At 34.3% G+C, this 126475-nt stretch overlaps 7 protein-coding genes and 2 long non-coding RNA genes across 15 annotated transcripts; 4 read left to right on the forward strand and 5 right to left on the reverse strand.

Annotated features, from left to right (window-relative positions):
* Positions 1-13577: 13577 nt before the first annotated feature.
* Positions 13578-17991, reverse strand: LOC124454312. Its single transcript, XM_047005133.1, has 2 exons — positions 17296-17991; positions 13578-14883 (listed from the first exon to the last, which is right to left on the reverse strand). Exons 1-2 carry the CDS (start codon positions 17479-17481, stop codon positions 13978-13980), a joined length of 1092 nt encoding a protein of 363 aa, XP_046861089.1. The 5' UTR covers positions 17482-17991; the 3' UTR covers positions 13578-13977.
* Positions 17992-19270: 1279 nt separating this feature from the next.
* On the reverse strand, positions 19271-21210 carry LOC124454313. Its single transcript, XM_047005134.1, has 2 exons — positions 20778-21210; positions 19271-20609 (listed from the first exon to the last, which is right to left on the reverse strand). The coding sequence occupies exon 2, from the start codon at positions 20592-20594 to the stop codon at positions 19701-19703; it is 894 nt and encodes a 297-aa protein (XP_046861090.1). The 5' UTR covers positions 20595-20609; positions 20778-21210; the 3' UTR covers positions 19271-19700.
* A 2547-nt stretch (positions 21211-23757) lies between these two features.
* LOC124454311 (solute carrier family 22 member 8-like) lies at positions 23758-33972 on the reverse strand. Its single transcript, XM_047005132.1, has 9 exons — positions 33658-33972; positions 29442-29672; positions 28880-29076; positions 27943-28182; positions 26654-26788; positions 26332-26420; positions 25749-25866; positions 25206-25278; positions 23758-24693 (listed from the first exon to the last, which is right to left on the reverse strand). The coding sequence occupies exons 1-9, from the start codon at positions 33970-33972 to the stop codon at positions 24496-24498; spliced, it is 1596 nt and encodes a 531-aa protein (XP_046861088.1). The 3' UTR covers positions 23758-24495.
* Positions 33518-33937, forward strand: LOC124454314. Its single transcript, XR_006951395.1, has 2 exons — positions 33518-33716; positions 33786-33937. It is a non-coding gene; the product is annotated as an uncharacterized LOC124454314 (long non-coding RNA).
* Positions 33973-35017: 1045 nt separating the features above from the next.
* Positions 35018-71274, forward strand: LOC124454257 (Werner syndrome ATP-dependent helicase-like). 2 transcript variants are annotated; one of them, XM_047005074.1, is made up of 35 exons: positions 35018-35178; positions 36647-36739; positions 37241-37334; positions 37804-37955; positions 38996-39089; positions 41009-41090; positions 41457-41524; positions 42122-42230; positions 42785-42859; positions 43876-43958; positions 46120-46167; positions 46251-46309; positions 46378-46484; positions 47515-47595; positions 47668-47750; positions 48651-48742; positions 49120-49192; positions 49748-49802; positions 52337-52390; positions 53434-53535; positions 54943-55023; positions 55935-56016; positions 57029-57085; positions 57490-57545; positions 57634-57665; positions 58086-58163; positions 60326-60396; positions 61364-61549; positions 62684-62796; positions 63992-64133; positions 65596-65676; positions 67151-67247; positions 67853-67918; positions 68592-68701; positions 70391-71274. In XM_047005074.1, the coding sequence occupies exons 2-35, from the start codon at positions 36659-36661 to the stop codon at positions 70487-70489; spliced, it is 2943 nt and encodes a 980-aa protein (XP_046861030.1). In that variant the 5' UTR covers positions 35018-35178; positions 36647-36658; the 3' UTR covers positions 70490-71274. The 2 variants fall into 2 exon arrangements, with proteins under 2 accessions (XP_046861030.1, XP_046861031.1); XM_047005075.1 differs by lacking the exons at positions 37804-37955; positions 38996-39089; positions 46120-46167 and having other exon boundaries at positions 41015-41090; positions 46203-46309.
* A 302-nt stretch (positions 71275-71576) lies between these two features.
* On the reverse strand, positions 71577-85995 carry LOC124454258 (large neutral amino acids transporter small subunit 4-like). 6 transcript variants are annotated; one of them, XR_006951365.1, is made up of 11 exons: positions 85971-85986; positions 85167-85900; positions 82883-82929; positions 82700-82776; positions 81093-81185; positions 79646-79924; positions 77088-77231; positions 74577-74770; positions 74164-74237; positions 72623-72746; positions 71577-71966 (listed from the first exon to the last, which is right to left on the reverse strand). XR_006951365.1 is itself a non-coding variant. In XM_047005079.1 (11 exons), the coding sequence occupies exons 7-11, from the start codon at positions 77206-77208 to the stop codon at positions 71823-71825; spliced, it is 657 nt and encodes a 218-aa protein (XP_046861035.1). In that variant the 5' UTR covers positions 77209-77231; positions 77755-78746; positions 79646-79924; positions 81093-81185; positions 82700-82776; positions 82883-82929; positions 85167-85995; the 3' UTR covers positions 71577-71822. The 6 variants fall into 6 exon arrangements, 4 of the variants coding, with proteins under 4 accessions (XP_046861035.1, XP_046861034.1, XP_046861032.1 ...); XM_047005079.1 differs by adding an exon at positions 77755-78746 and having other exon boundaries at positions 85167-85995; XM_047005078.1 differs by having other exon boundaries at positions 85167-85989.
* Positions 85996-87987: 1992 nt separating this feature from the next.
* LOC124454250 (potassium voltage-gated channel subfamily A member 7-like) lies at positions 87988-104221 on the forward strand. Its single transcript, XM_047005067.1, has 8 exons — positions 87988-89084; positions 90841-91047; positions 91926-92054; positions 93306-93457; positions 100559-100622; positions 101506-101697; positions 102417-102491; positions 104180-104221. Exons 1-6 carry the CDS (start codon positions 88169-88171, stop codon positions 101550-101552), a joined length of 1515 nt encoding a protein of 504 aa, XP_046861023.1. The 5' UTR covers positions 87988-88168; the 3' UTR covers positions 101553-101697; positions 102417-102491; positions 104180-104221.
* Positions 98123-99588, reverse strand: LOC124454251. The gene is made up of 2 exons (XR_006951363.1): positions 99372-99588; positions 98123-98562 (listed from the first exon to the last, which is right to left on the reverse strand). It is a non-coding gene; the product is annotated as an uncharacterized LOC124454251 (long non-coding RNA).
* Positions 104222-115112: 10891 nt separating the features above from the next.
* On the forward strand, positions 115113-116660 carry LOC124454175. Its single transcript, XM_047004982.1, has one exon. The coding sequence runs from the start codon at positions 115113-115115 to the stop codon at positions 116658-116660; it is 1548 nt and encodes a 515-aa protein (XP_046860938.1).
* The last annotated feature ends 9815 nt before the right edge of the window (positions 116661-126475 follow it).

Consider the following 126475-nt stretch of genomic DNA (forward strand, 5'->3'; position numbering starts at 1 on the left):
TATGAATTAGACGGCGTAGCGATGAAATTGATTTCATTGCGCTGCAAGCTCAAAAATTCATGCTGTAAACATAAACAAAAGTGTGCAATGTATCTTAGTTGTCACACATTCTTTCATTAAAAAACAAGATCTCATTACAAATACATAATTATCATGCTAATACCTACGGTGGCCGGTACGGGTCACCAGAAAAATAATTTAAAAAACATAACAAACAATAAGAAAACATTACTCAAAATCATAATATTTCAAGAATACACATTTCAAAATACTCGCTACACATTTCAAAATACTCACTACACATTACAAAATACTCACTACACATTTCAAAATACTCACTACACATTTCAAAATACTACACATTTCAAAATTCTCACATTTCAAAATACACATTTCAAAATACACATTTCAAAATACTCACTACACATTTCAAAATACTACACATTTCAAAATACTCACTACACATTTCAAAATTCTCTACACATTTCAAAATACTCACTACACATTTCAAAATATTCACTACACATTTCAAAATTCTCGCTACACATTTCAAAATACTCGCTACACATTTCAAAATACCCCGCTACACATTTCAAAATACTCACTACACATTCGTCCCAGTCTTACCCTCGTCTGGCCTGCCCACGGTCGTAATTAGTTTCCATCTACGAAATTGACGTGATGGCAGAAAGCTAATATAAATATACGCTTCCGAAATTACTAATAGTTCAGTACGCGTAAGGATATTTTGATGCTTCTCGTAGATATTTCTCGTAGCCCACATTGTCCAGACCTCTCTGATTTTGGCGATATCTATTGAAGCTTGAATTAGATTTTAAATAATCCATTCATGGCTGCTCCACTGGGTATAGAGATTTATAAATTTCCATTCCCATAAGTCCATATGTCCTCATAAATATTTTGAAATAATTTCATAGTCTTGACTCTATTGCAGGATTATCGTTCCCCATGCATGAAGGTTTGTCGTTGGTCTCGTGGTTTCTCCTGTGTCCCAGCCGCTCTGTTAAAACTTGTTTGTGAGTTTCTGTTAGAAATAGCACTAGGATACTGCTGACCAGGAGTAACGTGCCTGCTATGATGTAAGGCACCACAATTGATGTCTTCATACCCTAAAATGATAACGTAAATTTGCACTTGTCACTAGCCTGTTTTTTTGAGGATTTTTTTACATATATATGTGAAAGCGAAAGGATGCTTTATTAATTTTTAACATGATGTCCAATGACTAATGAGTGATTTCCTTGGCTTGTACAAATGGAAATTTTTTACCACATTAAAGCAAACGAAACAAACCAGGAGAAATTAAACTCTCATACTTTGTGCTCGAGTGATGTCCACTAAAGCAAGATTAAAACTTTTTATTTTCTGTTAAATCAATGTAAACAAAAATATACTATATCTTACAAATAAGAATAACTGCGGGGCAGCCATTGCACCAAGACGAGACCAAAACATAGCAACACCGAAACCAATATTCCTATAGGGAAGTGCAAAAAATCATAAAACATGCCTTGATTTCTCGTTTTCTCGATTCTTTTAAAACTATTTTTTTCATGCTGCGTCTTAAGATTTTAATAAATCTGCCTTGCACGACAATGTTTGTCTTACTGTATTTCATGCATGTGTATTTTTATAAGAAAATTCATATAAATGTACAAAAAATAGTTATAGAACTACATTAGAGATCAATGATTTTCAATTACTCCATAAATCACATAAAGTACACATAAATCATAACGCAAAAAAACATCATTTAAAATCATAGTGCCTTGCGCAAGGATCTTGCTATAATAGCAATGTACTGTTATTAATCATCTTGCCAAGATAGCAATGTACTAAGTACATTATTCGTGTTTTTATATAAGTAATGGAGACTATCATTATTGCTCATGTCCTTAAAATAACAATGTATGTTATAAAGTTCATATGCAATAGCCCCCCCCCTTTTCAAAACATATTTTCAAACTTTAGAGCACTACTACTCTCTAGAAGAACTTTGAAACATAAATGAACCCTAGGAGTCACGTATAAGTAAGTCAATTTTGTCGCCAAAGTTGGTTCCTATTTGCAAACTTTTTCCACCGAGATCTTGAACTTGTGACGTAGATAGTTTTAACATTAAATTACAATCAACGTTTTTATTGAGCACGCCTCCAGGCTCCCCCTGCCAGCACGCTATTGGTAAGTTTTTCGCAATGTACGCTTTTAAATTTGTATCTGATTACTTGCATTACTTTGACCATGTTGTTTGAATGGTAACGCACTGCATGTCATTGTTTAATTTATTGAAATGATAATGTAGGCGGTCATTTTTGATGTTTTTGGAACAGAAAATATATTATAACGTTGTCTATCGTGTTAGAATGGCAATGTACCATTATTTTCATGTAAAATACCATAATAACGATAATAGTTTAATCAATTACCTCATTATGGTTGGATAAACTTCTGCCGTGTACAATACCATAATAATGATACAAGTGAGTGAAAAACCTTTTCCTCCAAGTGCTGCTATTGTTCGAATCAAATCCACATTTCTAGAATCTGTAGAAAATACTTCATCTTAAACTATTACTGTGTCATATAATGTGCATGCATCGAATTAAAAAGCATTTCTATATTTTAAATTTATTGTAAAGAGCTTCTTGATTTTTATTGCGCCTTTTGAAGATATTAATTGTCTTCAAATATTCTATACAGTTGATCCAAGAATAATTCAAATTTAACTCATTCCGCTATTTCTACTTTAAATGTGTTTAAATATAAACAGTTTACCAAACCATGATCACGATTTTTAGTAAACTAAATACTATGCAAGGGAAAGCGCGTTAATAAGTTTCTTAAAAAACGATGGAAAATCCTCAAATTCTCACAAATGCAGAAAATTTGAAATATTATAAATACAAACAAACAATTTTTTATTTGTCTTAATTGATCCTCAAATATTTCACAAAATATTGCTGCATGTTAGAAAATTAATTCAGCCAGCTGTTTTTCCCGAGTACGTTCTATATGCATAAAATAAATATCTCAAGTACAATACCTAAGTAAATAAATCTATAAATAAAAAAAATATCAAATGAAGCTCATGTTTTCTACATTTTATTCTGTCTGCTCAGGCAACAAGCACTCTATCCACACGATTTTGTTTGCGCTAGGCTCAGCTCTCCCGCAAAGATCTTCTCAAGTAAGAAAATATATAGAAATGCTTCATCTCAAATGTTTTTGTATATGAGTAACAATTCACGAAATTTCGATGTTAGATCACAACAGGACGCACTAAAACTACACTATATTCACTAAAACTACAATATAGCAAGATTTAACAAATAGATAACATTTAACCGTTGCCTATACAGTTATAGATACACGGGTATGACGTCATTTGTGATAAGAATGAAAAAAGTGGCCACGAGCCGCCGGGGCGAAAAAAACAAGTTTGAAAACTGAGTTTTCTCTACCTTCACTACTTAACTAGCTCTTCCTCTAGTCTTCATCTGCACATTCAGGGATAAATTGATATAAAAATTTAAATAATTTCGCCGTTTGTTTGCAATTTAAAATCAAGAAATTTCTGTGACGTCATTTCCATGCGTGTGTCGTCTTATAGATCATAGCTCTCGTCCAATAAAATCACTTAAACTCATCTAGTTATTAAATGTATGTTTACGATATCTTCTATCACTAAAAAACATTATAAATTACCTGCATTTAAGCCAGCGATCACTGCACATGTTGCTAAAGCGATAGCAGACAACTGTAACATTAAAAACAATGGTTTTCGTCGTCCAAACCTTTGTTAAAAATTTGCAGAATTATTATATGAACGCAAAAATAACATTGAAAATAAATAAATTTAGAATACAAGAATCGTACATTAATGAACTTTTAGAATAGCCACAATTTTTCGAAAATACTCTGGCCAACTAAATGGAGTTGTATTTTAATTCTAAAAGTATATTATCAATAATATACTGTTTAAGATATTTCTTGACTGTGATTGGTTAATTGCAGTGCAGTTCATCTATAATTGCTCTGTGAAAATGTGCAATTGCGGTGTAAATACTGATTGGCTAAGCAAACTTTTTTCAATTAAAAAAAAAACAAACTTGGCAATAGTTGTAAAAAACAAAGATTTCCACAATTGCAATTGTTCCAAATTCAAGAATTACAAAAAAAATTTGCAAGGAATAAAAACAAAAGAGCGAGTACTATTTTTTGGGTGAATGTTTTTATAAGTTAGGCCGCGTAACGAGACTTTTTGAAACAAGAGAGAATAACAAAGCGAGACAGAGTTATAAAGAGTACAGTCAAGAAATATCTTAAAGTACATTATTATTAAATAATAATATAGCTTCTCGAGCAACTTCGGCAAAATATGCACTTGCGAGTTTTTTTAAAGACTACAAATTCCGTAATTGCACTGAAACTATTCTTTACAAACCAATAAGGATGCTATGTTTATCATAGCTATTGTTTGAGCTTTCTATTAAATTAGTGACTTTCATTTTTTACATTCATGAAATGAGTACATCACTAAGTAAACAAACTAACCTTGGAAGAGTCCACAAAGAGATGAAATTACCGTGCAGTCGATGATTTCACCAATAATAAAGTTTAGATATTTGTTACCAAACAAAAACGATATATTGAATGATAATCCATAAAATGTGGTTGTAGCACTCAAGCTATATATAAAATAAAAATTAACGTATTACTGTTTCTCATTGTTTTAATGCAGTTTTTGTTTTGTCAAAATATTCTATGCTCATTTTTCCATGATTGCTTGTGACTAGATTTTATATGGCAATCAATTTAGCTTTGCTAGTTTCGCGGTGACGTGGTTTCCAGTAACACAGTGCTGCACCCATGTGGTCCTTAAATATACAACTAAAATAATATTCGGAAGACATTCTTCAGGTAAATCAATAAATGAAGCCAATTTTTACTCTCAGACACAAGTTTTCGCATCTTAGCTTAGCTGATGTAATGAAAATTTTTTGACTGCTTGTGGAAAGATTGAGATTGTTTAGCTTAAAATTTTGATGTAGTTAGCTTTCAATATTCATATCTACTGAACTGCTGAATGTCAACTGGAGTCATAGCTTTATAGAAACGTTTAATCTAACTGGTTTATTGTCTTGTTGTACATTAATATGAGATGTATAGATTTCAAAAAGAACACTTACAATGCCATTGTTAAAATCATAGATAACTTTCGCAATGAGGGTGCTCGATAAATGTCAAAAATACTGCCTGTATTTCTCGTCTTTACACCATTTAAAGCAATTTGTGATTGATCCTTCGCTTTTTCAAACGCCTCTTTTGGAAAATCTAGTTTATTTGCTTGAGTTATTCGACGGACAACTTTTTCAGCTTTTTCAAAATGACCATGCAACATGTACCAACGAATTGACTCAGGTATAAAACTAAAAAGTAAAAGAACCTCAGTATTATGAATGCATTTTTGTGGCAGAAAAAGGACAGCTATTTTCTGGCAGACAATTCTGTAAATGAAAAACAGATAATAATGCGAGTCGGAGAAAGGACTCTTGAAATGAGAGTTTTTTATGCCTACAATACAGTCTCAAGGCACCAAAGAATGAAAGAAATGTTTTTTTTCTGCTCAAATAATGTAACAAAGCAAAAATATTTTATAAATTTGGTCTTCATCGAGGAATAGTAGACTTCTATCTTTTTTAGTAACTACAATCATCTCCCTGTAAGAAGTTTTCCATCCTTTATTTCTACATAATGACATTTCTACGTTTCACTCAATCAGCATGCTCGTTGCATAATTTAATTTCAAAACAGCATGTTTAGACAAGCATATAAAATTAATCAATCTCCTGAATCGTGAAACTCGCTCTTCGTTCAAACGTTGCAGGTTTTCAGCTTTACGTAATGCCAGTAGTGTAAACATCTTGCAGATTTACTTCCGCTATGTAAACTCAGAAGATTACCTTTTTTATTTCCTTGTAAATGTATTGTTCTCACAATCAATGAAAAACAAAATATTTTCATAGCTGAAGTAAAAGGTTGAACTGGCTACGCTATTGCGTACAACTACAATATTACATATTTGTTTAGATGTATTAATCATATAATCATTGTTTGAATGTAATAATAACATACCACACAGAAAACATCTGTATGAAACAGACAACAGATAACGACAATTGTACGTATCTCCAATCTCTGATGAGGTATACAAACAATCCAAAACACAACGCACCAATGCTGCTAGATAGACCACACAAAGCACCAATATAGCCGCGATAACTTGTTGAAAACATCTCCATTACTAGTACAACACTAGAGCTGTGAAGACCCTGGTTAAAACTACAACTTTTATTATTTCAACTTGAATTAAAACAAAGCAAATGTAAACATGCAATAAAAACTACTTATAGCAATGGGGTAGCTAGCAGTCGTGCTCGTTGTGCTCAGCATGACTAAAGATATCCTTCAAAACTATACAATTGTTACTGTTCTACAACATGTTAGTTGCCTAGCAACATATATTAACCAAGACTTATTCCACACATGAAATCATTTTCACTAAGTAAAATGTGTTACAATAAAAAATTTTCTTAAAATGATTATTCAAGAGCTTCTGCGCATGCTCAAATGAGACGCTTTAAATTATATAATCTTGGTAATTTGGAAGTGTATAATTACACTTCCAAAAATATTTCATCAGTTGTAGACTTCTCAAGACTTTATTCAAGACAATTTTCTCAGAATTTTTATCACCCTGGCTTTTGCAAGGCTGCTGAAACAGATATATCATCAGTTATTTGTATAAAGAAGCCCAAGTGCGCTCCGAAATCTTGCAAGCAAAACATCCATCATATTAAACGACTCTATGATGAACGGAAAAGGCAAAATCAAATTTTTGTACCTGCATAGTAAGACCAAGAAAAAATCTGAAGACAGCAAAAGCAATGTAGTTTCTAAGGATGAAAATGGCCATGTTGATGATACCCGCGGCAAGTAAAGTGGAAGCTATGACAGGTTTTCTGCCAAACTTGTCGGCAATAACACCAAAGATGAGGCCACCCAATGTAACGCCAGTGAAGTAAATTGTTGTAGATAAGTCCACTTTGTATGAGTCATCACACACTAGATCAAACTAATTGAAACAGAACAAGCATTAATAAGAATTCAACGTCGATGATTTCGACGATTTATAAGTCTTTGAGGGCGAGCATAAAGGTAGTGAGATGTAAAGTTGAAATCTTTAGGATGTATACAAATCTCTATTTGGACGACCTTAACGTTAGACAGCAAGTTTGCAGAGCAATTTAAATGAGATTAATGATTTTCTCTTAGGCGTTCTCTTATTAGTACAGGCTTTTTATGGTAGAAGACCTATTAAAATCAACAGTTTTACCACAATATTTGCACAGCATGAGTAAAAAAATGGTTTAACTACTGCAACATTGTGTTAATAAATTACTATATTTTTGACAGAGGTCAAAAGGTTCCTTTTCGTTGGAAAGTGCTATTGTCTGGCTTCATCATGCTAATTATATGTTCAATAAGAATGTGTCTGGCGTCACCCAAAATATTTTGAAAATTTTTATTATTTTGGCAACGTAATTTACCCTTCCAAAAAGTTGTCTTGCATTTTTTGGAGCTCAAAATTAGTGATTATTTGCTTGACCGTCATACTAAAATAACTGGGATCAAAACCCAGATCTGACGTCACATCGGGAACACGCTTTAAGACAGCCCTGTATTTTACAGATAATCTCCTCAAAAGCACAGCTATATGTCACATTGCACATTCATGTGTTATATGTGTATGGCATCTTTTGTTGATGATATTCAAAAACATCTAACTTTCAACAAAATAAACGAGACAAATTCTCATCGTGACGTCAAAAACATTATTAGTTACCAGCTTTTTTTTACTGGATCTCAAGAAAGAGAGAATGGACATTTCCTCAAATTTGAGTGGCATAAATCTTGAAAGATCCTTTCGATGCAAAAGATTTTTAAAGTACCTTTACCTATCTAAATGGCACAAATGCAATTATATGATATAGACACTGTAATGTTTCTTCTTTACACTATGTTGTGGTCATTAACAGCAGTTTTTTACAAAGAGAGTGGTTGGAAACTAACCTCAGAGATAATTGTTCTTTCATTTTCTTTCATAATATAACTCCAGCCATTTTTACAAGGTATTCTGTTCGTGCTATTTCTAGCCTCAAACATATGACAACTATCTAATTCTTCATCTTTATTTTTAGCGGCGAGCGGTATGAAGTCGCTTAGATTTTGACCAATATCAAGCTTACAATGATGTTTTGTCTTTGCGCCATAAAATATCATAGAAAAATGTGTTGATAACAATATCGTTAAATTCACACTTATCAGGGCGAAAATAAATATTTGAAACCTCCCTGGATTGCCGATCACCAGTATTAAATCCTCCATAATTGCTAAACGCTTTGTTCGACCTTTCAAACGTCGTGTAAGTTATATCACAATATAAAGAATGAGCTAGAGGAAACTTTACTGTCGAACTAAATACTTTACACCATATTTAATTATAAAATATATTTGCATTATGTTAATCACATGAGTAATATGATATGCCTCATATAAACATTTTTAATGGAGTGGCGTTAAACAATTTTTGCGGTTCGCTTTCATATTTTTCTCGTATGTACTAAATAAGAACTTTCCTGACTGACATTGTAATCCTTTCGATATTTTTTGTCTTTATTCTCAATAATTCGAGCGAAAACAGTTTGTTAATCGCCTGCAAATCTCGGGCAAGATTCCGTCATTTTACTCTTTTGTTTACAATTTTAAATAAAAAATTACATCATGCACCAAAAATAATTTCAATAGTTGGTGGGTGGCGAAATAATGAAAATTGTTTTCAGGCTATTAGCCAATCACAATGGAGATTGTCACTTCATTGTATAATACTATTTAATATTCGTATATGGATGTCATAAACTCTAAAAAACAACTGTTTTTAAGGATATTAATTTAAAAAGTGCTTATATGAATAGTACCAGAACAGTTTTTATCAAACTTTTACTTTTACTGATAAAACAAATTTCATATTAAGAGACACACCAAATATTAGCAACTCGAATGTAAAATGTATTACATAAATTCCATTGTAATATTTCTTGTGACCAGTCCTTTCAGATGCACACATATATTATTACGCATGTGATCTACATAATGGCAACAATTAGCTACATTTTTTTTACCACAATTATTGCTGAGCTGGTTAGTACGTGATTGAAGCGAATGAACATAATAGAAATTCGTATTTTCTAGCAAAAGCTTGTTTACATTTGTTTTTATTTCCTTTTTAAAGTCAAGTTGTTTTTACCATGAAATATAATTTTCTTTCGCAATAGTTCATGTAACAGCAGGAAAAACCCGTTAATTCGCATTTTATAGACAAAGCTTATTTTTGTTCTAAGTAATCAGAATAGAAAAAGTCTTCAACGTAGTAAAAAGTGTAAAATTAATCTTCAGATTTTAATCAAATCATTAGAATCAATGGTGGATCTTGTGTTATAGTAAAAATGAATTATAGGCTGCAATATAATAACAAAAAATTCTAAATAAAAAATTTTACCAGTCGGCTTACCCGAATAAAAATGATATAAGTTGTATTTGCAGCATTTTCATGCAAATTTACTCATAATTTTCAAGCCAAAGTGTTACATAATGAGGATGAAACCAGTTGCGTACGAGAATCGTTAATTGGGGGGGGGGGGCACATATTCATACATCCATGTTCTGCCGCATTAAGCTCCTTTGAAATCCATTGTTTTCAACGGATTAAGACATGCATATATGAATTTGTGCCCCCCAATGAACGATTCTCGTATGCCACTGGATGAAACTCAAATGGTTTTCCAAATTCACAATTTCAAATAATTATCACAACAATAAAAATGTTTTTATAATTGAAGAATGCGTGTCCACCAAGATGCATTGCGCGTTTATCACAACGTGGCGGCCATTTTGTTGTTCAAGAAAATGGCGGATTTTGTTATTGTAGTCTTGCAACTTAGACAAACAATAATAGTTAATGTAAAACAGAGTTTTTAATTAATGTTTTTTTCGCGAACTTTTTCTTATGAATTAGACGGCGTAGCGATGAAATTGATTTCATTGCGCTGCAAGCTCAAAAATTCATGCTGTAAACATAAACAAAAGTGTGCAATGTATCTTAGTTGTCACACATTCTTTCATTAAAAAACAAGACATCTTTACAAATACATAATTATCATTCTAATACCCAAACAGACTGCCAGACGTGCAGCATGGCTTTTAAACTCTTTATCCCAAAACCAACGATTGAAAAAATTACACCTTATCATATGTTTTCAATTAAAAACATGTCAACAAATTTAGCCAAACAATACTTTGGAAAATATTTATTTCTATTTTGCAATATATCTAAGGTTCAAAAAAAATTGCTAGTGAAATATTTCATGAGCATTTTTATCCATTGATTACATAACTTATTGTTAAACTATTGTTGAACCATTATTAATAGTAAGATTGGGCAATGACAAAAGAATATAAGTCAAATCGTCGGTTGAAACATCCGCTGTGGAGCTACTTCTACAGCGCATTTCAAATTTCCATAGAAGAAAGCCAAGATGAGCGTTTCGTCTTCATTGCTGAGGTTGGCAAACAGGAATCGTATAAAACCACCTTTTGCTCAATAGAGAAGCCTTTTAGATCATTTTGCATCCTTCACATTGAAAAACTTTTATCGATGCTCATTTTTTGTTAAAAGCTACTCAGATGTACACACAATTCGTATCTATTTTTAAACTATAGTTGCGGATACGTCAATAAACACTTTATATTTTACTGTACTAACGAAGCCGACTTTACAGTTTTAATTCTTCCTTTTTCAGAAGAAGAAAGAAAAACAACATACAAACCATTTTATGTCTTTAAATGTTCAAGTTACAACTTTCTACATTTCAACTACAACTCACTTGAAACTGGTGTCTTGCCTTTAATTCTAGCTTTAATTTAAAGATGTTTGTTTCTTTCTTGGAATTTGTTTTGTCGTCTTTGTTGCCTTCTCTTTGTTTTAAAAGTACAATACGAAATTAAATAAATTATAGTGAATCAGCTTTTGTATATTTTAAATAATAAATAGCATTTTTTATAACAGACTTATCTTTCCAAGTTCCATGCAATAAAGATAACTATGATAGACAAATAAATTAATCGAATGTTTTAACAAATTAAATCAATTGTATGTGTCAATGAACTAACGTCGTACTAACAAAGCCTTCTAAGGACTTTCAATCCTTCCTTTCTCAGAATGCGGTTATTCCAAAAGAAAGAAAGACGGTTTAATGTTGAATTTACGCTGCAAAACAAACTTATCCAGATACTAAACGAGGGCAAGCGTGACGTATAGAATGGTGTTTTTACTACTTTACACTACGCAATCTATTTCTCAAAAGTTTTTCTTTGGCTTTTGCGATACAATACATTTTGAAGTTGAATAATGAAATCAGAAGAAAAGACACACGAAAATAAACCAGCAAAATAAGTTTTAGTGCTGTTTCGAATATGTAGATGAGAACTGTTGCAATGGAAAAAGTACACCCACAAAAATTGTCAAAACTAAAAGATGATGACTCTGCACATGTGTCGCGTGAAAAAAAGGGCAAACGAGAGCTAGAGATATAACCATTTACTTTTGTATTTAACCATTTATGTGCCAACAGAGATAGCGTCGAGAAACCAACTAGTATCGTGTTCACAGAAATTGTCGTGGGATCCAAATGTCTATTATTGCTTTTCAAAAAGATACGCTACTGTCGTAAGTGTGTTCAGCGTATGTGAAACACTTACATTTGCCAAGTCGAAGCATGATAAGACAAAAATATTAAAATAGCAAAGCTTCTTTCGTAGCTGTGAACAACGCCATTTGGAAATAATCACGACTGAATTTAATACTATTCCACAGATTTGTGAATAAATATTTACAATGCAGAGAACAACCCCGTTCCAAAAATTCATTTGTTTTTTAAGAAAAAAAAATTAAAACTTTTCCATAACTTTGATCTTTTGTCTTTCAACTGATAAAACGAGAATTGTTTACAAGCTACAACATACGGTAGCGGTCATTCCACAACCTGTATATGTCTTTTTTTCTTTACGTTCAATATGCACTAATTGCAGCCAATGAAATTGCTCAAAATTATTTTTTAAAATCAGCACTTTAAATTGACCAATTACAACAATGATTGGCTTAAGTTGAATGCAGCTACCACTTCATGTAATAATAGCTAATGTAAATATTTGAAGGGCACACACATTGATCCAACAAATTTGATTGGCTGTGGGTTTTTTGAGTTGGAAAACGAAATGAAGACAAACGTACAGTATTAAAGCAATTAATAACTCTCGTCTTTCAGGCTTTAACTATGTATATACATACAGAATGTATAAGAAAAACGGAAAAGTTTGGTAAACGTCGCTAAAGTCGTCAGCGCGCCAAATTTGCAAAAAAGCGTTTGGTGGAAATAGGTATTTAGACTTCCAATGGCTTACATATATGAATGACGGTAAAATTGTCGTACAAAATAGAATGAGAATTGTGTTGCCAAGAAGCGCTTTTGTAAGAATTTTAGCATGAAAATGACAAAGTTAAAAAGCAATTTGAATACATAGAGTTAAAATATGACACATGTTCTTCAAGCTAACAGAGTTTTAGAAAATTTTGCAGATGCAAACGCTAGAGCTTACAGCGTTCAAATTGCGAATTTATTTGAATTTTTCGTTTTTACATGCCATCTTGTTATGATCCTCATCAATTATGCGTTAATTTGAGCTAAAGTTAATCCAAATATGAATAATATATAATCTGAAAGGTAATCCGTAATCTGGATGCCTAGCGTTCGTGCGCAGTTTGGCTAAATTTCAAGGAAGTTTGCAAGCTTCAACAACATGTCCCATATTTTAATTCTGTATGTTCCAATTGATTTTTAGATTTGTCATATTTGTGCGCAAGCTATTTGAACGGTAACACAAATTATCAATGGGGAGTCCACCTACCTATTTCATTAAAGGTTTCTGCAGATCTACCCGCAGATCAGTTTTTATATACACCCTGCATATATACAAAGTAAAAAATTTAGAATTTTTAAGTTGTCTTTTTTCTAAAAGATAAACTTTTAAGATATGTCTTGCGTGCATACTTACTCATTTTTGTCACCCGTTACAATATAGCTATGACAGATAACTATATTGTATCATATATTGTGCCACAAATTAATCGAAGTGATGTAGCCAGCTTTTTGCCTAGTTTATTAACCAGTTGAATTTTAATAAATTTTGTTTTTCGTAGTGACGTAATAATGACGTAAGTCACCTAAAGCTGCTTGCTATCTTTTGGCAGAGTTCTTCCAAATATAATTTCAAATCAATATATGACAAAGAATGATTCCAATAAAGAGTGTTGCCATGTAACATACATATAATTATTTGTATATTACATGATAGCATTCTTTCCTCAAAAATTTCTTAAATTTTTTAAACAAAGTATTCTTTTAATAACGAAATATTTAAAGAGAACTATTTAATACACAAACTCACTCTAAAGTGTTTCTATGCAAGATATTTCCTGTCCATAATGATAATTTTTTCTGTATTCTTTACGTCTGATTAACAGTTTTTATTTTTTTGGCTTTAGTATTTTATATTGGACAAAATGTGGGATTTTGAAGCACCAATTTTCCAGATGTTGTATCTGGAATTTGTTTCTTACTTTTTGGTATACTTGTCTGTGGTTCTCAGAAGTATCAAAAGTTAATTTTAATTCACAAAGAAATTTATTGTACATTCTAAATTTGCAAAGCATTACCATTAACAAGATTTTCCATTCTCAGTTCGTAAGAATATAGCTAAAACAAGTGAATTGATGTGTTATTAATTTTTGATGCGCTGTGGTAGTGTTCTTATCATCTTTATTGCTTCTTTTCTCAGTATGCTGTTCTTCCAAAAAAAAATAAGACAGTTCATCGTTGAACTCATGGCGGATAATGAACCTATCCATAGGCTGGGCGAGAACAAACGTGAATCGCTGCATGAAACATCCATGATCAAGCATGTAGATACATACCCAAGACATGGGATTGCGCCGAACAAAAGATAACACACAACAACAATTATGCACGTTGAAACTTTCTTTAAATCGTTAAATTGTCTTTTGTTTTGTCCAAAAGATGCCGTCGTCAAATTGCGTAATATATTTCCCGAAAGTTTTTTTTTGGCTTTTGCAATACGGTACATTTTGTAGTTAAATAATGAAATTAGAAAAAAAGAGATGCAAAGATAAACAATCAAAATGAGGTTTATTGTTTTCTCATGATTGAATAGGAAAAATGTTAGAAGAGCAAAAAGTACACCTGGACAAATCGTGAGAACTAAAAAACGACATCTGTTTACATGTTTTGCGTGAAAAAATGGGAAATTCAAAGCTAGAAATCTTTCAATATTGAGCATTAGCAGAGAAAGTGTGGACAATTCGAAAAATATCGTGCTTAATTTCGACCGTGTTATCCTCAAGGAAATATTGCTTTTCCATAGGCAAGCTGCAGTCGAAAGTATGATCAGCGTATGTGTGACACTCACGTTTGCCAAGTCGAAGCATGATAAAACCAAGATTGTAAAATAACAAAGCTTCTTTCGCAGTTGTGAACAGCGCCAGATGCAGAGAATAACGACTGAATTTAATGTTATTCCACAGATCAACAATGATATATTTATAATGCACAAAAAAACCCCGTTCCATAAACCCATGTTCTTCTCAGAAGCCATTCGCTTGCTCAGTAGCTAAAAAAGGAATTTTCCATTAATTCGATCTTGTCCATGTTACGATGCTCACTTGTTATAACAAACAAAAAACGCACATTGGGCTAAGATGTCTATATTTTATTCATTTTAATTAACATTTTCTCAATAGTGCATACATAATTGTGTTTTTTTCTTCATTCAGATTACCATTATCTTAGCCAATGAAATTGCTCTGAAATATTAGCCATAATCCAAGCACTAAATTTACTTTATTATAACATATTTAAACAAATTAATGCCATCTTGATCAACAAAAATACATGATGCGGAGAAAGCACACAGGGGTATTTGTAAAGCCAGAAATGGGGAAGCAAAAAATTAAACGGAAATACACAGGACGACAGAAAGCGAAAATGAAACTTTTAATGAGCAATAAATTTTCACAACTTCCCTTTTACGTTTATTTGTAAAACTACCTCAATTATGTGTACCTGCATGGGAGGCACTTACGTACAACAATTCCTTCTTGAAGACTTAAAAAGCAACTTTTGCTTAAAAATTTGTAAATTGCTTATTAACAATTGATTCAACCCGTTTCTTTAGTGAAAAACTTGCAAAAATTCCAACATCCTTGTTTGTTAAATTTTCAAATTCTCAAAATTTTTCATCAATATTGCTGTATCATGTAAAAGTCACATCGATGTTTTTAACATAATTTGTAGTTGAGAACAAGCTTTGCGAAAATTCAAATGTCAAATTATTTGAAATGACGGCATCAAAATATCAAATGCACGATGCTCAGAACTCATAACGTTTGAACTTTAAAAACTTTATGTTGATACTATATGAGTTACAAAGACAAGCTGTTAAATGCAATATAGCGTAAAGAACGCAAATGTCATCAAGAGACTGAACTTAATGGGAGGAATAGATATCTGACTTAAAGTCTAATAACTTTTTCTTAGCCTACAGGCCCCGTAATTATAGTAATCCGCCACGTGTTGTATGACTACCTAATCGCAACAGTTTGGAATTTAATGACGCAATGACTAGTGACAGGTCACGTCTTTAATATAATAACCTAAAACAATACTTCATACATGTTCATCTTGGACAAATGGGTATGAAAAATAGCTTTACGGGGCAATGGAAACTCAATTATTGGAAAATCAGGACATATGGTTATAAAAATTGTACTGCTTGCTATCTTTTGGCAGAGTTCTTCCAAATATAATTTCAATTCAATATATGACAAGGAATGATTCCAATAAAGAGTGTTGCCATGTAACATACATATAATTATTTGTATATTACATGATAGCATTCTTTCCTCAAAAATTTCTTAAATTTTTTAAACAAGGTATTCTTTTAATAACGAAATATTTAAAGAGAACTATTTAATACACAAACTCACTCTAAAGTGTTTCTATGCAAGATATTTCCTGTCCATAATGATAATTTTTTCTGTATTCTTTACGTGTGATTAGCAGTTTTTATTTTTTTTGCTTTAGTATTTTATATTGGACAAAATGTGGGATTTTGAAGCACCAATTTTCCAGATGTTGTATCTGGAATTTGTTTCTTACTTTTTGGTATACTTGTCTGTGGTTCTCAGAAGTATCAAAGGTCAATTTTAATTCACAAAGAAATTTATTGTAAATTCTAAATTTGCAAAGCATTACCATTAACAAGATTTTCCATTCTCAGTCCGTAAGAATATAGCTAAAACAAGTGAATTGATGTGTTATTAATTTTTGATGCGCTTTGGTAGTGTTCTTATCATCTTTAATGCCTCTTTTCTCAATATGCTGTTCTTCCAAAAAAAGATAAGACAGTTCATCGTTGAACTCATGGTAGATAATGAACTTATCCATAGGTTGGGCGAGAACAAACGGGGATCGTTGCATGAAACATCCATGATCAAGCATGTAGATACATACCCAAGACATGGGATTGCGCCGAACAAAAGATAACACACAACAACAACTACGCACGTTGAAACTTTCTTTAAATCGTTAAATTGTCTTTTGTTTTGTCCAAAAGATGCCTTTGTCAAATTGCGTAATATATTTCCCGAAAGTTTTTTTTTGGCTTTTGCAATACGGTACATTTTGTAGTTAAATAATGAAATTAGAAAAAAAGAGATGCAAAGATAAACAATCAAAATGAGGTTTATTGTTTTCTCATGATTGAATAGGAGAAATGTTAGAAGAGCAAGAAGTACACCTGGACAAATCGTGAGAACTAAAAACGACATCTGTTTATATGTTTTGCGTGAAAAAATGGGAAATTCAAAGCTAGAAATCTTTCAATATTGAGCATTATCAGAGAAAGTGTGGACAATTCAAAAACTATCGTGCTTATTTTAAACCTTGTTACCTCCAAGACAATATTTATTTTCAACAGGCAAGCTGTAGTCGAAAGTATGATCAGCGTATGTGTGACACTCACGTTTGCCAAGTCGAAGCATGATAAAACCAAGATTGTAAAATAACAAAGCTTCTTTCGTAAATTTGAACAGCGCCAGATGCAGAGAATAACGACTAAATTTAATGTTATTCCACAGATCAACAATGATATATTTATAATGCACAATAAAACCCCGTTCCATAAACTCATGTTCTTCTCAGAAGCCATTCGCTTGCTCAGTAAAAAAGGGAATTTTCCATGAATTCGATCTTGTCCATGTTACGATGCTCACTTGTTATAACAAACAAAAAACGCACATTGGGCTAAGATGTCTATATTTTATTCATTTTAATTAACATTTTCTCAATAGTGCATACATAATTGTGTTTTTTTCTTCATTCAGATTACCATTATCTTAGCCAATGAAATTGCTCTGAAATATTAGCCATAATCCAAGCACTAAATTTACTTTATGATAACATATTTAAACAAGTTAATGCCATCCTGATCAACAAAAATACATAATGTAGAGAAAGCACACAGGGGTATTTGTAAAGCATGAAATGGGGAAGCAAAAAATTAAATGGAATTACACAGGACGACAGAAAGCGAAAATGAAACTTTTAATGAGCAACAAATTTTCACAACTTCCCTTTTACGTTTATTTGTAAAACTACCTCAATTACGTGTACCTGCATGGGAGGCACTTACGTACAACAATTCCTTCTTGAAGACTTACAAAGCAACTTTTGCGTAAAAATTTGTAAATTGCTTATTAACAATTGATTCAACCCGTTTCTTTAGTGAAAAACTTGCAAAAGTCCAACATCCTTGTTTGTTAAATTTTCAAATTCTCAAAATTTTTCATCAATATTGCTGTATCATGTAAAAGTCACATCGATATTTTTAACGTAATTTGTAGTTGCGAACAAGCTTTGCGAAAATTCAAATGTCAAATTATTTGAAATGACGGCATCAAAATATCAAATGCACGATGCTCAGAACTCATGACGTTTGAACTTTAAAAACTTTATGTTGATACTATATGAGTTACAAAGACAAGCTGTTAAATGCAATATAGCGTAAAGAACGCAAATGTCATCAAGAGACTGAACTTAATGGGGGAATATATATCTGACTTAAAGTCTAATAACTTTTTCTTAGCCTACAGGCCCCGTAATTATAGTAATCCGCCACGTTTTGTATTACTACCTAATCGCAACAGTTTGGAATTTAATGACGCAATGACTAGTGACAGGTCACGTCTTTAATATAATAACCTAAAACAATACTTCATACATGTTCATCTTGGACAAATGGGTATGAAAAATAGCTTTACGGGGCAATGGAAACTCAATTATTGGAAAATCGGGACATATGGTTATAAAAGTTGTTAGAGTCAGAGAATTTAACATATTTTAACGAGCTTAATTGGCAAAGGTGGTTATAGCAAAGTAGTTCAACTACGATGGCAACTCGAGAAGAATGAGTATGCTACTGAAATTATTGTATGAGAAAAAGCAAATAACGAATGTGTCAAACGTAAACGGAGCATACTGGTTAATATAACATCTGAAAATATTTAGAAACATTTTAAGGACTAAATCATGAAGGGTGATGACAATATTTTACGGTTACATATTTAACTGGAGATGTGTTATCCAAAGTTGGCAAAATTTATATTCAAAACTTGTTTACCAAAAATATACAGGTTACTAAAACCAGTTTTATTTCGAGATCAAAGGATAAAGCAGTTATAGTTGTCCTTATTGTAAATGGAAAAGAACATAACATCACACAAATTCTTTTTAAGAAAACGATTCACAAAATTTCAGTTTCAAATGTCGAGGTCAAAGCCTTGACAACGGGCTATTTTTCAACAGTTACCACAGGTGATTTTAACAGCTTGGTAATGACGTAATAATGACGTTGTCTCTTAACGCTGCTGGCCATCTGTTGGCAGAGTTTCTCCTACTATAATTTTAATTCAATACATTTCATTTAAAGATGCTAAAAATTTGTCAATATTTCTTTTAATTATGAAATGTTTAAAGATAAAAGACGTAACGCTCAAACAAATTCATGCTTAAGTGTTTCCAGGTAAGAGATATTTCTCTGTCCATAATAATGAACCGTGCTATATTCTCCTCGTGCATTTGATTAATAGTTTTTCTTTTTTATGGCTGTGGTGCTTTTATAATAGGCAAAGTAAAGTCTGGGGAAAATATGAAGCATCAATTTTTTAGATGTCTCTTATTGCGCATTTTGAATATGTTTCAGTTTTTTTTCAATTATTTTCAGGTCTTTGATTTTCAGAAGCATACTAGGTCAATTTGTATTAACAAAGGGAGTTATTGTTCATTTTAAATTAGCAAAGCATTTCTATCAACAAGACTTTCCTTTTTCATTCGGTAAGAATATCTTGTTGTAACAGGTGGATTAATGTATTATTTATTTTTGATGCAATGACATAGCCGTTTGAGCATCTTTAGTGCTTCTTTTCTCAGTACGCTGTTCCTCCAGAAAAATATAATACAGTTTATCGTTGAATTCATGGTGATCAACGAACTTATCCATAGATTGGGCGAGAACAAACGTGAATCGTTGGATGACAAATTCATGATGAAGCATGTAGAGATATACACAAGAGATGGAATTGCACCAAATAGAAGATAACACACAACAGCGATTATGCACGTTGAAACTTTCTTCAAACTGTTCAATTGACGTTTGCTTTCTCGAAAAGATGCCATTGTCAAATTGCATACTGTATTTCTCAAAAGTTCTTGTTTGGCTTTTGCAATACGGTACAATTTGTAGTTAAATAATGAAATTAGAAAAGAAGATATAAAAAGAAGCACTATCAAAATGAGTTTTACTGTTTTCGCATAATTGAGTAGAAAACATGTTGGAATAACAAGAAGTACACCCTGACAAGTCGTGAGAACTAAAAAACGATGTCTGTTTACATGTCTTTCGTGAAAAAACGAGAAATTTAAAGCTAGAAACCTTTCAACATTGAGCATTAGCAGAGAAAGTGTGGACAATTCGAAAAATATCATGCTTATTTTCAACCGTGTTAGCTCCAAGATAATATTGCTCTTCCATAGGCAAGCTGCTGTGGAAAGTGTGTTTAACGTATGTGTGACACTCACGTTTGCCAAGTCGAAGCATGATAAAACCAAGATTGTAAAGTAACAAAGCTTCTTTCGTAAATTTGAACAACGCCAGATGCAAATAACAACGACCGAATTTAATATAATACCAGAAATCAAGAATGAAATATTTACAATGCACAAAATAACCCCGTTCCATAAACCGATGTTCTTCTCAGAATCCATTTTCTTGCTCAGTAGCTAAAAAGATAATTGTTCAAAATTTGATCTTGTCCATGTTACGATGCTCACTTGTTATAACAAACAAAAAACACCCATTGTGTTAAGATTTTTATACTTTATTCATTTTTATTAACATTTGCTCCATAGTGTATATATAAGTGTGTTTTGTTTCTTCATTCATATTACCTTTATTTTAGCCAATGAAATTGCTCTGAAATATTACCAATAATTGAAGCACCAAATTTGCTTGATGATAGCATATTAGGCAAAAGCCATTTTGATCAAATAAAATTCATAATGCGGAGAAAGCACACACGGGTGTTTATAAAGCATGAAATGAGAAGCGAGAATTTAAACGGAATTCACAGGATGTCAGAAAGCGAGAATATATGATAAGCAATACGTTTTCACACAAGCTTAACAACTCGTTCACAATATCCCATTTACGTTTATTTTTAAAACTGAATTACGTGCCGCCATGGCAAACGCCAACATACAGCATTTCCTTCTTGTTGACTCCCAAAGCAATGTTCGCATGAGAATTTGTATATTGCTCACGTTTTTTTTGTTGCGGCTTATTTACAAGTGATCCACCTGTTTCTTTAGTGAAAACTTGCAAAAGTTCCAATATGGACGTTTGTTAAATTTCCAAATTCTCACATCGTTTCATTAACATGTAGTTGTATAGTGTCAAAGTCACTTTGATGTTTTTGACATAATTTGAAGTTGCCAACGAATTTTGTGAAAATTCAAAATGTCAAATTATTTGAAATGAACGGCATCAAAATTCAAAATATCAAATGCACGATAATCAGAACTCATGAAGTTTGAACTTTAGATTTATCCTTGTTGTTAATCTATGAGTTACAAAAGCAAACTGGAAAATGCAAGGCAATAGAGCTTAAGGAGCGCAAAAGTCAGATAATAGATATCTGATTTAAAGTCCTATTACTTTGTCTTAGCCTACACGCCCCGTAATTACAATAATCCACGGCTACGTGCACGTTGTATTACTTCCCGGATTGGGTTAATACTAGATTACTTTTCGCACCGGATAGGCCTTACGTTCATACGGCTCCGCTTCAATACGATATGCTTTGTTTCGTTTTTTCTGGAGCGATTTGACTGCGCTGTGGAAGTGGTATGAAAACCAATCCAATACGTTCTTTTGTAAAGTAAATGGTTTGAACCCGGGAGTATCGTTACATGTTTGAAAATGCAGATCGTCCAGGTTGGTATAGTCCAGAGGAGGACTGTTTTTGTTGTTGTTGACTGACGTTTCGACAACCTTAGCGGTAGTCATCTTGTCAGTCAAATGACTCTGAAGATGACTACCGCTAAGGTTGTTGAAACGTCAGTCAACAACAACAAAAACAGTCCTTCTCAGGACTATACCAACCTGGACGATCTACATTTACAAACAAGTAACGTTCTGTTGTCCTATGAACGCTCAAATCCGATAAGTTCCACTGTGGCAACTAAAAAGTTCGTGCAATTTTTCAAAAATGAAAGCGAACGTAGCAGCTTTTAACAATGTATTATCGTAGTAAAAGCTTTTTTCTTGTATTATTGTATAAAGGCAACATATATTCCGTCCTTGCGCCATTCGCACAAAACGATGCAAAAACCTTAATGCGCTCAAGGAAAAAGCTCTACTTTATTATCTGTTAAAAAATTTCTCATTTTCTTACGAAATATTTTTATTAGAAAACATCGCTGTTATTACTTGCACGTACAAGTACTGGGCGAATTAAGAACTTATGTTGTGTCGTACAAATCCGGCATCGTGTGAACAGAGTGCATTTTTCGTATCGGATTGCTCAGCGAATCCGGTACAATACGAATCCGGTATCGTGTGAACAGGGCCTTAATGGCAACAGTTTGGAATTTAATGAAGCCATGACCAGTGAACAGATCACGTCTTCAATACGTACATCGACCTAAATAATAATTCGTCTATGTTCATCTTGGAAATTGGGTATGAAAAGTAGCTTTACTGGGCAATGGAAACTCGATTATTGGAAAATCAGGATATATGGTTATAAAAATTGTTTTACAGTCAGATCATTGAATATACCTTAACGAGCCTAATTGGCAAAGGTGGTTATACCAAGGTAGTTTGAGTACGATGGAAACTTGATAAAAATGAGTGAGCTGCTAAAATTCTTGTATTTGACAAAGAAAATAACGAATGTATCAAATGTGAACGGAACATAGTGGTTAGTACAACATCTGAAATTTTTTAGCAATATTTCAAGGACTAAATCATGAAGAGCGATTACGATATTTTACAGTTACATATTTAATGGGAGCTGTGTTATCCAGATTTGGCAAAATTTATATTCAAATTTTGTTTATCAAAAATACAGAGTTACTAAAACCCAGGGACACTGGAAGCAGCATGTGTCCGGACACCCACAGTTTTCAGACAGCGGGTGTCCTATATAAGCAGGACACCCACGAAATTTGCAAATTTTTTCAAAGTGATAATTGGTGTTTTCGAGGTGGTCCTTTGGTAAACTAGTTCTCCATAGTAAATTTCATTGCCATGCTTACAAAGATATTCTTTATGCATTAGACATTGATGAGTTCTACATAGTAAATTTCATTGCCATGCTCACAAAGATATGCTTTATTCATTAGCCAGGCGATTTACAAGGCATTTGTTTGCAATGAACAGCGACAGAAATATTTTGCACAATATTTGTGATCATTTATAGAATGTAAAAAGGTATGTGAGTTAACCCATGATATTCCTATCCGATGTACCATTTGAGATGGATTTCGCGTATGGTGTAAAAGGAAAAGATTCATTTAATTAGTATTGGTGAAATATTGTTGTTGAAATTGGCAAAATACTGTTTTTCAGAGAGAACACGATCAAAAATTTTGGACACCCTCAGTTTCAAGAGCTTCCCGAGCCCTGCTAAAACCAGTTTTGTTTCGAGATCAGTGGATGAAGCAGTTAAAGTTGTCATTATTGTAAATGGAAAAGAAAATGACATCACACAAATTCTTTTCAGGAAAACGATTCCCAAAATTTCAGTATCAAATGTCGAGGTCGAAGCCTTGACAACGGGATATTTTTCAACTGTTGCCACAGGTGATTTAACCAGCTCGGTGATGACGTAATAATGACGTTAGTCTCTTAACGCGGCTTGCCATCTGTTAGCAGAGTTTCTCCTACTGTAATTTTAATTCAATACGTTACATTTAAAGATGCTAACAATTTGTCAATGTTTGTAAATGACAGTTGTCAATTGACAATTTGTAAATGACAATTTGTCAATGTTTGTAAATGACAGTTGTCAATTTGTAAATGACAATTTGTCAATGTTTGTAAATGACAATTTGTCAATTTGTCATTTAAAACACGTCTCTTTTAATAATGAAATGTTTAAAGATAAAAGGCGTAACGCTCAAAAAAATTCATTCGTAAGTGTTTCTTGGTAAGATATTAAATGTAAAGTGATAAGAGACCAATATTAAATTGGTTATTTTTAAGCAAACATTATGCTGCAAATAGAAATTTATTCAAAAGTTTTCAACCCATTTAAAATTGGTCAAAATACCGAATAATATCATTTAAAAATTGGTTGAAAATTAATAGTAGCTTGATAAAAAAATCATTCTCTTTGTTTTTTCAGTATAGTTAATCGTTTTTTAGTAAAGTTTCTCTTGCAATTACAAATACACATACACGAGTGAATTTTTTAAAGACTGCAGAGAAATAGATATCAAAATAGTAGCTGATCCAAATTCACAAGCCTACACCAACATACTTTCTTTTTCCTGTACATTAGCTACATAATGTTATTCCTGTTATCGTAGCTGCTCCACGGTGTATAGAGATTAATAATTTACCCATAACTCCATATGTCCTCATAAATATTTTGAAATAATTTCATAGTCTTGACTCGAGTAGAGGATCGTCGATCTCCGTGCATGAAGGTTTGTCGTTGGTTTCGTGGTTTCTCTTGTGTCCCAGCCGCTCCGTTAAAACTTGTTTGTGAGTTTCTGGGAGAAAAAAGACTAGGATACCGCTGACAAGGAGTAACGTGCCTGCTATGATGTAAGGCACCACAATTGATGTCTTCATACCCTAAAATGATAACGTAAATTTGCACTTGTCACTAGCCTGTTTTTTTGACGATTTTTTTTACATATATATGTGAAAGCGAAAGGATGCTTCATTAATTTTTAACATGATGTCCAATGACTAATGAGCAATTTCCTAGATTTTATTTGTACAAATGGGCATTTTTCAAACGACATTAAAAGAAAACGAAACAAACCAAGAGAGACTAAACTCTTTCAACAGTAATTGACTCCACCATATATCTACTTTTTCAACACAATATTTCATGAAACAGAAAATCTTGATACTATAGCCTTCAGTATAGTGTTTCCACTTAATTCTTTATTTATCCAATTTTTTTGTCAGTCAAATTTCATACTATTTTGTGATTGTTGCCATATACGGTAACAGTGTGAAAAAGTGTTAAATAAACGAACGTACAGAAGGAATATTTTGTGCATGGTGTCCACTAAATTAAGATCAAAACTTTATAGTTTCTGTTAAATCAATGTAAACAAAAATATACATTATCTTACAAGAAAGAATAACTGCGGGGCAGCCATTGCACCAAGACGACACCAAAACATAGCAACACCAAAACCAATATTCCTATAGGAATGTGTTCATAACTTTAAAAAAATGTTGTCTCAAAGGGCTATATAGAATAATAATTTGCTATCAATCACTTCTCATGTTGTTAAAATGCCAATTTATTGTAAAGCGATCATAGTAGACTATAATAATAGTTTATAAAAGTAAATGGTTTAACCCAGGAGTATCGTTACATATTTGTAGATGTAGATCGTCCAGGCTAGTAGAGTCATGAGGAGGACTGTTTTTGTTGTTGTTGACTGATGTTTCGACAACATTAGCGGTAGTCATCGTCTGAATCAAGACCACCGCTAAGGTTGTCAAAACGTCAGTCAACAGCAACAAAAACAGTCCTTCTCAGGACTCTACTAACCTGGACGATCTACATCTACAAACATATAGTTTATAAAAGCAATAGTTTTTCTAAATCAAGTATATATTTGACAGTGTAGTAACTATTGATGATGCAAAATCGTTTAATTAATTACCTGAGAATTGTTGGATAAAGTTCTGCCGTGTAAAGTATCATAATAACAATGCAAGTGGATGAAAGACATTTTCCTCCAAGTGCTGCTATAGTTCGAATCATATCTACGATTCTTGAATCTGTAAAAAAATAGTTGTCTTATAAATTCACCTCGTCGTATTCTTTTGTTTACGCATATTTGACGAATGTTGCAAAAGTAGTCCCAATTATAATGACCATGAAAAATTTTTTAAGCAAAAATAGTGATCATTTTTTAGAAAGAATTGTACGAAACAAAGGACGTCGATTCAATGTTTCATGAGATTAGTTGAGAAAATTGCTCGGAGGTGAAGAAAATTCCGTTATGGCTAAATTTTTCAGATACCTTGCCAACAGTCTTTGTTTAAAAAAATTTGCAACACAAAATTTATGAAAACAGCCCAGCTGTATATAGTTCCATTTGTGAGTGCGACTCATAATGAGTTAAGGGTATCTGGTTACGATGAGTAAAATATGAATAAAAAATAAAATATACTATCAAATCACAAAATGCAAAACATTAATCCAGAAACAAAGTTATATTTACCAGTTATGTTTATTTGTACCTGCATTTAAGCCCGCGATCACTGCACATGTCGCTAAAGCGGTAGTGGACATAGGTAACATTAAAAGCAATAGTTTTCGTCGTCCAAATCTTAAAAAGAAATCATCAAAGTTCTTGTATGAACGGAAAAATTGCATAAAAAGTACTAAAATTTAGAGCATAACGAAATATGCCTTGTATTGGGAAAAATTCGAATTACTAATGCTAATTACTTCCTAAATAACTTGAGCAGTGGTCAAATTCTTGGACAATAAAAGACAATCTTTTGTTTTTACAAGTATAAGCAAACACTTTTTCACTTACTAAAACACTACATTACTAACCTTGGTAGAGTCCACAAAAGAGATGAAATTACTGCGCAGTCGATGATTTGACCAATAATATAGTTTAAATATTTGTTACCAAACAAGAACGATATATTCAATGATAATCCAAAAAATGTAATTGATATACTCATCCTATGAAATAAAAGTTCAATGCTCAATGTTTTTTCAATGCACTTTTGCTTTGGAGAAATATTACATGCAAATATATTTTGCTATGTTATATATTTTGCCTGTTTCCAAGCAGTACATCAGGCTTTGCAAGCAAAGATTCGCATTACAGGATTAGAAATGAAAAGCACCACAAACATTCTTTTCCTTCAAGACACTGTCTCATGCAGATGCGTAGCCAGCCAGCAAGTTTGTTGATGTTATGTAAATTTCTGTAAAAACAATAAATTCCTAAAGAAAGAAATAACGCTAATGATGAAAAATTTATGTTGCATGAACAAATTTGCAGGCTGGCTACGCCACTGGTTTCATTGGCTACATGTCGACTATTGAATTTAATCAATATAACAGGTAAACATGCTTATACCAATGATCTAGAACCCAATCTACTAGATATCTGACCCCCCAAAATTCTCTAGTTACGAGTGAGGCAAGCTGCCATCTTGAAAGGTGGCAAAACTGACGATATATATTTACAATAAATATCTGCTTTTTCTAAATTGATATTCAGAGGCAAAGTTGAGAGATTAGGTTTGATTTTTAAAATGTTTGATAGGATTGGTTTTTTGAACCTTCTTTTACAATATTTTCAATTTCGAATTTTTCCACCTTTCAAGATGGCGTCCTTGCCTCACCTTGACACGGTAGTTTAAGTCATTGAACTAAAATACATGGAATGCTACCTGTAATACAAAACCCTAATAATTTTTTGAAGCCGTAATTTTATCCCAGACGCGCGAGACTTTACCGCGAGACGTGTGTAGTCAATCAATTATTACTCCACGAGAGAATCGCGAAACATTAAACACGCGTGTCTGGGGTAAAATCGCGCGTGTCTGGCGTAAGATATGGCTTCAATTATTTGCCTGACGTAGGCGCTCCATGTATTTTAATTCAATGGTTTGAGTAGACATCTAGAGGATTGGGTTCTAAATCATTGGCTTATACTTGCACGAGGTAGCCTTTGATACTCTGATGAATGATATACTAGCAGGAGGTAGACATTGATATTCTGATCAATGATTGGGACTGTTTAAGGCAGCTATTGCTCAATAGAATTAATTGGTACTACTACGCCTTTCAGTGTATGAGACGAAGATTTCGTTAAGGACACTTACCATACGATTGTTAAAATTATAGATAACTTTCGCAATGATGGTTCTCGATAAACATCAAAAATGCTGCCAATGTTTTTTGTCTTTACATCACTTAACGCCAACTGTGATTGATCTTTTACTTTTTCAAACGTCTCTTCTGGAAAGTCTAGTTTATTTGCTTGAGTTATTCGACGGACAACCTTTTCAGCCTTCTCAAAATGACCATGCAACATGTACCAACGAATTGACTCAGGTATAAACCTGCAACAAAACAAGTTTACAGCAAATTCTGCATTTCATTACATCGTTACATTAGTAGATCAATTGGTTTTAATATGTATACATGGCATATTCATAGTCTGATTCGGTTTCAAAATATCATTATATTTATGTTTGAAAGATAAAGCAAACTTGCAGCTTCATATTCATTAAACGGTTGTTACATTTTGAATTTTAGGGTGCCCCATGCATGCTGATTCCTTGGGTGCCTGTGGCTCTGCCCACCCAGAGGTCATATAGCAGTTACGCCACTGACGTGGTCATTGCTTCAATATACCAATCAGCAACATGATCATCGTTTGAATGTTATAATCATTCATGAAATAACAACAAGGAAACGCGCGCACTGATTGGTCTATAGTTGAGTATACATTAGCCAGTGAAAACCGACCTGACAAAGATGAATCAAATCAATGAAATTGCAGATCAATCATGAAAACACATATTAGAAGAAATATTGAAAAAAATTTGTTTTAAATATATGTGTTCTGCTCTCAGCTTCTCTCAAAGGTCTCCGAAGCCTATTCAAATACAATAAGCTTCTTTTATTTTTTACAATGACCTCTTTTTAACTGCTTTATACTAAATGTGATAATTGTTCAAATACACAAATCACATGAACGTGGTTTCAATTGATTAAAGATTACACTATCATTGTTTCAAAGCATTAATCCTTTACCATAAAGAAAATATCTGTACAAACGAGGCAATAGACAAAGCCAATTGTACGTATCTCCAATCTTTGACAAGGTATACAAGAAGTCCAAAACACAACGCACCAATGTTTCCAGTTACGCCACACAAAGCACCGATATAGCTGCGATAATTTGTTGGAAACAGTTCCATTGCAAGGACAACACCGGAGCTCTGAAGACCCTGGGTAAAACTAATAATTAATTGTTTTTCGAAAGTTTTAACATCCGTTTTTTTAATACGAATAAAAAATAACATGAGCAGAGGACATACCTGTTTTTCTAATATTTTCATGTTCAGAGCACTCAGTCAGTTTTTTTAACTACACAGCGAATTTAGTAAAAACGAACCGTTTCCTATTTTTGTCGCAGACACCTTTTTGACAAAAGATTTATTGAGGGAACGCATTATTTCTTGAGTTTTTTTTTGTTTACCATTGTTCATGTCTTTAGAGATAAATTGTTCTTACGGTAAGTAAACACAAAAACATTTGCATGGCTGGAGTAAATTAAAAGTCGGCCAGAGGACAAAGACATATCAATTATTACCTGCATAGTCAAACCAAGAAAAAATCTGAAGACAGCAAAAGCAATGTAGTTTCTAAGGATGAAAATGGCCATGTTGATGATACCTGCAGCAAGCAAAGTGGAAGCTATGACAGGTTTTCTGCCAAACTTGTCGGCAATAACACCAAAGATGAGGCCACCCAACGTAACGCCAGTGAAGTAAATTGTTGTCGATAAGTCCACTTTGTATGAGTCATCACACACTAGATCAAACTTATTCGAATGGCAAAAGTTATTAAGTTAATGATAGCAAGCCAAAAGTTAGCTTTTATGAAACAAGCACACATATTTCATTTAACATTATCTAATAGAGTAGATGGTTTGAACATATAGTCCTGAGAAGGATTGTTGTTGGTTTCGACAACCTTAGCGGTTGTCATCTTCAGAGTCAAAAAAAAATGAAGATGAAGATGACTCTGAGGATGACTACCGCCAAGGTTGTCGAAACGTCAGTCAACAACAACAAAAACAGTCCTTCTCAGGACTATACTAACCTGGACGATCTACATCTACAAACATGTGACATTATCTAAATCGCTTATAGCAAGTGCGTGCGCAGGGAGGTTACTGGAACGTTAATTGGAGGGTATTTTTTTATGTATTCAGCTGCGCCCAACTGATGTCTGAAAGTGAATTTCTCAGTTTCCAAAATCGATCCAATAAAATGACATCTTTTTTCAGGCTAGTACTGATTTGGAAGTAGTACGTGTAGTGTTGTAGACACGCCCCTTAAAAGTGACAATGACATGTATATATATAGGAATGAGAAATGTTGTTGAAAAACAGATATTAGAGAGCACAATAGATAGATACTAAAGGAAGAAGATAAATTCTAAACGTAACATTGGCGACAAAGATGGGACAAAAAATCAACGCAAACATGGCAACATTTTTATCTCCCATGCCACATTTCAATCCGGATGAAGAAATCGGAGGAAACATTGCAAATAGATGGCGCACGTGGTTGGCAGATTTTAAAACATTTTTAACAGCCAGTAATATAACAAATAGAACTCGGCAACGGGCTTTACTTTATCAAGCAGGACCCGAATTCGAGAGATATTTCGACAATTTCCGGAGAAGATGATGTTTTGCTAAAGCGGAAATATACGGAGTATTTTGAACCACAGAAAAATCGGTTATATGAAGTTTACAAATTTCGACAAGCAAAGCAAGTAGAGTCCGAAACAATCGACCAATTTCATACAAGACTGCGCTCATTATCTAAAACTGTGAATTTGCTGATGTAGATTTTGAGATAATGGTTCAAATTGTTATTGGTGGACGATCCAGTCGTGTACGAAAACAAGCATTAAGAGATCCTAAATATACCTTAAAAGATCTGTTTTGAAGCAAGGCGTGAAGAAACAAGTAAAGTACAAGCGGCGGACATCGAAGAGCATTTGGACAGCCACGTTTACATACACAAAACTTACAAATAAAACTGATAAACCACAGAAGATATGCTTTTACTGTGGAGGTAACTACCCCATTTAGACAAACCGTGCCCAGCGAAGAACAAACATGCGCCAAATGCGGAAGTTAAATCATTTTGCAAGCCAATGTCGCAGCCGAAACTTGCAGAAAATCAAAACACCCGCTAAACCACGCCAAGACATACGACCGGTAAAGGCTGATGAGGAGAAAGATAGCAGCAGCGACAATAATTCGGAATACTGTTATGCGGTTTGTAACAACAACCAGCCTAAACGTTCTGAAACGTCAATATCGCTCAACGGACTATATGTCAGAATGACAATTGACACTGGCTCAAGCATAAATATAATCGACAAGAAGACTTTCCGGAAGAGCCAGCTCCAGAAGAGCCAGCTGCAAGGAGATCAACCCGACAAAGAAAAATAACAGAACAATATGGGAACTCAATAAACCCTGACTTTGTTATCCGTTAAGTTGAGGAGGGATGTAGTGTTGTAGACACGCCCCTTAAAAGTGACAATGACATGTATATATATAGGAATGAGGAATGTTGTTGAAAAACAGATATTAGAGAGCACAATAGATAGATACTAAAGGAAGAAGATAAATTCTAAACATTACAGTACGTACAGTTGAAAGCATTAAACTCATATGGCGCGATATTGAAGACTCTCAAATTTAGAGGGTGCGGGGGCATGCACCCCCGGAAATTTCAGATTTCTAAAACCTGTAAATAACTATCTACCGCATTTTGAGGATTATTAAACAATAAATATATTAAAAATCAGTGCAAAGAATCAGTAAACCGGTTTTTGTAGGAAGTCTTAAACTGCCAGTGTAATACAGTTTCCACTCTCTGTCATTTGCTTTCCCCCCCCCAAAAAGCCTCTTCTAAATTTTTGGATGAGGGCACCCAAATTAAGATTGCAAAAGCAAGGTATAAATAATAACTTCCTGTCTTTGCTAGTCACATTTGTGACTCGCTGCTTATTCACTAATTGAAACTAACAACAGAGGCGCAACTAGAACGTTAATTGGGAATTCAGTTCATTTTCAAAAGAAATCGGTAGGGCACAACGGAATATATGAATATGCACCCCCCCCAATTTAACGTTCTAGTTACGACCCTGCTAAACAATATCTATTGGTACACAAACATCGTACTTCACAAAAAACTTATGTAGTTTCCTTCATCATTACGCCATAACTAGTTCAATTAGGACCTGTCTGTCTTTATGGAAACTATTCTGATTTTCCTGATTATTTTGCCTGAATTTGTCACAGTTTTCACAATTTTCTGGGAGTAGTTGCCATCACTGGTTTTAAGGAATTGAGATGAAAATAGTGGCTGTCCAAACCTAACTAAATTTCATACAATTTGAATACTCATGTCTACGGCACAAAGTGTTCCATTTTTTTTTCTGACAGTCGCGCCGCATCTAGAAAACTTGTGAGATCATTTTCATTCCTTCGAAACATATTCTCATTTTTACGTCTGTCCATGTTGGACGTCTTTAACAAAAGATTATCTAACGTATAAAAGTCAACTCTAAAGAAATTTTTTGAGCCATGGGATGACAATCGAGAATCGAGAACTTTTTATACAGATAGCATTTTTATCTGACGTCTATCCGCGCTATATATGTTGGTAATGTATGAAGATGTTTACTGCAGGGCCCTGTATTACGAGAGTTGGGACACCGGAAGTAAAATTGCTTAGCGTCCGCCATTTTTGTTCCAAAATCCAGCAAATATAGAGCATTTAACGGTGGAAAGACAAGTTTTCTGTTGTGTTTTCTTATTCATGAATAGACAGCGATCCCTACCTTTGGAATTCAGTTGCTTATAGATATCATAATGATAGAAAAGCATTTATTTAATGTAGTGGATCTAATTTATACGCCTTTAACACTGTTTTTCGCCACAAGGGAGCGCTTATGTATCTACTCGTCATCGCTTTGATTGGCACTATTGTAAAGCAACATAAAATCATTAAAATCATTTTTTATAATTTATCTGCTATGTAAAAAATGGTTATAATTTCAACTTTTGGAACAAAATGGCGGCTTGATGCCCATGTGACCATATCTAATCATAATGCAAAATGCAGAGAACAATACGTGTCCCAATTCTTACAAATACTGGGCTTTGGTTTACTGTGTTTGAACGGGCTTATGCAAACCGAGGAGACCTTTGGGAGAACTGTGGAGCAGATCGGCGCAAGCCCGAGACCAAAGGTCAAGGGTTGCACATGCTTGAGAGCTCTCACAAACGTCTCCGAGGTTTGCATTAGCCAGTGCAAACACAGTAAGCATCTTTTATTTCTTTTATAAAATAAAATAATGCGGAAAAGAGAAACATTTTAATTTTTCCTCTAAAATGTATTCATGATCGATATGCAAATTCTCTTTGACTGATCGATTGTTTTGATTGATTTGATTGGTTGAGCTCAGATGTGTTTTGCACAGGCTTATGCAAACACGGCTCGAGACCAATCACTGCATTCGTTTTATTATTTTTATTTTGTAATATTTAATGAAGATCTTTTGTTTGGCACACCAATATGGCCGCTTTCTCCATTGAAATGTTGATCCCAGGGGAATGAGTGCAAAATGCTTACTTATTCCAAAAAATCAACACCTGTGTAGATGGCTCTGATTGTCTAAACTTCAAGAAATTTACATACTTAATGACGTCATAAGTACACGTCAAACACGTGCACGATGCCGTTAAATAAATGTGGATGTCAAACAAAACTAACCTCAGAGATAATTGTTCGCTCATTTTCTTTCATAATGTAACTCCAGCCATTTTTACAAGGTATTCTGTTCGTGCTATTTCTAGCCTCAAACATATGACAACTGTCTAATTCTTCATCTTTATTTTTAGCGGCGAGCGGTATGAAGTCGCTTAGATTTTGACCAATATCAAGCTTACAATGATGTTTTGTCTTTGCGCCGTAAAATATCATAGAAAAATGTGTTGATAACATTATCATAAAGTTGAAGCTTATCAATACGAAAATAAAGCTTTGAAATCTGCCTGGGTTGCCAATCGCTTGTATCAAATCCTCCATACAAACGCTTTGCTTTGTCTATCAAACGTCAAGTATGTTAGATCGAAACAAATTAACGCGAGTGATATTTGATCTGAAGAAACGGAAGAGCTTAATAATTTTAATTTTAATTTTGGAGCATTATACGTGAATTACATACTTGAACGTGTATGTGGCATAGTTCGTTTTGCACAGCGTCAATCAGCAAATTTTCACTTTCGTTCACGAGCTACAGAATATTGACAAAGCACGGGGGTATATATTCATATATTCACTTTTGTCGCACTGATTTCTTTTGAAATTCAATTAGCTTTCAAAAGAAATCAGTCGGGCACAACGGAACATATGAATATGCCCCCCCCGATTAACGTTCTAGTTACGCCTCTGAGCAGGGAGCAACCGAACTGAAGTCTGATCCGGATGCGATTAATTAACAGAATGGTTCAAGGAATTCGGATCAAGGATCAAGTCAATTGTATTTTACGCACCAACTGGAATGCAGAAATTGCTGACCACCTCTGCTAGTTGTATATTTGAAAATAAAAGGTAAACAGCCCCTTCTGGTTACTTCATAAAACAATTACTTTATTTCTTTTGGAAGAAATTCGTTTTTTTTGGGATATACCTTATTACAAATGGTTCAACATTAGCGCAACACAATGTAGCCACAATGCAACTTGTACTTGCACTTATTGCAACTTTGCAATTCAGGAAAATTTCCACTCATGCAATTTTAAGATATCACGATTCATTATATTCTGTTGTTGCATGTGGCTACTTGCACTTGGAACAGTGTCAGATGATCATTTGACGTCGTTTCATGATTTCACACCTGCTTCTCTCGAAAATTTGGTGCGCATTTGTTTGAAAATTCTTTGTTTCAAATCCCTACTTGTAAATAAACGAAATTGTCAACGGTCAAGCCACAAAAATTTGTTCATTGCACGCATTGGCATTCTTTGGCATTGATTTATTGAACTATTTACCGTTCAATATACCCCCCTCCCCCAAAGAAAAAGAAGCAATATGATTGGCTGTCAACTGTCAACATTTCCGCTACGAAATAATTCGCGCCCGATTGCCTTGACACAGATGAAAGTGAAGTGAACATTTATTATGAAAGTATGGAATACTATGGGTGGTGTTAAGTTGCAGGCCGTTGGTTATGTTTTAATGATGCTTAGAATGACAGAATATTTACTGTGGATTTAGAGAAAAATAAAAGCTGTAAGTGTTGTTCATATGTCATTCTACTGCACTTAAAATTTACAAAATGTTTTAATATATCGAAATTACAATCCAATGAACAACCTTGTCATGTTGGTGCACATTCATGGGACTCCTACTTATCTAGGTGGTTTGTATTTTTATGCCCTTACTGCACAATGGAGGTCTTAATAAAAGCCACATGTTTTCAGACCTTGTTGATAAAGCTTTCATTCAAATCTTGTTAATACTTATTTCTCTGGTTGTATTAGTATAGAATATTCACATTTAAAATTCTGATGAAGTTATAATTCTTAATGATTCTAAGTGGATTTTTTCCTCTATCTCACTACTTCCAGGTGAATCGAAAATCAATATTAACCCATAAATCTGTTTTTTTTTGAGCATTAAGAAACATGAACATTTATGCGGGCCGTATTACTGGCTATAGTAAGTTTCCTTTCAATGCATCATGAAGAGAAGAAAGCTTTTAGAAGTTAATTAAATGCATTTGTGCAATAACGCTTTGTCTAGCATGCTGCACAAAGAGGTGCTATAGCCTTTTGAAACTATTATTACCATATTCATGCGACCAGGAAATTTTATTACTAAAGGTAGAAGAATGAACACTATCATTTGCAGGAAATAATTATACAGCCAAAGAGATTACTCTTTGTAAAATTTTCAACTGTAAAACATTTAAATAGCCTTTATATGTAATTGTTGATGTGTGCTCAAAATGCACTCATTTTCACTGTGATATCTAGTCAACCCTTTTAAAACTGACTTCCCTCTCATCATATCGTGCTTCGTGATTAGCATTTTATGACAAAGTGATCAAGTGGAAGAGAATCATCAAATTTTATTTCAATTGATGGAAATGTTTTTCAAATGATGCAGCATGTGTTGTTTCAAATATTAAGTTCCTTACAGTTAGAAGAATTATGTAGTTATATAAGATCATTTTTTCATCCAATATATTCCTTGTACAATTATCAGTACACGGCTAACTATAGTTAATTGTTTTGTTGGCAAACAGTGCTAATGGTATGAACTTGTTATGTGCTCCCTACCAACCATTCTTAGTAGATGTCAAGGGCGGATTTACTGTGCGGAGATGGGTGCAGTGGGTGCCACCCCCCAAAACATCAGATTCCACCCCCTTAAACTGTTCACTCTTCTAAGAAACATTTTAACCCCCAAATTTTTAGTCAAAAAAATCAGTAGTAAGGTTGAATTGAGTTTTTCAAGGCAAAATTTCAACTTTTTACACGACTTTTAATAGCTGCATTACCACACAGCCCTAAATTCCAGACCCTTACATTGTCTTCTGTCACTTCATCAACAGCTCACTCCCCTAAAATTTTTAGCACCGCCCTGGGAAAAAAGATTAAAATCTGTCCTTTGTAGATGTACATTGATTATAGCAAATGTTGAAAGCATTGATGGTTCAGCAACATCTCTAACAAACTCTTTTGATACAAAACAGGTTCAACCAACCATGGAGAAAAACACTTCTTGTGCTTTAATTGAGGAGGATTTTTGGGGTGATAGTGATGACATGGATGATTTTTTGTCGCAGGTATGTACTAGTATGTACTAGTTATTGCCTTTAGATGTACGGTATCTACAAATAAATATATGGTTCATGCAAGTATGAGTGTTTGCATGGGAAGAAAGTCAAGAAACCTGTGGCACGACAGTCTCCAACTAGCTCATTAAGGAATGGAGGCAATGCTGTATCTGGCCTCGATACTTGCTGGGGTCAATATTCATATCTGAATGTTATAATTTTCAGAAAACAACTGATTTAAAAGGAACTTAATATGGCAGAACATGAATATTTGAATATTGCCCTCACCCCAATTATCAATCTAGCTACGGCCTTCGATGTACATGTACAATGTGTCTCCCAACATTCATTTTGAGTGTCATCCCTTTATTGAATATGATTCCTAGTAGAAATTCTTTTAATATTCAACTCCTTGCAAACTCAGGCTTTCCTTATATAATTTGTTTATACCATAGAAACATGAGAGATATTTTGATACCTTTTAAATCAATTTGAACAAAAAAAAACTAGGTTGATGTGGAGGAGATTTGTAGTCAGAGCATTTCAGAAAACAGTGATCAATGTTTTTCACAAGACTTGAAGCCAGACTGTTCTGTTGATTCAGGTGAGCGATTTGAATTTAATTATGCAGGATCGATGACTTAGAACCCAATCTATTAGATACGTATCTTACTCTGCTAAAATTCTGTAGTTTTGAGTGAGACAAGCTGCCATCTTGAAAGGCAACAAAAATGACGATATTTACAAATAATATCTGCTTTTTCTCAATTGATATACATTTGCAAAGTGGATAGTCTAGGCTTAAGTTTTAAAATGTTTGATGGGATAGGATTTTCAAATCTTCTAACTTTTTTTTCATTTTGAGTTTTGCTTTTTCCACCTCAACACGGTAGCTTTTAGATGATTGGGTTCTAAATCATTGTGCAGCTATTTTATCCAATAAAATCCATATACAGGTTTGCAGTAAATAGCTTGTTACCATTGTTTTGTGTACAAATAGTGAACGCAGTTTGCACTGTATGGTTAAGTTTACTTTGTCAACCACGCTCAGTTTTTTTTTACATTTATTATAGCAAATGTCAAAAGCAGTGATGGTCCTACAACCTCCCTAAAAAACCCTAATAATACTGTGCAGGATCAGTCAACCGTGTACAAAACCAATTCTCAAGCTTCGAACGAGAACTTTTTTGGTGAAAGCGATGACATGGACGATTTTTTGTCTGAGGTGCGTAATTGCATGTCGCCTTAAGATGTACCTACGTACAAAGGAATACTTGGTTCATGCAATTATGATTGTTTGCATGTGAATAAGCAATTGGCATGACTTCCTTTCGACATCTGAGTGGGGTAAGGCTGGATGTTGGATGTGTCTCCCAACTTTTCTAGGACATGCCTGTTGAATATGAATTTTTAAGAAATTCGCTTTGTACGTAATTATCGTATTTGTGGAATGTTGAGAGTTTGATGTGCTCTGTACATGTTGCTGTACACGTTTTACAGGGCCAAACCCGAGTCTTTAATCTATTGATGAAAGAACGTTTTTTAAGATTTTCTCATTATTCTATAACCATTCCTGTTTCGTACTACTCTTAGAAAGATGTTCTGTATAACCATTCCTGTTTCGTACAACCTTTAGAAGATGTTCTGTATAACCATTCCTGTTTCGTACTACTCTTAGAAAGATGTTCTGTATAACCATTCCTGTTTCGTACAACCCTTACAAAGATGTTCTGTATAACCATTCCTGTTTCGTACAACCCTTACAAAGATGTTCTGCATAACCATTCCTGTTTCGTACAACCTTTAGAAGATGTTCTGTATAACCATTCCTGTTTCGTACAACCCTTAGAAAGATGTTCTGTATAACCAACAACCCTTACAAAGATGTTCTGTGTAACCATTCCTGTTTCGTACAACCTTTAGAAGATGTTCTGTATAACCATTCCTGTTTCGTACTACTCTTAGAAAGATGTTCTGTATAACCATTCCTGTTTCTACAAAGATGTTCTGTATAACCATTCCTGTTTCGTACAACCTTTAGAAGATGTTCTGTATAACCATTCCTGTTTCGTACAACCCTTAGAAAGATGTTCTGTATAACCATTCCTGTTTCGTACAACCTTTAGAACATCTTTAATACTTTATTCAGTTTTTTCTAACACTTCAAGCTTTCCTTGACTAATTTTCTTTCACCATTTGTTTGATGGCGTAAATTTCGGGAGACATTTTGAAACTTTGTAAATCAATTTGAACAAAAAAAACTAGGTTGAAGTGGAGGAGATTTGTAGTCAGAGCATTTCAGAAAACAGTGATCAATGTTTTTCACAAGACTTGAAGCCGGACTGTTCTGTTGATTCAGGTGAGCGGTTTGAATTCATATTCGATTTGAATTAGAGTGAATGGTAATGTTTCTAGTTGATCGTTTGTTCACAATGACAATACACAATTGACACCCACACATTTCCAGTACACACAATACAATGACGTAAGAATCAGATAACAAATACGGCTAACCTGACGTTTACTCCTCGTTTGACTCTGAAGATGACTACCGCTAAGGTTGTCGAAACGTCAGTCAACAACAACAAAAACAGTCCTTCTCAGGACTATACCAACCTGGACGATCTACATTTACAAACATTGAATTTATATATTCATTAAAATTCTATAGTTCTTATATGATAGAAGTAATTTAATAATTACTAAACTCATAACGACTAGAAAAATTTTAATAATGTTAAGAGTTTTATACATGATCCAACTAATCAGTGAAAAATATACATGATCCTACTGATCAGTGAGAAATATACATGATCCAACTAATCAGTGAGAAATATGCATGATCCAACTAATCAGTGAAAATATACATGATCCAACTAATCAGTGAGAAATATACATGATCCAACTAATCAGTGAGAAATATACATGAACCAACTAATCAGTGAGAAATATACATGATCCTACTAATCAGTGAGAAATATACATGATCCAACTAATCAGTGAGAAATATACATGATCCAACTAATCAGTGAGAAATATACATGATCCTACTAATCAGTGAGAAATATACATGATCCAACTAATCAGTGAGAAATATACATGATCCAACTAATCAGTGAGAAATATACATGATCCAACTAATCAGTGAGAAATATACATGATCCAACTAATCAGTGAGAAATATACATGATCCACTAATCAGTGAGAAATATACATGATCCTACTAATCAGTGAGAAATATACATGATCCAACTAATCAGTGAGAAATATACATGATCCAACTAATCAGTGAGAAATATACATGATCCAACTAATCAGTGATAAATATACATGATCCAACTAATCAGTGAGAAATATACATGATCCAACTAATCAGTGAGAAATATACATGAACCAACTAATCAGTGAAATATACATGATCCTACTAATCAGTGAAATATACATGATCCAACTAATCAGTGAGAAATATACATGATCCAACTAATCAGTAGAAATATACATGATCCTACTAATCAGTAGAAATATACATGATCCTACTAATGAAATATACATGAACCAACTAATCAGTGAGAAATATACATGATCCAACTAATCAGTGAGAAATATACCTTATCCAACTAATCAGTGAGAAATATACATGATCCTACTAATCAGTGAGAAATATACATGATCCTACTAATCAGTGAGAAATACACATGATCCAACTAATCAGTGAGAAATATACATGATCCAACTAATCAGTGACAAATATACATGATCCAACTAATCAGTGAGAAAAATGATCATTGTGCACGTCAATTAGATCAAGTGTCTCTATAGATACGATTATTATATTTTGTTCATGGGTTGGTTTTTGACCAACTTGAATAGCAATCGTGAACTTGTAGCATAGCAAATTTATTGGTGTATGTACGTAGGTCGTGAAGTTTAGTAAATGCATTAAATTTTGCAGTATTTTGCATTTTTAGAATATAATACAAAATAGTGATACTTTTTGATATTATACGCTTTCCTCGTTTCTTTCTTAAATATGGCCAACAAACCGCATTCAGTAGCTAATCAGGAAGGTAACATAGAGGGCAACAAACCGCATTCAGTAGCTAATCAGGAAGGTAACATAGAGTTCAACAAACCGCATGTAGTAGCTAATCAAGAAGGTAACATAGAGTTCAACAAACCGCATGTAGTAGCTAATCAAGAAGGTAACATAGAGTTCAACAAACCGCATGTAGTAGCTAATCAGGAAGGTAACATAGAGTTCAACGTCGTTTTTTTTAGTGATAGAAGTTGACGAAGATGAACCGACAACAGCCCATACAGATTTTCTTAAAACAAATTTCGGATACTCAAAATTTCGACCGTATGTGAATGATTTTTCTTTAAAGATGATATTGTTGTAGTTCAAATAATTTTATCAACACAACGCTCTGGGACAATGTTATTGCAATGGGTATCTTAGATATGTTGCAATAGTTTTGCAATGTGGATTTTTAAGTGTTATCCATTTGTACTACCATTTGGATTTTTTGAGTGTGGTGTAATGGTACAGCAAGAATAACAATACATTATGTTTTGATCTTAACGTATTTATATATTTAAAATGTTTTCATTTTTCATCAAAAGATTAGATTCATTCTCCACAAGCACTGTGATCTATATAGTTCTGGATTATCCTCTGAATCGGTCATTTGTACCTAGAAGCTCAAAACAAATATATTATTTACAGAATGCAGTGGAAAATCATCTGTTCAGTCATTAAAAAAAAGAGAGATGTATGTGTTGTCATGTCAACAGGTACTATCAGTTGATTTGGTATATGTAGCCGCGTGATTACTTTTGTACTTCGGTGTACCTCTCTCTCATATGGCTAGTCCACTGAAATGTTCTGTTTAGTCCCTTTGTATTTGTTTCATTTCAACACGCGCAATTTTATACGCTTTTAAAACGCATTACATGAATGTATGAAGCAAGCTCCTTTTGCAAGTTCTTTTGTTAACAAGATCCATGCTGTAATAAAATTTTAAGTGTGTTATAGATTATGTTAAAGATTAATATATTATATATATTCTCTGATGATGGCTTTGGAATAAAGTCGAAACACGGTGCCATCCAGTAAACTGCTATAGTGGCGAGAATCTCTCGTCCATACGCAGTTTAAAAGAGGTTTGACTTGTCTCCAACCCCTGTGGGCTTAGTAGCTCAACAGGTAGAGCGGCGGACTAGTATCCCGAAGGTGCGAGTTCAAATCTCGTCCAAGTCACATGTTTTTCATGTGCATATTAAAAACCGTGTTAGGATTAATATATTATTTATAGATTATTGAGTGTATTTATGTTTAGCCCGTCATTCTTTGCATTTTTGGCTGCGCAGCTCATTGTCCTCATGTTTTAGGTTATGGTAAAAGTCTTTGCTATCAATATCCTGCAGTTTTTACTGGAAAGACGACAATTGTGGTGTCGCCTCTGATCTCTTTGATGCAAGATCAAGTGCAGAAACTGGAGTAAGTTCCTGATGTGCTCCCTTAGCTACGACGACGATAATTTTTATCAAATCTTCATAAGTATATTTGTTCATCTATTGTCCCAGCATTGCTTCAATAATTTTGCGTAAATTATTTTTGATGTGTGACTTTACTGCCACTTTCAAATAACAAAATAGCTTATGCCCACCGGCAAATATATTTTCAGTTTTTTCATCTTGCATGATTTTTTTATTGATAAATAAATTGTATCCTTCTCAAGAAGCATTTTTGTTGTGCTTTTTTCGCCCGTGTTGAATCATTGCCATTTGTATTATGAAAAAGTTGACGTTTTTATTCTAAGGGTTTTCAACATTCCTGTCTGTTATGTATTACGAAAAAGTTGACGTTTTTATTCTAAGGGTTTTCAACATTCCTGCCTGTTATGTATTATGAAAAAGTTGACGTTTTTATTCTAAGGGTTTTCAACGTTCCTGCCTGTTATGTATTACGAAAAAGTTGACGTTTTTATTCTAAGGGTTTTCAACATTCCTGCCTGTTATGTATTACGAAAAAGTTGATGTCTTTATTCTAAGGGTTTTCAACATTCCTGCCTGTTATCTTGGATCAGCTCAAGCCAATCAAAAAGCTGTGAAGTCGGCTGTATTGAGGTAAATCTTTGTTTTTCTCTTCTTTTACTATGATTAAAGTACTTGGAGTTATTACTACAAAGAGCACAAATTAAACCAGAACGAGAGAATATTTTATTTTTAGTGAGACTAGTAGACTTTGTTTTTATTTTTCAAGAAATATCAGACTTAGTCGTTGTCTATTACACAGATGTTTTGAAACAATTGGTTATTTACTTAAAAATGTTTTTATTTGCCATGAAGTCAATGAATGTTCCATTGAACTATAATACATGGAATGCTACCTGTAATAGAAAAGCCTAATAGTTTTTTGAAGCCAAATTTTACACCCAGACACTCTTGTGTGTGTAGTCAATCAATTTTCACTCCGCGAGAGAATCTCGAACCACTACACACGCGTGTCTGGGTGTAATCTCGCGTGTCTGGGTGTAAGATTTCGCTTCAATTATTTGCTTCAGGTAGCGTTCCATGTATTTTATTTCAATGGATTGTTCACCTCATGACACATGAATGAAAATTAAATGGGAGTTAATGGCGAAATTAGATAAATAAAACATTTTATGATCGATTCAAACTTTATCCTTTGATCGGGACATGTTTTTACATAGACGACTATGTTCTAGGCTGTTGCGGTATTAAAAAAACCCGATATTGATATATCGAAAAAAATACCGATATATCGATTTTTTTTCGATATTGAAACTTAGCCAACAATTGGCGCGCAGGTGTGATTGGGTCAAGATTGTCTAATAGTATACAAAACCATTAAAAACTGCCGTAAAGCCATTAAAAACTATCTATAATAACTAAATATATCGTAAAACTGAATATTTCTGTATTTTTTTCGATATTTTTGGTATATTGATATGTCGATATACCCAAAAAACCAATATCGATAAAACGATATTTAAAAAACCCCGATATACATCGATATACCCCGATATACTCCGATATACATCGATATACCCCGATATACCGCCGCAGCCAACTATGTTCCCTTTATTAAAATTATTTACAACAATTTGCTATTTTTCTAGAGGTAAATACCGGATTGTTTATGTAACTCCAGAGTACATTGACTGTGATTCGGATTTCATTCAATCTGTTCATCGCAATGTGGGTAAGTTTGAAAGTTTCCTTTATAATTTGGTATGTCATGTTGGAAATTGATTTGAATCGGTTGAATAACAACGTGCATCGTTATGAAACCTTATTGCATCGTTCTAAAATGTGAAATTGGTGTGAATCGGTTGGTAAACAACATGCGTCGTTAAGAAACCGCAATGCAACGTGTAAAATTTTGAAATTGTGTGAATCGGTTGGTAAACAACATGCGTCGTTAAGAAACCGCGATGCAACGTGTAAAATGTGGAATTGATTTGATTCGGTTGAAAAACAACGTGCATCGTTATGAAACCATATTGCATCGTTCTAAAATGTGGAATTGATGTGAATCGGTTGGTAAACAACATGCGTCGTTAAGAAACCGCGATGCAACGTGTAAAATGTGGAATTGATTTTAATCGGTTGAAAAACAACGTGCATCGTTATGAAACCATATTGCATCGTTCTAAAATGTGGAATTGATGTGAATCGGTTGGTAAACAACATGCGTCGTTAAGAAACCGCGATGCATCGTGTAAAATGTGGAATTGATTTTAATCGGTTGAAAACAACGTGCATCGTTATGAAACCATATTGCATCGTTCTAAAATGTGGAATTGATGTGAATCGGTTGGTAAACAACATGCGTCGTTAAGAAACCGCGATGCAACGTGTAAAATGTGGAATTGATTTTAATCGGTTGAAAACAACGTGCATCGTTATGAAACCATATTGCATCGTTCTAAAATGTGGAATTGATGTGAATCGGTTGGTAAACAACATGCGTCGTTAAGAAACCGCGATGCAACGTGTAAAATGTGGAATTGATTTTAATCGGTTGAAAAACAACGTGCATCGTTATGAAACCATATTGCATCGTTCTAAAATGTGGAATTGATGTGAATCGGTTGGTAAACAACATGCGTCGTTAAGAAACCGCGATGCAACGTGTAAAATGTGGAATTGATTTTAATCGGTTGAAAACAACGTGCATCGTTATGAAACCATATTGCATCGTTCTAAAATGTGGAATTGATGTGAATCGGTTGGTAAACAACATGCGTCGTTAAGAAACCGCGATGCATCGTGTAAAATGGAATTGATTTTAATCGGTTGAAAAACAACGTGCATCGTTAAGAAACCATATTGCATCGTTCTAAAATGTGGAATTGATGTGAATCGGTTGGAAAACAACATGCGTCGTTAAGAAACCGCGATGCAACGTGTAAAATGTGGAATTGATTTTAATCGGTTGAAAAACAACGTGCATCGTTATGAAACCATATTGCATCGTTCTAAAATGTGGAATTGATGTGAATCGGTTGGTAAACAACATGCGTCGTTAAGAAACCGCGATGCAACGTGTAAAATGTGGAATTGATTTTAATCGGTTGAAAAACAACGTGCATCGTTAAGAAACCATATTGCATCGTTCTAAAATGTGGAATTGATGTGAATCGGTTGGAAAACAACATGCGTCGTTAAGAAACCGCGATGCAACGTGTAAAATGTGGAATTGATTTTAATCGGTTGAAAAACAACGTGCATCGTTAAGAAACCATAATGTATCTTGTAAAATGCTATTGGTGAACGAACCTGATTTTCTTTGTGATGTAGCTTAGTGAGCCGTATTTTTTTGTTATTCTCCAATGAAAGTTTTTTCCATGGATTTCACTTCCCTTTAAGTTTAAAAGTCATTTACAGTAATTAACATCTTTACAATAGTGCATATAGAGTGAAGCATTTTATGGCATTCTCACAACTGCAGCTTTTTCTTGTTCGAAATACTTTGTTTGTTGTTCATTTTCAGTGAAAGAAATAATTGTTCTTCAATGCTTTTCCATAGTGACCAAAGTTTTTCGACATTTTAATATGTTTCCATTTTCAAGGAATTGTTTGTGTTGCCATCATTGAACTAAAATACATGGAACGCTACATGTAATAGAAAAGCCTAATAATTTTTTGAAGCCAAATCTTACACCCAGACACGCTTGTGTATGTAGTCAATCAATTTTCTCTGATTCTCGACACGCGTGTCTTGGTGTAAGTGTAGATTTGGCTTCAAATATTTGCTTTAGGTTTCGTTCCATGTATTTTAGTTCAATGGCTGCCATTGATGAAGCTCATTGTGTATCGCAATGGGGTCATGAAATTTCAAATATGTTTCCATTTTCAAGGAATTGTGTGTGTTGCCATTGATGAAGCTCATTGTGTATCGCAATGGGGTCATGAAATTTTTTAATATGTTTCCATTTTCAAGGAATTGTGTGTGTTGCCATTGATGAAGCTCATTGTGTATCGCAATGGGGTCATGATTTCAGAGATTCTTATCGTTTGCTCGGTGGAATAAAAGCAAAATTACCCGAGGTAAACGATAGCTTTTGTACATTTATACATCCTTCTTATTCATAAATTGTCACGGTGATTGTTTTTAGGTAGTTATGATGGCGTTAACTGCGACTGCCACATCTGTGGTACAAAGAGATATCTGTTCATGTCTTAAACTCGACAATCCATTACAAGTGAAAACTAGTTTTAACAGGTAGGAAGAGTTGACTAGTTTAACAAGTTTGATTACGTAGTTTTAGTGAGTATGAGATGACTATGTTAAGTAGTTAAGAGCTGGCGAGTGTTAGTGAGCATAGAGGGACCAGTTTAAGTTATTATGAGGGACTAGATTTAGCTAGTATAACAAACTTAGTAAGTATTAGATGACTAGTTTTAGTAAGTATGAGGTGGCTAGCTTTAGTAAGTATGAGGTGGCTAGTTTTAGTAAGTATGAGGTGGCTAGTTTTAGTAAGTATGTGGTGGCTAGTTTTAGTAAGTATAGGTGGCTAGTTTTAGTTAGTAAGGTGGCCAGTTTTAGTAAGTATGAGGTGGCCAGTTTTAGTAAGTATGAGGTAGTTTTAGTAAGTAGGTGGCCAGTTTTAGTAAGTATGAGGTGGCTAGTTTTAGTAAGTATGAGGTGGCTAGTTTTAGTTAGTATGAGGTGGCTAGTTTTAGTAAGTATGAGGTGGCCAGTTTTAGTAAGTATGAGGTGGCCCTTTTTAGTAAGTTTGAAGTGGCTAGTTTTAGTATGAGGTGGCTAGTTTTAGTAAGTTTGAGGTGGCTAGTTTTAGTAAGTATGAGGTGGCCAGTTTTAGTAAGTGAGGTGGCCAGTTTTAGTAAGTATGAGGTGGCCAGTTTTAGTAAGTATGAGGTGGCCAGTTTTAGTAAGTATGAGGTGGCCAGTTTTAGTAAGTTTGAGGTGGCCAGTTTTAGTAAGTATGAAGTCACTAGTTAAATTAAGTATGACGTGACTAGTTTCAATAAGTATAAGGTGGCCCAGAACGTGAGGTGATTAGTTTTAATAAGTATGAGTTGCCTGTAGTTGAAGCAAATAAGATGTTGAATTTTATATCCAGCCAGAGGAACTAGTTGATCTAGGGAAAAACGCAAGTTGGGAAGTAAATGTTATGAAAAGAAATTTTATCAAGTATCATTCAACCTTTTGAACAATCAGAAAAGGACTTGCATGCGGTATTAACTTGGACTGTGCTTTAAAAAATCGACTTGATTTTGTTATTGTTTAGACCCAATCTGTATCTTCAAGTGAAGAGGAAGAGCTCGAATCCTGAATATGACTTGAAGGACTTGATTACAAATAAATCAAAGTACAGCACTTGAGAAAATCACTAAAAAATAGTACAAATGCGATAGTAATATTCTATTTTCTTTAATTCCAGTGGCGATAAATTGTTTGGTGGCTCCTCTATCATTTACTGTCCTACCAAAAAGGAAACCGAGAATGTCACTAAGATATTGAAAGGTTTACACAAAAGAATTAATTGTTTCAGCTACTTGTAACTTTTCTATCCATTATAAGCTACGTAAAATTACAACCTTCATTTAAAATACATCTTGCAATGATTATAAAGGGAAAGAAATAGTTTTACTTCAACATAAGCTACTTTGAATACTGTAACCTTCATTTAAAATAAATCTTGCATTGATTATAAAGGGAATGAAATAGTTTTACTTCAATATGAGCTACTTTGAACATTACAACCTTCATTTAAAATAAATCTTGCATTGATTATAAAGGGAATGAAATAGTTTTACTTCAATATAAGCTACTTTGAATATTACAACCTTCATTTAAAATACATCTTGCAATGATTATAAAGGGAAAGAAATAGTTTTACTTCAATATAAGCTACTTTGAATATTACAACCTTCATTTAAAATACATCTTGCAATGATTATAAAGGGAAAGAAATAGTTTTACTTCAATATAAGCTACTTTGAACATTACAACCTTCATTTAAAATACATCTTGCAATGATTATAAAGGGAAAGAAATAGTTTTACTTCAATATAAGCTACTTTGAACATTACAACCTTCATTTAAAATACATCTTGCAATGATTATAAAGGGAAAGAAATAGTTTTACTTCAATATAAGCTACTTTGAACATTACAACCTTCATTTAAAATACATCTTGCAATGATTATAAAGGGAAAGAAATAGTTTTACTTCAATATAAGCTACTTTGAATATTACAACCTTCATTTAAAATACATCTTGCAATGATTATATAGGGAAAGAAATAGTTTTACTTCAATATAAGCTACTTTGAATATTACAACCTTCATTTAAAATAAATCTTGCAATGATTGTAAATTTTAATTGCCTTTCATCATTATTTCATGTTTTACTATTGCAAAGGTATCGGTGTAAATTGCGAAGCTTATCATGCTGGTCTGTCAACAAAAACACGTATGAACACTCACAGAAAGTTTGTTAGGGATGAAATTGAGGTATTTTTATGGTAACATTTTTATGGATTATTTTGACCATGTATAAAATAAGTAGAGGCTTTTGAGTCAAATTGAAATATGAATACTGCGAAGGCAAGCTGTCAAAATCCACAGGCTGATTGCAGTACTGTTTACATATGGTTTTCCACCATTTTTTCGGCAACATACATACGTAAGGACCTTACCAAATCAATGACGAAATTTTGTGATATTGTTTTCGAGAACAGATGTGATGAATGAACGTAAAATGAAAAAAAAAATGCAAAAAATTCTTCGCTTTTTCACGTTTGCCCGCTTATATTGGACATTTTCAATCATCATTGTGACCGAATTTGGAGAAATTCAACAATTTATCAAAATTTTTAATCGTATTTTAGTGTGTCGTTGCTACTGTAGCGTTTGGCATGGGAATTGATAAACCGGATGTCCGAAATATCATACATTATGGAGGTACAGGTCACAACGTAACGTGGTCAGCGGAAGATCAATGATTGAGAGGGAGCAATATTTATATTATATGTTCTTCTTTCTTATACATTCTATTGAAATGAATTGTAGTTACAGATTATACTGTATGAATGTATAAATATATCCCTTCTTTCATTAAACTTCTTATTAACTGTTAGGTGTATTAAAAACATCTGGGATCGGTTGCACGAAGGTCGAAAAGCGCTATCCCCTGGATAGCAAATTATTTTCAACGTTCAAGAAATCTCTTATGAAAGAAAATCATACGATTTTAACTGTGCAATCACTGAAATAAAATATTCTTTCGAAGATTACAAAATTTCTTTGTCGCAAGAAAAATATAAACACCGTTTCTGCAAGTTTGAAAATTTTCGCTATCCAATGGATAACTCTATCCAGGCTTCGTGCAACCTGCCCCAGTTTGATAAAACATCGCTCACTTTCCTTTTGGCGTGACATTAGCATTTACCATGAAGGGTTTGTTTTAGAATATTTCAATATCCCTCCGAAATGTTTCTCTGCTTTTCTGCTTCACAGCTCCTAAAGATATTGAATCGTATTATCAAGAGATTGGTCGAGCTGGCAGAGATGGGTAAGAGCTCAACGTACATGTATTGTAGTTGCACGTTTCTTTATTTGTCAGGACAAATGCGTCGTGTGCTTCCCACTGCAACTTCATTTTGTTTTCATTTTCAAAACACAATCATTTAATTTTCAAAAATTTTTCATGTATAAAAAAGGATTGTTTCTTATATTAAATAGACTTTTTTAAGCGAAATTATTAAATTCATTTATGATAGAAATAAACCATGCACGTGAGAATGTGTGCTTAGGTTTCACAAGCCAAATTTTTGTGTTTGATTTGTGGCTGCTCATGGCGGCAGTTTTTAAGTTTTTGCCAAACATTATGTGAAATGTCCCCAAAAGATGCATATTAATAAATAACAATTTTTTAAGCTTCATAAATTATTTATCCAAGTATTGCCAACGACGAGTGAAACACGAAGACAAACACATGACAAATGAGGGATTCGAAAATAAAGGGCAAACTGAGTTGACATGAGAAAGTAACAGCTTACTTCGCGTTTTAAATTTATTTAAATTTTAATGTTTCAATGAAAACAGAAAATAAAGGGCAAACTGAGTTGACATGAGAAAGTAACAGCTTACTTTGCGTTTTAAATTTATTTAAATTTTAATGTTTCAATGAAAACAGAAAATAAAGGACAAACTGAGTTGACATGAGAAAGTAACAGCTTACTTTGCGTTTTAAATTTATTTCAATTTTAATGTTTCAATGAAAACAGAAAATAAAGGGCAAACTGAGTTGACATGAGAAAGTAACAGCTTACTTTGCGTTTTAAATTTATTTAAATTTTAATGTTTCAATGAAAACAGAAAATAAAGGGCAAACTGAGTTGACATGAGAAAGTAACAGCTTACTTTGCGTTTTAAATTTATTTAAATTTTAATGTTTCAATGAAAACAGAAAATAAAGGGCAAACTGAGTTGACATGAGAAAGTAACAGCTTACTTTGCGTTTTAAATTTATTTAAATTTTAATGTTTCAATGAAAACAGAAAATAAAGGGCAAACTGAGTTGACATGAGAAAGTAACAGCTTACTTTGCGTTTTAAATTTATTTAAATTTTAATGTTTCAATGAAAACAGAAAATAAAGGGCAAACTGAGTTGACATGAGAAAGTAACAGCTTACTTTGCGTTTTAAATTTATTTAAATTTTAATGCTTCAATGAAAACAGAAAATAAAGGGCAAACTGAGTTGACATGAGAAAGTAACAGCTTACTTTGCGTTTTAAATTTATTTAAATTTTAATGTTTCAATGAAAACAGAAAATAAAGGGCAAACTGAGTTGACATGAGAAAGTAACAGCTTACTTCGCGTTTTAGATTTATTTCAATATTAATGTTTCAATGAAAACAGAAAATAAAGGGCAAACTGAGTTGACATGAGAAAGTAACAGCTTACTTTGCGTTTTAAATTTATTTAAATTTTAATGTTTCAATGAAAACAGAAAATAAAGGGCAAACTGAGTTGACATGAGAAAGTAACAGCTTACTTCGCGTTTTAAATTTATTTAAATTTTAATGTTTCAATGAAAACAGAAAATAAAGGGCAAACTGAGTTGACATGAGAAAGTAACAGCTTACTTTGCGTTTTAAATTTATTTAAATTTTAATGCTTCAATGAAAACAGAAAATAAAGGGCAAACTGAGTTGACATGAGAAAGTAACAGCTTACTTTGCGTTTTAAATTTATTTAAATTTTAATGTTTCAATGAAAACAGAAAATAAAGGGCAAACTGAGTTGACATGAGAAAGTAACAGCTTACTTTGCGTTTTAAATTTATTTCAATTTTAATGTTTCAATGAAAACAGAAAATAAAGGGCAAACTGAGTTGACATGAGAAAGTAACAGCTTACTTTGCGTTTTAAATTTATTTAAATTTTAATGTTTCAATGAAAACAGAAAATAAAGGGCAAACTGAGTTGACATGAGAAAGTAACAGCTTACTTTGCGTTTTAAATTTATTTAAATTTTAATGTTTCAATGAAAACAGAAAATAAAGGGCAAACTGAGTTGACATGAGAAAGTAACAGCTTACTTTGCGTTTTAAATTTATTTAAATTTTAATGTTTCAATGAAAACGTGCATGGTAGTAACTCAATTGTAAATGGCGGTAGTATAAAATATGTAATTGCCTTTAAAGGCTAAGTTTAACTTTTTACTAAACCTTGCTGTATAATTTCCTAGCTTCTAATACTCTTATATTAATAATTTACAGTACATAATGCCATTTTAGAATTTTCCTTGCCGTGGGGTGGTGTGTACTCCCCTTCAACGCCAGCAAATCCGCCTCTGTTTAAAAAACATTTTTTAGTTTTAGTGGTAGACTGTTTGCAAGCTATATTTCATAGAGGTAAAGGGAAATTACATAGTTCTACATACATTAATAACACAGTTCTTAATGATTATTTATGGATAATAACGTGCAGTTCTTTATATTAATAGAGCATAACGTAATTCTGTATCATTGTAGTTCAAACTGTTTTGTTGGCATAATGAGTAAATGACCTGTTTTGATAAACATATTAATACCTTTAGCTTACAGAGCTCGTGCTATACCTTCTACAATAATTCAGATTTTATCCTTGCAAGGTAAGTTAGTGCAGTTCATATACGTTCTTATATAAAAATGTACCGATACCGTATTAAAAAAAAACAACAATAGATGATGGCGATAAAACTTTATTTCTAGAGGACAACACGTGACACAACAAGTGCTAGAAACTTGTGGCACTCAATAATTTACAATATATTTAATTACAAATTTAAGACTAAAAACTCATGGTATCTACAGATTATTTAAAGTTAATAATATCAAAAGCACTATTATGAAGTTTCTTTTCAAAAGGTTTGGCGGAAGAAAGTTTACAAAATTTGTACTTAGCCTACGCTATTTTGTCTCTTTAATTCAGGCAAACAAATTGTTGATTTCATCCTTTATGTATGACATTCTGTTGTTAGTAGAAATAGAACTTGTTCTATTTTCATCTGAAAAGATCACAGGAAGCCGACTAGCCAAATTACATAGATTTGAAAAAGACTTTGAAACAGGATTAAAATACGCAAATATATCGATAAATGTACTTGAAAACACAAATGGCTCAAGACTATAAATATCTAAACTTATCTAAATATCAACAAAACTATCTGACAGTTTGAACAAGCAATCAAAAGACGGAACCGAAACAATCGGATCCGATAAACTGGAACCGGTGAACGGCCTTCAGATAGAAAGAAAACTCTAATTACGTATGTATGAAACCACCTGGATTGCTGTACGCGAAGGAGGTTTTAAGGGGTGTGACTGTACGGTGCAATTTTTCCAGACAAGGGGTTGGGGCAGCACTCCCCCCTTGCGATAGTAACTTCTAGTATGTATATATATATATATATATTGTTTAAAAATAAATTTTCTCCGGATTTTATAAATAATTTTGTTGAGCTTTCGACTCGTTGCTTCGAGCCTTCATCAGAATGAGGAAAATATCTGTTTACAGTTGCTTTTAGCTTGTAGACGCGTCTAATTGGATTAGCGGGTGGATTTATGTGAGTGGATGGGGATTAATGTGGTGGATTAATGATTAATATACATATATAGTTTTGTTCTTATATTTTCCAATCCTTCAAAACCGTAGGATGTTTGCAAACACAATAAAAAATGAAAAATTCAAGAACTATAAAATATCCATGGCCCAGGAAATGAAACATTACTTAAGCACAATTAGTTGCAGGAGACGGTATGTGTATATTTCATTGTGTTATCTAGTGAAAGTAAATACCGTAAACCCCCGCCAATAAGCACTGGGTTTTTATAAGTTTGTATATTTTATGGGGGAGGGGGTTGGTGCATAGATTATATACTGCACTGATCTGTAAACATTACACATTTAAAGAATGTGTGTCAACCAAGATGCATTGCGCGTTGATCACGGCGTGGCGGCCATTTTCTGGGACGCGAAAATGGCGGCTTGTGTTATTATTTGTTGTCCATGGAACTTTGACCAAACGACAACTTTAAAATAGAATGTTTAAGTAATTTTAAAAGTTTTGATTTGAAATGGCGTCGTTTCCTTAGCGAGGAAGGCCAAAACGGAAAGTTGAACAACAACGGATTTGTTTACAGATTGAATTATACCACGAGTGGATAAGACAAAAAGAGTTAAATAGAATGGTACAACAGACAGATAGTGAATTTGCTGCTTATTTTCTTCAAATTTTGAATGAAAAGAAAAACGTAGCTATAATTTACAACTACTAAACTAGTAAATCGCCATTAAAAAATAACAGCGTTGAGTTTTACATACAATAACTGTATTTTCTAGGCATTTTAATAAAAACATGTTCTGCAAAGTGAAATTTACCTGTGTCCGTTTCGAAGTTTGTACCAACTCAGCACTCGTAATTACACTCAAAATTTTTAAATAATGTTTTTTTTGTTTAATTATTCAGCTGAATTAGATGATGTATATCGGGGAACTAGGATTCAGTGTACCGATGGCTCAAAAATTAACCATGTAAACATAAACAAAAGCGCGCAATGCATCGTAGTTGACACACATTCTTTAAAGAAATTTGCGGGTGATGTTATATGAGGGTGGGCTTTTCTATGAAATTAGTTAAACACACAGTGTAGAAACAAACAGTAGTCCCACTCTATTGAAATTTTTTGTTTGGCGCATATCTTATTACGCATGTAATTAGCATAGTGGCAGCCAGTCAATTGCTTTTTTGGGCCAATAGGAGCACTAAGGTGGCTAGCTGAAGCCAGTAATCTACTTAAATATACTGCACCAAGTTGCACAATGGAGCGAGACTACTGTATGTTTCTATACTGTGGTTAAACATCACGATTAAAGTTTTTAAATTATTAGTTTGTACTTTTGGTTCTTGTTTTTGTTGGTAATGGTCAAAGTAATTGTCCTGATTAATTAAGATCTTAGTATCGTTGAATTTTACGTATGGTAATCGAGTGGCCAGTTGTACAGCATTTGAAGTTCCTATCTGCAGTCATATATGTAAAGTTTACTAGCTTTTCACGTGAAAATATAGGGTCATTCTATCGTATTGGTCAGTGGTATAACATTTGAAGTTCCTATCTGCAGTCATATATGTAAAGTTTACTTACTTTTCACGTGAAAATATAGGGTCATTCTATCGTATTTTGGCGAGAAATTTCCTCTTCAGTCGACATCTGATGAAGACTGCTGTGACAATTGTCAAAGAAGGTAAGAATTCAGATGTTAATCTTTTTTGGATTTTTAGGTTCGCTCCATTTTTTCAGTGGAAAGTTTGCTTTGTATAATTCTTTGATCTGAATAACTACTATTTACACAGAGTATGTCATCAAAATTAATATAGTTTATTTAAGCACGATTTGTTTCAGAAAAGCTTGGCGCCTAATCACTGTGTTAGAAATCAGGAGGGAGTGAATATTAAAAATATTTTTCCAAGTTAACGTTTGAAAACATAAAAAGATGTGTGTCAACCAAGATGCATTGCGCGTTTATTACAACGTGGCGGCCATTTTGTGCGACGAGAAAATGGTGGATTTTGTTGTTGTAGTGCATACAACCTAAACAATAGTATAAAAAAATAGAGCTTTTACTCAAGGCTTTTTGCTAACTCTTGAGATAAATTAGACGACGTAGTGACGAAATGGAATTCAGTGTACCGCAAGCTCAAATAGTAGCGATGTAAACATTACCAAAAGCGCGCAATGCATCTTGGTTAATACACTTTCTTTAAAATCGGGAACCCGAAATTGATTCCTAATCCGAAACCGTAACACTTTAACTAATACTTCTAGGTATGGCAGACATGTTAGAGGTTGGATAGAGGATCAATTTTGCGTATTGTACAAACATGGAATTCTACCAAAAATTTGCCATTGTCTCAGTGTTTTTGACTGTGTTAATACAAGTGCTATTATTTCTTCCAGATCTCATTGAACTTTATGATATAATCCCACTGCAGTTATTGATTTACTGAAACTTTATGATATAATCCCACTGCAGTTATTGATTTACTGAAACTTTATGATATAATCCCACTGCAGTTATTGATTTACTGAAACTTTATGATATAATCCCACTGCAGTTATTGATTTACTGACAGCCTGTTTACATTGTTTATTCAGAGCACTTGGTTTTACCACAACTACAGACGGAGAAAAAGTCAATTACGCGAAAGAAGCTAAAGATATTTTTACTGCAATAAAGGTTATTTTCAAAATTTTTGTACAACTCATAAGTCTGTATTGTCTGTACCATGCATCGTACCTTTAGCGAAATTCTCTGTTATCATTTTCACAGTAATTTTGTAGCGCAAATTATTGTTACCGTAATTTTGTAGCGCTAATTATTTTTACGGTAATTTTGTAGCGCAAATTATTTTTACGGTAATTTTGTAGCGCAAATTATTTTTACGGTAATTTTGCAGCGCAAATTATTCTTACGGTAATTTTGTAGCGCAAACTATTTTTACGGTAATTTTGTAGCGCAAACTATTTTTACGGTAATTTTGTAGCGCAAACTATTTTTACGGTAATTTTGTAGCGCAAATTATTTTTACGGTAATTTTGTAGCGCAAACTATTTTTACGGTAATTTTGTAGCGCAAATTATTTTACGGTAATTTTGTAGCGCAAATTATTTTACGGTAATTTTGTAGCGCAAATTATGTTTACGGTAATTTTGTAGCGCAAATTATGTTTACGGTAATTTTGTAGCGCAAATTATTTTACGGTAATTTTGTAGCGCAAATTATTTTTACGGTAATTTTGTAGCGCAAATTATGTTTACGGTAATTTTGTAGCGCAAACTATTTTTACGGTAATTTTGTAGCGCATATTATTTTTACGGTAATTTTGTAGCGCAAACTATTTTTACGGTAATTTTGTAGCGCAAATTATTTTTACGGTAATTTTGTAGCGCAAACTATTTTTACGGTAATTTTGTTGCGCGAATTATTTTTACGGTAATTTTGTAGCGCAAATTATTTTTACGGTAATTTTGTAGCGCAAATTATTTTTACGGTAATTATAATTCTAAGGGGACTTTAAACGTCAAGTGGTTGTGCAAAAATAGTCGTTTTTGAGGTTTTAGTCTGGTCGAATTTTGAAATTTTTTATCCTCGTTGCCAACCATGGTTGCTTCTTGTAAGATTGTAAGAAAGCATGACTAAATATGACTACGCCACTCTTTGTACTTATGAGGCTCTTTTTCCCTCTAAGGTGACAGGTAATGGCAGATATGGTATGGGAGTACCTGTTATGCTTCTTCGTGGTTCTGTAAGTAACATCACATTACAAACATGAGCGAAACTGTTAAAAGTCAAATGATATAGATCAACATTTTACGTGTAGTAAATCTTGTATTTGAGTGATCTGTTTATTGTTTCATATGAAGCCATGAGAGGCGTTTGCAGTCTTTATGTTTTTAAAGTGTCGTTGTTCAAAATTAATTTTTTAACAGGAGTTACTCTTTCTCGAGCATTTAGTTCAAACTCATCTTGTTTTTCTCGTCTCATTGTGGAGCGTATAAACATTTATCCATAAGGGCATAAGAGCTTTTTCTAAAGACTCTCCGACATTTATGAATAAAACTATAGAGAATTTTATGGTTTTATGTCAAGTTAACGTGCGTTGTGTCAAGGGAATGGTTAAAGTGTTATTTGTTTGATGTAAAATTTCAGACAAGCCGAAGATTGCCTGAATATCTAACAAAAAAAACAGAATATGGCAGTGGCAAGTAAGTTTCTTGTAACAATGCTTCTCCGTTTTTTTTAATGTATTATTCCCAACATCTGTATATATTATTTCGAATTATTTCATCGTAGGTACCGTACAGAAAAATGGTGGAAGGCTTTTGGTAAGGAATTTGAATACTTTAATCCGATGTATTGAAGTACATATTAGAACAAATGATGAAGATTATTATTTGTTTGTAAATGTAGATCGTCCAGGTTGGTATGGTCCTGAGAAGGACTGTTTTTGTTGTAGTTGACTGACGTTTCGACAACCTTAGCGGTAGGCATCTTCAGAGTAAAAAAAAAAGTCAAAATTCTTTTTTCACTCTGAAGATGACTACCGCTAAGGTTGTCGAAACGTCAGTCAACAACAACAAAAACAGTTCTTCTCAGGACTTCTACTAACCTGGACGATCAACATTTACAAACATGTAACGATACTCCCGGGCTCAAACTATTTACTTTATTAATATTATTATTGTTATTGTTGTTAATATAATAAACCCGATTTTGCAGTGATTATTAGTAATAGTATTTTTTAGCATGTCAGTTGATGATTGAAGGGTATCTTTCGGAAATGTCTGTGCAACATGCTACATGGACAACCACCAAATTGACAGGTTTGTTTATTTCCACGATAATAGTAGGTCGTAGTGAATCCATGGTTTGTCAAAATACATTATATGTACTCAATTTTGAATTCATGATACCTTCAGAACCAACCTATTGGTTTTGAATTTATAAAGAAAAAAGTTTTACCAATCAAATTGTCTCTAACGCGTTTGAAAAAGGAAAAACATGCAAAAAAATGAGCTTCATATATTGACGTGCCCTAGATCAGCCACAGTTAGATTTGTATGTACAAGGCATCGATGAAATTTGACGTACCCTAGATCAGCCACAGTTAGATTTGTATGTACAAGGCATCGATGAAATTTGACGTACCCTAGATTCCCCACTGTTAGATTTCTATGTACAAGGCATCGATCAAAATTGACGTACCCTAGATCAGTCACAGTTAGATTTGTATGTACAAGGCATCGATGAAAATTGACGTGCCCTAGATCAGCCACAGTTAGATTTGTATGTACAAGTCATCGATGAAATTTGACGTACCCTAGATTCCCCACTGTTAGATTTGTATGTACAAGGCATCGATGAAAATTGACGTACCCTAGATCAGCCACAGTTAGATTTGTATGTACAAGGCATCGATGAAAATTGACGTACCCTAGATTCCCCACTGTTAGATTTGTATGTACAAGGCATCGATGAAAATTGACGTACCCTAGATCCGCCACTGTTAGATTTGTATGTACAAGGCATCGATGAAAATTGAAGTGCCCTAGATCCGCCACTGTTAGATTTGTATGTACAAGGCATCGATGAAAATTGAAGAGCTCTAGATCCGCCACTGTTAGATTTGTATGTACAAGGCATCGATGAAAATTGACGTACCCTAGATCCGCCACTGTTAGATTTGTATGTACAAGGCATCGATGAAAATTGAAGTGCCCTAGATCAGCCACTGTTAGATTTGTATGTACAAGGCATCGATAAAATTGACGTGCCCTAGATCCGCCACAGTTAGATTTGTATGTACAAGACATCGATGAAAATTGACGTGCCCTAGATCCGCCACAGTTAGATTTGTATGTACAAGGCATCGATGAAAATTGACGTGCCCTAGATCCGCCACAGTTAGATTTGTATGTACAAGGCATCGATGAAAATTGAAGTGCCCTAGATCCGCCACAGTTAGATTTGTATGTACAAGGCATCGATGAAAATTGAAGTGCCCTAGATCCGCCACAGTTAGATTTGTGTGTACAAGGCATCGATGAAAATTGACGTGCCCTAGATCCGCCACTGTTAGATTTGTATGTACAAGGCATCGATGAAAATTGACGTACCCTAGATTCCCCACTGTTAGATTTGTATGTACAAGGCATCGATGAAAATTGACGTACCCTAGATCCGCCACTGTTAGATTTGTATGTACAAGGCATCGATGAAAATTGAAGTGCCCTAGATCCGCCACTGTTAGATTTGTATGTACAAGGCATCGATGAAAATTGAAGAGCTCTAGATCCGCCACTGTTAGATTTGTATGTACAAGGCATCGATGAAAATTGACGTACCCTAGATCCGCCACTGTTAGATTTGTATGTACAAGGCATCGATGAAAATTGAAGTGCCCTAGATCAGCCACTGTTAGATTTGTATGTACAAGGCATCGATAAAAATTGACGTGCCCTAGATCCGCCACAGTTAGATTTGTATGTACAAGACATCGATGAAAATTGACGCCCTAGATCCGCCACAGTTAGATTTGTATGTACAAGGCATCGATGAAAATTGACGTGCCCTAGATCCGCCACAGTTAGATTTGTATGTACAAGGCATCGATGAAAATTGAAGTGCCCTAGATCCACCACAGTTAGATTTGTATGTACAAGGCATCGATGAAAATTGAAGTGCCCTAGATCCGCCACAGTTAGATTTGTGTGTACAAGGCATCGATGAAAATTGACGTGCCCTAGATCCGCCACTGTTAGATTTGTATGTACAAGGCATCGATGAAAATTGAAGTGCCCTAGATCCGCCACAGTTAGATTTGTATGTACAAGGCATCGATGAAAATTGACGTGCCCTAGATCCGCCACTGTTAGATTTGTATGTACAAGGCATCGATGAAAATTGAAGTGCCCGTCAGTGTATAGCTCGAACAATAAAATAACAAATGCCCAAACATTTTGTCTGATTATCAATAATTGTTTAGCAAAAGGTCTTAATTGGCTTAACAGATGGGAGAAAAGTAAAGACAGTGTTTTGCTTGTGGAACCCACTCAGGTAGCGAAATGATAACATTGTCTTTTAATTTTGCTAGCGTCGTTTTTTTTCGACGTCAGAAACAAAATTTTATCATGAACAAGATATCCCTGTTAAGTATCTCTTCAAATTATCGAAAGGTTATTTTTTCTTAATGATATAAAACATGCATCTCTATTAGCTAATCAAGATAAGAATGATATATCTTCACCTCAAGGAAAAATGTGGGAGAGTGATGATTTTATAGCTATCCTCTGCCAAAAGAGAAATTTGTGGTGGGGGGTGGGGGGGATGGGTGTTATTATAGCTACTATATCCGCACCATAAGGAAAAATCTAGGGAAGAATTATTGGCTACAAGGTAGAAATTGTTATATAATTTCGCAACTTGCTATTTTCTCGCTGAACATTTAGACCTCGCTGAACGTGTGTCGTCCTTTTTATAGTTTGGTCGACATATGTTGCACACTTGTGCATGAAGAAATGTGTCATTTTTATAGTTTGGTCGACATATGTTGCACACTTGTGCATGAAGAAATGTGTCATTTTTATAGTTTGGTCGACACATGATGCACACTTGTGCATGAAGAAATGTGTCATTTTTATAGTTTGGTCGACACATAATGCACACGTGTGCATGAAGAAATGTGTCATTTTTATAGTTTTGTCGACACGTGATGCACACGTGTGCATGAAGAAATGTGTCATTTTTATAGTTTGTTCGACACATGCTGCACACTTGTGCATGAAGAAATGTGTCATTTTTATAGTTTGGTCGACACATAATGCACACGTGTGCATGAAGAAATGTGTCATTTTATAGGTGACAATGCACACGTGTGCATGAATAAATGTGTCATTTTTATAGTTTGTTCGACACATGATGCACACTTGTGCATGAAGAAATGTGTCATTTTTATAGTTTGTTCGACACATGCTGCACACTGTGCATGAATAAATGTGCCATTTTTCCTATGTATATGTTTCAGGATATGTTAAGTGAAGAAAGAGATATCGTGGCGAAGACCTCTCTAACTAAAGCCATTGCAGTCAAGTCTACAGTTTCAGAAAATTGTATCGGTAGATTGTTGTATAAGTCTAAAGAAAGCCTTCATGTGGCTCCTTCGTCCGAGAAAGTTTTAGAACCTGTTTCTAAACGAGAATCTGAGCTCGAGGTGATTTTTATTGACATCTTTCATTTATGATGATGAGATAATGACAAATGATATTTTCGTTATTACTTGGACTTTGTTAAACAACGTCTTTTTCATATACGATGATGAGATGACGACAAAATATCTTTTCGTTGTTACTTGGACTTTGTTAAACAACGTCTTTTTCATATACGATGATGAGATGATGACAAATTATCTTTTCGTTGTTACTTGGACTTTGTTGAACAACATCTTTTTCATATACGATGATGAGATGATGACAAATTATCTTTTCGTTGTTACTTGGACTTTGTTGAACAACATCTTTTTCATATATGATGATGAGATGACGACAAATTATCTTTTCGTTGTTACTTGGACTTTGTTGAACAACATCTTTTTCATATATGATGATGAGATGACGACAAATTATCTTTTCGTTATTACTTAGACTTTGATAAACAACGTCTTTTTCATATATGATGATGAGATGATGACAAATTATCTTTTCGTTATTACTTGGACTTTGTTGAACAACGTCTTTTTCATATATGATGATGAGATGATGACAAATTATCTTTTCGTTGTTACTTGGACTTTGTTGAACAACATCTTTTTCATATATGATGATGAGATGACGACAAATTATCTTTTCGTTATTACTTAGACTTTGATAAACAACGTCTTTTTCATATATGATGATGAGATGACGACAAATTATCTTTTCGTTATTACTTGGACTTTGTTAACAACGTCTTTTTCATATATGATGATGAGATGATGACAAATTATCTTTTCGTTATTACTTGGACTTTGTTGAACAACGTCTTTTTCATATATGATGATGAGATGATGACAAATTATCTTTTCGTTATTACTTGGACTTTGTTAATATACGTGTGAATGTTATTGTACTATGTATGAGTGATGAACCCATTTAGATGCTCCAAACTTAAAGTCAGCGCAATCTTTTAGCGTCTGTTGTATTTAAATGTATTTTGTTATTATAATTCCATGATGTATTTTTATGTAGTATATTGCAGAAAACATTTCGACCTCCCCCCAAAGAAATGGTGTGGTGCCCTCTCCAACTCCTCACCCCCCGTGCCATGTCATTGATGCTCTATGTTGTTTCGTTTTTTTCTCATGCTACAGGGAACTCTGTATCAAGAGCTGTTGAAATTTCGTGGCGAACTTGCACGTCGTCATGATTGCGCCCCATATATGATAGCCAGTAATAAACAGTTGATTGACATTGTCAGACACAGGTACGAGATGAGATAGATTATTTATTATGAATATGTTATTTACTGCCTGTGAGGTCCGTACTGAAAAACGGTGAAGAAATTTTTAATATCTTTATTTTTATAATCAAGAAATTCGCCTTGCAAAATGGCCGATTTGACTTGTTGAGACTAAAATTGTTTTGTTTTCTGCAAAGCTCATTTCGTCTGGCTAGTAAAATTCACTCTCGCTATGATAACTACCATCTGAATTTATTTTTATATCTCCTTGAACAATTTACATGGCGTTTAAATCAATTTTCAAAATTCAAATTTTACTTTGTCAACAAATGCATGGCGAAAAATATCACTTTTGGACTACGGTCAAGACATCTTAAAAACCGCCCGCTACTAAAACCAATCAGAGTAAAAAATACCACTAGGCATGCATAAATAAAAATATATTATGTCTAGTTATTATGCATTCATCTAGCGTACCGGAAATTATGTTTGTGTCACGTGGTTCGGAATTAAAGTATTGAAGATGAAAAATCATACATTTTCCTTTTTTTCTGTAATTATATTTGGTTTTCGACTCATAAAATGGTTTATAATTTTATATGATGGTTTACGATACATAATCTTTTCACGTATTAAAGTTGTAAAGGGCCTGTTTTCGTGCTCCTGTGCCTAAACATGACCAAATGACAGTCCAAATACCAAACATTTTTATCCACCCTTTATATTATATAACTGTAGCAGACACCCACACTGACCTTGAAAAGCCGATATTTTGAAATCCAATTAGTGCCACTAAGATAAAAATTCACTTCATATATATGTTCTTTTATAAATCATCTTTTGTGATTGATATGGACTTTTATGATTCACGGGAACGTCTTTGACTAAAGTGTTCCTAATGTGAATGATGTGGGAATTTATGATTCACGGGAACGTCTTTGACTAAAGTGTACCTAATGTGAATGATGTGGGAATTTATGATTCACGGGAACGTCTTTGACTAAAGTGTACCTAATGTGAATGATGTGGGAATTTATGATTCATGGGGACGTCTGTGACTAATGTGTACCTATTGTGAATGATGTTGGAATTTATTATTCATGGGGACGTCTTTGACTAATGTGTACCTATTGTGAATGATGTTGGAATTTATTATTCATGGGGACGTCTTTGACTAATGTGTACCTAATTTGAACGATGTGGGAATTTATGATTTTAGGCGGACAACGACTGAATCACTGAATAATGTTGAAGGTTTCTCAGCAAAAATGTGCGAACGATTTGGAAAAGAGATTGTTGAACTTGTTTCAAATTTTTGCGAAGAAAATGATCTTGCCACTGATAAAATGCCTTCTGTAAAGGTATTTACCTATCCGCCATTTTTCTTCATCTATGCGTTCGACTTTAGTTCGTACATCAACTCGTTGAAATGTTAAAACGTATGAGTAAAACAAGTGTTTGAAAACAAAAGAAGTTAGCAAAGTTTTTTTTCTGCAAATTTTCTTTCTGTATTTCATAGCTGATTCTAGAAATGAAGACATGTATGTTATTTAGCGGCTGGGAGGTCCGGATGGAAAAGTAGCTTTCTATGCTGACCGACCTAGGTGGCAAATTACGTATTTATTTTTTTGCGTAAGGTAACAGTCTTACTAGATTGTGCTGTGAGCTTCAATAATGGCGGCAAAGTAAACAGTCAAAACTTTGCTGTTCATTCAACTTTGGAATACTCAACATTCACTTGAAATAGATTATTACAATCAAAAGTTGGTTCATCGTTTCCTTTGTAGAATCTCAGACATAGTAGAATTCCGCCCGCTGCTACAGCCAATAAGATTGTAGGAAAAACTATAGGATTCCGCCCGCTGCTACAGCCAATAAGATTGCAGGAAAAGCTATAGGATTCCGCCCGCTGCTACAGCCAATAAGATTGTAGGAAAAGCTGTAGGATTCCGCCCGCTGCTACAGCCAATAAGATTGCAAGAAAAGCTATAGGATTGCGCACGCATCTGATTTGTAAAGAAAAAATTGTTCTACTTTATGATTTCCAAAACAGTTAGGGACGTTGTAGTATGAAAATTGTATTTACTGAAACTGTTATATGTGTCAGTGGCTAGTTGAGCTGTATTCTGTGTTATCAATATAGGTGGTTTGAATATTACTTTACGGCCGCCATGTTTGTTGAATTTGACAAAGGATTTTTCTTGTTTACGATTCAAATTTCAACCAACATGGAGAATATCTCTCTGCCTTTCAACTCTTTGGGGAATGGTTGCACTCAATGACCTAGAACCCAATCTACTAGATATCTGACTCTGCCGATATTGTATAGTAATGAGTGAGGCAAGCCTCCATCTTGAAAGGTGGCAAAACTGATGATATTTACGACTAATATCTGCTTTTGCTGAGTTGATATAGAGTTGTAAAGGTCTATATCTACTCAGGCTATAAGTCTAGGTTTAATTATTAAAATGTTTGATATGATGGGTTTTTAAACTTTGTTTTAACTTCCTTTTCATTTTGAGTTTTTCTTTTTGCCAACTTTCAAGATGGCGTTCCTCGCCTCAGCTTGACACGGTAGTTATACAACTAGAGGATTGGGTTCTAAATCATTGGTTGCACTCCACTATTTCTTCTTTGTCTGCATACTGTGAAAATATCCGCATTCATAAGAAATTTCTTTCCAACAATCTTGATACTTTAAGACAGTGGCTCTGTGATAAGCTCAAACTATAAATTTTACTGATACTTTATTGTTTAGAATTCTCTCTTCCTGAATTGTGTGGATTGATTTACCGAATCATATATTTTACTAAATTTTTTCAGAAAGTTGTTTTGCCTCTAACATCGTTGTCCGCGACAGTTTCGATCAGTTACAATGCTTTTCATGAAGAAAACAAGTCTTTGGTAAGTAAATTTTAAAAGAAAATTGATCGAAAACCGTGAGACATCCCGGCCTTTTCAAGTTCATTCATTACAGTTCAGTTTAGTTTAGTTTGATTTAACTAAATTTAATCCAATTCAATTCTATTCAATTTAATTGAGTTAAGTTTTATTTAATTTAATCCAATTCAATTCTGTTCAATTTAATTGAGTTAAGTTTAATTTAATTTAATCCAATTCAATTCTATTCAACTTAACCATAGAATAGAGTGTATTCTCTATGCAAATGAATGTATTCTCTATTCTATGACTTAACATCAGGAGGGTTACATAAAGTGTTTTTCAACTCACAACAAGTGGCCTTCAAATTTTGTGAAAATTTATAGAAAAACTAATTTCTGCGCACAAGGTGTCTAAAAAAAAACCCGCACGGAATCCATACCAAAAATCATGAATGCATCAAAATGAAATCCGTATAAAATAGTTAATCGGCAATAGCTGTTTGTTGCGCCTGGTTAGATTTAGCCATGCGCTCGTCCATGTTTGTTGCAATTTATGGGAAATATGATGACGTTTTTGTGGCTGTTATAACCAAGTTAATGTCGCTTTGCCTTTACAAAGCTTTTACGTAATAAAATTGAGATAAAATTCAGTGTAAGACAGTACATTTAAGTTCTAACTTGTTTTGCTTTAACTAATACTCTACAAACCCGAGTAAATCTTAGAGGCGCGGTACCGTCAAGTTCATTGAACAGTTTTGAATGCCAGTTACATTAATGTGCATAATAACTTTAGCGAATACATAATATTGTAGCCAATGAGGTGCCAGGCGGGAAACGGATTCTCAATATAAATATTAGTGCCCAACAAATAATTTTAAACATAGTCATAAACAATTTGGTTTTATGAAATTTATTAAAAGAGTGACGTTTCGTCTTTATTCAAGACATCTTCAGACTAATTAGGAAGTTAACAAGAATATAGATATATATAGAGCTATTTACATAGTTTGAGGTTACTGTGAATGTGTAGGTGTGATGTGATGTATTGTGTGATGTAAGTGTGATGTAAGTGTGATGTATTGTTAGGGTGAGGTGTTGAGACTAGAACGTCACTCTTTTAAAAAATTTCATAAAACCAAATTGTTTATGACTATGTTTAAAATTATTTGTTGGGCTCTAATATTTATATTGAGAATACATAATTAATTTATGCGGGTTCCGTTTTCTGGTACACCGACACCTTATACATTATAGAAATAAAAATGCACGCATATTGGAATTCATAAACAAGTTTGGTACTTTTTTTGGCATGTTTGTATAACTCGATATAGAGCGTTTTCACTCATTCCGTTGGGATCAACATGACGATAGAGGAAACGGCCATATTGGTGTACAAAAAAACTTCTATTGGAACACCAACATGGCGGCTATGACGTCATGTGAAAACGTCACTTTCTCACTAATTAAATGTAATGCATTTGTTTGCTCATGTTTAGGAAAAGATCGCGAAATCTCGCAATATGGTTTTAACAACAATAGAAGGTCACCTCAGCGATGCTTTAAAGGCCGGCTACCCTGTCAATCTTCAGCGAGGTTTTAACCGTGCTCTCATATTGATCGTGCAAATTAAACCACGTTGATTCGTAATTTCGATTATTTTTCTGTGGAATTTGGATGACTTGTCAATTACTTGGTGAATTCAGTTAAAGAATATGTGTCCACCAAGATGCATTGCGCGCTTGTTTATGTTTATATCATTTTTTGAGCTTGCAGCACACTGAATTCAATTTCGTCTCTTAGTCGTCTAATTTATATGAAAAATATGAAAAAAGCGTTGAATAAAAACTCTATTTTACAATTATTATTATCGTTTGTTTAAGTTGCATGCACTACAATAAGAAAATCCGTCATTTTCTTGAGCCACAAAATGGCCGTCACGCTGTGATTAACGCGCAATGCATCTTGGTTGACACACATTCTTTGATTGTGTTGAGAATTTACTTGCCCAACAAATATATGGTCGTGCTTTTATTTTACTTGTGTCAGATCTGCTAGCCGTCTCCCCATTCTTTGGATGATTTATTTCTCCAACATTGAGATTGATTTTTCATTTTACACGTGTCAGTTGTGTTAGCTAGCCCTCTCCCCCACACTCGCCGTTCATGATTGTGGTCATAATCCTCTGATATCTTATATAGCTGGAGTCACAGATGACATCTACAATCGAGTCATTTCGGTTTGTAAAGCAACGAATTTCAACTCAGGTTAGAAAAAATTAATTTTTTTGATGTATTTACCCTGTCGTTGTCGGAAGTTCTGAGAATAGTTTGAAAACAATATCATTGATTTCATACATTCTGTGTGAATGCAGAAAACTATCAGTCTTCTTTCTTTTCTCTCCATTTTTCTATGACTCACATTTAAAGAATAAAAGATGTTTACTGTGCTTGCACAGGCTTATGCAAACCGAGGAGACCTTTGGGAGAACTCGAGAGCAGATCAGTGTAAGCCCGAGACCGAAGGTCGAGGGTTGCACCTGCTCGAAAATGACGAATATTTTAAATTTTCCTCTAAAATGTATTCATGATCGATTTGCAAATTCTCTTTGACTGATTGATTGTTATGATTGATTTGATTGGTTGCGTTCAGATGTGTTTTGCACAGGCTAATGCAAACACAGCTCTAGACCAATCAGCGCACGCGTTTCATTGTGTTTATTTTATAAAAGCTAATTAAGCACTATCTTTCCGGGAATTAAACTCACTTAACTTATTTCCGCGTATTGTGTTTCCTTTTCATGTCACTTGCCGCAAGAAACAGTTGAAAAATAAATTTCTTTTGGCTTTCAGTTACTTTTCGTGATATTTGATAAGAAAAATGAAGGAATTTTTACATAAAGTATTTATTGCTAATGCCATGAACTTTAAATTATTCTAGATGGTTTTAAATTAGCTCCTATAAAGGAACAGTTGCCTGATGTAAGTTACGGCAAAATAAAACTTGTTTTGGCGAGTTGGAAGAGATCGGGCGGTGAAGAATTTTGGGAGGTATGATTTTTTTGATACTTTGCAATGAAATAAGAGTTTTATTTCTTGTTTAAAAAGCTCAATGCCACTCAGTATGATATGCAAATAATGGATCTATGTTGAGTTTCTTTAAAGTAAATGGTTTAAACCCGGGAGTATCGTTACATGTTTGTAAATGTCGATCGTCCAGGTTGGTATAGTCCTGAGAAGGACTGTTTTTTTGTTGTTGTTGACTGACGTTTCGACAACCTTGAGTTTTGTTCATGGCCATATATGCGAGATTTATATCGCATTGTTAAAATTAATCTTTTTCGTTGTTGAAACAGCTATAAAAGTTGTTTGTGATGAACTTATTTACTTGCCAAATACGAGCGTGCTTTCTGATTGGGTCAATCAGATAATAGCGATGAAAATTGATAATTAACTCTTTAGATTTATGAATTCTTTTGCGTATTGTACTTCATTGTACTTGCGTAACCTATCGTAGACCCTGATCGTACAGGTGGATGCCCAAGTCCACTTTATAAAAAAAGGATAATGCGTAAGCCATTTTTGCGATACCTTCAACAATGTCAATGAATTTTAATGACTCTATCTTTGTGCTAAAGTTTCCCATCTTTTTTTCTCACTTCAAGAATAAAAACTCACGAGAGTCTCGAACCTGTTTTAATTATTTTCATCGCTTAAGAAGCTAATCATTGAAATTAATTTCATCGTTTAATAATCTTACGTGGCAAATATAACTTCTACTTGTTCTGCCTCCTAATCCTTGATTAAAACCAAAGTAAAAGGATTTCCAGTGTGACATAGACTGAAATGATATCCGTGTTATGTTAAAAATTTACATCGTCTTATGGCATTCCAGTGTAGTAAAAGCTGAAATAATGTTCATGTTATGTAAAGTTTACAATACTCTGTCACATATCTGCAAGGGCGTCATTCCATGGTTAATTGGGGGAGACCATATTCATATATTTTGTTATGCCAAGCTGATTTCAAGTGAAGTTGTTTTGAAAAAAAAGTAGCCAGGCATAACTGAATATATGAATATTGACAATATCAAATTGACATATCTGACTCTGAAGACGACTGCCGCTAAGGATGTCGAAACATCAGTCAACAACAACAAAAACAGTCCTTCTCAGGACTATACTAACCTGGACGATCTACATCTACAAACATGTAACAATACGCTCGGGTTCAAGCAATCCACTTTAAAAACAGATAGGATACGCATGTTATATGTAAATAACAGTTCTACGTGTGTTTAAAGGTCCCCTTTCAGCAAAAATTTTTAATAACAATATTAAATTTATGTGTGATTTTCAACGTATTAGTGAAAAAAGTTTTTATGTTTGTGAAATCGTTTCATTTTTATTTCTATTTAAAGTTAGCAAAAATGTTCCTTTTATTGGGCCCTTGTCCGTCGTTCGAAAAGTCTGGAGCGACTTACCTTGTGACGTCATGCAAGGGATTCCTCAATGCAAAATATATATACCAACTACTTTTGATGACGTCAAAATTTGACTAGACCCAGGCTCCATGCCACGACGGACAAGGTCCATCGAAAGGCAACTTTAAGCCTCCATAACAAGAAGACAATTTGACCAAATTAAATTCTTTTTACCGATATGTTAGATATTACACCAAATTTTGATATCGCTAATAAAAATTTTTGCTGATAGGGGCACTTTCATCGTTCTGTTTCAGACCAAGTATCAAAGCGTCACCTCATCCCAGGGAGCTAAGAGAAAACTGCCTTCATCATTGACGATAAACCATTCTTCAAAAAGAAGACTAAAAATATAAAGAGAAAGTAAAAACAAATTCTAAAACGATGGCGAAGCGCAGATAACATTAGAGAGATTTAGTAAACACGACGTATCGTCTAAAGGCTGATTTCCGTTCAGTGCAAATTGTCGCGCGATAGACTTTGTCTGATCACTTTCTTTTCAATTGTAAGCTCTCGACCGGAACAGTTTCACACTGCTGCACACAATTCAAAAGAAAAGCGCGACAATTTCCACTGAATGGAAACCAGCCTTAAGACGCCGTGAAAACGGCGTAAATATGGCGTGGATCCAACCATATATGGGAATATCACGCCATTTTTACGCCATTTTCACGACGTCTTAGGCGATACGTTGTGTTTGCTAAATCTCTCTATTATCTAGAATTATGTTTCCAGTTTGATATTCAACATGTAACGTTGCGTTTATTTCTTAAACTACAACTTGCTTAGAGTTAATTTTGTTAATTACAAACACAACACTGCTAACTATCCACTCAGAAGCAAGGCTGCTGTTTACATCATTACGATGGTCATCGTCGTCATGACTATTGTGATCACGCAGAATTTGTCATGAGCTTTTTCAGGATAAATCACATAAATTTAGTACAAAATACTGAAGTAAGAATATCTATTTTAAAAATTTGCGTCAAGCCCCGGTGAACGTAGCTGTATCTGAAAACAGTATCAAAACAAGGATTTTGATTGGTCAATGACCAAACGAGAAAAAGAATTTGAATGCTATGGAAGTGGACTGAAATTTTTGCTACTTGTCAAAATTAATTATAAAATGATTGCCTAGCAACCGTTTTCAATGTTACGGATTTTTATACTTTTGGATTTTAAGTCTTTTGGTCCGTGGAGAGTTTTTAGGTTCCTCCTGATTTCCTTGGCAAACTTTGATCTTCATTTCGTCAACAAAACATGGCGTCTTTAATTTCCATGCCTCGATCACAAAGTTAATCTCGTCGTAAATGTCAGCTGAAAAAAGCATGTCTGAATGCCGATACCAGTTTGTTGTAGATCTACACAGTTGCAAAGCCCCACTCAGTCATTTACCGCAGTTTATATAGTAAATGTTATAAATGTCACCGATTATATGTATTGTATTTTTAAGTCTCCATTTTATTGGACTAATTTCATAGAACTTATCCCATTGTTGTTGTTGTTGAGCTTGTGATATTATAGAACTTGTACATCATTTGTAAGCAGTTTTATAATCATTTTTAGCAGTTTTATAATAATTTGTAAGCAGTTTTATAATTTAAATTCAATTTAAGATCCCGATGAATGTTTTGATCATGACATTCTGTCATGATCTTGCCAACCAATACAAATATATCTGTACGAATATCAACTACCAACGCTTAAATCTTTCTGATTTTGTATTTTTTCAAAGTTAACGGCATCGAAGCTTTGCTTCTCTTTACTCCGTCTCCATAGGTACAATGGGTAAAACATAACCATTACTTGAAATACCAAGAGGCCAACATTGACCTGAAACAAGTAAGAGACAAATAGTTTATCATAATCGAAAATTTAAAATATTTTCCACATAAAACCGTTTTTCTGACACGAGTGAAAATTGAGATGACAAGAAATAGTGTCGAAAGACGAAGGCCATTGTGGCAAGGCATCCGGGTCTTTTTCTTGCCATCTCAAAATAGCAAAAGCGTGGTCATTTTGAAGATGATTTTACGTGTAAAGAACGTCGGAAATTTTTAATGTTTACACTTAGTTATGACTTATTAATGTGTACTTAACGTGCACATTAACGATTTTAAACAACTTTAACTAAATTCTTTCACGTAAAGGATTATTGAAGAACATCTTAATCATTTCTGTTTTAACTTACAAATTAGTAGCACGATTTTGATACTTTCAGGAAACACAAAATCTTCCAAGCATTCAACAAATGCAACAATTTGAACGCATTACAATGTTAAAAATGACATTTTTGAGTTGTTTTAAACTAGTTCTTTTCTTTATAAAAATTTAATGCGTTCATCAAACTACTTCACTTTACTATGTTATTTCTCTCGTATTTATTTTTTCACCCTTATCAAAAGTATACATTACATGAAGTATGAGGAGAGCGAGCCCGGATTCCAGGATTCATAAAATACAAACACGATTCATGTACATTTTCTTACCATAGTAGGATCCCCGTTATAAGGTCCCTCCATTAAAGCAAACATCAAAAATTGTACAAGAGCAAGAAGAGAAGTGAACACCAGAGTTGCACCAATCAAAGAGCCAGTGTGGTATAATGGAAATCTAGGAAACATAAATTGATTTTGGAAGACATCTTAACAAGTCGTGAAGGAAGCGAGATCTCGCTTCTAACGGGCTCATATGACTGCATCAAGCTGGCCAGCACGGCTGAACCGGGCTGCAAGTGATGAGATTGCGCATGCTCTTGTCTTATTTATTTACTTCAATATGACAAAAATTTCTGAACAATTAACCATGTGCATTCAGAGGCGTAACTAGAACATTAATTGGAGGGTGCATATTCATATATTCCGTTGTGCCCTACTGATTTTGAAAGTGAATTGAATTTATGAATACACCCCCTCCCCCCAATTAACGTTCTAGTTACGCCTCTGTGTTCATTTGAAAAATAAGTTTGAAATTTTCATGTAATACTTCTACAATAATCGGTGGAACTCAATGGTACCAATCAGATTGTTGTAATGTATGAGTCTAAACACATTTTCATATTCCCGCAAAATTCAAAAATTTTTGGCAGAAATTACGACGTTTGTTATAACTATTACGCAGATTGTTTTCACACCATATAAATATATTCGATAATTATAATGTGTAGCTATTTTACAACACATGACAATACAGTGGAATTGTGGGACGTTACATTCATAAGGATTCTTGCTCCTCGTGTTTGACTTGAAAATATATGAATTTCTTCATACTTAAATCATTTATGGAAATTAAAGAAGATAAGTTTTTCAAGGGAAAATTCTTTGCGCAACTAGTCTGAATCAGTGAACTCTATAATAAATTGGTAAAAATGAAATAAACGAGTTCTAAATCCACCAAATCGAATTGTTTGACGCCAATTTGAATTTGATAGTAGTTACGTAATTACGTAACTACTAAGACACATTTCAATTTATTTGCATTTTGTCTTGAGTGATAGCTAGTTACGTCCGTTTGGATTGGGTGAGATTCGAAAAATAGCATTATTTAGCCCTTAATAACCTAGCTAGAGGTCTTTGCGGAGAAATATGGGACCAAAATTTTTTGTACAGACCGAGCCCGTAAGGTGAGGTTTGTACAAAAAGACAGAGGTCCGATATTTCTCAGTAAAGTCCGAGAAAGCAAGATTATTTTTGCTTTCTTTCTCGACCTTGCTGTTTTTTACCGCTTGGCTTTCATTTTTCTATTTTTCATCCATAAAAAAATAAATCGTTTCAAATTGTATCGTCTAGATAGTTAAACTGATTTTCAAGTGTTTTTCCTTCGAATCACATTCGTAAATGGTTTTTTTCTTTCGTTTATTTTGCGTTGTGCTGTTTGCATTACGTAGTTTGTTTACATTTGACTGTAAAATTGCGCGGTTTGGACCGTGGTCGATTACGAGAAAATAATGGACCGGCAAAAATGTTTCTGAGCCAATCAAAGCGCGTCATTTAGCCGGAAGTGACGCTTGCCATATAATAAAACTACTTACTCTTTGATGACAAAAGATCCATGAGTAGAATATAGAAATGACCTCATTACGCCATAAGATATAAAACTTAAAATCTATAAAGAAGAGTGAATGTTTTTTATACATGAAAGCGATAAAGCCTGAAATACTCATAAGTTACATGATTGAACAGGTGAAAAAAGGCGGAAAGTCTCGAAACTATTCAGTATGGCTAATAACATCACTTTCACCAATATAGAAACGAGATTTTTGACTGAAACTTTAATCCTTACAACGTAACTTCAGACACAAATCTCAAAGTTGCCCGTTGTTAGGATCAAACGTTCATCACAGATATCGACAATAAAAGGTATTTTATGTTTTTAAAAAGCCCCAGTACCAGTTGATGTTCATTTAATCGATAGTTTTACAAATTTTTAGAACTGATCTTGTACCTGTAGTTGGAGAACCGGGATTAGAAGAAAAGATGTAACGAGAATGGATACAGCACCGGTCAAAAGAAAGGCAAGATTCAATGAAAAATCCGGATGTTTGTTTGATGGTTTCCAATCCAATACAAACGCTGTGAGAAACGCGTAAAACAGGCCACAGAATTGAGATATCCCCAGTATTGTGAGATAAAACTCCACTAAAAAGAAGAGCATAAACTTAACTTATCATCGAAATTGTTTTTGATTGATTATCGTGATTGAGTGAAGAATAAACTAGCACCATGCTTTGTCATAAAGCTCGATCCTGGCTTGAAATATTTAGAAATTACTCAATTAGGGGCTGTTTATATGAAGCCGGGCTGGCCCGCTAAGCTGGATAGCCCGGTATGCGAGATGAATTTTTGATGTGTTTATATGACGTTCAACTCGCTTGCCAAGACGTTTTCCGCTGTCAAAATAAAGACTTTTATAAAGCATCTTCTACTTATAATCAGAGAGATTATCAATCAAATGCTCCATCATCTTTGTATCACAGCGAAAGTTCTTTCTTTGAACCATTCTTGTGACTTATTTGCTCGCTTTTGCAAATGCATATATTCTGTCATTTTAATATGTCATCATACGCATGCTCAAATAGGGCTAGTTCGGCAGTTGAGTATTTACACCAGAAAAATTTCATCCCGGCAGGTGAGATCTCGCCTGTGCCAAGTGAGATCTCGCTAAGCGGGGCCAGCCCGTGTCGGCAAATAAACGCAAAGTAATTTTTAATATAATACCTACTACGTAGGGAGATCTCGCTGAACGGGCTATCTCGGTTAGCGGGCCAGCTTGGCTTTCATATAAACAGGCCCTTAGATTATGAGCTCGATATTTCAGGTGGTATGGTTATGACGGCAAAATAGCTATGAATCAACTGCCGCATTCAAGGTCTATTTACACAAATGCGCATGGGTAGTTCGTCCTGTTTTCCGTCAATAAGATAGAGAAAAAGAACGAACAAAGGAAATAAGCGATACGTCGTTACTCGCTCCCAATCTCCTAACTGCCAAATTTGTCTAAATGTAGCTCGTGCACTGCTACACGTAGATAGTTCGTCCCGCGTTTATATTTAGACGCATGATCCGTCAGACAAGCATAAAAAAGGCCATTGTTTACATTAAAAAGTAAACAACTCTTGCTCAATGCATCTTTAGACATTTCATTTTACCTTTGAATATGTTACCGTTGAATTAAGTGGCAACTTTAGTCTTCTCTAGAATTGCTTTCTAAATCAAAGCAAATCGCGTAAAACACGGACAATAGGGTCAGCAGCCATGTTTTTTTGTTACTCGCTATCTATGGCAGTGTCATAGCTAGCCCGAAAATTTTGTCCTGCTATGTTAAATTTTCTGCGTTCACTCACTGTAAAAACAACAAATTTCTAAAGAAATGAATAATGTTAATGACTTAAAATTTTCATAGCAGGACCAAAACTTGCGGGCTGGCTACACTACTGTTCTATGGTCGAACGCTATCTATTACTTAGCTGCATCACCGAATAATGACTATACAGAAGGGTCACTCAGATTTTCAACTCGTCCTTATGTCGGCCATTATTCCAGCCAGTTGATTAGGGTTTGTCACTGGTTTCCAACCATTAAAATTACATGACTTAATAATGAATTCAAGAATATTTTCTCTGAAGAAAGGACTTTGAATCATTTTAAAGGTTGGCAACAAGTCAAAACCCAAATCAACTGGCTGGAATAATGGCGGCCACCATGCGCGGCACGACATGCGCGAGGACAAAAACATCGAAGGTTCCAGCACGATTGACCCTCATGTATATTCCTATTCTGTGGCTGTAAATTGAAAAATAAATACCGATAAAGTAGCCAATCAAATTAAAGCATTTGCAATAGAATACGTATACTAATACAAATAAATTTAGACCAAGCAATTGAAACATTTCGCGAAAAATCACATGAAATGGGTGCTAATCCGAGTCACATATTATTTTTAAATTTTCGGTCTTTAAAAGATTTTAAGCATCGATCAGATCGAGGTCAATGTTATCTGCCGAAGCGAAGCTGAGGTCTGAAAAGTTCTTCACATCATGCGGAAGACGAATTCCTAGAATTGTTTTATTATACATTATAACGCAGAAGCTATATTTTGTAAGGAAGCTTTAGGCCCGTTTCAAACGTCGAACTTTACAAGTGCCGAATGCGTTAAAGACAAAAGGTAATGAGAAGAAATTCCTCGTTATCTTTTGTTCTAAATGCATTCGGCACATGTAAAGTTCGACGTTTGAAATGGGCCTTAAAGTTTTCTGTGCTTCGACATTAAATAAATTTGACATTGAAAACTATAAACGTCACCTACAGATAGCTTTCAATGTTTTGTAGATGGCAAATCAGTGAGAACTATCTGTGGGCTCTTAGCCAATCACAATCGAGATCGCACCGTCATTGCATAATAAATTAATTTAATTACTTCTTATATAATGGGCACACAGTAAAGTAAAATTCTCACCCTCTTTTTCATCGTCTGTAAGTCTTTTAAGTTGTTTATTAATAACACCAACGAATGAAAACGATCTCAAGCACGTTATGGCCACAAATGACGTCAAAGAAATAAAGTTAAAACTTTTCATGATCGTTAACAGACTAGTTTTTCCTAAAGAAATTAACAAAATTTTAGTGTGGAAACAGACAAGTTGTTCAAAGGATATGTGTTTTTTACAAAAGCAATAGTCTTATTCCCATTCTTAATTTAGTGTTAAAAGTGTGAATAAACTATTTAGAAAAATCATTTGATAATACTAGCAATATAAATGTTGGAAAGTAGCCTTCTATAGTTTTGTATTTTTATAACCAACAAATAGTTAGGATATATAATAAAGCGTGAATGATAAATAACATGGTAATTCTCAGTAAAACGTATCGAAAACCACAAGTAATTTCAAAAGACGTGTGACCTCACAACCGGGCATTATCAAGGTCGTTTTTTCCTACAGTATCCGGTTTAAACAGCAATTTTCATTTAAAAGGAAATTTCTTTACGTTATTTTTTCAGCTTCTGCTATTGTAGGAATTAAGTGGACAGTACAAGGCTATTTTTACACGTTTTTATGCATAGATTTGTATTGCGCACGAAAAGCTTGCCATAGCTGTTTACGTATTTTTTTGCTAAAACTTACAAAAATTAGCACAGCAAGAATCTTTACAAATATGATGCAAATACGATATGATTGTATTTTAATCTTTGTTAATCCAAAACCACAATCGATTTCAATAGAAGCTTCTAAGGTCTCTCTCTTGGCTTGGCTTCGCGAACGAAGATTTTATGAAGGGGGCTGTCCACGTCGACTACAGGCAGGCTGTTCACGTCGACTACAGGCACGCTCGTGGCTGACAAGTCCGATGCGAGACAAACAGGTTCGGCCGCAGCGGCTACAGTCAAAGGTCACGTCAGGTACGGCTGCTGAAGCTTCCCGGTTCTTCCTCCTGCGGCGTATCTCCCTCAAGTTCTCTGTACGAGAGTCCTCAAAAGAGGAGACAGCCTGGTGGACAGTACGTCGCTAGGCATCACGGTCAGCAGCAAGAATAGACCACTGGCGGTTGTCGATATGGCAGGCTCCCAGGGACTTCTTCAGAGAGTCTTTGTAGCGTTTCTTCGGTGCCCCTCTGTCACGGTGGCCAGTGGAAAGTTCGCCATACAAGGCAATTTTGGGCAGGCGCTGATCATCCATTCTGGAAACGTGCCCTGCCCAACGTAGCTGCGACTTCAGTAGCATGGCCTCGATGCTGGTGATCTCCGCCTGTGTGAAGACCTCAACATTGTTGACGTAGTCACTCCAGTGAATGTTGAGGATGGTGCGGAGACAGCGCTGATGGAAACGCTCAAGGAGGCGTAGGTGGTGACGGTAGATTACCCACGACTCGGAGCCGTACAAGAGGGTGGTGAGTACGACGGCTCTGTACACGCTGATCTTGTGCACTTCTTCAAGGAATTGTTATTCCACACTCTGTTGTACAGTCTGCCAAAAGCGCTGCTTGCCTTGGCCAGTCTGTTGTCGACCTCCCTGTCGATCTTCGCATCTGATGTGATAACACACCCCAGGTAGGTGAACTGGCGAACGCTTTTCAGCTCAGTCTCGCCGATGGTAATGTGAGGAGGTAGAACAAGCTTCTAAGGTAGAACATACATATATGAGTATTTGAGCCCCCATATTATCGAGCTTGCGCGGCCTCTGAGCTCTCGTTTACTGTTGAATAACAAATAGTTCAATCTTTGCCGACACCTTAACAGTTCTTTTTGTGCAATGCTGCAACGTTTACTATTCATTTAAAAACATCTAGAAGACATTTAAAGACAGGCTGCCAGATCGAAAGTTGGAGGTGGCAAGATTTGTATAAACCTGTTCGTTTTTTCAAGTTTATTATTTCAGCCCGCGTAATGAATAACCAAGCCTTGTTTAAAGCAATGCGAGCTAAGGTACTTTGAGCTACTTCGTTGTTTTATTCATATTCACTTTGAGTATTGTGTAATTTGCCGAGCAAGGGATTTAAGGAGTTTCTACATGAGTACGGTAATCGGGATTGAGCGACGCGTGAAATTATTTTGAGTAAAAACTTTAAGCGCAAAACTTACAATCTTTTCTTACAAGCGTCTTATTTCATTTTAGTCGTAATTTTCAAATCAGGCGAAATTATTTGTTTCCATTTTAAAGGTTTTGTGAATTTGCAAAGTCAGAGCATAGAGAAATTGCTCAAATAAGTTTCTTGTTGTAAAGTATTTAATCTTTTCCATTTACCAAAATGATTTAACGCTCCGCTGAATCCCGGCTGCCTGCGGGCTCATGTTAACAGCCCCTAAGAAGACAAAAGTCACTATTTTTGGAATGCATAATAAATCCTGAAAGCGACACAGAGCAGTTACTACGCACAACAAACCTCAAACCACTGCTTTTAGATAATTATCAAGAAAATGAAAAAGGCTTAGTATTATTGATAAAGTTTATTAGCTAAAAATTGAAATTATTTTTATTGTACGTGATTGAGGTCGACAAAAGTTTATAATAGCATTACCTTTGTTCCCAGATATGTCTAGATCTTTCGCTTTCTTTTGAATTTTATCTTAATTTCCATTTTCTTTTCTTCTTCCTTTGAATTTTCTAAGCAACAATTGTCGCAACGTTTTGTTCTCGTATCAATAGAACTGTTTCCAACGTTAACGATCTCGACGGTGGACTCGCAAAGAATGTTTTTAGGAAATACAGTGAATGTAAACACCAATCCATTGAAAAGCACAAGAGAATAATACACAGCAATGATATATTGAAACGAGATTCCAGCATTGTAGCATAACTAGAAGAAAAAATGTCAATTGTCAAATACATATCATATCACAGAGCTACATTGCAAACACTTACAATAGTCTGATTGGTTGAAAATTGTATGTCAACCAAGATGCATTACGTGAAAATTCACGGCATGACGGCCATTTTTTGCTGAAGAAATGGCGGATTTTGTAATTGTTCGACGCCATTTAAATATTCTCGAAAACGAAAACTACATGACGTTCTCAGCATTCAGTGTGCCGCAGGCTCAGAAGCTACGATATAAACACAAACAAAAGGGCAATGCAGCTAGTCAATAAAATCACAATTTCCAAGAGTGCTAATAATGAATTGAACAAAAGATTGTAAAATTGTTTTTTGGACAAGTCACCGGCGGTTGTTTTTCAACAAAAGTCAGTTTGAACTTCAAAGTCAGTTTGACAGTTTTGAAAAGTCAACAAAAGTCATTGTCTTATGAGACAATTGCTTAAATTGTCCAGAAAAATGCGAAGGTCATATCTTCATTCAATTTCAAACAACGCACTGCATATAACAATCTTTCAAAAGTCAGTTTATCACTACAATAAAAAATTAAGCAAAAATTGGAAATACGTGCAATAAAGCACCACTACTTGCCTCAAGGCCTGGTGAGAATGGGCTTCCCGCAAAAGGTACGTACTATATACTACCAAGCATGAACAAGAGACGCCGAAAGATTGATAATGGGAGGGGGGGGCTCATATTCATAAATACATACTTTATAATCACTTATCACAATTGATTTCAATAGAAACTAATTAACTAGAACATGCATATACGAATAATAGCCCCTCCCCTCGCAATTAGGGATCTTCCGACGTCCCTGTGAGCAATTGCGGAATTTCACTGATTTCGCCACGTATAAATAGACATTTAACAAGGATATAATGTTGTTCATCGAGAAGTGTCGAATTGTTTGGCCTCAAAAGATCGTGTAGTTTTTCAAAATTTTCAAAATCACTCGAACGATCAATGTGGTATTGATCAGTTAAACATTACAGTATAATTTACATGAATTTTGCTTACAATTTAAGAGACGATTAAAACATGCAGTTTTCACTTAGAACTGATGCGTTTTCAAGCATTGCTAAAAATCTTTGTGCTGGCGAAGAGTGCGAGTATCCAATAAATTGCAAAAAAACTTTGACAATACGAACCATAAACACAAGAAGTATCACCGAAGATGAATCGATACCACCATTAACAAAACTCATCGCAGTGTATCGTCGTTTTGGAATTATACTACAAACCTTAAAAAAAGAAATCTAACTTAATGACTATGTTTAAGACTAATAGACTTTGTGACTATTGTTTATGACTATGTTTAAAAATATTTGTTGGGCTCTAATGTTTATATTGAGAATCCGTTTCCCGCCTGGCACCTCATTGGCAACAATATTGAGAAATCTAACTTAATCATGTAATACATAGAGTGTATGTGGGACTATATGTGCGATACAAGATTTTCATCAACCAGTGACGTAGCAATTTCTAGTGACGTCAAAGTGATCGTTTTGTACTTTACTTTAAAACTCCAACGTTTAACAGAGTGGGAAATCTATTTAAATACTTTGACTGCACGCATGACTTTATACCAAAATGCATGGCTGCTACTGAAAACATACTATTGGAGTTAAAAAAACGGGCCGTCCTTTTTACGAGGTGCGCACATTTAGCACCGAAAATCTTTATTGAATAAAAGAAAGTAAAATAAGAAGCAATTTTACACATTTGTTTGCAGTGGCGTAGCTAGCATCGATACATGAGGGGGGGAGGGGCGATATTCGTATATGCATGTTAGAATCCGCTGAAAACAATTGATTCCAGAGGAATGTTTCAGAGCAACTTCATACTGCAGATGATGAATATATTAATATTGCCACCACCCCCAAATTATCGAGCTGTCTACGTTACTACTGTTTCTATAGATAGCTTTTGAGTTATACATCAAGGTTCAAAAAAAAACAGAGCACATAGATTTATGCAGGCCTATAGATTTAGTTTTCAGTTCAAATTAAACAGTATTTTAATTCGAGTATGTTTAAAAAATGCATTGCCAGAGAATGAAGATGAGAACTAATTTGCGTTTCATCAAAATACTATTTAATTTATGCAGCAGACTAAGTCGATATCAATGACGTAGAACCCAATCAACTAGATATCTGACTTTGCCAAAATTTTTCAGTTACGAGTGAGGAAAGCCGCCATCTTGAAAGGTGAAAAAACTGACAATATTTACGATAGTCTGCTTTTCCTGAGTTCATATAATGCTGCAAAGTTGAAAGTCTAAGTTTAATTTCTAAAATGTTTGATAGGATTAGGTTTTTAAACCTTGTTTTAAATTATTTTTATTTTGGATTTTTGCTTTTTGCTACCTTTCAAGATGGCGTCCTTGCCTCACCTTGACACGGTAGTTAGACATCTAGAGGATTGGGTTCTAAATCATTGGTCGATATGCATACGAAAATTTGCGCGTTCCGTTGTTTTTGAGACACACGGTGTAGTGCATAATTATAGCTAGACTGGATTCAATGTCCCGGAGTCCAAGATCATACAAGACCATGTTTTGTTTTAGGAAAATCGGAATAGTTACACTTCAAAAAAATAGCATCCATGCAGCTGCCTAGTTAAATTGGAAAATGTTTCGAGAAGCATATAGTAGGAAGGCAATATAATAGCTACTTTCTGAGCATGCTCAAAAGGTTAATTGTTCGCTGAAGAGAAAATCTTGCCAAAATATAAAATAATGAAATGAAGATGATACCTTCATTAAAACTGCCATAAACATTCCACCTCCAAAAGAAGTTAAAAACACTCCAGGGAACAAAAATTCATGCATACCTAAAATGTCAAAAGTCGTTAGCAACTTCAACATTCCATTTTAACAAAGTTTTCTAAACGAGCTTAATTATTTATTTGAGGAACGAAAAAGCTATAGTTCGCCTACCATTGCTCGAAATAAACATACAAACACCACCAGCAAAATAGATGACACTAAAAATCAAAAAAAGAAATAATTGGTCATGCTATCTTGCACAAAGGCATAAAGAAGCAATTGCAGAGTCTGGGTTAAGGTATGTCGTTTTAGTAAAATAGGGACTCTGTACTGCACCTCTCGCATTTTCTACCGAGCCGGTTGAATTTAAATAGCAAAGTCTGTCAATAATAAAAATAGGTACGCATCGCGTACATGTGGGTAGCCGGTCGATTATATGGTTATAAAATAAAGTAGATGAATCATGAGTATGTGCTTTTTGCTTAATGTCAAATGACTCAAAAACAGTTGCTCATATTTTATGTCACGTGATGGTCGTCACATCTGGGAAAGAGAAGTCTTCGAAATTTCTCACAAATTTTACCAGTTAGTTCGTTGTCATTTTCACTAAAAACCATTTTGCTATAAATACAATGTCGTCAACAACTTTTTTTAAAAAACAGTTTCCTGCCAAGTATGTGATTTCTCTCATTCAACCGATGATAAATGAACACGCTTATGACTTGTATTGATATACATACATATGACACTTGTGTTGTTATTTTGGGCGAATAGTTCGTGTTATTTGTTGCTACTTTTTTTGAAATATTTTGAAAAGATTATTTTCCAACGATTTGGCGTGTGTTCATTGTGTTGAGAATGATTAATCTTTAAACACAAACGCTTGACAAATGATTGCAAAGTATTTAATTTTACTTCCTGTTCTAAATTTGACAGGTTATCCACGCGCTTTGTATCAGCACGAATAATATTTGTAGTTCGTACAAGATTCGAAAGCGATTAAAAGTATATTCGTTTACTTTATCTGTTTCATTTAAGTTTAACAACAGAGTTCTGTGATCAGAGTGAACCAGGAAATTTTAAACAACGCTCAACTTGATATTTGTGATCGTCAGTGAAGCCTGCATTTGTACATCTCGACTTTATAGTTATAACTCTTGCGAAGTACGATTATTCGTTTGCTCGAACTATAAATGAAGTTCGTGTGTACCTACGCGAAGATGACAAGCAATATCATACATGTAGCTGCTACCCACAAAAAAATAATCGGAGTCCCTCTCTCAAAGCATTTGCTACAAGCCTACAACGTAATTGGAATGGGTGAACACTCATATATTCAACTCCGCCCGCCTGTGTTCTTTTGGAGGGAAATTAACTGGAGGTCATTTAAGATTGAAAATATTCCAACCACTCCACAAGAGACCCCTAAATGATGTTGGTCTGTTCGTCATAGTTCTAGCAACGACACAGTTCACACTCGTGTATGACAAATTTTTGAACAACTGTTCGCGTATTGAATTATTACGAAGGGCTATGTGAAGTTAATGGACCATAGCAACTCCATATTCACGTGATATACCCTCAAGGAGAATTCATCCAAATCCGCAGCACAGAATAAACATCTAAAGGCTGATTTCTATTCAGTGCAAACTGCCGCGCGATCGACTTTTTGAGATCACTTTCTTTTCAATTGTAAGCTCTCGACAGGAACAGTTTCACACTGCTGCACATAATTCAAAAGAAAGTGATCGCAAAAAGTCGATCGCGCGACAAGTTTCATTTTTTCGCAACGCATGCGTGACTTCCCAACAAGATACTTTCACAAAATCAATATGGAATAGTATTGTATTGCACGAGAATGCTTTTTTACTAATAATTTATATTTAAAGCAAAAGTTTGCCGAAATTTTTACGAAATGTTATCATCTTGCGAAGACGATAGGGTTCAAAGCGTTTGCAGTGCAAAACAACATATTTATAAAAACATCATATTTTCTATTGCGATCTAGCGAAAGTATCTTGCTGGAAGGCATACGTGTGCTTGGAGTTTGCTTCAGAAAAGTGTTGGACACGAACATCAAAGCGGCAATAAATTCTAGTAGGAGCAGCTATGTACAACTATGTATGATTTGTTTGATGGTCGTGTGTGCAATGATCATAATGTGGTCAAAGAGAAATTGAAAAATTTTAAAAATCCGTGTAGAAGCTAGATAACATTAATGTCGTTACGCTGTTGGCGCAAATTGGTCATTATGAAACTTAGCAACCATTGAATTTGATATGAGTTAACTGTGAACGTGAACTCGTGAGCTTCGAGATACTGGAGTTTACTATATTTTGCCTCATTCTAATCAGTCTTGAAACATGAAGACAGTTTCTAATTAAGTGAACATAGATAATAATCCAAAACACGAGTGTAATTCTATAGCATGCTAGATTCATTACAACAACATTACCTAGCGATCAAGCGTGACGATCGGAAACCGTACAAATCCGCAATTCTTCCACCAATAAATATAGACATATACGAAGAAAACAAAGCAATAGTGAAGGCCAAATTCAGCAGGTTATCTTGCTGTGTGCATGTCTGCTGAGTGTCATTGCGATTTGTATTGATGTTTAACACACTCGTATTTGAATGAAACTCGCCATTTTTACAGTACGAAGAAAAATATTCTTCGCTTTCTAAAATTACTAGCAATTGAGCCCAACCAAACATATTTGCCGTCGCTAGAACGCTTTCAAACACACTCCATATAATCAAAGCAATGTAATTCATCTTGCGGTCTTTCTTTGTTGCTCTTGAGTTCTGGCAATTTTTATGTCTGTCAGTGTCAGTACTACAATTAGGATCCGCTTCTTCTCAAATATCGGAGGCCAAGTGAATGATCCGCTTTCTTCTCAAATATCAGAGACACGTCAGAGACCTAGCGAATGATCTGCTTTCTTCTCAAATATTAGAGGTCAATTGAATGATTTATGGGATCAAATTCGATGCTCGAACATTGAACTTGAATTTAATTCTTGTAAGGCAATCTTTCCTGTTTTGATCGCGAGTTTAGTCGATTGAAATTTTACCCAAGAAATCACTCGAAGATTTATTGTTGCTTGTGGAAAATAACTATTGCGATATTAGAAATTATTTGCCGAGTGCCGACAACGGATAAGATGGATGGAGCCTTGTAGGAGCCTAGTAGCGAATTTATTGCAAATTGATATTATTAATCATAAATACATACTAAATTTAAAATAATTACTACCAATGCTATTCTTTATACATTTCCAAAGTTCTTGACGATCAAATGCTTTTAAGGTGTAATGAAATGTAGATATAATAAAGAATGAGCACCACGCCGCCGCCACCTGCTACAGCTTATTATAATTTATTTTAATTTATTAATATCACTTCAAATTTCTAAATATATAATGTATAACGATGTTCACCATCAGAGGTTGGTTTGCAGGAATCTTGGATAGCGTTATCCATGGGATAGTAAATTTTTTAAACTTGTAAAAATGTGTTTATATTTTCGTAAATACAAAGAAGTTTTGTAATCTTAGAAGCAATATTTTATTTCAGTGATTGCTCAGTTCAAACCTTATATTTTTCCTTTTTAAGAAGTTTTTTAACCGTTTGAAAAATATTTACTATCCAATGGATAACGCTACCCAGGTTTCGAGGGACTAGCCCCAGAAGTAATCTGATATTCATAGCAACTGTGCTTTTACTAGCGCCAGTTCCCAAGCATCTCACTCTCCTAGTAAAACTAATACGTGCAATTGCATAGCCTTTGAATAAAACATCTTATGAAAACGATACAACATCTCCATGATAAGCAACACTTTTGTTACTCTTTGCTTGAGTGCGTGTCTGTTTCTGTCAAAAGCGTCTTGACTGTTTAGACTTTTTAGGATCACGTTATTGTGTGGTGAAATGTTTTTGTCTTGCGGAATGTTCCTGAATTTTTAATGATGAATGAATGAATAATTTATTTTAACACGCTAGCCAATGTAAACAAAGAGTTGCTTCGCACATGGGGCGTGCGGTAATTAACAACAACGAATTTTACAGAAATAGTAAGTTTACATACTGCAGTGCAGAGACAAATTACGTAAAATAAAGTACCATAAAGTTCGTAAAATATTTTAATTTACAATCACAAAACTATTTTGTAAAAGTGAGCAGCGATTTATTTTGACAAGTAGCTACTGGAGAACTAGATTCTTTAAGATCAAGGATTCAGCAGTTTCATGTTCGACGTCATTGCTCATGTTTGCAATGACTGAAGCAATCCGATTTTGCAGTTTTTGTAAACGGCTCGATTGTGTCATGACGAAAACATCCCAGACTTCACGCAAAATATGTATGTATATAAAGCGTTATAAATGGAGACATGAGTTTTTTCAGGGACAAAGTATTCTGCTCCACCATAACCAATTATCTCCGAAGCAATCTTCTCACAAATATATTGTACTTTTCTTCCACGTCAAGTGCTGATTTGCAGTTACATAAAGAGACTTAAATTCCTGAAATGTTAAGATGTTGGGCTACTTTTATTCCAGTAATACGATGAACTGAGATAGCACAATGCCAGCGGTGTTGCGTCGAAGAAAAATGACAGGGTGTGCAGTGATTGCGCGTTGTATTTTTGCATATGATGCGCAGAGAAGATATATTTGTAATCATTTGCAAGTTTTGTGTGAATGAAATATAAACATTCAATTTTTAGTAAGTACACTCGATATCCGGTCTGAAAAGACTGGATCTAGTATCAGCGAAAACAATTTTTATTTGTTAACGAGTTATTTTAGCGGTGATGCTGTGTTTTGGAATTGGATCACAGCTATGCTTGCGGTGATGCGGCGTGTTGACTCCTCCGATGACCCCCTCCTTTAAGCAATTTATAGCAAGATTTTAATGATTGATGTTCAATTTTAATGTTAAGAATAGCAAGTCATATTTGCAAATAACTCTTTCAACATAAAACTGCTTATTTCCAACATTGCATACATTCTTGTTACATTATAATGCACAAGATTTTCTAGTATCTTGAGATAAATGGCAAGAAAAAAACAAAATGCGGGTTTCATAATGAAATATTTAGTAGCGTTAAATTGCTTTACTTGTGGTCATCTTTAACAAAACATGCTTCACCCAAAAATGCTATTATGTCGAAGATCAAACATGATTGGTTAAATACGCTTTACCGCATTTTCTTTTTAGATTGTGGCACTGAGAGTACTACAAATTAAGGCGAAGACGCTAATCGCTTTTCCATTTGCATTTTAAAGCTTCAGCATTCTCGGCATTGTTTGCACACGTATATATAATGAAAATAAAAATATTAACAAAGATTTTTTTACCATACCACTTGAAGACGCGAGGTGGCTTCAAAAGATTGTAGTTATATATCACGAAGAGTTTAGAAAATATTTGCTTGCGGATTGTAGTAACGCAATGATATCAACGATAAACACAACCCGAGTTGGATATGATTCAAATTTTGGTCACTTGCTTCACAGAACACTATCGTGTCACGATGCCTTGATTAACGACACTCCTGTTACGATTTGTCCAGAAAAATTTGTCGTCATCAACATTAGCGGAAAACGTTTTAAGACGTTTGAAGAGACATTGGACTTTTTTCCAGATACTCTACTGGGAAATGCGTCAAAACGAGAAAAGTTTTTTAACAAAACGGCAGGAGAATATTTTTTTGACCGTCATAGAAGATCGTTCGCTGCAATTCTTTATTACTACCAAAGTCGGGGATTGCTTGTTCAACCAAATGCAGTACCTGTAAACATATTTTACAAAGAATGTCTTTTTTTTCAATTGCCTGACAACGTTGTTGAGAAACTTCAAATTGAAACAGGGGTACTCGATAGGGTAGAAACAAGACAAATGCCAACCATCGGTATTTTTAAAAAGATTTGGGAAGCAATGGAGTACCCAGATTCATCCAAATTTGCAAAATTTCTAGCCATTCCCTCTGTCATTATTATATTGGCATCGATAGTCATATTTTGCTTGGAAACTCTCCCCGACTTTAACCCCTTGGCTCCTCAACGTTCAGGAAATATCACATCATGTCCAGGAAGTATAACATCACACCCAGGAAACATCACATTATGTCCAGGAAGTATCATATCATGTCCAAGAAATGTTACATCATGTTCACAGAACGATGATCATTTAAACCCTTATGAAAAATTCTGGTTTATGATAAACAGCATCATCATTGCGTGGTTTACCGCTGAATTCGTTGTCCGTCTTGTCGTTTGTCCAAACAAAGCAAGATTTATAGTCGCTCCACTTAATATCATCGACATACTTAGCATTCTTCCATATTACGTTACGCTTTTAATGAAAGGTATTGATATTTTTTATTTTTCCAGCAAATTAAATGCATAAATTTGAGGTGAACATGAGTTTTACCGCAACAAAATGCCGTATTTTTATGTATTACCTAGATTATAATATTGCCAGAGGAGTTCAAGGAAATACTGCAAATCTTTGCATCAGTCGTTATGTTGGAGGAAAATCTCATGTAGTAAAAAATTCATGTCAATTTCATCCTAGGTTGATCATCAGCACTAGTGCTCTCACTTTTAAGGAATTACTCTTAAAAATAGGATTTTCTTAAGGTTTTAAGGATATTTTCAAGGTTTTAAGGATATGCTTTTATACTTTAAATTAACATACACTTAATAATATTTAATGTTTCTTTACAAATACAACGTTGACAAACTTGAAAACAGCAAAAAATGGAGGAAAAACCATGAAAAAACATTTTGAGCCTATGTGATCAGGCCTTGTAGTAATTTTTCCAATGTTAAGGAATTTTATGGAAATTTGAGAAATTTTAAGCATTTTCTAAAAAACAAGGAAATTTGATTGTGAGAGCACTGATCAGCACTTTAAAGCATTCCTCCAACATGGCCGTTTTGATGTCACATGCAAACACTCTCTAGGTATTTTATTCACACTAATGACTTCCTACGTTTAGGATAGGCATTTTACGTCCTTATCACATATATGCACGGTTAACAAAATAGCTAGAAAATAGGTATTTTATTCACACTAATGACTTCCTACGTTTAGGATAGGCATTTTACGTCCTTATCACATATATGCACGGTTAACAAAATGGCTAGAAAATAGGTATTTTATTCACACTAATGACTTCCTACGTTTAGGATAGGCATTTTACGTCCTTATCACAAGTATGCACGGTTAACAAAGTAGCTAGAAAATAGGTATTTTATTCACACTAATGACTTCCTACGTTTAGGATAGGCATTTTACGTCCTTATCACATATATGCACGGTTAACAAAGTAGCTAGAAAACAGGTATTTTATTCACACTAATGACTTCCTACGTTTAGGATAGGCATTTTACGTCCTTATCACATATATGCACGGTTAACAAAGTAGCTAGAAAACAGGTATTTTATTCACACTAATGACTTCCTACGTTTAGGATAGGCATTTTAGAATTTCCAAACCAGTATTATTTTTTATTTTTGTCGCCTAAAACATTCTCCAATCCCTTTCATGAAACAAGCAACTGAGTTTTTATCATGTGATGAATGCAAAAGTTCTTAAAAGATTTAAAATGACTTGTTCGTGCATTGTTTAAAACATTCACACGCAACTACGTGGAATTAAAAACCCAGCCATACTGCATGAATTCTTCATGGAAGCAGCAGTAATGGGAAACTAGACAAATTGCAACTCTGGGACTGGTTGGACGAGGCTTGGTTAGCCTTATCCATTGGATAGTAAAATTTTCAAACTTCTAAAAAAGTGTTTATATTTTCGTTACGACAAAGAAATTTTGCAACCTTAGAAGCAATATATTATTTGAGTGATTGCTCAGTTCATCTCATTTTTTTAACGATGAAGATTTTTTTAACGTTTAAAAAATTTCATATCAAATTGATAACACTAACCTGGCTTCTTGCAACAGGCCGAGAACTTTAGCCTTCGAGAGTGTACCACTCCATTTTATTGGTTTAGAGAAAAAGTGGGTAAATATTTGTCCTTGAATACTAACGTTGATAGGTAAATATCACGTGATCATTACTGGAAAAAATTATGCTGGTAAATATTCGGTGTTTTTAAGATCTCGGTGGAAGCATTGAAGTGTTGCGTGTTGTCCGTGTTGTGCGCGTGTTTCGTGTATTTAAAATCTCGCGACATTCACGTGGATTACAGATTCTTGGCGATACTCTCCAATCATCTTTCAGAGAATTGTTCATGCTGGGGATTTTCCTCGTCATTTGCGTGACGATATGTGGAAGTTGCATTTACTATGCAGAGCTCGGACAAGGTAAAAATATACAAGATTTGGTTTACATATTTAACCCATAATGGTAAATTTCCCCTACAGTACTTACTGGTATCATTTTAGCGATTTTTTATTGAACTCTAAAGCCCACGTACCAATACGAGTATTCAACACGCATACACCAGCGAGTATTTTACATAACTTTACATGTAAACCATTATAGTATTTTATACCTAGATCTGTGAACGGAATATTTTACATGTTAGGATATTTTTTAGTCAAACTGTTAAATGGTTGTGTTTGTGTAATTCAGTTAGCTCTTGCAGACATTGATATAGCATATATTATCGACTCATTCTATATTATTTAAATGATTTACAATAGCATAAAGAAACATTATGCAAAACACTATACGTTTCCAAAAATTTCCCACCCATCTGTCTTCAGGTGCCAGACTATATGAATTTTACATGTCATTTGAGCTATTTATATATGACTAATTTAGGATAAATGTCAGCCAATTCTATCCTCGGTAGTGACGTAGCCAGCACGCAAATTTGGTCATGCTATGTAAATTTTTCGTCTTTAGAATTATTCATTTCTTTAAGAATCTATTGTTTTCTTAAAGCGAGTAAAGACCCAAATATTTACATAGCTTGAGAAAACTAGTGTAGTGTAGTGGCTTTGTTTGTAACAAATTGTTTTTGAAAAAGAAAACTTATAAAATGGCAATGGACGATGTTAGAATATAAATATAACATTTGCGATAGTAGTTCTCAGCAGTTGTGAAAGTAATTGATAAATACTAGAGATAAAACACTGTTTATTCAAGTAATATCAATCAATCTTTATTTTATGGGAAGAGAGACGTCTCTCCTTGGCCAATAAATATTCAGAACTATTAATTTGTCGCTTTATAGATTCTGGGTTTAAAAGTATTCCTCATTCCTTCTGGTGGGCCATTATTACTATGACAACAGTTGGTTACGGTGATGAATATCCCACAACATTTCTTGGAAAGTTTGTCGGAGGTTTTTGTGTAATTGCTGGTATGAAAATTAATCTCTACTGGGTTTTTCAAAAATTTGAAACTGTGAATGTTGATTATGGGTAGAAGAGTATTGATTTAAAGAGTTTTTGCAGAAGAATTTCCAAGAAAATTTACCTGTAAATTTTCTTGATATGTGATAAAAACACTCATAATAGCTGACAATTAAAGAAGGGCATCGAATAATGAAGAATACGAATCTTTGCATCTTTGAGAAAAAAGCATAATTACCATTGATGAATTTCATAAATGCATTGTAAAAGTCTTACACGTTGTTTGATGGGCCAAAAAGTTAACATTAGACTTCACTGAGTAAACCTATAAAGTTAACATTAGACTTCACTGAGCAAACTTAAAAAGTTAACATTAGTCCTCACTGAGTAAACCTGAAAAGTTAACATTAGTCTTCACTGAGTAAACCTGAAAAGTTAACATTAGACTTCACTGAGTAAACTTAAAAGTTAACATTAGACTTCACTGAGTAAACCTGAAAAGTTAACATTAGTCTTCACTGAGTAAACCTGAAAAGTTAACATTAGACTTCACTGAGTAAACTTGAAAAGTTAACATTAGACTTCACTGAGTAAACTTGAAAAGTTAACATTAGACTTCACTGAGTAAACCTGAAAAGTTGACATTAGTTTTCACTGAGTAAACCTGAAAAGTTAACATTAGTTTTCACTGCGTAAACCTGAAAAGTTAACATTAGACTTTGCTGAGTAAACCTGAAAAGTTAACATTAGACTTCACTGAGCAAACTTAAAAAATTAACATTAGACTTTGCTGAGTAAACCTGAAAAGTTGACATTAAATTTCACTGAGTAAACCTGAAAAGTTAACATTAGACTTCACTGAGCAAACTTAAAAAGTTAACATTAGATTTCACTGAGTAAACCTGAAAAGTTAACATTAGACCTCGCTGAGTAAACCTGAAAAGTTAACATTAGACTTCACTGAGTAAACCTGAAAAGTTAACATTAGACTTCACCGAGTAAACCTAAAAAGTTAACATTAGACGTCACTGAGTAAACCTGAAAAGTTAACATTAGACTTCACAGAGTAAACCTGAAAAGTCATTAGACTTCGCTGAGTAAACCTGAAAAACATTATTTGTTACATGCACTACAATACCATATAGAAAAAATAGTTTTTGCCTCCATCAATTACAATGAGTGATTTGTTTGTCATAGTTTTTGTAGGCATCACATAGCTTAGAAAATTAAGAGCATGGCGTTTTTACTTCATAATACAGGGGTTCTAAGCATCGCCCTTCCAGTTCCTGTGGTCGTTTCAAACTTTGAGCAATTTTATCGAAAGGAATTAAACCGAAGGAGCCTGGAAAAGGACAAGAAGGACGTCGAAAAAAAGAAAGGAAAGAAAAAAAGAGATCAAAACAACTCGAAAGTTTGTTGATATCATTTTATCCAAAGTTGATTTTAAAATTGATGAATGCAATTTGTTACTAATTTTACCAATAGCTTTAGGCTATCATGTGCTTAGGTTAAAAAACCCATGTTATTTTTAATGATGGTCACAAGTTTCTGAAAGTAGTTTTCTGTCTCTGAATTGCAAGCTATGATTTTGCTAATTGTCCCTATGGAGATCGTTTAGTATAAGTGATCTTGGCCAGTCCAAAATTTTACTCCCTCCGTACAAATAGTTCTGTGTAAGGGAGTGACGCCAATCCATCGATAGCTTTCATGGATTTCATCAATTTTCTGCACTTGTGACAAAGAGTCATGGCTACTTCTGCCTTTTATCGCGCCACGTGATATGTTAACGCCCACGACGCTCATGCTCCATCATTGAACTAAATATAACTGGAAGGCTACCTTCAACCGGAAATTTGAAGCTAAAGTCGGCAGTATAGTTCCCAGTCTTTCTACGCTTAACATAATAAACGCTTAACATAATAAACACGACCAAAATAAAATATTTCAGTGTTCTTGAAGAAACCGTGAAAAACACTGAAAATAAATGGCAAAAATAGTTTCAGAAAGATGTAAATTTGTTCGACACATTTATAGCAATATTTCTACATCAATGCATTGTTAAAAAGTCGTTTTAGTGAAAACAACTTAACAAACATTTACAAATGCGGACGATTTCGACGGTTTGCAAAGCTGCTGATAATTGTGTTGACATTTCTTTGAAATGTTTAACTACTAATAAGACTCACATAAAAAATCGAAGAGCATCTGAACATAAACAAATCTATGTTTTAAAATGTTATTTACGAAAAGGATCGTAGTTTCTTCTCACTCAGCCCGTATGAATCCGAGCACAAAACCTTTGCCGTTTGTACGTTTCTTGTGCAAAAAATTATTTGGTCGGCAGGAAATTTTAGTCTCCTGTGTCAATAATTCAGTACAATGCTGTGAAACAGAAAAATCCAAAAATTTTCTTTCCTTTAGTTTTGCAGAATACTTTCTTTGCTTTGTTTACAATCAGTCAATCACGCGTCGCGAATTTGTCGCGAAGCTGAAGCTGAACTCGCGTGATTTGACTCCCAGGTTCACGTGTCTGGGAGTCAGACCACTGACCTCGAAAAAAGACTGGAGCACTTAGCATTTAGCACAGAAGTTGAAGACAAAAAATAAGGAGCGCCGCCATTACCAAGGGACCAACTTTCGAAAATAAGGCGCAAATATATTGTGGATTTATACAAGAATAATCAAGAATTTTCAACATGTAACTACATGAACATAACTTAAAGATAAATCAGTTTATAGAAGAGCTAAAAGTACGATGAAATATGATGAAATATGTTCAAAATGCAGCGATTTTTGTCATCGGTAACTCTACTGTTGTATGGAAAAACTATGGAAAACAGCCCACAACTGCACCGGAATACCTATAATTGTTGGAATCATAGTTCTGAACTACAAACTGATTAAATAACCTCATTTACAATCGTAAACTGATCAATCCTTTAAAATTACAAGCCTTTTTTAGGAGTGATTCGGAGTGAAACCTGTATGCGTTTTGTTTTATACGGCCGATTATTCTGACTCGCTTTACTATCGCCATAAAGGTTGTTTTTCATCTTCTCCGTTATCTTAAAGCATAATTTTGCAATGTGTTGCTATATTTACCATAGTTTTGTTAAAAAATCTTTCGATGTGCTGGTCCCTTAATAACGGCGGCGGTGGCTTCAAAATTTGCTTACTACAAATATAGAGTTCCTTCATCCAGTCTTTTTTCGAGATCAGTGATCGAATGACGCAAAATATTGGCTTCATTTCGTGTGTTCCCGATATATCAGAAGGTAGCCTTCAAGTCATATTTAGTTCAATGTGTTCCATGCAGCATTCACGCAAGTCATTCACAGTCCATAATGTCATGTGTCAAAAGTTAACGTATTATGTGTTGTCGATATTCCTGATCAGACGAGAACACAGGGGCGGATCCAGCTTCGTATGTGAACTTAGGCACAATGTCGCACCGTTAGCGCGACTTTTCTATGGGGGGTACAGGAGCATGTTCCCCCGGTAAAATTTTAAAATTGGATTGCGGAAAACGCTATTTCCTGCGTTTTTGCAGTTGGTTTTCTAAAATATTTATTACTGGAAAGCTAAAATTCTTGCTCATAAATCATTGATTTTTGACCGTTTCGCTCAATATCAGAGCTCATCAACATGCCTAGGAAACTCGCAGAAAAATATGCTTTGAGGGCTTCCGACAATTACAAACTTAACCTAAAAGAATTCTTTACGCTCCATCAACTTTTATATGGAATTTCATTTTATAGTGGTCTAGTCATAACAATATGCTGATTATTATGCAAAGGATTTTATTTCAATTTATTAAATGAATTTGTCTACAAAAAAAGCAAAAAAACGTGTGTACATGTCGATCGTCCAGGTAAGTAAAGTCCTGAGAACGATTGTTTGTGTTTATATTGACTGAGGTTAGCAGCAGTCATCTTTACAGTCAAGAGTTAAAAAAGGCATCAAAAACTTTCACTCCTTACTAGGAAGCTAGGTCAATTATTCTTTTGTCTTTTGCAAAAAGATCTATAATCTTTTCTATATCTGACCATTTAACCTGTCAGCGGCCATAGTACTTCTTGCATAGTTCTTTAATCTTCGCAAAGCAGAGAATGACCTCTCACACTCACAAGAAGTGACTGGAATAGTACCTAAAATCTTTAACAATACTTTTATGTTCTCAAAACCTAGGAAATTTTCCTGTGAGATATACCATATGGATGAGCCTTAGTTGTCATGGTTGTCTCTGTAGGACCAGAAGGTGTAAACCTTAACTTTGTTTGTATACTGGGCTTTTTAGCTTGTGACAAGTGACTACTTCCCTTTCTTTTAGTTCCCTTTCCCTCCAAGTATCAAAGGCACATAATGATTGTGTTTGAATGCAGTGGCTTGAGGAGCTAAACCTTCAAAGCAAAACAAAACTCACAAATAATTACTAGTGGAAGCACAAGGTCTAGATAGAATTTGAGGTTCAATTCTTTGGTTAAATATTAAATTCCCTTTATAAGCACCAGAGTATATTTAAGGATAATAAGAAAAAATGCTACAGGATGTAACTGAAGCGAGTGCCAACAAACAAACAAACGCATTCCATGCCATATCTTTTGCATTTAACACAGCTTCTGCCCTGACCAGTTCAGCAACAGAACAACCACTTCCAGCACTATCAATAGCTTCAAAAGAGACTGATAATCAGCATATAAAAATAATTCTATAGAGGTCATCAGCCTCAAAATAGTCACCACGGAGTTGTCACCAGCAAGCAGAATTGACAATGAACTATAGAGGCAGTTGCCATTTGTAGCAGTCTGAAATAATGTTATGTAAATTTCAAATATCATGCTTCAGTTCATTTTCGTATATCTTATCTTAAGTATACTATTGAACACATCAAGAAATAAATCAATAGAAACGTTTTAAATATGATCGAAATTCGAAAATTTGTTTTGTTTTGAATCACATAAATAAACCACAAATGACAAATCCATCGGGCATCACATCAAGCCAATTTATATTTGCTTATATATTCTTGTGTAAGCATGCATGCATAACATGTCATAAGTTTTCTAAATTTAAGGCAACCAAATTTGTGTTCTTTGTCTTGGCACTCTGCGGTATGTAAAACTCGGCATTGATATTTCGGAAAATATCAACACCGAGACGATCCAACAAATTATCGTTGGTGACAATGCTTTTGACATTCAGGCAATTCAACATCTCTCCGTAGAGTTGAGCCATAAAAGTCTCATCTTTCCTCGTAAAAGCATCTTCGACTCGATCAGTAAAAGATGCCATGCTTTTCATTAATATTGTTGGTTTTGAAGCTCAAAGATAAAACCTCGGCTATCAACAATCTCAATCTGTGCTGAATTTCGCACAACACCGCTTGAACATTTCAGCAAAAACGGCGGCTCGTTAGTCAGCACAACGGCAATAAACCAATCAAGAGACAGATTTTAGTCTCCAAATTCAGCACAATTTTAGGCGTGCTGACTCTGGGCGGGTTAGCTATGGGTATTTCTCCCGCAAGTGAATTACAAGTATTTTTATCCACTTGATCCCTTCATCTCATGCTTAATCCAGGTCTTGGAAATAAGAACGTTGTTAAATGAATGCACGTTGCTGCACAAATTTCTCATAATTCTATCCCTAACCCTTATAATAGTTTATTTTTCTAATGCTGTCGTTGTGAGGACACAAAAATTTTAATTGATTTTAGGATAAAGAATTCATGATCATTATCTACACATTGAAACTACACCATACCGAGACGAGATTCGAACCGGCAAATGACGCATAGAAAAATACTCTTGGTCCTTTCGACCAAACGAGCTTCGTTCTACTCCTGCGAATTCTTTTTATTTTGAACTAAGGGCATTTAAAATTTGATTAATTTTTTTCCGCTGTTGTGCAGAGTTTAACTACGTCGCGTGCTGAATGTGACGTAGTTTCAATCCGCCCCTGCGAGAACATAAGTTATTTTTGGAAGAATTGCTCTATCACATATGTCACATATGTCACATATGTCACATAGCCTTTATACATTATACATGTTGATGTTGTACATTTTAACAAGAAATTTTGTCGCTAGAGAACTATGTTTTTAACCAGTATATAAATATAGAGAAATATTTCCAATACCATTTGACTATTACTAACAAAATACATTGACTCTTTCAAGAAACAAACGTTACTTCTTTCTTTTCGTCGCAAAACATGCGTCTGAAGTCAGCTTTTATTTTCAAGATTAGCATATTCGTTCGTGAATTAACATAACCTGTATTTGTGTACGAGCTACGAGTAACTTCATGATAAGTTCATGACCTATGATATCACATATCTATCTTGATATCGCAATTCACAAACAATCGTATTCTGTCGCTATACAGTCGTAAATTTAAAGATACTATCGACATACGTGAACAATACAGTCGAAAGGTAAGATATATATTCCCAAATTCTTCGTTTGTGGTAATTTTTAACTGGTAATAACACCGCGTTTCCATTGTTAAATCCGCTCTAAACAATGATAATGAAAGTTCATACACTGTCGAGATAAGCCCAGCTTAAACTCTGTATATGTCATGATTCATCGGGGCAAATAGAAAATCATTTTTGTAGTTAACGTGTTCAATGTTATACTGCTGGGCTGATAATGTAGTCACAGTTAAATGTGTAAATTGTTCGTGAAACGTTTGGCTTTGAGTAAACAATGCGTTTATATTGTACATGTCATGCGAAGCAACAATGCGAAATTAACTTTTCAAATTACTAAGCGTTTCAAATTACATCAACGAAACAATCTACATTTCTATAGTTGAAGATTTTTTTCATTTTATTATATTTCTAAAACGACGTTCATAGCATTTATAATAGCCTGAGAATACTTGACTCATCGTCAACTATGACGCTTTGCCCACTTCGTTTACTTTCGTCTGTAAATCATACATACATAACATTATGTCGTTAGTCGTCCATAAACATATGGCAATGTTATGCACTATAGCAACTGTGTGGCCGGAAAACTTTACCGTATATTTGCAACATAATACTACATGCCATGGCAATTTTATATAAGAAAGTTTTATTTCGTTAAAATAGTTTTGAGTATTTGGCAGGGCCACCTTAATATCTCGTACGCTACATCGATATTCTGTTTTACTTGCATGTACGTTGACTGCCAGAAGAAATTTGATTATGGCTTCATGCATCACTTCTAAAAGGACAATGACTGATAGAAATAGTTAAATAGAAGATAAATAAAAATGGATCACTTAAGGCGAACTTGTTAGAATTATAAAAATTCTGAAAATTTCAAATATACTGACCATATCAGCGACGTAGCCATTCGATAGTTTAGTTGGTATTCATGTATGAAATTTCTGCCATGATAAAATGAAATCAGTTGTTTTCTTCGGATTGCAGCTAATGCATCGTCGAGGCTAAAAACTGATTATCGAGGAAACAACGCCATTGCTGACCATAAATGGATTGCAAATTTCCATGACACTTCGTTTTTAATATAGCTTATCTACCTTTAGATTTTTAAACATGTAGTCGATGAAAACAACTAAAATGTAAAGTATAAGATACAATGATTAATATAAGTTGTGCTAGGTTTCGAACACGAACACGTATTGTATTTCATCAGACTTGCGTATTAACAAATAGAAGCAAGCACGCGAATACGCTTTCTACCTTTTGAAGGCCGGAATAAAAATTGGAAGTATGTCATGAAAGAAAGGACGTTCCTAAGCATCTTAAAATTCCCAATCTTACTAAAAAACAAGGTTCTTCACAAAATGAATAAGAGTAATTATATGTTTAAATTTTGACTTTAGTGGTCAGAGTCTTTGGAAGCTTTCAAAAGTTGTGGGTGTTCCATGTTCGCAATTTGATAATGCGAGAAACTTAGAGTAGTAGTGAAACTGTTTCATATTAGTTATTTTTCATAGTTTTTTCATCCTTTTTCGCCTATGCTACAAAAATTGTCAAAAATGCATTACATACAAATGATTTGCATAAATCGGCAATGCTCAAACAATTTGAAATTTTCAGCTTGCTGGTGCCTGTTCCTTAATTAGAAAATTCAGTGTGCTTGCAAAAACTCAGCGTGCAAATGTCATATATTTTCATGCAAGAAGCTAAATTTGTGGGTGTCCTCCTTTATAGAACACCCACACTCTAAAAGTTGTGGGTGCACTGACACCCGGACATTGACGGCTTCCCAAGCCCCCGTTATTGTCCTCACTTGCGACATGAGCATAAGCACAAGATTATAAAAACTCTCCTATCTTCTCATGTTTATTAATGCCTATGCGTTTCTTAATTGCAGTTTATTACAAGTGAGGACACTTAAGTTTATGTTTATGTGCCACATGAAGAGCAAGGTGTTTATTTATTACTGCCTTCCAAATACAGATTAGGCAATGAACATTTTGTACGTTTTTAAAATGTTGTTTACATTGCGATTCTTTCTACGATACAATTATTTTAAACGAAGTTTTTTTTGCAGTTGAAGAATGGGAGAAAAGAAATGTGTTCGTGGCACACTTATTTTTGTGAATGTGATAGCTTTGGTAAGTTGCGTAAATATTTTATTAATGAAGAGAACATACGAAAATAAATGTGATCATGTTTGTTTCGATGGGGTTTTTTTAACAAGGGTAGAGTCAAAATTTTTGAGCCGGTTAAAGATCGAAATTTGTTTGGATAAAATATGCAGGATTAATTAAAAATTGAAGCAACACCTTGAGTGAGTCTGAATTTATCATTTAACCTAATTGACACAACTGCATTCAAGCTGAGCTTATTTTTTATTATAACAAAACAACTGATGTTGACGTAAAAGTTGATGTCAATGATTCTCTGTATCGGCGTTTGACGGAATAAACGCTACTATTTGAGCAATGTTGTTTTTCATTCTGATCATTTTCAGTTAATTTATAATCTTTTCACTCTTTCAATTATGCATTTTCATCAATTTCATAAATTGCTCTTAAGCCCGCCGCACACTGGTGAACTTGCCGCGCGTATTTGTTATTCGTGACAAGTGTGATCGACAAAATTTCCTAGTGTGCGCGGAAGTTTTGAACAACATTTGTCATTCGTGTCAGATGAGTCAAATATCAAACGCGTTTCGCTAGTGTGTGGCGGGCTTTAGTGCCCATGCATAAGTACGCATTAATAACCTGAACATGTGGCAGCATTCTTACTGGGAAGCTATAAAAACACACGTCGATACTTTCCTTTTGTTGCTTTGCTTTTGCTTCATAGTAACGTACAACTTCATAGTAATGTACAACTTCATAGTAATGTACAACTTCATAGTAACGTACAACTTCATAGTAATGTACAACTTCATAGTAACGTACAACTTCATAGTAATGTACAATTGTTATGCTTCCTACATAAAAGTTCTAAAGTAAAAGTTAAATACTAATTTTATTTAAAATTGTAAAGATTTTGGGCCTTGGCGTGCTTTCCTTGGGAATCTGGGTCCAAGTTGAGAAAGGAGATTATATCGCTTTGGCGGACTCGAAAACAGGCCTCACGGGATCTCTGCTGTTGATAATAATTGGTGGCGCAACTGCGATCATTTCAATAGTTGGTGCATGTGGAGCCTATTTTCGAAGCTCTTGTTTGTTATGGACGGTAGGTTTCTTTGTGCTTTTTGGATAAACATTCATTTTTTTAAATGTTAATAAACGAGTGGCGAAGTGGAACATTTACACATAATTATACACATATTAGAAAAATAATCTGGCTAATTCTTGATTCACACTGTAATCCTGTGGCCGGTTGCACGAAGCCTGGATAACGTTATCCATTGGATAGCAAAAATCTTCAAACTTGTAAGAAAGGTGTTTATTGCAGTGATTGCTCAGTTCAAACCTTATATTTTTCCTTTTTAAAGGTTTTTAACGGATTAAAAAAATGTGTGATCCAATGGATAACGCTACCGCTTCGTGCAACCGGCCCCTGTTATAATTCTTAGATTTAAGAATTTTCTAAGTATAGGATATGTATTGTTTCTTCGTGTTGCTTTGAAATTTATGCTGTAATAGTTTTTCACTATCCTTCTCAAACATACAGAGGTCTATGTGCTGTACGTCATGTGTATAACCCATAAAAAGGACGTTTGCTATGTCCCTTTACAAGTTCCACACAAGTAATGAAAATTTCATGAAATACTACATGCAATAATCCTGATTTAAGATGAAATGAACGTAGCACACGTGCATCATTCACGTAGTTTTTGAATATTCCCGCGAGGAATCTATTTCAGATAATCTCATCCTAGTGGAAGCAGATTTTTTTTGACCGGAGTCACGATGTGTTTCAGTTTTACAAAGTTTTTCAATTTTTTATAGTTCTTTGTTATGCTATTGGGGATTGTGATTGCAGAGCTCGTGGCTTTAGCTTTAGGCTTTATTTACAGGGATAAGGTACGTACGTAGTAATATATACAGATATTACAGAAATTACAGAGTTATGGATCCACAATAAATTTTTAGCCGGGAGGGAGGGGGAGGTTGATCTCGTTTGGATTAGAGATCGTTTCCTACTGGTTACCGTGCTATTTCAAACTTTTTGTAAATTCTGTTAACTTTTCATTTGATATTAAAGTGTGTTTCGGCATTAAACATCAATTGCTTTAATTGTTTGGCGGATTAGAATTTTGTTGAAAAATTGGCATAACTATCAGATACCCCCATAGCCAAGACAAGTAGGGATCTGCAAGCCTACTTACCTCTCCCTTAAATTCATCCGCGCTCCATCAGACATTAACTTAACTACTAAAAAATCGAACAAAGATGAAAAATATATTTTAGATATGAAATATATTTTTATGTATTTTGAGATATATATTTTAAATCTATTTTAGATATATTTTATTTTGAACTTTTCATGAACTCTATAGAGACCTCTACCTCGAAAATTTGCCTTTTATTATAAGATACAATATGGCGATAATGTCAAGCTTTTCCATTTTTTCTAGTCAATTGTTTCAACTACATGCAATGCGAAACCATCGCCATAAGCGATTGATCTGGGAGAATTTTAAGAATGAAAGTGCTAATAACACGAATTTCCGTTTTTTATTAGACACATTTCTATAATTATGATATGAATTTAATTTGCAAAATTGTTTTCTACTGTTATCGAGTCTAAATGGTTATTGAGTTGTGGCGTAATAGTTAAACACGTACATTCAACAATAGCGTATTTGATAATAGCTAAAAAACACAGAGGAAAACGCGATGTTCCTTCTATTTGTGTTCGTGTATTGTACTTTTGGGCCACCGTAGGAGAGTAGCAAGTGAAAAAACAAAAAAATAGATGCATTAATATATGTCGTGACTTTAAAACTATATAAGAGTACAAGTAACAATGTAGGAGAACAAGTAGGACATGTAGGAGTACAAGTAACAATGTTGGAAACAAGTAGGAACATGTAGGAGTACAAGTAACAATGTAGGAAACAAGTGGGAACATGTAGGAGTACAAGTAACAATGTTGGAAACAAGTAGGAACATGGAATATAACAATGTTGGAAAACAATTAATAATGTATAATAAAATGGAAAATGAATGAATTTTTGTAAGAACATGGAAAATTGGAGGAAGTAATGTGGAGAACAAGTAGGAACATGTAGGAGTACAAGTAACAATGTAGGAGAACAAGTAGGAACATATAGGAGTAGAAGTAACAATGTTGGAAACAAGTTAGTCCATGGACTCGAATATTGAAGGACCATTAATGCATCTGATTCTTAACTACGAAAAAAATGATGTGCTTTATTTTACTATGGAAAAGAGTATGCTTTATTTTACAACAATTATTTGATTGTTACATAGTAGAACTTCAACATCTGCCATAAGCGAACCTTACTTAGGGGTCTTTGCCAGCAAAATATTGCCTGGACACCATGTCGTAATCACAAGAATATCCACTTATGCATTGTGGTTCGACCGTGTTTTCTTGCAAATATATAACAAATGTAAAATATTATGAATGCTTCATGCCAAATAGTTTTGATCATAAGTTATTTGTTGTTTGAGATTATTGTTACGTCGGAACAAATTTTCAACTCCAAATCATCAACATATGCGATGACATATAACTGTTTAAGGTTGAAGACGAATTTCATAAAGACCTGAGAAAGACAATTCAAGAGTATAATACTGACGTGGATGGAGTGACTGATGCCTGGGACTGGGCTCAAAAAAAGGTACGTACATGCATTACTTCATTTAAAACAAGATTCTGGTCTTCTTTATATTCTTCTATTTGTTATCGAGAAAACATATATTTCTTATACAAACTGGATGAAACTATAGTTTTTGTGATTTTTTTAAATATCACTATATATATTTACGCTCTGCTCTCGCGCATCGAGCTCTGTTTCACGGAGAATCATCACACAAAAACTTCCTATATTTCTTATACATATATACAATAATTTCTCAAAATGTCATTTTTGATTAGAAATGCATGTTGTTTTTAATGAAGATATATATAAAATTACAACTCTTTTCGTATTTTCTCATTGAACAAAGAGTAATGATAGACATGCTTTTCAATTCGTTGTCAACATTCATGCTTATGTACATCTACGAGTTTGGACAAGTTTGTAAGATAAGGGAACTTTATGGTTTTGTTTTATTTTATACTAACACACTACATGTGTATTTTCCTTCAAAAACATAATGACAAAACATGCGTGTGTAAAATATAATTTGGAGTTTAAACTAGTCACCATTATTGATTTGTTGTATTTATGAAGTTTTTGGTAGTCGGTTAAGATAAAAGTTGAGCACAGGATCATGGTTGGGGTGGTGGTGTTGATGGTGGTAGTGGTTTTGGAGGTGGTGGTGGTGGTGGTGATGGTGGTGGTGATGGTGATGGTGATGGTGGTGGTGGTGGTGGTGGTGGTGGTGTTGGTGGTGATGGTGATGGTGGTGGTGAGTGGTGGTGTGGTGATGGTGGTGGTGGTGATGGTGGTGGTGGATGGTGGTGGTGGTGGTGGTGGTGGTGGTGGTGGTGGTGGATGGTGGTGGTGGTGGTGGTGGTGGTGGTGGTGGTGGTGGTGGTGGTGGTGGTGGTGGTGGTGGTGGTGGTGATGGTGGTGGGTGATACATAATAATATATTCATTCGTGCGCGACTGTTTTGTTTTTCAAGCAAATTGACTTTCAAAAAATGTCAGTCGTGCGCAACTGAATGTATGAATATAACGTTCTAGCTACGGCTCTGCTTGAGCATCGTGAAAATGAATCCTGACACTCTGTGTCAGACAGGCACTGATCTTTTGTGTTGTCCTTGATTTTGCACTTTACAGAATGCAGATCACCAACAGCAAATTTTTTTTACCGTGAAATTCATATAATGCCATTTCAAAATTTAGTTTAAATGCTGTGGTGTCGACAATTACACTGACTGGATAAATGCCACTGGGTTCAATCCAAACGGTTTTCACAATCTTGTACCTGATAGTTGCTGTAAGGAAAGGAAAGAAAGCTGTGGAAATTTTACCAACCTTCCAGATACCGTAGATCGGAGTAAAATTAATGACAAGGTATGCCTTTTTATATTGAAATATTCCTATCAAAAATGGCGGTAAAGCTGTGTGGGGTGAAAACTCATGAAAGTCATAGTTGAGAAGACAACACAAAATGTCTCATTGATTGAACTATATGGCCCAAAATTTGCTTCATTTAGTTATGTAATATGGTGCGTACACCAAACGATTTGACGTGCAAGCTTAATGTATACATAATTCAGTTTTTCAAGTTTTTGGAACTTAATTTAATTTTTACGCGTAATTTTATATGGCTCTAAAATTGTGTTTATTTACAGTAGGTACACGTAAAAATTTTCTGTAAAGAAATTCTCTGACGCACGATAAAAAATTCTTTTCTGATGCAGGGTTGCTTCAAGGAATTAAAAGATTTTATTGAGGAGCACTTGCTTGTCATTGGCGCGTCTGCAGGGGCCTTTTTTCTTTGAGGTAAGACATAAATTTCATTTTATGTATGAAAATAAAGAATGGTATATCTAAACGAAGCAATAAATTATCATGAGCTGCACTAGAAAGAGAATTAACTAAGACTCCTCAAGGAAATGATTTTGCACCTCTGCATAAAACAAAAAGTTGAAGTATTTTTTTTTATTTCAGATAATCGTGATCGTGTTAACTCTTTCTTTATTATGTTGTGGTGGGCCGGGGAAAAATATGTATGTCTGAAGCACATTTCAAAGGGCGCAACAATATAAAACTCTGTATTCGTTTGTTTTATCTTACATTAGAAGTTCATGGAAGTGAACAGTTTATGTTAGCATGGATGGTATTTAGAAAGTTTTTTTTGTTCAAATAGCTAGTTGTTTCGATCTGATAGCTATTGATGAATCAACACTATTTTGATTCTTGAACCAGTTTTTTGTCCAAAAATCGAACTTTTCAACCAGCAGTAGTCCATAGTAATAGAGATTGTAAACAATTTAATCCATATATAGTTGAAAAAAAATTTCGATCTTCCCACGTTTGAATGCATACATATTTACTTTGTCACTGAAACTATTTTAACTACTTTAAATATTCACTTGCATGAACTGTTTATACATACGAAGACTATATATTCCGTAACTACACGTATCTTTTCTTGATTATTTTATGCTAAATACAGTACAGTACACCACAGTAATGAAATGGCTCAAACTAAGAATAAATAATGTACAACACTCTTTTTATAAAACATTATTGTAAACTGCAGATGATTATTAATTTGGATCTCTTCAACAATGGCGAAAGATAGTAAATAATTTTTCTCTTATACATGTATGACCAAACTTTTGCTTCAAATTTGTTCAAATTGTCCAATTTTTTGAAGAGCTGTTCCTTGCTTCCATCTCGTACGCCAGAAATAAGTACATTATGAAGAAGTTGATAAAATGCACAGTTTTGCTTCCATCTCGTACGCCAGAAATAAGTACATTATGAAGAAGTTAATAAAATGCATAGTTTTACGTTTCTTTTCATTCTGGTATTTTTCACTGCTTACTGTTTGAATTTTCAGTGAAGCGCAAGAAGTACTAAGAAAACGAAGGTCGCCCAAAGTCACGTGGTTACTGCCTGCATTTACCGCTTCTCTGAGTATTAAATCCTGAAATGGTTTTACGTTTCTTTTCATTCTGGTATTTTTCACTGCTTACCATTTCACGAATGACAACAGCTCTTGAGTTTAATTCTCTTGTTTGGAAGCATTTTTATATTTGTGGAAGAAATCGCTAAAAAGAACGCTAAGCGCTAAGCGTTCCATGTAAACTTCCCATTTCTTCTCTTGCATAAAGAATTCAGCATTCGACTTAACAAAAAGACAAAATTCGTAAATCCCAATAACACTACAGTGTGTTCCAAAAAGGTCGGAATTCAAATATTCCTGGATAAATGACTTATAAGTAGATTAGAATTAATATATGAAAACAGGTAATTCATGCAAACACTGAATTGATTAAAACAAAAAATACAATTTCGGCGCCATTATAGATCTGAAAAAAAGACCAAAGACATGCTCGTCACTACCCTGAGTTACCACATGCAATGCGTGAATTGAGTACCTTTGGTTACTTTGACTATACTTTCGACTATGAAATGACTAATTTTTCAAATGTCGTGTTCTACGAAATGAGAACTTTGTCCTGTGAAAAGGTTGAGACAAAGGCAGACAATCACATTGAGGTAGACATAAAGGTAGACACAAAGGTTTGGAATGACGATCATTAAAATTGACGACAGGAAAGGTAAAAAAAGGCTATGAAAATAGTCTTTTCACGATACTCTTGAATGGAGAAAACTAATTAAGGACATGCGCGTCATGACCCAAATTCACCACATGTCAATGGATGCTATTGAACTTACTTTGTTCCATTTGTTTCTTCATGGTAAAGTATTAATTGCTCAGAGTGCGACGAGCAAGCTCTTGCCTTTAGAGTTCTACTATTGCTATGATTTTGTCGAAGGCTTAATTTTAAAACACGTTATAAACTAAAACCTTTTAAAATGGAAGGCAATAAATGTTGTTCTGTAGAAGCACTTGATATGTTATCATTTATAGCATCTCGCTTTGCTGAGGGATACAAATAATTGTTTCGTGATGACTACTTCTTGGGTTCAGGATCTCTTCATATTCTTTAGTTTTTTATATTTCAATAATACGTTAATAACTAAGGATAAAATCATGGCTAAGGTAATTGAACCTTCTCTGGTTCAAGACCACTTTAAATATTTGTACTTCAAAGTTAAAAATAGGGACAAATATGCAAGGAACATGTTGTATTCATCGTTGAGTTCCTGGCTCAACACGCTCTGTCTGACCTCCAATGCACGAGGTCCTTGGTTCGTCTCAGTGTCGTTGTCACTTGTCTGTTTGAGTATTAAGTGCACGGTTGAGGCTTGGAGGGGATGTGAAAGGGCGTTCGGTTTGCCTTCTGTTAATATAATTCACTCATTTTTAAACAGTTTCACGACAAAAATGTTATTCATGCGTTTTTTCACATTTTCACGCAAATAATATAATCTACATATTTTTCATATTCTCACCAAGAGACTATCATTCACATATTTTCACACATTTTCTTGCAAAAAATAAAATTTATGCATTTTTTTCACATTTTCACTCAAAAAAATATATTACACAGATTTTTTCATATTTTCTCCCAAAGACTATAATTCAAGCATTTTTACACATTTTCACGCGAAAAATACAAGTTACACAATTTTTTCGCATTTTCACCAAAAGACTATAATTCAAGCATTTTTACACATTTTCACGCGAAAAATACAATTTACACAATTTTTTCGCATTTTCACCAAAAGACTATAATCATTTTCACTTTTAGGCATTTTAAGGCAAAAAAATTAATTAACTCATTTTTTCATATTTTTATCAAAAGACTATTATTCACTCATTTTTGCACATTTTCATGCAAAAAATAAAATTTACGCATTGTTTTACTTTTTTTATCAAAAGGCTATAAGTTTAATATATGCATTTTTTCATTATTTTCATATTTTCAAATACGTTCATTTTCATAAAAATCATAAAATAGTTATACTTTGGTGAAATTCTTTTTCACAACCATGATTTTGCTGTTGGTATGATGGTTTATGTGTTATCATGCCAACATCCACGATACATTCTTGTTTTCTTGAGTTTAGTGCCTGCAAGTATATTCATAAAAACAATCCTATGTTACATTGTTGATAAAAGGACGTTCGAGCCACGATCGCTATCATTATTGGCTCATAAGAGTAAAGTCACAAGGCACAACAGTTACTCAGTGTAAGTAAACTATAACATTTGCTAAACCTTCTTACCACTACCACTACCACTACCCCTACCACTACCACTACCACCATCACCGCCACCACCACCACCACCACCACCACCACCACCACCACCACCACCATCACCACCACCATCACCACCACTACCACCACCACCACCACCACCATCACCATCACCACCACCACCACCACCACTACCACCCTCACCACCACCACCAACACCACCACCACCACCATCACCCCCACCACCACCATCACCACCACCGAGATGATCGTAAGCTGGTTTTTATTATTCAAAATTAATTTAATCGAGGGCAAGAATTTTGCTAAGAGTGGGTTGTACCTCTTCCGCCTCTGGATGCATCACTGATTTAGTTTTCTTTAGATGTATTTATAACATTAAACACGGTTTTTGAAAAAAATAATCGACAATCGACAGATAACAAAACGGTTGTTTTTTATCGTATCACTTTACTCTTTTTAATGAACCATCTTCATCTATAAAAATCTACTCTATGATGACATTTTACAACAAATTTGTTTAAATTCGGGCTCCTGAACCGTCTCACAGCCACTTTTAACTATTCTATTGGCTGTAAATGAAGAAATCGCTTATATCATCTTGCAAAAATACATTATAAATCCTAAATTCTGAAGTGTTTTCTATGAAATCAGTTGAACTCGATCTTCGTCTAATTTCACCCATGTCTTCTAATGTCAGAAGTTATGTAAAGCTTACTAGACCATCTTTCAAAAAGTACGTTGAGCAACTTTAAATCAGCCCACACCTTAGTACATTTTTGACATTATGTAGTCATTCATAATGCATACGTTTCAGAAGACACGATAAAGAATGGGATATTGGATATTTATTCTAAAGAATTTAATCTTATTGACAACTATCTTAACGCAAGAGTTCGATATATTATAGATGATCGTGCAGATGAAATGAAATTAATCACTGGATTGTTGAAATGGAGATCGAGTGTCCTTACGAAGTCGGAACTTTTGACATATTGCAAAACTCAAGCTACTAAACTTGATGCGGTTCTGTTTCAAACAGCATTGTGCCATTTGCACGAAATATTAACCTAATCTTAGAGATGTTGACATTCACAGCTCTTGTCAATATAGCCTTTGACCGGTTATTCTATGTGCAACCAGCCAAAATACTGATCCCACATGACCCATATTTTTATTTTCAATTGTTTTTATAAGTTGTTCATATGACCGGTTTTCAGAAACGTTTGATTTTGATGTCTTTAATAACAGGTTTGTGAATTTATTTGCTCTATGTACAACTTATATAACTTTATTTAAATTTCACACGTTATCGTTATTCGATAGAGATTCGCAGTGATTGATAACATCAACATCTTTATAGTTATGGAGTGTATGAAATACGAGAGTAATCTCAAAGTATGAATAAAGTAAACATGGAATGATCTCGATTAAGTTCTTATTTTCTGTTGTTGTCGTCAAAGATATTAGCTATTCAGCATTTTGAAGGACGTGCTACAAGCGATTGCTGATGCACTTTGGTTTTAACTGAATTTTTATGAGAAACATCAGCAAGGTTTTGATTTGACTTGGTGTGGAAAACATCAGCAGGCCAGATGCTGTTTCTGTCACGTGTCCTTTCACGTGTATATATGTATACCACAACAGACTCGAATCAAATTGGTACATGTTTATAAGTTTGTGATCTTAAAGCTCTTAAAATGGCAGAGTATAGTAGCTGGTTTTTCCAATTGATTGTACCAATTTTGCTTCTTTTCTTGGCACTTAAATTTCTCAAATCTCTATCGTCCAGAGTGAATGATGTATGCAATGGAAACAATAGACGCCTCGATTTCCTTGAGAGGTATTTTGTATCTGCATCAACATTAATTGAAGGACTTGGAAATATATCTTGTGTTGTATCACTCTCTTCTAAACAAAGTCTGTTGTTTAAAGATGTTTACGATTCTCTGGTACTGCTAGTAAAGCGTCAACCAATGCTGAGATGTGTAATCTCAACCAAGAAAGATGGCGAAGTTTACTATGAGATAAAGAATATTGAAGATGTTATTCCGCTCTTTGATATCAAGAAATCTGATGATAAAATTTCTGATTGGAAAGATTTAATATACAATTACACCTCAACGGTTCATAAGAACGATTTATCGTGGAAAGCTGTTATACTTCAACAGGAATATAACGCCACAAAACAGGTTTATACAAATATGATAATGTTTGCTTTTAAACATTCTTGTATCGATGGCATTTCTACAGTTAAATTTGTGGAGCAATTTATAAATCGTCTTAATGAGATAACCGATGGAATTAGCTATGACGAAAAAGAAATTTCAAGTCTAAAACTGTTACCAAGTGCGCACAGTTTGATCACGCAGGATAAAGTCGGCCATACTTTGTTTCGCTTCATTGCTAATTGCTTTGGCGTTCGCCCGATCTTGACCTTTCTATTTGAGCAAATGGTTTTATACAAACTTAAGAAGAAAGCCCTTAATCCATTTTATCAAAAATACCCACCCCTCTCTTTGGATACTGTCCTTCCAGAATCAGTGGAGCGTTTAGAAATGAAAACGTTTAATGAAGAAGAAACAAAGATGATTGTTAAAGCTTGCAAAGCAAATGGCTGTACAGTTACAGGAGCAATAACGGCTGCTACTCACTTGGCATTTTACCAATTATTGGATGAGAAAGATAAAAAAATGTTGAATTTAGAAACACAGTTTGTCTGCAACAACCGATCTTACGGCAGCAAAAAACCTCAAGATGATTACTTGGGACTGTTTATATATTTTTTTTCTTATCACATGAATTATTCTCAACCTGATCTGCACAAGTTTTGGACCATGGCTAAGGAAAGTACTGTAAACTTAAAACAGCTTGTTAAAAATCAAACATTTGTTACAGAATTCACTTTAATGTCTAGCATTGGATATGATCCAAATAAGTTGTTGAATCTTAAATTGAAAGACGACGGCATTTGGAAATTTACCAGCAATCTGATTTCAAGCTATGGTGTGTTTCATATTGAAAGCTCTCGTGGACCATCAGCAATCTTCAAAATTGAAAACTGCTATATTCACGCGCTTCTTCATAAAGGACATTTTCTTTTTCGACATCACATCTGTACGATAAACGAAAGACTTACCTGGATGATAAGAAGTGATGCAACCATTTCAGATGATCATGCTCAGCAAATGAGTCATTTATGTTTTAATGAACTTAGAAAAAACTGCTGCATTGTGGGTAAGGTATAAGCAACAATACCATATAGGAATGCCAACAAATTCACGAAATATTTTAATCAGCTGCAAAGAACCTGTTTTAGAGGTAGCAGCGCACGATTTTTTTTTGTATTAATCGGAATTTATAACAGCTTAGTAGTTTTAATTTTCTTTAACCAGATTGATAAAATAACAATGTATTTTCCAGTCAAGGTTTAGCACAGAAAATATCATAGACTTTTATTCTTTTATTAAATAATTCCTGTCTCTTTTAAATATGTGTTTTTAAGCGTAGCCTTTGGAGCGCCGTTTGTAAATAAATTTGGAACACAAAAATAAATTGCAATTATATTCCTATTGTTTTTTGTTATATTGCAAAGGCAACGGTCACTCCTTCTACTTCAATTTATGAGCTCAAGGGCAGTTAGGCTTTGAGGTGAGAAATTTGCCTTGACATCACGATTAGAGAAGAAAATTTTATGGCGGGAATATTTAAAAACGCGGGAAGTAGTTTCAAAGCAAAATGGGCAGTCAAAAAAACGACGAGTTAGCAAAAATCGTATAGATAGCTGTAAGACAACAAGAAAAATATTTAAAGAAGTGAGTACTTCCATAAACAACGAAATAGTGGTACGTATCTTTAGCATGTTTAGTAATCAACTGTGCACGATTCAAGCAAAACAGTAAATTAAGGCCCGTTCACACGATCCGATTTGTCGGATTTATTCACACATACTATAATTTATCATTTTTTAAAGGTCAAAGTAAAAGAATCTCTAGCCTGATGTCATTTCACTAAATAAATGCCACTAGTAACCATTCTCGCCTAAAAGGAACAGCAGATATTTTTAGTAAATGGGCTTTGCAATGTAGAGTAAGTGTTTTCACTTTTCTTCAGGAAATTCTTGTAACAATCAACATGTCCTGCAAAAAAATTAAAAAATATGAGAGAACCAATTGAACCTGGAGAGCAACTTTCCATAACATTAAGGTTTCTTGCAACTGGGGAAAGCTACTCAAGCCTTATGCATAAGTTAATCTGTGTTGGCAGGTTAACAATGTCTGTTTTGATACTTGAGGTGTTTGATGCAATTTATAGCCAACTTGAAAGGGAAGTTCTTTTATGCCTCAAAATGAGAAAGAATGGAATGCATTTCAGACAAATTTGAACGACATTGGCAGTTCCCAAACTGCTTTGGTGCAATGAATGGAAGACACATAAAGTAGTCCATCCCTACAACAGTGGGGCAAATTTCACAACTACAAGGGATGATTTAGCGTTGTCTTATTAGACCTTTTAGATTATGATTACAAGTTTACATATGTTGATTTGGGATGCCAAGGTAGAATTAACTAAACTGTTTATCCTTTCCGACACCTCCCCATTTGTCTCGCCAGGGACAAATGTCACTAACTACTATCCCAAAGTTTGAGACTTCCAGCATCCTCTCTTGCCACTACTGCTGCGTTTCTAGGCCGAATCTTTCGCGTCTGGATCCAGGGTATTGTTTTCTGTGGCTACTTTTGCATCTTCTACTCTATGTAGTTCTAATGGGAATAGATGCTGTGGTGCTCGGTCAATATGCGTTTTCCGTGTTTTAATCTTTGCTCCTCGAACAACTCCATCCCTTCCCTCATACAGTTCCTCTACGATACCTACACTCCATTTTCCTCGATTTCTTTCTTCTCCTTTTATTAGCACTACGTCGCCCACTTCTGGAGATTAGAACACTACCGGTACGAACCGGCCATTTCCAACTTTGGTCTCGCGCGATCCACGCGTTAACTAAACTGTTTATCCTTTCCGACACTCACCTTGTTGATCACTTTCCAGGTAGACGCTTAGCACTTATCAGCATTGCGCATGCGCATCTCATTTGACTCCGTAGTGACGTAGAATGATGACAGGATAAAATTGAATATGAATATGATCGTCTTTGTTTTGATTTGTGTATGTTGTTTTGTAAGATAAAGGTAAATAACAGTTATTCTACCAAAATTGGTGATGAATTGTACTTTGTGCACGGTTAAGAAATATCCCAGACCAGGGATTTTTGTTTAATTCTTGCTTGAAGTAGACGAAGCAAAGTAGCAAAGTAATGAAAATTATGAAATCATGAAAATAAGGTGACTGATGCATGCACATCAGCAGCATAACAAGGAACCATCCTTTGGAATTATTTTCATTGACATTTGAGCTCTCACTTTCTGTCTTCGTCAAAAATATCATCATATTAGCATGTTCAATGAGATGAAAAAAGCGATTGTTAAGTTTATGGACTTTGGTCACAGAATAATCACTTTCGTTTTAACTTGATTTACATACAAACAACAAAAAGGTTTTGACTTGACATGGCCTACAAAATATTAGGAGGCTCTTGTTTTGTCATGTGTTCATTCACATATCTTTATCTGAATCTAAACCTCAAAAAACTCAAATCAAATTGGTACATGTTTATGAGTTTGTAACCATAAAGCTCTTAAAATGGCGGAATATAACAGCTTGTTCTTGCAATTGCTTGTACTAGTTTTGCTTCTTTTCTTGGCACATAAATTTCTCAAATCTATATCGTCCAGAGGAAATGCTGTATGCAATGGAAACAATAGACGCCTCAACTTCCTTGAGAGGTATTATGTATCTGCATCAACATTGAATGAAGGATATGCAAACATATCTTGTGTTGTATTACTCTCATCTAAAAAAAGTCTGTTGTTTAAAGATGTTTACGATTCTCTGGTACTTCTAGTAAAGCGTCAACCTATGCTGAGATGTGTGATTTCAACCAAGAAAGATGGCGAACTTTACTATGAGATAAAGAATATTGAAGATGCTATTCCGCTCTTTGATATCAAGAAATCTGATGATAAAATTTCTGAGTGGAAAGAATTAATATACAAGTACACCTCAACGGTTCATAAGAACGATTTATCATGGAAAGCTGTTATACTTCAACAGGAATATAATACCACAACACAGGTTTATACAAATATGATAATGTTTGCTTTTAAACATTCTTGTATCGATGGCATTTCTACAGTTAAGTTTGTGGAGCAATTTATAAATAGTCTTAATGAGATAACCGATGGAATTAGCTATGACGAAAAAGAAATTTCAAGTCTAAAACTGTTACCAAGTGCGCACAGTTTGATTACGCAGGATAACGTCGGCCATACTTTGTTTCGCTTCATTACTAATTGCTTTGGCGTTCGCCCGATCTTGACCTTTCTATTTGAGCAAATGGTTTTATACAAACTTAAGAAGAAAGCCCTTAATCCATTTTATCAAAAATACCCACCACTCTCTTTGGATACTGTCCTTCCAGAATCAGTTGAGCGTTTAGAAATAAAAACATTTAATGAAGAAGAAACAAAGACGATTGTTGAAGCTTGCAAAGCCAATGGCTGTACAGTTACAGGAGCAATAACGGCTGCTACGAATTTGGCATTTTACCAATTATTGGATGAGAAAGATAAAAAAATGTTGAATTTAGAAACAACGTTTGCCTGCAACAACCGATCTTACGGCAACAAAAAACCTCAAAATGATTACTTGGGACTGTTTATATATGTATTTTCTTATCACATGAATTATTCTCAACCTGATCTGCACAAGTTTTGGACCATGGCAAAAGAAAATACTATAAAATTGAAACAGCTTGTTAAAATAAAAGCATTTGTTAAAGAATTCACTTTAATGTCTTGCAGTGGATTTCATCCAAATACGTTGGTGAATCTTAGATTGAAAGATGACAGCATTTGGAAATCTACCAGCAATGCGATTTCAAATTATGGCGTGTTTCATATTGAAAGCTCTCGTGGACCATCAACAAACTTTAAAATTGAAAACTGCTATATTCATGGGATTTACCACAAAGCAGATTTTCTTCTTCGGCATAATATTTGTACTGTAAACGGAAAACTGACCTGGATGATAAGAAGTGATGCAACCATTTCAGATGATCATGCTCAGCAAATGAGTCATTTATGTTTTAATGAACTTAGTAAAAACTGCTGCCTTATGGCTAAAGTATAGGCAAAAATACCACGGAGGAATGCCAACAAATTCATGAAATATTTAGATCAGCTTTAAAGATCCTGTTTTCGAGGTAGCATTGCATGATTTTTTCTGTACCAATCAGAATTTATAACAGCTTAGTAGGTTTTAATTTTCTTTAACCAGATTAACTAAATGACAATGTATTTTCCAGTTAAGGTGTAGCACAGAAAATATCATAAACTCTCAATTTTTCATTAAATAATTCCTGTCTCTTTTATTTATGTGTTTTTAAGCGTAGCTTTTGGAGAGCCGCTTATAAATGAATTTGGATCACAACATTAAATTGCAATTGTATTGCCATTGTTTTTTGTCAAATTGCACTGGCAATAGGCACTCCTGATAATGCAATTTATGAGCTCGAGGCCAAGGGCAGTTAGGCTTTGAGGTAAGAAATTTGCCTTGGCATCACGATTAGATAAGAAATTTTTATGGCGGGAACATTTAAAAACGCTGGAAGTGGTTTCAAAGCAAATGGGCAGTCAAAAAAACGACGAGTTAGCAAAAATCGTATAGATAGCTGTAAGACAACAAGAAAAATATTTAAAGAAGTGAGTACTTCCATAAACAACGAAATAGTGGTACGCATATTTGGCATGTTTAATAATCAACTGTGCACGATTCAAGCAAAACAGTAAATTGAGGCCCATTCACACGATCCGATTTGTCTGATCCCATTGTTTCGGTTCCGAATTTTGGTTGCTTGTTCTAGCGGCCTGATATTTTTTTCGCGAAATAGCCTGCCTATAGGAGTTACAATGCAACACAAACAACCCGAAAGCCATGGCGACAAGTAACAATCTCTCAAATCCCTCAATAAACAAATTCTCGAAACAAGATTCAAATTTCTGACCACGAGGCTAAGAGAATTATTGCTGTTGCTGTTTTTATTGCCGTTGTTGTAAAAAGGAAAAGGCATGCAAACCGAAAAACGCAGTGTGTGGCAAAAGAGTTGGATTGCAAGTAGAAACGAAAGAGATGCTTATCGTGCCCTTGTTCAAGAACTGAGGTTCGAAGACAAAGAAAGCAATCGACGGTGTTTGGGAATGGACATAAATACATTTGAGGTATAAGCAATGACAAGTTAAAAGCTATTTTTATATCTATAAATTGCTGGTATATATATTTTACTTTTAATATCAAAAAAATTTTTTAACACAAACTATAATGTATCATTTTTGAAAGGTCAAAGTAAAAGAATCTTGTAGCCTGATGTCATTTCACCAAATAAAAGACACTAATAACCCCCTCCCCCCCGGTAAAAGGGACAGCAAATAGTTATAGTAGATGGGCTATGTAATTTAGATTACTTGTTTTTCATGTTTTTTAGGAACTTCTTGAAAAATTAAAACGTGTCTTGCAAAGAAAATCAACGACTTTCCATCACATTGAGGTTTCTTGTAACTGAGGAAAGCTACTCAAGCCTTAGTTATCAGTTACGCGTCTTGGCAAGTCAACAGTTTCTGATTGGTTCCTAAGGTGTGTGATGAAATTTAAAACCAACTTGAAAGTGAAGTTCTATGTTTGCCTCAAGTGAGAAAAAATGGAACGCATTTCGGACCAATTTCAACGACAATGGCAGTCTTCTAATTGCTTTGGTGCAATGCATGGAAAACATATAAAAAGTCCATCCTACAAAAGTGGGTCCACATTTCACAACTACAATAGATGGTTTAGCGTTGTCTTATTAGACCTTGTAGATTATGATTAGAAGTTTACATATGTTGATGTGGGGTGCCAAGGTAGAATAAGTGATGGGAGTCTATCGGAGTGGTTCATTTCTTGAAGCTTTGACATAAAATAAACTGAAACTGCTTTCACGCGGACCTCTGCCTCAGTCAGATGATCTCCAGTGGGATGAGAATGATTTTGATGCATCTGAACCTGTCCTCTAAGTTTTTGTTGGTGATGACTCACTTGGGAAAGAAAAACGTGTATTCAATTATCGTTTATCGCATGAAAGACGACTGTCAGAGAATATGTTTGGAATATGGGGAAGAAGAATGAGAATTTTCCATACCTCTATTTACCTTTAACTCCGTCCTTATTAAAAGAAATGCTTGATCACAAATCAATCCTCAGGTTCTCACAGTTGTTTAGAAATTAATATTTTGTTGTCAAGATATGTATGAATACGACAAAAAACGTTTCCACATTTCTGTTAGCTGTAAAATTATACTAAATTTCACATGATTATGAATAATCAGCTTTGTAGGTATGAATGAATCAAATGCTTACCGTAACATGAATTTTAACAATTTCTCAGTCTTTGATGTTTTTAAGTTTTGTTTGATTTCCTTAAATTACCAGCAATTTACCATTCACTTGAGCATAAAAATAAGGCTAGAGAAAGACTAAAAAATACAAAGTACAATGATCTCTAGCATACCACGCAAACAGGTGATACTTGTGTATCTTGGGATTCCATAATTCATATTTCGTATTCCGTAGAAAAGATCTTGGAAAAGAGATTTCCGACCACTAAGAAAACAGCATTAACTAAAGTGCCTATGAAATGAAATTTTGCGAATTTTTTTTGCATTATCGAACAATATCATCTTTTCTGATCACAATGACACCAACCTTATCCAGCAATTTAAACTCGAAGTTGGTAAATTTTAAGTTCAAAGTTGGACTATGAGAATATTTTCTGCTCAAAATCGCGCGCGGTCCAGAGGTCTTGATGACGTATGCAGTGTGACGCAGTGCACCATTTGTATATGAAAATATTATAAACATTGTGGCTTCAAATATTTAGAATTGCGTTCTTGAGTGCGTTGAACCAAAATACAGGAATGTCTCGATACATAGTTTGAATCTATTCAATTTATTACTAAACGAAGTTTGCCGCCAAACTAGGAAACATATGTTGCAGTAAGAGTGAAGGTTTTGACTTTTTAATAACCAATACTAAATACAATGCTTGCATATTTACATCGATCTTTACAATTCATTAAACTACCTCCAGCGCAATAATACTTAAATCTATATAAACGCTCTAACATTACAAAAATCACTAAATATCGTCCTTAAATATTTTATATACTGTTTGTGGCAGTAGTCACATTTTTAGGGATACTCGCATTGCATTTAATCGATATAAGCTGGATACTCTAATACAATGAATAGATGTAATAATTACAAAATAGTAAAAAAACATCACTATATTTTCGTAAGCAATGATGATTTATATTAAACTGGCACTGACAAAGTAAATATAATGTAATGTAATATCCACCAAAGCATGCCGAATATCAATTTGATTATCAGCACTACAGCTGCACGAATATATCGTAGAAATGAACATTAGAATTGCAGTTTCAATCTTGATAGTATGAAATTCGTAATTTATATCGGAATACACGCAGTCTGTGGCATGAATAATAAAGTACATATGCACGCAGTAAAACCACAGAAAATATTTACACATAAAAATACCAAATACATAAAACAGATATAGTCAAAAGCTGTTATCGGGCTCACTTCTCCTATATCCACAACCACATCCAGAGCAACCACAGCAAATTGTTGCGTCATCCTCGAAAGTATACACGCTGTTGTTAAAAATCTAGGAATCCTTTGACGACAGTTAACCTGATGTGCACACGGCGACATGAATTTATACACTTCCTCATCAGAATAACACAACAATAAAAGAGTTCGGAGAAAAGTTTTCTTGTAAGTCAGCTTCAATAAATTAATCTACCATGGACTAACAGCCATGGGATAATTGAATGTTGCTTTGCTGGCTTTACAACCTCACACGAAATGCCATTCATGGTTTGCTCAGTGTTCTTTATAATTCGTGGTGGTTATTCTTCCAACTGATACGGCTGGGCAACAGAATAATTTTTTGCTTCAATATCCCACATTTTGCACGTTTTGAAGCAAAAATAATAACTTATATTCTAATAATGTTATTAAATTTTTTTAAGCACTCTCCAATGTGTCACAATGCATACGTCACAACTCGGTACTATTCCTTTCTTCAGGTAATTTACATACAAACAACAAAAAGGTTTTGACTTGACATGGCCTGGAAAATATTAGGCGGCTCTTGCTTTTGTGACGTGCTCATTCACGTGTCTTCGTGTTATCTAAACCTCAAAACACTCATATCAAATTACTACATGTTTATGAGTTTGTAACCATAAAGCTCTTAAAATGGCGGAATATAGCAGCTTGTTCTTGCAATTGCTTGTACTAGTTTGCAAAAAACAACGTTTCCACATTTCTGTTAGCTGTAAAATTATACTATATTTCACATGATTATGAATAATCAGCATTGTAGCTATGAATGAATCAAATGCTTACCGTAACATGAATTTTAACAATTTCTCAGTCTTTGATGTTTTTAACTTTTGTTTGATTCCCTTAAATTACCAGCAATTTACCATTCACTTGAGCATAAAAATAAGGCTAGAGGAAGCCTAAAAAATACAAAGTACAATGATCTCATGCATACCACGCAAACAGGTGATACTTGTGTATCTTGGGATTCCATAATTCATATTTCATATTCCGTAGAAAGGATCTTGGAAAAGAGATTTCCGACCACTAAGAAAACAGCATTAATTAAAGTGCCTATGAAATGAATATTTGCGAATTTTTTTTTGCATTATCGAAAAATATCATCTTTCTTATAACAATGACACCAACCTTGTCCAGCAATTTAAACTAAAAGTTGGTAAATTTTAAGTTCAAAGTTGGACTATGAGAATATTTTCTGCTCAAAATCGCGCGCGGTCAAGAGGTCTTGATGACGTATGCAGTGTGACACAGTGTACCATTTGTATATGAAAACATTGGCTTCAAATAGTTAGAATTGCGTTCTTGAGTGCGTTGAACCAAAATACAGGAATGTCTATGTTATAGAGTCTCGATACATAGTTTGAATCTATTCAATTTATTACTAAACGAAGTTTGTCACCAAACTAGGAAACATATGTTGCAGGAAGAGTGAAGGTTTTGGCTATTTAATAACCAATACTAAATACAATGCTTGCACTTTTACATCGATCTTTACAATTCATTAAACTATTTCCAGCGCAATAAGACCTAAATCTATATAAACGTTCTAACATTACAAAAATCACTAAATATCGTCCTTAAATATTTTATATACTGTTTGTGGCAGCAGTCACATTTTTAGGGATTCTCGCATTGCATTTACTCGAAATAAGCTGGATACTCAAATACAACGAATAGATGTAATAATTACAAAATAGTAAAAAACATCACGATATTTTCCTTAGCAATGATGATTTATATTAAACCAGCACTGACAAAGTAAATATAATGTAATATTATCCACCCAAGCATGCCGAATATCAATTTGATTATCAGCACAACAGCTGCACGAATATATCTTAGAAATGAACATTAGAATAGCAGTTTCAATCTTGATAGTACGAAATTTGTCATTTATCTCGGAATATGCGCAGTCTGTGGAATGAATAATAAAGTGCATATGCACGCAGTAAAACCACAGAAAATATTTACACATAACAATTACCAAATACATAAAAAAGATATAGTCAAAAGCTGTTATCTGTCCACAACCACATCCAGAGCAACCACATCAAATTGTTGCGTTATTCTCAAAAGTATACATGTTTTTGGTAAAAACCTAGGAATATTATGACGACAGACAACCTGATGTGCACACGACGGCATGGCGACATGAATTTATACACTTCCTCATCAGAATAACACAACAATAGGTACTAAAAAAGTTCGGAGAAAAGTTTTCTTGTAAGACATCTTCAATAAATTGAACTACCATGAGCTAACAACTATGGGATATTTAAATGTTGCCTTGCTGGCTTTAGAACCTCACACGAAATGCCATTTCTGGTTTGCTCAGTTTTCTTTATAATTCCTGTTGGTTATTCTTCCAAGTGATACGGCTGGGCCACAGAAGAATAATTTTGTGCTTCAATACCCACATTTTGCACGTTTTGAAGCAAAAATAATAACTTATTTTCTAATAATGTTATTATATTTTGTTTAAGCACTCTCCGATGTGTCACAATGCATACGTCACAACTCGGTACCAGTCCTTTCTTCAGGTAAATTTTTAAAATGGAGTAAAAAATTCCATGTTTGAAACGTTATAAAATAATTTCTATCTTTTAGAATTGAATTCTGGTTTTTGCATAGGGCTCAGGACGACAAGGTCTTTCGAAAAAAGAAAAAAATTTCGCAAAATTTTATTTCAAAAGCACTATAAGTTATAGGAAAATTTTTTAAGACCTTTGGAAAGAAAACCGCAAGTAATCGACAACAAAAACCTATTCTATGGAAGCCCTAAGTTGTGGGTTTGAGCAAATGAGCTATGCTCTCGCCACGAATCATCTGGCTGACTAGCCTATTTATCCAATACGAATTACGTTTCGCCACCACTGCCGTCTGTAGTCTGAAATGCTTACAACGAGTATTTACTGGTATTCACGGCATGAGTATTTCAAGGATAATTCCGATAAAAAGACCGCATTATTAGACATATTTTACTGCATATTGACGAATATGAATATAATTTAAGAGATTGTCTTTGTTTTGATGGTCTTTTGTTTTGTAAGGTAAAAGTAAATAACAGTTATTCTACCAAAATTGGTGATGAATTCTTCTCTGTACATGGTTAAGAAATATCCCAGACCATGGATTTTTGTTTAATTCTTGCTTGAAGTAAACGAAGCAAAGTAACAAAGTAATGAAAATTGTGAAATCATGAAAATAAGCTGACTGATGCATGCACAACAGCAGCATAACAAGGAACCATCCTTTGGAATTATTTTCATTGAGATTTGAGCTCTCACTTACTTTCTGTCTTCGTCGAAAATATCGTCATATTAGCATGTTCAATGAGATGAAAAAAGCGATTGTTAAGTTTATGGACTTTGGTCACAGAATAATCACTTTGGTTTTAACTTAATTTACATACAAAACAACAAAAAGGTTTTGACTTGACATGTTCTGGAACGTAATAGGAGGCTCTTGCTTTTGTCACGTGTTCATTCACATGTCTTTATCTGAATCTAAACCTCAAAAAACTCAAATCAAATTGGTACATGTTTATGTGTTTATAACCATAAAGCTTTTAAAATGGCAGAATATATCAGCTGGCTCTTGCAATTGCTTGTACTAATTTTGCTTCTTTTCTTGGCACTTGAACTTCTCAAATCCCTATCGTCCAGAGGAAATGTTGCATGCAATGTAAACAGTAGACGCCTCGATTTCAATGAGAAGTTGTTTGAATGTGCATCAACATTGAACGATGGAGCCGGAAATATATCATGTGTTGTATCCCTTTCATCTAAACAAAGTCTGTTGTTTAAAGATGTTTACGATTCTCTGGTATTGCTAGTAAAGCGTCAACCAATGCTGAGATGTGTAATCTCAACTAAGAAGGATGGCGAAGTTTACTATGACATAAAGAATATTAAAGATGTTATTCCGCTCTTTGATATCAAGAAATCTGATGATAAAATTTCTGATTGGAAAGAATTAATATACAAGTACACCTCAACGGTTCATAAAAATGATTTATCATGGAAAGCTGTTATACTTCAACAGGAATATAATGCCACAACACAGGTTTATACAAATATGATAATGTTTTCTTTTAAACATTCTTGTATCGATGGCATTTCTACAGTTAAGTTTGTGGAGCATTTTATAAATAGTCTTAATGAGATATCCGATGGAATTAGCTATGACGAAAAAGAAATTTCAAGTCTAAAATTGTTACCAAGTGCGCACAGTTTGATTACGCAGGATAAAGTCGGCCATACTTTGTTCCGCTTGATCGCTAATTTCTTTGGCGTTCGCTCGATCTTAACCTTTCTATTTGAGCAAATGGTTTTATACAAACTTAAGAAGAAAGCCCTTAATCCATTTTATCAAAAATACCCACCACTCTCTTTGGATACTGTCCTTCCTGAATCAGTTGAGCGTTTAGAAATGAAAACGTTTAATGAAGAAGAAACAAAGATGATTGTTAAAGCTTGCAAAGCCAACGGCTGTACAGTTACTGGAGCAATAACGGCTGCTACTCACTTGGCATTTTATCAATTATTGGACGAGAAAGATAAAAAAATGTTGAATTTAGAAACACAGTTTGCTTTCAACAACCGATCTTACGGCAACAAAAAACCTCAAGATGATTACTTGGGAGTGTTTATATATGTATTATCTTATCACATGAATTATTCTCAACCTGATCTGCACAAGTTTTGGACCATGGCTAAGGAAAATACTGTAAAATTGAAACAGCTTGTTAAAAATAAAACATTTGTTAAAGAATTCACTTTAATGTCTAGCATTGGATTTGATCCAAATACGCGGGTGAATATTATTTTCAACAAGGAAAACGTTTGGAAATCTATCAGTAATACAATTTCAAGCTATGGCGCGTTTCATATTGAAAGCTCTCGTGGACCATCAACAATCTTTAAAATTGAAAATTGCTATATTCACGCGCTTGCTCCTGAATCAGATTGCCTATTTCGACATCATATTTGTACTGTAAATGGAAAACTGACCTGGATGATAAAAAGTGATGCAACCATTTCAGATGATCATGCTCAGCAAATGAGTCATTTATGTTTTAATGAACTTAGTAAAAACTGCTGCCTTGTGGGTAAAGTATAGGCAAAAATACCAAGGAGGATTGATAACAAATTCATGAAATATTTAGATCAGCTATAAAGACCCTGTTTTCGAGGTAGCATCGCATGATTTTTTTCTGTACCAATAAGAATTTATAACAGCTTAGTAGGTTTTAATTTTCTTTAACCAGATTAACAAAATGATAATGAATTTTCCAATCAAGGTGTAGCACAAAAAAAATTCATAAGCTTTTAATTTTTTTTTAAATATTGCCTGTCTCTTTTATCTATGTGTTTTTAAGCGTAGTCTTTGGAGCGCCGTTTGTAAATAAATTTGGAGCACGACAATTGCAATTGTATTGCCATTGTTTTTTGTTATATTGCACTGGAAATAGGCACTCCTGATACTTCAATTTAGGAGCTTAAGACCAAGAGCAGTTAGGCTTTGAGGAAAGAAATTGGCCTTGGCATCACGATTAAAGAAGAAATCTTTATGGCGGGAACATTTAAAAACGCGGGAAGTGGTTTCAAAGCGAAATGGGCAGTCAAAACAACGACGAGTTAGCAAAAATTATGTAGATAGCTGTAAGACAATAAGAAAAATGTTTAAGGAAGTGAGTACTTTCATAAACAACGAAATAGTGGTACGTATATTTAGCATGTTTTATAATCAGCTGTGCACGATTCAAGCAAAACAGTAAATTAAGGTCCGTTCACACGATCCGATTTGTCTGATCCGATTGTTTCGGTTCCTATTTTCGGTTGCTTGTTCTAACAGCCTGATAATTTTTTGAGAAATAGCCTTCGTATAGGAGTTAAAATGCAACTCAACAACCCGAAAGCCATGGCGAGAAGTAACAATCACTCAATAAACAAATTCCCGATACAAGATTCAAACTTCTCACCACGATGCTAAGAAAATTTCTGCTGTTTCTGTTTTTATTTTTGTTGTTGTAAAAAGGAAAAAGGCATTCAAACCGAAAAACGCAATGTGTGGCAAAAGAGTTGGATTGCAAGAAGAAATGAAAGAGATACTGGTTCAGGAATCCCAGCCACGTCAATGGTTGGGATAGCATCTTTCTTCAACCTTCTTTTGAGCTTGACTTCCACGCTCAAATTAAGGTCAAAACAAGAATCTTCAAAATGCGCAGAACACAGACACGAGGTAGAGGAAGCCTCAAAACC

Source organism: Xenia sp. Carnegie-2017, unplaced genomic scaffold (assembly GCF_021976095.1).
Source record: "Xenia sp. Carnegie-2017 unplaced genomic scaffold, XeniaSp_v1 HiC_scaffold_3, whole genome shotgun sequence".
Lineage (NCBI taxonomy): Eukaryota > Metazoa > Cnidaria > Anthozoa > Malacalcyonacea > Xeniidae > Xenia > Xenia sp. Carnegie-2017.

Bases quoted from the DNA above. Each gene is read 5' to 3' on its own strand.
- LOC124454312 (XM_047005133.1), bottom strand. From the start codon at position 17,481: ATGGCTTCTGAGAAGAACATGAGTTTATGGAACGGGGTTTTATTGTGC. The intron at 14,884-17,295 runs GTGAGTGTCACA...TTCCTTTTTTAG, and splicing joins CATGCTTCGACTTGGCAAAC to CTACTGAGCAAGCGAATGGC.
- LOC124454313 (XM_047005134.1), bottom strand. From the start codon at position 20,594: ATGGATTCTGAGAAGAACATCGGTTTATGGAACGGGGTTATTTTGTGC.
- LOC124454311 (XM_047005132.1), bottom strand. From the start codon at position 33,972: ATGGAGGATTTGATACAAGCGATTGGCAACCCAGGCAGATTTCAAAGC. The intron at 25,867-26,331 runs GTACAAATAAAC...ATTTTTTTACAG, and splicing joins GATCGCGGGCTTAAATGCAG to ATTCAAGAATCGTAGATATG. The intron at 25,279-25,748 runs GTAATTAATTAA...ACATTCCTATAG, and splicing joins CTTTATCCAACAATTCTCAG to GAATATTGGTTTTGGTGTTG.
- LOC124454257 (XM_047005074.1), top strand. From the start codon at position 36,659: ATGGAGAAAAACACTTCTTGTGCTTTAATTGAGGAGGATTTTTGGGGT. The intron at 67,248-67,852 runs GTTTTAACCGTG...TATCTTATATAG, and splicing joins CCCTGTCAATCTTCAGCGAG to CTGGAGTCACAGATGACATC. The intron at 67,919-68,591 runs GTTAGAAAAAAT...AAATTATTCTAG, and splicing joins AGCAACGAATTTCAACTCAG to ATGGTTTTAAATTAGCTCCT.
- LOC124454258 (XM_047005076.1), bottom strand. From the start codon at position 85,489: ATGAATTACATTGCTTTGATTATATGGAGTGTGTTTGAAAGCGTTCTA. The intron at 81,186-82,699 runs GTATCATCTTCA...TCTTTTTTTAAG, and splicing joins TTATGGCAGTTTTAATGAAG to GTTTGTAGTATAATTCCAAA. The intron at 79,925-81,092 runs GTTCGTATTGTC...TTTTTCTTCTAG, and splicing joins TGATACTTCTTGTGTTTATG to TTATGCTACAATGCTGGAAT.
- LOC124454250 (XM_047005067.1), top strand. From the start codon at position 88,169: ATGATATCAACGATAAACACAACCCGAGTTGGATATGATTCAAATTTT. The intron at 91,048-91,925 runs GTAAAAATATAC...GTCGCTTTATAG, and splicing joins CTATGCAGAGCTCGGACAAG to ATTCTGGGTTTAAAAGTATT. The intron at 100,623-101,505 runs GTAAGTTGCGTA...AAAATTGTAAAG, and splicing joins TTGTGAATGTGATAGCTTTG to ATTTTGGGCCTTGGCGTGCT.
- LOC124454175 (XM_047004982.1), top strand. From the start codon at position 115,113: ATGGCGGAATATAACAGCTTGTTCTTGCAATTGCTTGTACTAGTTTTG.